We start from the raw sequence: 144,179 nt of genomic DNA, 5'->3' as shown, positions 1-144,179 counted from the left end.
TGGCGCGCGGTGTGTGCGGACCCGCCGTGTCCTCCCATTAGCTACATGATTAACCAGATTACACCGGGAAGCCGCGAAGGTAAATAAGGCCAGCCTTCTGTCACTTCCTCCCCCAGGCCTGGCCGACAAGGGGCCGGAGCGCTGGGCCCTTTGTAGTCAAGTGGGTGGAAAGAAGAAATAACCATGAATGTCATGCTTGGTAATTAAAAAAAAAGGGAGACAGACAGAGAGAGAGAAAGAAAGTTGTCTCCAAGGACCATCTATGGGAAACAGTGTGAAAACATCTTTCTGATCAGCTAACATGTTGGTATTGTTCCCTTTGACCACATAGGACTAATCTAACCCCCTCCTAAACAGGCTCCTGTATTCCCTTTTGTGGTCAGGAAGACAAAAAAAAAAAAAAAGAAAGAAAAAAGACATGAATTAAAGCTGCCTGATTCTGCTCATTAAGGGTGAGCCCTGATTCTGCTGGGCCTAGAATCTGCTAGCCTATGAACTCAGCTTCCATCTCCCTCACGTGTGGGTCCCTCCTTCCCCCACTCTGTCTGTATCCCCCTCCTTCTTAGAACAGATAAACACCATAGTTAATTGGTTTATGGAAACTGCTCCGAAGTTACAATTCTTACAGCAGGGTGAGCTTTGAGAAAAATGCAAAGAAATGGGTGACCCTTTGAAGGACCCCAAGGAGAGAAGTATGTATTATCTGAGTTCAGACCTGGAAATCTAAATATCTGATGTATAAAAAGTTTTGTGACTATTTTATTTTAGTTTATTAATATGACATAAAGTTGAGAGGTTTTGGTGAGTCATATTTTAACTGATAAATATTTCTACAGACTAGTTATTATTTAAAGACCAATAAATGTTTGGATTTCTATTAAGTTAAAAAAAAAAGTTCTATTGTTTAAAACACCATGGCTGTATTGGGTACAAAATGGAATATTTTGGTAATCAAAGTATAAATTATTAAAAACGAAGACAACTTATTTTGACAAACCTTAGAAATTTTAAATTAAAACAAATTTCAAATAAAGAGAAAGGGTAAGTGTACCTCTAAAAAGCATAAATCCATTGGAAAGATTGTTTAAACATAGCATTTTGAGAACTAAACATTAATGTCTTTTTAAATGTAATTTTGCTTTCTTCAGAATTGGTTTATCATTAAAGATATGAGGTGTTTTTTTTTTCCAATTATCCTACTGATACTGACCCTTCTTTAAAAAGTTATAACAACTGTGCGTGAGATAAGTCCCTGTAACATACAAACAAACAAACAAAAAAAATGGTTTCCAAGCTCAGTTTGGAAATAACATAAAATATACTAATAATTTAAGACCTCTCAGGTTGCATATTGAGTATGTATTTAAAATATATATTGAACCTTATCTGTATTGATCTCAAGTCTAAGATATAATCACTCTTATTATCTACATGACTTTTTCCCTAATCATAAAATTATGATGTAGGAAAAAAGTCCCAAATGATGACAGCAAAATTCTGCTTTGAGAAATAATTTTTAATATTTTAAAAATTCAGGAAAATGTCACATAAGTAAGATATGAAAGGAGTATACCAATCAAAGAAATAATGGAACTTCTGTTATTAATTGAGTAATTCATTGATTAAAGAAGTTTTCTCCTCCAGCATTTACTAGGAGATCTCAAAAATTCAAGCAATATAGATTCCATGTTGTGGACAGGGATTTCAATCTAAGGATAGAAACCACACTGCCTAGATATTAGATAAGAGATTTTCCTGGATTATTTGCCAGTTAACTTCTTTTTATAAAAACCATTTTCAACTATTTTTGATGGAAACATTTGTAAACTACCCAACCTCTCTTTGTGTGTGTGTGTCAGAACAAAGCATACAAAATTTAAATTGATTTGGTTCAAGATCATTCTGAATGTCAATCACATTCAAATTGGTGGATGTGAATCACCCTATTCAGCTTTTTCTCTGAATAGGGCAGTGCCTGTCTATGGTGGATGGTGTGGTCCTAGACCTGAAGGGTTTTGATTCCCCTTGCTCCCTACCAGCTTACCCAGATTCCCTAATCATACTGGGGAACATCCTTTTAACATGATACAGTGATGGCCTTAGAAGCAGGGGTTTGAACTGGAGAAGATTACGGTCATGAACTTGGCACACTTGTCTCATCCTTTCTGAATACCCATTGCCAAACTTCATATTTGCTGCCAGTCTTCTTTATGTTCTTCCTTCTCATCTGCTTTATCTTCTGTAGCTTCATTCTAATCTTTAAAAATATTTCACGTTGACGGTCATGTTATGGATGGTGTCTGAGCCTCTTTTTCAGCTAAGTGAACTAATTCCAATTTTGACATGAATGTTTCCATGGTTCTGGCCTCTTTTCCCAACATCTGAGGCTACTCAAGGGTCTTGGATTCCTCTATGAATTCTGGCTTGGAAATCATCTGAAATTTGAGGAATTCTAGGATAAAGGTTTTCAGAAAAGGAATATTATTTCAGGATGACAAGAGAAAGTAGAATATCCAGTCCTGGGTTTTGCCGTGGGTTTCTTAAAATTTGAGATACTGGTTCCTGTAGCTCTTGCCCTGAGTTGCATTGCTCCTGGAAAATGACATAAATGATAAATGACTGCAGTCATCATTTCTCTATCACTATAAGAGAAAGAGGTGAAAATTCCTCTTTCTTGGTTTGTGCAGAGTTGTTTTAAATAAGGTTTGAATAATGAATGAGATGTTTTCAATCTCAAATTTCATATGTTCGTTTAGATATGCAGAAATAAAAAAATTTGAAATGATAAACTATGATATTTCTATATGTTGTTCATATTTAATATACTTTTTGATTTCCAGTTATATCACCAATGGCATAAAAATTCATGTGTTATTAAAACATTTGTCAGTCCTTATGGAACCTTTCATTCTCTAAGATTCTGAACACTTGTTTTATTTATTTATAGCTGAGATTCAAGTCATTTATCAGGTAAGGAATTCTGCATTTAAATTACCTTAATTTCTTCCTAGTAAACAATGGCAAACAAATTTTCATTAAGCACATTATGTTAAAAACCTGAAGTTAAGATTCATGATTTTAGATTTTGGGATTATTTTGTCTCAATTTTGCAAAGCTATTTTGTACAGATTGATAAACAGGATTTTTTTTTTTCTGGAGTGAGAGAAAGAATGCTAATTTTGTACTTTGCATGTAGGTCTTTTTTCAAACAGTAAATGCAGAAGTCTCCTTTCCAAAATTTGGTTTCTAAGGATGAGAATAATGGTATTCTGTCAACCTTCCATATCACTGCAAAAAATAAACAATGCGTCACTGTGTCTAATGGAACCTGCTACGAGATTCATAATTACCACATTCCTAATAGAAAAAGATGCTTATAATAATTTCTTTCTCTATGATACTGTTTAATCCAGTGAATATTTTCTAGTTCTGTGATAGGTAAAACCTTCAGGTGGAACAATAAGGGGATTTAACAGAAAATTATAAAAGCCTAAGCCCAGTTTTAGAGGCTTGAGCCAATTTTTCAGAAATATGTTAGGTTGTTTATCTTAAACAAACCTTGGATTGTTTCCTTCGTTAGATCTTAATATTTAAATTAAGGGATGAAAACTTTAAGAATAAAATTTACCCTCATAGGCTACTTAATATTTTTCTTTGAAAGACCTTAGCAGTACCAGAATATAGTGAACTATAACCAGAGGATACTTTTACTAGAATTAGCTTTTATTCCATGCTCTGCCTGAATGCTAAATGCATCAGTTATTCCAACTCTTTGTGACCCTGTGGACCATAGCCTGCCAGGTTCCTCTGTTCATGATCTAAAAACTAAGATCATAGTCTGCAGTCTCATCACTTCATGGCAAACAGATGGGAAAGCAATGGAAACAGGGACAGGCTTTGTTTTCCTGGGCTCCAAAATCACTGCAGATGGTGACTGTCGCTATGAATTTAAAAGACATTTGCTCTTTGGAAGAAAAGCCATGACCAACCTAGATAGCATATTAAAAAGCAGAGACATTACTTTGCAACAACAAAGTCCATATAGTCAAAGCTACGGTTTTTCCAGTGGTCATGTGTGGATGTGAGAGTTGGACCATCAAGAAGACTAAGCACTGAAGAATTGATGCTTTGGAAATGTGGTGTTGGAAAAGACTCTTGAGAGTCCCTTGGACATCAAGGAGATTAAACCAGTCAATCCTAAAGGAAATCAACCCTGAATATTCATTGGAATGACTGATGCTGAAGCTGAAGCTCCACTACTTTGGCCACCTGATGCCAAGAGCCATCCCATTAGAAAAGACCCTGATGCTTGGAAAGATTGAAGGCAGGAGGAGAAGGGGACGACAGAGGATGGGCTGGTTGGATGGCATCACTGACTCAATGGACATGAGTTTGAGTAAGCTCCGGGAGATAGTGAGACAGGGAAGCCTGGCCTGCTGCAGTCCATGGATTTGCACAGAGGTGGCCGTGACTGAGGAGCTGAACAGCAGCAACAGGCAAGAACACTGGAATGGGTTGCCGTGCCTTCCTCCAGGGGTCTTCCTGACTCAGGGATCTACTCACCATCATTGTTTATCCTTGAGATTGTCATATTTCAAACTATTAACCCATAATAACAGCATAACAGTAACAGAAATGAAGATGAAACTTGGAAATATCCAGATTCCATGCCAACAGTTTTTATTTAATTTTAAACTTTTCCCAGTCCATGTTGAATTGAATGTACAATTTTATATATTTTGATTATGAAATAAATACAATATTGTATTTTGTTTCTGTACACATAAGGAAGCATTTTATATGTAGCAACGCAGACTTCTAATTACTGCAAGTTTCATTTAATATTTTAACACAGATATGCTACTATTACCCCCGAATTCATTCTATGGTTACACATTGAAGTTATTTCCAATTCTCTATTTCCAATATTCCAATAATCTTCTGGTAAATACTTCATAAAACTAGTATTTTCTTTCTGAAGAATTCTTTCTCCAGGAAACCCTCAGGTAAATAATGGACGTGTGTCTAGAAGAATCTTATTCCTTCCTCAGGTGCAGCAACAAGACCCTTGGTTATTAACCTGTTCTTCACTGAACACTAATTTTGTGTGCCACACTAGAAACTTGTGATCTTTTACACATTCTCATAAGTTTCTGCACTCTCTTCCAGCTCTCTATAAATTTCATTGCACAAGAAAAAAAAGCTGCATGGACTTATTGAACAATTTTGGTTACTTCTTCAAGGCCATTTTGAATTTATTTTGCTCAGCATTTTCTTGTTATCCTAGTCAAATAGGATTTCCAAATAATACCAGGCTTGGGATAGAGTTCTCCCAAACACGTTTTTCAATGTTCCCTTTTCCGTAAAGTTCTTCCCTCAGTGTGTGGCTTATGAACGACCTTTTAAAGAGCTATCCTGTGATGATAATGTGATATAAAATATCTCTAGTTCTATAATTCAAGCACGTGCCATGTAAAAACATGATTTTGGACCTGATTAATCAATAGATAGTTTCAAAAGTGGAATGGCATTCAATTCAAAGTAAAGTATGAACATTGTTCATAAATGGGTATTCTAAGAACATACATCTCTTTTGTATGTAGACAGATATATCTATTGTAACCTCTTAGAAGCATGGTAATTCTTTTTTGAGTATGTCAAGGTATGACCAAAGCAATGACAGCTAAAATAATCTCAAGTGCATTTCAGTATTTACACTGTTTTTGCTGCTGTTTATTTATTGCTTACTTGCTCAATCGTGCCCAACTCTTTGTGACCCCATGGACTGTAGCCTGCCACTCTAAAAGCCCTGAAACAGGGTTTTACAGAGCAAGATCTTAGAAAAAAAAGAACAGCCATTTAGGTAGACCACCATTCTGCATGACGCTTCTCCCTTCAGGATATCCATCAGTTGTTGGCATGGGGTCTAGGGAGAGGACAGCCTGGGAAGCCAGAGAGGGTGATTGATAAGGAACAGCAGACTTTGGGGATTCTCAGGGCAACCAGTCAATCTTGATATGAAAGGGCCACGCTGTTGCTGCTGCTAAGTCGCTTCAGTCGTGTCCGACTCTTAGCGACCCCATGGACTGCAGCCTACCAGTCTTCTCCATCCATGGGATTTTACAGGCAAGAGTACTGGAGTGGCGTGCCATCGCCTTCTCCAGAAAGGGCCATAATCCCTGAGAAAAAGGATGTGTGCTTGGTCGTTTAGTTGTGTCTGACTCTTTGCAGCCCCATGGACTATAGCCTGCCAAGATCCCCTGTCCGTGGAATTTTCCAGACAAGAATACCAGAGTTGGTTGCCATTCCCTTCTGCAGGGCATCTTCCCAACCCTGGGATTGAATCCAAGTCTCTTACATCTCCTGGATTGGCAGGCAGATTCTTTACTACTAGTGCCCCTGAGAAGGATTCAAAGAGAATTGCATTTCCTGAGTTTTTAAGTCATACAAGGTAAAAAGTTTAGAAGCTACAAAAAGAATCCAAAGTGAAGATTTTGTTAGTCTTGTTATTTTCACAGTGCTGTCCATTTAGTAATAGAGGTCTATTGTCTATCAAATCTATCAATCTATCTATCTACTTAGGGATGAAAATCAGGAGTTCATCCTTAGATCTCTAATTCCAACCCATCATCACAAAATTCAGTCTGGTCGTCCACATTTCCATTGTATAACTCCTGATATCTTCAGTATGTTCAGTCACTTGTTCAATTCTAGAATGTTGGGCTTCCCTGGTGGCTTAGTTGTCTGTAAAGAACCCACTTGCCAATGAAAGAGATGTGGGTTCAAGATCCTGGGTGGGAAGATCCCCTGGAGAAGGAAATGGCAACCCACTTCAGTATGCTTGCCGGGAAATCCCATGGACAGAGCAGCCTGGCAAGCTATACTCCATGGGGTTGCAAAGAGTCAGACACAACTCAGTGACCAAACAACATTATCTCTCAATTCTAGAATACAGTGAAAGTAGCTTCATAATTGTTCTTCTATACCAGTGCAAAAGTAAATCGCATAGCTAGAGTTCAAAACTTATTTACTGTCTTTCATTCTAGAATGGATAATCGAAACACTGTATTCAAAAACTGGTTGTTAGATTAGTTTTACCCTCTTGTCAGTGTGATTATGCTATTCATTTAAAATGCTTTCACTTCTTTATGTTTGTGTTCCCTATTAGAGTTTTACCACATGCTTATTGGTATTATTTTACTAAAGATGGAAAATATAAAAATGGCTCCAAGTCTACAAATAATAAATGCTGGAGAGGGTGTGGAGAAAAGGGAACCCTCTTACACTGTTGGTGGGAATGCAAACTAGTACAGCCACTATGGAGAACAGTGTGGAGATTCCTTAAAAAACTGGAAATAGAACTGCCTTATGATCCAGCAATCCCACTGCTGGGCATACACACTGAGGAAACCAGAAGGGAAAGAGACACGTGTACCCCAGTGTTCATCGCAGCACTGTTTATAATAGCCAGGACATGGAAGCAACCTAGATGTCCATCAGCAGATGAATGGATAAGAAAGCTGTGGTACATATACACAATGGAGTATTACTCAGCCATTAAAAAGAATACATTTTAATCAGTTCTAATGAGGTGGATGAAACTGGAGCCTATTATACAGAGTGAAGTAAGCCAGAAGGACAAACACCAATACAGTATACTAACGCATATATATGGAATTTAGAAAGATGGTAACGATAACCCTGTAAAAAAAAAAAAATGGCTCCAAATTTCAAGAGGTGTCTATTCCCCATCCCCAGGATCCCTTATTTCACATGACTAGCATTCTCTGGAACATACTTCGGGAGGGGCTTTAAAAGTTTGAAAATGTTCACCCCGTTCATTCCAGAAGAGAGCCCTCTGGCCGTCAGCTCAGCCTGCCAGTGACACCAGAGACAAGCCTGATGGGCTGTGCTCTTCAGTGTGGATGGGATAGTCTGTTTAAGCAACTCAATTTAAGCCCATGCTTAATATCAGAGTTCAGAGGAAAATAAATTATTCCTCTTTAGTAGATTTACAGCTAGTCTCTTAGGATACTAGTAAGTACCATTTGCTGTTATTCAGTGGCTAAGTCCTTTTTGGCTCTTTGAGACCCCATGGACTTCAGCACTCCAGGCTTCCTGTCTTTCACCATCTCCCAGTTTGTTCAAACTCATGTCCTTTGAGTCAGTGATGCCATCCAACCATCTCATCCTCTGTCGTCCCTTTCTCCTCCTGCCCTCAATCTTTCCAAGCACTGGGGTCTTTTCCAATGAATTAAGTGTCAGGTAGCCAAAGTATTGGAGCTTCAGCTTCAGCATCAATCCTTCCAATGAATATTCAGGGTTCATTTCCTTCAGGATTGACTGGTTTGATCTTCTTGCTGTCCAAGGAACTCTCAAGAGTCTTCTCCAGCACCACAATTTGAAAGCATCAATTCTTCAGCGCTGAGCCTCTTTATGGTCCAACTCTCACATCCATACATGACTACTGGAAAAACCATAGCTTTGACCATACAGACCTTTGTTGGCAAAGTGAAGTAACATTAACTTAGCCAAATTTTGTAGAATGCTTTAGAGCTTATAATGCTCGTACATTATTTCATTTCATCTTTACAAAAGCTCTGTGAGGTCAGAATTATTTTATCCTCTATTTGTAGATGAGAAAAGTGAGTTTTAAAATTGCTTTTTAGCTCTTTTGATTTCTCCTGGTTTCCCACAGGCAGTGAACAATGAACTGACGACTCAAGTGCTGTCCTTTGAATTCTAGTACTTCTAAATTATCAAATCATTTCTCTTCACTGAAACCACACACTTTCCACCTTCTGGAGAGGCTAGAAAATATACCCTGAGGTTTTCTTCTATTTCTTAGAGAAAATCACTGGAACATTCTCTTAGCATTCTACCTTCTCGCTTCATAAACCTTGCCCATCCCAATTTCTCTTTTTCTTTATTTCTCTTTCCTTTTTCTGCTGCTTTTGTACATTTTATAAAGTCCTTAGATATACCAAAATTATTGTATTTTCCATGTTAACCTATTCACAAGTTGCCAACTTCTATTTTGTCAACAATGGGATTTCTAGCCCATAGATTTTTCATGACACGGCTGAAGAAAGTTTCAATGTTTGAGAGATGTTTGGTTTTTCTTTCTCACAGGTTGACTGTTAAGTTTGTACTGTACATTTATCAAGGATGCTCTAAATGGTACTAAAGCTGACAGAGAACAAGCAAGGGCTGACAGCTTCACTCCAGTTACAGCTGATTAAAGGCTGCTGAGGCCTGAGGGCCCAGTTTCTGAAAAAGGACCACTAAAACTTGAACAATTCCAGCCTGAACATTTTATTCTGGCTATAGTGAAAACGTCTGGATCTTGCGCTGGTAAAAATGGTTGTACCCAGTGAAAGTCAGCAGTAGAATAGCAGAGAATATGGGCTTAAATTGAGTTGCTTCTTCTTTACTAGAAGAAAAATGCATAGTTTGGAAAATGAAAGAAATGTACGTGCCAGGGTACCAAGTGAGCAGGTGTACTATATGCACAGACAGGAAGACTGCATATAAGCTTACAGACATGCCTACACGTCTAACGATGCCCCGTAATGATTATTACCAGCTCTTATGATGCTAAGTAATCAGTGCCACAAGAATACATAATAATAATAGGCCTTCCATTTGCATAGCACCTTTCAATCCCCAAAATGTTGTCACATCTGTTACCTCATCTGATCTTATGCAATAATCGCACAAGCTGAGAAGAGACATCAGTATCCCAATCTTACAGATGAGGAAATTAGAGTACCTTAAGTTTAGGTAAGTTACAAGCGATTGCATGACAAAGCTGATCATTAATTTAGCTTTCCACCCTTGTTCTTCCTGTAAATCTAGCACCTAGATTTGATAATTAGACGTTTAGACCATTTTTTTTTTTTTGCAAATATTACCTGCACTGCAGAGACCACTTGCTTATTACCGTGTTCTGTCAAAAGTGAAAGTGAAAGTGACTCAGTCACATCCGACTCTTTGTGACCCCGTGGACTATGCAGTCAAAGGAATTCTCCAGGCCAGAATACTGGAGTGGGTAGCTGTTCCCTTCTCCAGGGAATCTTCCCAACCCAGGCATCAAACCCAGGTCTCCCATGTTGCAGGCAGATTCTTTACCAGCTGAGCCACCAGGGAAGCCCAAGAATACTGGCGTGGGTAGCCTATCCTTTCTCCAGTGGATCTTCTCAACCCAGGAATCGAACTGGAGTCTCCTGCATTGAGGCGCAGTTTTTACCAGCTGAGCTACAAACAAAGTCTCTATTTATGTGTCTTTGACATTCTAAGATTCTAGGTTACTTGATGGTAGCGTAGAATCTCAGATCAAAACCACAATGAGCTATACCATTTAACTTGTACTAGATGGTTATAACAAAAAAAGAGGAAAGCAAGTATTGGCAAAGATGTAGACACATTAGAACCTTCTTCATTACTCGTGAGGATATAAAATGGTTCAGCCAAACGAGCTGAAGATAGGAATTCATGGAGTTAAGCAGACTCAAAAGTATTTTTTTGATGTATATATCCTTGTGCATGCATGAGAGCTTGCTCTTTGGGATCCTACTGACTGCAGCCCGCCATGTCCACGGGATTCTCCAGGCAAGAATACTGGAGTGGGCTGCAATGCCCTCCTCCAGGGATCTTCCTGACCCAGGGATCAGACCCAGGGATCAATCCCAGGGTTCAAATTCACATCTCCTACATTGCACGCAGTTTCTTTACCACTGAGCCACTAAGGAAGCCCAATATATCCTTGTACCTGCTTTGATAATGGGACAATGGAGCCTCTGTTCATGTTCTGTGTTTTAATGTTTGTGTTTTATGCTTTAATGTTAATATGATAATAAAACCTTTACCATGTGCTTCAAAAAAAAGAAAATAGGAATTCAAATAGATACTTATGCATCAGTGTTCATTGCAACATTACTTACAATATTCCAATATAAAAATTATTCACAAATTTCCAGTTTTTCTACCTTAGAAATATTCTCAGGTAAAGCAAATATCTACATATTCAAATAATGAGCCCAATTTATTATCTGCACTTGTGTTTTTCTGATAAATTTTCTTATTTGGGGTGATATATTTATCCTACTAAATCCTTAACTTATTTGCTAAAATGCTTAAATTTAGTTAATCTAATGGGATCAATCAGGCAAATAATAATTTCATGAACAACATATATTGGTTGCCCTATTTTTTTACTTTTAAATCAGTTGCTTTATGTAGCTTGGGAAACCATTTTAATAAAAGCTTTTAATGTTGGATTTATATTTCAGTCACTATTTATCTTACTCTGGTAAGTGTGTGTGTTTCTGACTCCCCGTGTTCTGTGCCATTACATGAGTTTTTCCGTGTAAAGAGGCTTCTAATGAATATAGACACTGCCACTTCTCTTCCTGCTCCACTTTCAGGGATTCTGGACAGACTTTACTGCACTACTTCACATGCAGGCCAAGCATTTAAATTTTGGAATATCTTGACAACAACTGGTGATTGTTTTTCAAATACTAAGGTACCTTGTGATTGCATGTATGCACTCAGACCAACATTTAACAGTGAAAATGTGGTTTACTTTAGTTTTTCCCAAATTAATTTTATTTGGTATGGGTCATTGACCATTTTCTTCTGAAATGTTCATAATTTCCAAATGTTCATACAAGGATGTGCATTTTCAAATGTTTTTGCTAAATTCATTAAAGGATATTTTTATTTTTTACTATTTTAAGCAGGAGCTTTTCATTACACTATCCCACCACATTTTCCTTTTTAAATCTCAGCCATCATTTATTAGTACCTGAGGCCCGATTCTCAAAATAGCTGATAAAAACTCCCCACCTAATAATTAGAAGAGCTTAACTTAATACAGTACTTATAAAACATGTTTGAAAAGAGAAATTATTACTTGTGGTTTGAGAATAATGCCAACTATAGCTATAATATGTCAAAAAATAAGTTGTGATTTTCCTTTATATTTAACTTTGGCTTTGTTATAAAATTTACTTAGAGTGATGTTTCTTAGATTGTGCTTTAATAATATATCTTACAAAATTGTAACTAAGATATTTTAATGTATATACTTGGAAATTCTATTTCAAAATACAAAAGTACATTCTTGAAAAAACTTTCTCTAAATATGACAAATTCCATAGCTACTTTACTTTAGAATATTATTGTAATTTTTTTCACAGTTTTTCCAAAGGCAAAAGGTTTCAAACTATTTTTTCAAGTATTTCATCTTACTAATTTTTAATTTGCCTATCTATTCACTTGTTCAATTAATATTTGCCAAATGTCACATTTTGTACCAGATTCTGTGCTCAGCATTTATGTAAACAAAGAAGAATAAGATGTGTATAGTGATTTAATGATTTAGTAGGGATAGTGGACATTAACAGATGGTCAACACCAAAATCAGACTGATTATATTCTTTGCAGCCAAAGATGGAGAAGCTCTATACAGTCAGCAAAAACAAAACCAGGAGCTGACTGTGGCTCAGATCATGAACTCCTTATTGACAAATTCAGACTTAAATTAGAGAAAGTAGGGAAAACCACTAGAGCATTCAGGTATGACCTAAATAAAATCCCTTATGATTATACAGTGGAAGTGACAAATAATTTCAAGGGATTAGATCTGATAGACAAAGTGCCTGAAGAACTATGGATGGAGGCTCATGACATTGTACAGGAGGCAGTGATCAAGACCACCCCCAAGAAAAAGAAATGCAAAAAGGCAAAACGGTTGTCTGAAGAGTCCTTACAAATAGCTGTGAAAAGAAGAGAAGTGAAAGGCAAAGGAGAAAAGGAAAGATACACCCATTTGAATGCAGAGTTCCAAAGAATAGCAAGGAGAGATAATAAAGCCTTCCTCAGTGATCAATGCAAAGAAATAGAGGAAACCAATAGAATGGGAAAGACTAGAGATATCTTCAAGAAAGTAAGATATACCAAGGGAACATTTCATGCAAAGGTAGGCACAATAAAGGACAGAAATGTTATGGACCTGCAGAAGGTAGTAAGAAGAGGTGGCAAGAATACACAGAAGAACTATACAAAAAAGATCTTAATGACCCAGATAACCACAATGGTGTGATCACTCACCTAGGGCCAAACACCCTGGAATTCGAAGTCAAGTGGGTCTTAGGAAGCATCACTATCAACAAAGCTAGTGGAGGTGATGGAATTCCAGTTGAGCTATTTCAAATCCTGAAAGATGATGCTGTGAAAGTGCTGCACTCAATATGCCAGCAAATCTGGAAAACTCAGCACTGGCCACAGGCCTGCAAAAGGTCAGTTTTCATTCCAATCCCAAAGAAAGGCAATCCTAAAGAATGCTCAGACTACTGCACTATTGCACCCATCTCACACGTTAACAAAGTAATGCTCAAAATTCTCCAAGCCAGGCTTCAGCAATACGTGAACCATGAACTTCCAGATGTTCAAGCTGGTTTTAGAAAAGGCAGAGGAACCAGAGATCGAATTGCCAACATCCTCTGGATCATCGAAAAAGCAAGAGAGTTCGAGAAACACATCTACTTTTGCTTTACTGACTTTGCCAAAGCCTTTGACTGTGTGGATCACAACAAACTGGAAAATTCTGAAAGAGATAGGAATAGCAAACCACCTGACCTGCCTCTTGAGAAACCTATATGCAGGTCAGGAAGCAACAGTTAGAACTGGACATGGAACAACAGACTGGTTCCAAACAGGAAAAGGAGTACATCAAGGCTGTATATTGTCACCCTGCTTATTTAACTTATATGCAGAGTACATCACATGAAATGCCAGGCTGGATGAAGCACAAGCTGGAATCAAGATTACCGGGAGAAATGTCAATAAACTCCGACATGCAGATGACAACGACCATTATGGCAGAAAGCAAAGAACTAAAGAGCCTCTTGATGAAAGTGAAAGAGAAGAGTGAAAAAACTGGCTAAAGCTCAGCATTTAGAAAACTAAGATCATGGCATCAAGTCCCATCACTTCATATCCTAAAGATACCCTAAAGGAAATCAGTCCTGAATATTCATTGGAAAGACTGATGCTGAAGCTGAAACTCCAATACTTTGGCCACCTGATGTGAAGAACCATCTCATTGGAAAACACCCTGATGCTGGGAAAGATTGAAGGCCGGAGAAGAAGGGGAAGACAGAGGATGAGATGGTTGGATGGCATCACCAATGCAATGGACATGAGTTTGAGTAGGCTCTGGGAGTCAGTGGTGGGCAGGGAAGCCTGGCGTGCTGCAGTCTATGGGGTCACAAAGAGCCTGATGCAACCAAGGGACTGAACTGAACTGAAATGAATGCTAGCTAATCACTGAAGACAGTGACTACAGCCATGAAACTAATAGACACTTGCTCCTTTAAGGGAAACCTGTAACAAACCCAGACAGCATATTAAAAAACAAAGAAAACGCTTTGCTGACAGAGGTCTGTATAGTCAAAGCTATGATTTTTCCAGTAGATAAAATCCATATTCCAATGGATATGAATTTGAGCAAAGTCTGGAAGATAGTGAGGGACAGGGAAGCCTGGCACGCTGCAGTCCGTGGGATCACAAGGAGTTGGACACAACGCAGAGACTGAACAACAACACTGTTAGATAAAGGGCTTCCCCTGGTGGCTAAGTGGTAAAGAATCTGCCTGCTAATGCAGGAGATGTGGGTTCAATCCCTGGGTTGGGAAGATGCCCTTGAGAAGGAAATTGCAACACACTTCAGTATTCTTGCCTGGGAAATCCCATGGACAAAGGAGCCTGACAGTCCAGGCCACGGGGTCACAAAAGAGTCAGACACGATGAACATGAACATACTCATCCCCTGAGCTCTGAGCTGGCTAACACTCTGGGATGTGGACTCTGGTAGCAGCAAAATGTTTTATGGGGGTCAAAGAATTGATTCCTCCCAGAGGGTCATGGAGAGTGTCCTCAAGAAGATGATGTTAAGATGTGTCTTATCAGACTGAATAGAGTTCTGACCAAGTCAGATGGAAGAGAAGTGAGTGCATTTTGGCTAGAGGGTTTGGAATGAACAAAGGCCATATGTGAGTACGTGAAAATTGATATGTTAGGAACACAAGCACCTGTGGGGTCAAGGGTAGGACACAGGACTGGAAGTCTAGCATGGGGGCAAGTCAGAGAGAATATGCATAGATTTACGGATGAAGATGAATTTGGGAGTTCTCCTTCAGCTCTTTTCACCCATTATATGTACTGAGCAAACAAGAAAGCCTGAAGAATAGACATATTCACCCCAGAGGAAGCTATTATAGGTCAGAAAGAGGGAGGCTGTGGATCTTTACTGAAGAGACCAAGTGTTTTTTCCTTCTTGTTTTTTCTTCTTCTTCTCTGCCAAAACTGAATCTAAGCTGGAAAAGGGAGTGAAGCAGAGGAGAATGAACAAGAGAGAATATATGGGGATTAAGGCAATTCCCTAGGGGAGGGGCATGTGGATTAGTGAAGGGGCAAAGGAACATGAGACGAAGAGACCCAGAATCTTGACCAAACTACACGATACCTGATCACAAGGCTTGTGAAATTTGCTTAACCTTTTGGAGGTTGCATGTCCTTTTTCTGAACCAAGAGAGTTGACTTGGCAATATTGGACATCCTTCTGGATATAATATTTTATGACTATAAGACTTAAGATTATGAAAAGAGCACTGGATATTTGAAAGATAAATTTCCATCTCAGCTTTCAGTTCAGTTTAGTCCCTCAGTCATGTCTGACTCTTTGCGACCTCATGAACCACAGCATGCCAGGCCTCCCTGTCCATCACCAACTCCCGGAGTTTACCCAAACTCATGTCCATCGAGTCGGTGATGCCATCCAGCCATCTCATCCTCTGTCGTCCCCTTCTCCTCCTGCCCCCAATCCCTTCCAGCATTAGGGTCTTTTCCAATGAGTCAACTCTTCGCATGAGGTGGCCAAAGTATTGGAGTTTCACCTTCAGCATCAGTCATTCCAGTGAACACCCAGGACTGATCTCCTTTAGGATGGACTGGTTGGATCTCCTTGCAGTCCAAGGGACTCTCAAGAGTCTTCTCCAACACCACAGTTCAAAAGCATCAATTCTTCGGTGCTCAGCTTTCTTCACAGTCCAACTCTCACATCCATACATGACCACTGGAAAAACCATAGCCTTGACCAGATGGACCTTTGTTGGCAAAGTAATGTCTCTGCTTTTCAATATGCTATCTAGGTTGGTCATAACTTTCCTTCCAAGGAGTAAGCGTCTTTTAGTTTCATGCCTGCAATCACCATCTGCAGTGATTTTGGAGCCCAAAAAAATAAAGTCTGACACTGTTTCCACTGTTTCCCCATCTATTTCCCATGAAGTGATGGGCCCAGATGCCATGATCTTCGTTTTCTGAATGTTGAGCTTTAAGCCAACTTTTTCACTCTCCTCTTTCACTTTCCTCAAGAGGCTTTTTAGTTCCTCTTCACTTTCTGCCATAAGGAGTGGTGTCTACTGCATATCTGAGGTTATTGATATTTCTCCCAGCAATCTTGATTCCAGTTTGTGCTTTTACATTTAATCAACTTCATATCCTTGAGTACCTTTATCCAGTTTTAATATTTATAAGTTAATAATGACTTGTCTACATACAAGTGCTATGTATACTTGAAAATACACATGGAGAATTTCACAGGCTACACAAATGCTGATGTTTCTCTTTTTATAGCTGAGTTTAACTAAGTGTAAAATCAGTTTGAGGCTATGCACCCTATTAGATCCAGTTGCACCATAATCTTTGGTAAGCTGTAGGCAAAGGGATCAAGATTCCTGGATAATGAATCTGCTACTTCTTATTGGAAAGGCTCCACCAAAAATCATCGCCAAAGAACCAGGTAAAAGAAAGCTCTGCCTTCCTAACAGAGCTCCCCTCGTATACAGTCCATATCACACATGATCATGCTGGTGCTGCTGCCGTTTAATCATTAAGGCGTGTCTGACTCTTTGTGACCCCAGGACTGTAGCCCGCCAGGCTCCTCTGTCCTTGGGATTTCCCAGGCAAGAATACTGGAGTGGGTTGCCATTTCCTCCTTCAGGAAATCTTCTCAACCCAGGGATTGAACCCACATTTCTTGCATCTCCTGCATTAGTAGGTGGGTTCTTTACCAGCTGAGCCACAAGTTCAGTTCAGTTCAGTCGCCCATTTGTGTCCGACTTTTTGAGACCTCATGAACCACAGCACACCAGGCCTCCCTGTCCATCACCAACTCCCTGAGTTACTCAAATCCATGTCCATTTAGTCGGTGATGCCATCCAACCATCTTATCCTCTTTCGTCCCCTTCTCCTCCTGCCTTCAATCTTTCTCAGCATCAGTGTCTTTTCCAATGAGTCAGCTCTTTGCATCAGGTGGCCAAAGGATTGGAGTTTCAGCTTCAACATCAGTCCTTCCAATGAACACCCAGGACTGATCTCCTTTAGGATGGACTGGTTGGATCTCCTTGCTGTCCAAGGGACTCTCAAGAGTCTTCTCCAATATCACAGTTCAAAAGCATCAGTTTTTCAGTGAGCCACAAGGGAAGCCCTATATTCAACTGTAGTCAGACCCGTAAGCTCTGATCATTTCAATTAATAGCTCTATGGTCAAAATCTCTTACTTTAGAAATGATTTTCTGTCATAACTGAACCAACCATTATTCTGGGTCACCTGCTAGTCTCATACAGACTGACTAGGAATTTCATCAAGGACAGAGCAAGACCCATGCTAGGCACTGTGACAGTCACGGCTACCACAAGCCGTTTATTATTTGTTTTTGGCTCCTTAACAACACTGAAATGTAGTTCTCATTGTTCCCACTATGTAGATGAGAGAATGCTGAGTCCCAATAAAAGGGTGACTCTTTTTTTCCAAGGCCTAAAACTAGCACTGTCCAAGGAGACTTTGGATCTCATCCTATGTGATGTGGGCAGGTGCCTGTGTGTGAGCCGGCACTCAGGTATGTATGTGTGTGAGAGTGTTTGTATGGATCTGTTTGTAACTTATTGAGGGACAAATATATAGCTACACCTTTTGGTTACATAAGTTAAACGTAGACTGAATAAGCATAAATGCCTACCCTTTCTCATAAGTCAAAAAGAGCTATTTGTCAGCGTTGAAAAACTCTTCTGCCTCTCATCAAATTCCATTGAACATGGAACCCATTTATCAGAAATCTACACATAAATGTCATTTACACTGATCATGTCCATAAACTGGATGTACAAGCCAAAGTGGGAAATATCATTTTAAAAGAGAAAGCAATGCATGTTTGTTTTGCAAATTGTTTTCAAAGTATACTAAACGAAGGCACCTCCTCTCTCCTAATAATGATTTCTTACCCAGTCGCTAAGTACAAGCCTACATGTCTACTCGTCTTTCTTTCCAGTAATCTGGATTTATGGCGCATCTACCTTTCTCCTTCATCTGCAAGGTCCTAGGACATTCAGTAGCCAATCTGTCCCTAAATATGTCTCTGAGGAAATGGTGCTAATTAGTATTGGAATTTACAGCCTTCCATTTTATTGACTTGTCCTACTTTCTTCGATAATTAACTAATGAGTAAAGTAATGAGCTATGTTAGTCAGTCATGCTGTTCAATTAAACGGCAAATCAATTATTGAAAATAGTTTCGGACAGCTCTAATGTTGGCATGATGTGTGCGTGTATGTGTGTGCATATTGAATGCAAGTGCAATTATGTCCTAGATATTACAAAGTCAGTCTATGCGAGGGAATTATGACTGAAAAGGTCCTTTCTGACTGCAATGCAAAGAGGACCCAATGCCAAATACAGATACGTCATTATTTATCTATGTTCTGTCTACAGTGAGCAGTTTTTGCTTAACTGAGACGTCGCAGCTTCCTTGACTTGTGTGAAAAACATCACAGGGCAGTGTGTTATGGATGAGTAACAAGAGATGGCAGAGAAGCAGGAATCAACTTTTTCACTTTAAAAAAGTGTCAAGGGCAATATGGTTGAAGTGGAAAATAGGTCTAGTTGTGGTTTAACTTTTTAATCTCAGGTCGTTCATCTTAGATATTTTCCCATTCTTCTTTAATTATATTGGAAACATCTTTGTGAAATGTTTGTCTAAAATACAACATATAAAATTTATTGGGCATGAAAATGTCACTGTAGAATGGGGAGAGAATAGGTACACACACACACACAGACCTGGTAAATTAAAAGCCAAATTAGCAGAGTGCAAAGAGCCTTTGTACATCTCTGGCCTTGAAGCTTCCCTTAAAGACAGGTAAACTGATAGTCAGCTCCTCACCAACCGTTCTGTCACTTTGTAACTCAGTAGGACACTATGGGGTCTTCCCAAGACAAACCCCATATCCCCATATCCTCTGCTTTAATTCCTCTCTAAAGTGCCTAAATAATAGCATCTGATGCACATTTCCTGAGTTGTTTTACAGATGCCAATATGCCCACCTAATGGAAGAAATAAACAACTTGAAGACCAAGAGCACTGTATTCCCAGTCCTACTCAAGCCTGAGAATTGGTAGTGTCAACCCCTGTAACATCACCCTGTTATGTCATCATCAGAGAATTATGCACAAGATCACCTATCTTGGGACCCCCTTCCCTTACCTGGCCTCTAAAAACACTTTGCTGAAAACCTTCAAGGAGTTTAGGGTTTTTGAGCAGGGTCCAGTGACCCTTGCCTGGCACCTTACAATAAATGTTGCATTTTCCTTTACTACAACCTAGGGGCAAGAGATTGGCTTCACTTAGTGGGCCAGTGGACCCACGGTGTGGTCCGGTAACAATTCATGATCTTTTCTGCTTTCAGTTTCTTGCTCAGGGTCTTCAGATACGCGCGTCACACACACGCATCTTCTCTTTGCGTTACCTTGCACTGGTAGTTGAGTGTGTGTTTTAGATAGAACACCCCATAGAGTTTCCACCTGTTTTTGACCCTGTGGCATCCAATATTTTTGGCAAACATTGCAGGTTAAGTCTAGTGCATTTTTTAAAGCATGGCATTATCTTAGCTCATAGTTCTTCAAAGATTACAGTTACAACACCAAGGACTATTCAAACGCATAACAACCCATCACTAATTGTTTTTAAAGAACCTTTAATTTGAGATCTGCTCCATTTTTATTTCATCTTCATGACAGCCTGTTTCCAACAAGACAGTAAAATAATTATTATATTTTCCTTTAATATAGCTTATAAAGGTTGTCATTTTAAAGAACTTATATTCTTAAGAATATCTTCTTTCAGGGAAAACTTGAATAAAGCTTTAAATGATAAGGCTTTTGTTAGCATGGGAGAATGCAATTTGCACCTTCAAAATATCCCCAAATTCTTTAAAGGTGTAAATATTGCTTTTATCCCCTAAAATACAGTTTAAAATCTTAAGCTTCAAAAATGATTAAGCTTTATAATAGAAACAACAAAGCAAAGCAAATCAAAGCCAGGTCAAAAAAGGCAACAGCAAGTTTTCATTTCCAAACAGTTTTAATGCTGTGTTTGTGTTCTTGCCTGAAACGAGGCAAGGAACACAAACATTCCCATATGAATCAAATTAGAATTTACATATGAATTACATTAGAAATATGAGCTCCATCAAGGAATAATTAGCACTGTCCTGGGTTATGCGAAGGCGAATGAAATTAAATAAGAACAATTTCAAAGGCAAGTTTTGTTTTGCTTCTTCAACTAAGCTGGTTTAATCAGTGATAATGACTGAAATAAATCCACTCCATCTAAAGTAATGTACAGCCTACCATATTGTGTGAAATGCCATTACTGACTTAGTAAATCATAAAGTCAATGAGAGGACATCACTCATGAGTCTCTGACATGGTTATTCTGTGCTTAATGCCAAATGTGGATGTGGGAGAACTTGATCCAATCAGAAAGCACAGTGAAGGCTAATATTACAAAATATTCCAGGAAGACATCATAAAAGTCAAAGGGGACTGCTGGCATCACATCCTACCTGTTTCGCATCACATTTGTTGACATTGTTACTGCAAATGTTAGATTATGCTCACAGAGGACAGAGACAGAAATTTCTACAAAATGGTAATGCTACTAAAGAAATAGAGAAAATGTAATAGCAACTGGTATCAGCTGGGGGACATAGACGCACTTCAGCCACTAAACAAGGCTATGGTTTATGAGTGTCTTCTCTAATGAGCTAAACTCCAGTGACCATAAAACTGAAATATAATTATGACATTAAAGATGCCTATATTTGAACTTAATTATTAATTAATTTAATGAGAGGAGAGGAGGTTGTAAAATTGCTAATTAAATGGCTCTGTAAAACTGCAGACGGTGGAGGATTTACCAAATGATGAATTCCACAACAGTATTTTTGCTATATCAATATTCTATTAATATACAGTATGCCACAGGAGCTAGCTGGAAGGTGGTTGTTAACTTGAAGTGCAGGTGTGCAGTGTGGCATGACCTCAAATTCCAAATGACAGCAACCTTGAGGGTACTTCAGCCCCTCCATGTAGAGTATGCACTGGAGTCTATTCAGTGAACTGAGTAGGTCAGGGCACAGTTCATCCGACTGCAGTTACATGGAGACAAAATGCTTTGTTTTTTGTTTTTTTGGTTGAGCCACTGTCTTCGATCTTTACTCCTGGTGGTTGGAGTGTCAAGGTCAACTTGTTTTGTATTAACCAAAATTGTGGGGTTGCAAAAAGTCTAAATATTAATCTACTTTAAAAGCAAGACAACATTTCATATTACATATTTATGGAAATGCAAGTCAATTAAGATGTCAATTCTTGGCAATTCACATACAAGAGCAAACAGACATGGATTTTAGCATGAGATCGATGTAGGCTCAAGTTCTGGTTCTAACCCATGTTAGCGACATGACCTTGGGAAAGCAAGCACACTTCTGCAGGCCTCTCAGTTTCTTTACCAGTAAAATGGGATAAATATTCCTAAAGCCACAGGGCTGTCAAGAGGATTGTATTAGTCAAGTCTGTAATGCAACTAACTCAGTGCTTACCCATAGAAGGTGCTTAAAATGAGAAATAAATAAAGCAAAACTCTATATATTGAACTAGAATTTGAGAGATGCTCACCCACATTATGGTGTGAGATAGTATTTTAACCTCAGTACACAGGAAGCAGTGTTCAGGTAACATCAGGCTTTAAACATACAGTCATCAGGAGAAAAATGCTCAATCTCATTCAAAGGATTTTTACTGAGGATTTTTCACCTACTGAAGTCAAATTTGAACTGGGAAAAAAACCTTTAATGGCACATTTCAAAGGATAGCTAAGTCAAATGCAAGGTAATTGAAAATGTAGTATGCTAATTGCTCATATAAGCTTAAAGTTATCCTTATCAATTTGCAAAGGACAGTAAACAGATTTTCTTATCATGAAAAGATAATTCAAATTGATTCAAATTAAGTGCAGGACATTGTTTGAATTACTTAAGTAAATCCAAAGCCCTTGCTCTCTTCTTATTGTACAAACAAACAAGCATTTTTTATTAACAAGGGAAGTGACTGTCCCTTTTGGCACGTAGAATAAGTGTTCATTACACTGACATTCCCATTCTCCCAATACCTAGTCAACATGAACTTTAGTTCTTTTAAAAAACGCCTAGAGGAGAACATAGGCAAAACACTCTCTGACATACATCACAGCAGGATCCTCTATGACCCACCTCCCAGAATATTGGAAATAAAACCAAAAATAAACAAATGGGACCTAATCAACCTTAAAAGCTTCTGCACATCAAAGGAAACTATTAGCAAGGTGAAAAGACAGCCTTCAGAATGGGAGAAAATAATAGCAAATGAAGCAACCGACAAACAACTAATCTCAAAAATATACAAGCAACTCCTACAGCTCAACTCCAGAAAAATAAACGACCCAATCAAAAAATGGGCCAAAGAACTAAATAGACATTTCTCCAAAGAAGACATACAGATGGCTAACAAACACATGAAAAGATGCTCAACATCACTCATTATCAGAGAAATGCAAATCAAAACCACTATGAGGTACCATTTCACACCAGTCAGAATGGCTGCGATCCAAAAGTCTACAAATAATAAATGCTGGAGAGGGTGTGGAGAAAAGGGAACCCTCTTACACTGTTGGTGGGAATGCAACCTAGTACAGCCACTATGGAGAACAGTGTGGAGATTCCTTAAAAACTGGAAATAGAACTGCCTTATGATCCAGCAATCCCACTGCTGGGCATACACACTGAGGAAACCAGAAGGGAAAGAGACACGTGTACCCCAATGTTCATTTGCAGCACTGTTTATAATAGCCAGGACATGGAAGCAACCTAGATGTCCATCAGCAGATGAATGGATAAGAAAGCTGTGGTACATATACACAATGGAGTATTACTCAGCCATTAAAAAGAATACATTTTAATCAGTTCTAATGAGGTGGATGAAACTGGAGCCTATTATACAGAGTGAAGTAAGCCAGAAGGAAAAAAACATAAATACAGTATACTAACGCATATATATGGAATTTAGAAAGATGGTAACAATAACTCTGTATACGAGACAGCAAAAGAGACACTGATGTATAGAACAGTCTTATGGACTCTGTGGGAGAGGGAGAGGGTGGGAAGATTTGGGAGAATGGCATTGAAACATGTAAAATATCATGTAGGAAACGAGTTGCCAGTCCAGGTTCGATGCACGATGCTGGATGCTTGGGGCTGGTGCACTGGGACGACCCAGAGGGTTGGTATGAGGAGGGAGGAGGAGGAGGAGGATGGTTCGGGATGGGGAACACATGTATACCTGTGGCGGATTCATTTTGATATTTGGCAAAACTAATACAATTATGTAAAGATTAAAAATAAAATAAAATTAGAAAAATAAATAAATAAATAAATAAATAAAAAAAAAAAAAAAAACTAGTAACGAGTATAAAAATAAGAATAATCAATGAGCTTAGACTGAATCTACCTAGAAATGAAGGCAAATCTTTTTATTTGCTAACAAAATGAATAATCAAAAATGCTATTGATCATATTAGAGTGGTGAAATTCATAAACCACCTTGAAAAACTTGGGCTTACTAAAATCCATTTATGGATGAGGTCTTGTAGACATTTCATGCTGAGCATGTCTTTGAGGTGTGCTTCTGATTGCATGATATCTTGATTTCTAGAGTGGATTTAGGATTAGAATGAAAGTCTGAAAAGATTAATTAACTAATCTTGGATTATAAACTTTGAAACTAATTGAACAAGGGAAATACTTCATCAGCAAAGTCCCTGATTGGTATGGTACAGCACAAGATGATACGGCATGTTGTAAACATATAGCTGAACAATGTCACAGAAAAAACTTCAAAGGTGAGGAAGGGCCATTTTCTTAAGTTTAAATTAAGTGGAAGGATTTATGGTGACAAAAATCAGTGAATCAGTAGCAAGAATATGATTAGAGAAAAATATTATTTATAAGTAGGTCTAAAAGTAATTTCCAAGAAAGCTTAAACTATCAATCTTGTCAAAGGAGATCATCGATTTGTCCTCACTTTTAATCCACTCTGTATACAGAATTTTCTTGGAGATTTTATGTTTTTAATATTTATTTTAGAATAGCTGAAGTAGTAACAAAAATACCACTTTGGTATTTTTATTGAATTTTGTTACCTGGGTAGATTAATTACAGGGAATCATTTATGTTTTAATGTAGCCTTACATCATAAGATGAAATAGATGCTCTATTTACTCAATAATTCTAAAAGTTTTCAGTTAAATTATAGTTTTTTATATAGAAATTGCATATTTTTGTTATATTTGTACCAAGACACTTTATATTTTTGCTGCTATTACAAATTGAGCCTTTTCTTCCATTATGTTAATACTTCTTTTCCAGCTTTGTTGAGGTGCAATTGATAAATAACATGCATGTTTAACATACTTGACGAGTCTTCCCAGGTGCTGCAATGGTGAAAAATCCACCCACCAGTGCAGGAGAGGTGGGTTTGATCCCTGGGTGGGGAAGATCCCCTGAAGTAGGAAATGGCAACCCATTCTGCTGTTCTTACCTGGAGAATCCCATGGACAGAGAAGTCTGATGGGCTACAGTCCATGGGGTCACAAAGAGTTGGACACGACTGACTGAGCGCACACAGCGCAAGATACATGACCTGACGACTCGATGTATATATACATTGTGAAATGATTACCGAAATCAGGTGAATTAACACATGCCACACATCACAAAGTTACCTGAATCCTTAAGATCTCCTCTCTTGGCAGATTTCAAGTTTACAGTACTCCAGTATTAACTATCGGAGAAGGCAATGGCACCCCACTCCAGTACTCTTGCCTGGAAAATCCCATGGATAGAGGAGCCTGGTGGGCTGCAGTCCATGGGGTCGCTAAGAGTCGGACAAGACTCAGCGACTTCACTTTCACTTTTCACTTTCCTGCATTGGAGAAGGAAATGGCAACCCACTCCAGTGTTCTTGCCTGGAGAATCCCAGGGATGGGGGAGCCTTGTGGGCTGCCGTCTATGGGGTCGCACAGAGTCAGACACGACTGAAGTGACTTAGCAGCAGCAGCAGCAGTATTAACTATAGCCACCATGCTTTGCGTTTGATCAGTGTCTCCACACTTAACTCCACTCCAGCACTAATCAACCGCAATTCTACTCTCGGGGTTCAACTTTTTTGAGTTTCTACAGACAGATGAGATCATACAGTATTTTTCTTTCTCTTCCTGGTTCATTTCACTTAGCATAATGCCCTTTAGGTTCACACATGTTATCACAAATGGCAGGGTTTCTTTCTCATGGTTGAAAAATATGCAATTGTATTTTCCTTAGGGCTTCCCTGGTGGCTCAGATGGTAAAGAATCTGCCTGAAATGAGGGAGACTCAGGTTCGACCCCTGGGTTGGAAAGTTCCCCTGAAGAAGGGTATGGCAACCCACTCCAGTGTTCTGTGCCTGGAAAATCCTATGGACAGAGAAGCCTAGTGGGCTACAGTCCATGGGGTAACAAACAGTCAGACACAACTGAGAGACTAACATTTCGTTTCACTTCGTATTTTCTTTATGCATTATATATTTTTTACCTATTGGTTTTATAGTAAGAAGACTACTGATTTTTCAAAGTAACTTTTTGCTAACGTTATTGGATTTTTTTGTTTGTCAATTGCCTCTATGGGGTTTTCTACCTACATAAAATAATCTTAATATTTCCTCTATCTTTTCATTTTACATGCATTTATTTCCTTCTGTAATTGCACTATCTAGTACCACCAAATGTTATTTTTTAAGTGTAAGATAGTGACAGTAGAAATTGTTACTTTCTAACAATTACACATTAAACTTCAACTACATCAAAGTTATGTTACACACTTCAAGGAGAGTCAAACTATACCTTGTGATATCTGGATTATGTTATTAGACATTTTGTTGCATTGTAAGAGGAGAGTTAAAAGTTAATAATTATTCATTAAAAGCTCTAGGTGAGATAAAAATAAAATACTGTCAAATAAAACAGAGATATTTATTCTAAGTAAGTAAGTTTATACAGCACCAGTGTAGTAATACTGAGTACTTAATGGTAGCATTTGAAGTCAAGAGGTCATATTGATCAAAGACTTGGAGATGGAATTGCTCATGGGCATAGTGGGAATGGCGGTTTATGATAATGAAAAGGCTAGCTAACTGCAGATTCAATGCTGATTGTGGACACACATCAACTCATCATAAATACAAGTTAGAGGATAGCTTCTTCCTCTGTGTGCACAAGATTTACTCCTTGACTTTGTAACTTGGGTGGTTCCTATCTAGATATTTCATGATTAATAACATTTATTCATCTTATGTACTTTCTTTTTTTCTCTGATGAGGGAAGAATATGGAACTAAGATAAAACCTCACTTCCTTGATATCCATGCTACTGCTGGAGGAAGAAACTGCATTTTTAGAACAGAGGACTTGTTGAAACAAGAGCAACAAAATAACGTAAAAGAAATTCTTCAGTTGAAATAAAAGAGATTAGTTCATTGAGTAAAGTAAGCATGATTAACATAATTGTACATTCAGAAGTAATAGGCTGGTGATGGTAGGAATGAGAAGTATAGTGTCTTAGGACCTATACTTAAAGTGCAGTGAAATGGACATAGTAGCAGAAAAGGAATTTCAGAATTCTAAACTCAGCATTGTCACTGACCAGTTGATTGACCAAAATCAAGTTAGTCAATTTCTATAAGTACCCCGTATCTTACAGACTTAAGGAAACAGCTCTAATCCACCCTTTCTTTAAAATTAAAGTAAAATCAAGAAAGTCTATATTAAATATGTTACCAATAAATCATAAAAACTTAACCACAACAACAGTTTTTCTGAGTTCCAACACATGCTGGTCTTTATCTATGGCCCACTGCCATTTAGGAAGAGAGCTTTATTTTTAAAAGCTATAATTTTTTAAAAAGGACACATGGAAACTCAATTCATTCTTCAACAAATGAAAAAGCCAAAACATCTGGTATACCAAATGGAGCAGGAGCAGAAAATGGGCTATTTTGCAATGCCATCTTTTAACATTGCAGGTGTATATTGATAATCATTTGGCTAGAAAAATTCTCTGCCAAGCCTGGATCCAGACTTCTGCTTTGAAGGAATCGTAGATAATTGAGAATAGGTTTATAAAAGCTTTGCTCTCCATTCCTAATTATGACATAAATTTTCTATGTATTGGGCTGTTTTACATTTATGGTCATGCATTTGTAATCTGAGAAGTGTTAAATCTGCTTCGCTTTATGAGCACTTGATCCATTGAAAGTTAAAGGTTGTGTTGGGGAGGTGATGAAATACCCCATAACATGGGCACATAAAGAGAAGACAGTTCTTCCTACATAAAAGAGAATAGTCAAGAAGGAGTTGATCAAACTGTTGAACCAAGGAGCAAATGAAAGGAAGTTGGGGCTGTGAGATTATTCATGACTACTGCCTTGTATGGTCTTAAGAAAGTAGAATATCAACAAGTAGTGTGAGCAAAAAAGAAAGGATACCTTGTCCATCTCTCATCCATCAATTCATCAAATAATATTACTGTTCTTATACAAATGTCAAATGTACAGAGATATTCGAGATGGTGGTATTTTAAAAACTTTATTGGCTAACTAATAATGTTTATCTAAAAAATAAATGCAAAAAATATTAATTTTAATAAAATAATAGCAAGGAATTAAAGGGTCTTGAAATGTTGTTCCCCTAATAGTTCTGTGATAAAAATTGTTTAGGGAATTCTAGGAAATTATTGAGAGTAGGAATTCTAAGGATCTTTAGTACCTTAATGTGCATTATGAGTCCCCAAGGGAAGAAAAATTTAATGCTGTGTTTTCCAAAGGTACTTTTATAATGGAGCCCTTTTACAATGACACAACAAAACAAAACAAAGGCTCTGAGGCTCTTTCTAGCTCCAAGATTCTTTTTTTCCATGAAATCTCTTTATTCAAAGAAACTTTTGAGGTATACTTCTTTATGGAGTTTCATGTAAGAAGCTGCTGGTGGACACAAAGGAATCTTAAGTTATTGTCCTCAAGACTCTGACAATCTGTGGAAAATGGAGGGTGACTAGAAAGTAATATCAGGGAAGACACTGACTTTTGTCTTAAAAAAAAAAAAAACTTCTATATTTCCAGACTACTGTCTGGCACATAGTGGGCATTTAGTAAATATTGAATGGACGGGTGATGGTAAGGTCGTGAAAGCATTTGAATGGTAAATAGCTGCAGTGCATAGGGAGGTTGGGTTACTTGAGCAGAGAATGGAAAGCAATCTCTCTTTTTCAGAAAGGATTGTATGTAAGCAGTCTTAGATCTTGGCAATGAAGTATTCAAATTAGACCAGCATGAGGCTAATATAAGGATGGTTTAAATAAAGTTTACATATTTTATTATCCACAATATGTAATTCTAATTAACATTAGAAAAATTCTCCACACAATGGCTATTCATGTTTCACACAAAGCCTCAGAATTATGAGTTTATTCTATTTTTCAAAGACCTCCAACTGACAAAGTTATCTTATCTCTCTTATAAAAGATGCTGTATGACATGGATATATCTAGGGACTTTGCAGTAAAGTAGAACTGGATTCAAATCTTAACTCTCCTATTCTTATATCATTTCTCTTACATTAATTTTATTCACTAAACTATTTTAAGCAACCAATCTACTAGGGAATTCATCCTAAATAAAACCTAAAACTAGTTTTAATGTGTTCAGTTCATTTCAGTCGCTCAGTCGTGTCTGACTTTTTGCAGCCCCATGGACTGCAGCACGCCAGGCCTCCCTGTCCATCACCAACTCCCTCAGCCTACTCAAACTCATGTCCATCGCATCGGTGATGCCATCCAACCGTCTCAGCCTCTGTCATCCCCTTCTCCTCCCGTGTACTATAAATCTATTTCCTCTTACTGTGTCATCAGTGAAGAGGTGCTATGTGCTAAGTCGCTTCAGTTGTATCCTACTCTATGCAACCCCGTGAACTGTAGCCCACCAGGCTCCTTTGTCCAATGGCATGCTCCAGGCAAGAATACTGGAGTTGGTTGCCATGGCCTCCTCCAGGGGATCTTCCTGACCCAGGGATCCAACCCACCAAGTCCCTTATGGCTCCTGCATCGGCAAACCCATTCTTTACCACTAGTGCCACCTGGGAAGCCCCAGTGAAGAAGAGCTATTCTCTCTACTGAAGTACTTTAATGTATCCATGTTTTATGTATTTTCCAGTTCTTCCTTTGTGTCTTTAGTCATCATCTGCATTTGTGGTATTTTTCTCTGTTCGTTTGTTTTCTCCTAGAATATTCATATCTTAACTTTGATCACTTCAGGGAATTCTTAGGTATAGCATACAAGGTGGCATAGAGCCAAGGCTCACAGAAGGATCCAAGTTTATATTTATATTTGTACAACTAAAAAATGTAATAATCACAACCAAGGGGAACAATGGCAAGCAAATATAGAGACAGAAATGAGATCCAAGCAAAAGTAAACTAAGTGAATTATTCATAATACACCCAGCTGCTGTAGAAGCACCTTAAGCAGACTCATCCACTGGGTAAAGACTTAGATAACAAATCAAATTCTTAGTAAGATATCCCCAAATTAGATTTGCGTCTAACACACTGAGTAAATATGAAAAGACTGCCAACTCTCCCCAGCAATCTCATATATTTACATTCTCTGTACTTGACAATAATAAAGGAGAAAATAGGAGATAGTTCAGTCATCAAGAGGAAATACAGATCATGCAGAAAGAAAGAGGAGGGGGTCTTTAGATGCTATAAAACATTGGTCATATAAAATAAATAATACATAATATTTACTGAGTGCTTTTACATGCCACATAGTCTAATTCTTTGTATTTATGATATTATTACAGACTCTCAGCCACTTGATTGTTGTTGGTGTTCAGTTGCTAAGTTGTCTGACTCTTTACAACCCCATGGACTCCTCTGTCCTTCTCTGTCTCCTCGAGTTTACTCAAACTCATGTCCATTGAGTGGATGATGCCGCCCAACCATCTTATTCTCTGTCGCCCCCCTTTCCTCCTGCCCTCAGTCTTTCCCAGCATCAGGGTCTTTTTCAACAAGTTGGTTCTTTGCATCAGATGGCCAAAGTACTGGAGCTTCAGCTTCAGCATCAGGCCTTCCAATGAATATCTAGGACTGATTTCCTTTAGGATTGATCTCCTTTGCTGTCCAAGGGACTCTCAAGAGTCTTCTCCATTACACAGATCATTATTAACTTTATTTTCACATTTCCAAGATGAGCATTAGTAAGTAGCTTCCCTGAGATTCTTGGACTAGTGAGTGAGTGAACAGAGATCTGCAGTAGGACTGTCTAATTAGAAATAACCACTCTGATAGTCACATTTTCTTTTTTTAAATTCTAAGAGTAATTATTTATATCAAACTTTGAGAAGAAAGTTTAGAGAAAGATGTGTTCTAAGAGGAATGTTAAAGAAACATACCCAGGTGGGTTTTTCTCAATATCTGCTTAGAATATAAAAACCAATTAGAGTCAAATTTGTATAGCTGGTAATGTGTCATATGATTCAAGTCAAGGAGTCCAGTGTTCCTTGACCTGTGGCCACATCACTCCAGCCTCTGGCATACTGCCTTCTTCTCTTTCTTCTGAGAATTCTCCCTCTCTCTCACCCTTATTAGGACATTTGTCACTGGATCTAGAACCCTCACAGATAATCCAAGATAAATCTTCCACTTAAAATCCTTGACTTAATCACATCATTTGTCATATAGGGTGATATTTAATTCTTCACTATATCAAGTAAAATTTTATCAAGTAGTTGTATTAGTCAAGGTCTCCAGGGAAATCAGGAGAATGGAAAGTTTTATATGTATATAAAACTTGAAAATGGAAAGTTATATATATATATATAACTTTCATATTTAGTATTTTATATATATATATATATATAAAACTTCCATATTTGGTTTCAGACTTTTGTGTTTTACTGAATTTGGAGGATCCTTCATCTAGTATATTTTGAAAACAATTTGCGAAACAAGCATGCATTGCTTTTTCTTTTAAAATGGTGCTTCCTCCTTTAGTTTATGCATCCAGTTTATGGACATGATCAGAGTAAATGACATTTATGTGTAGATTTCTTATAAATGGATTCCATCTTCAATGTAATTCTATTAGAGAGAGAAGTGCTTTTCAAAGTTGCAAATAGTTCTACTTGACTTATGAGAAAAAGGCAGCCATTTATGCTTATTCAAGCTACATTGACATCACGGACCAAAAGATGTTACGATACATTCATCTCTAAAGACGTGGCACACATACGCACACACACTCACACACATATGTGCATGTATGCACACACACAGACACGCACCTGCCTACATTTTGTCTTTCTCATTACATAGAACATGACTTTATATAGATTGGTAGATTATTAAGGTTGAAGGGAAGACACTGATGATATCACTTTTGTTTTTATATTGAGAAATTTGGATTTCACAGAGTTTAATCATTGGCCTCAAATTGCCCAACTTGTTTGTGGCAAAGCCGAAATTTTATTTTAGTACAATTCTCTCCATATAGAGGACTTGAAATACTTCTTTTATTTCTTTTCCATCATTTTCCCTTTAACAACCCCTAAATTGATAGCTGAATTTGAAGATGCACTCTGGCATATGAAACGTGATGCTCTCTCATAGAAAAGAGCTACTAATACTGCTCTCCCACCACCTGGAATAAGAGATGCAATATCATGCAATTTCTACTTGAGAAATGGTTGGGAAATTCGTGGGTTCTCATTAAACTCCTTCTGGTATTTTGTGGGAAGGGAAACATCTTCAAAATTATATTTTACAATTTGATACATGCTTTGGAGGAGAGCATAATTCAGATCATTTAAACTATGCAGCTATTTTTGGAACCACCTAACTATAGAGGCTGTGATCTTAAAACATGATCCTCCACTTAAATAGATAGTGGAGGAAGGGACTGGTTGGTTGTACATTGAACCCTTTCAAGTTATGATATTGCAACACTAGAGACAGGTGTGTGGTGTGAGATGGGGCACCTGCATTCAGAACCCAATGGGTCTTGGGGCAATAGGTAAGTACAAGTGGGTGAGGTGTGGACAGGAAGAATGGAGTATTTCAGAAAGAATGGAGAATTGTGTTTGACTTCACTGCTCAATGTTTATAACATTTTTTTAAGCTCCCTTTTTAAAAATATCCTCCTCCCTTGTAAACTTTATATGCCTCCATATACCATGGATTCTTCCACCAGAGAATGAACACAAGCTGAGGGGGACTGATGGCAGGAAAATAAGCTGTGTACACTCATCTAGTATCAGTGAGAAAACATGGTCTAAAGGTAACAAACTTATCTATAATGTTTCCCATTTCAGATTAGCCTTCAGTTCAGTTCAGTTCAGTTCTGTCACTCAGTCGTGTCCGACTCTTTGCGACCCCATGAATCGCAGCACGCCAGGCCTCCCTGTCCATCACCAACTCCCAGAGTTCACTCAAACTCACATCCATCGAATCAGTGATGCCATCCAGCCATCTCATCTTCTGTCGTCCCTTCTCCTCCTGCCCCCAATCCCTCCCAGCATCAGAGTCTTTTCCAATGAGTCAACTCTTCGCATGAGGTGGCCAAAGTACTGGAGTTTCAGCTTTAGCATCATTCCTTCCAAAGAAATCCCAGGGCTGATGTCCTTCAGAATGGACTGGTTGGATCTCCTTACAGGCCAAGGGACTCTCAAGAGTCTTCTCCAACACCACAGTTCAAAAGCATCAATTCTTCTTCACTCAGCTTTCTTCACAGTCCAACTCTCACATCCATACATGACCACTGGAAAAACCATAGCCTTGACTAGACGGACCTTTGTTGGCAAAGTAATGTCTCTGCTTTTGAATATGCTATCTAGGTTGGTCATAACTTTCCTTCCAAGGAGTAAGCGTCTTTTAATTTCATGGCTGCAGTTACCATCTGCAGTGATTTTGGAGCCCAAAAAAATAAAGTCTGACACTGTTTCCACTGTTTCCCCATCTATTTCCCATGAAATTTTATAAACATCTAAATCGAAGTGGGGAAACCATTGAAATTAGAAACCACTGAGCATTTGCCCTTCTACTCTTATTACTTCCCTATTGTCTCTTTTTAACATTATTTCAAGGTGAAATTCTGACAGATTCTCTCTTCGTGCCTCAATTTACTTATTCAATATAGTTTATTTATTCACCAAAGCATACTGAATACTTTGCAGTCTGAGTGACATATGATTGGGGGCAGAACACAGAACAAGAAATCTAGCTTTGGAATCATAGCTTTAAAATGTAATTAGATTATCAAGGACAGTCCAACATCAGTAGATAATGACTTTCTAAAATAAACATCTACGAGGTATGCTATTCCTGCTGCTGCTAAGTCACCATAGTCGTGTCCGACTCTGTGTGGCCCCATAGACGGCAGCCCACCAGGCTCCCCCATCCTCTTGAAACTTTTCAGTAAATTTGAAATTATATAAAAATAGAAGACCATGAAAACAGTATGTAAATTACTCAAACTGTCTGAGGAACATAGGTCAAATGCTTACCTACGAGTAGTAACAAAGTTGTTTCCTCGTTACCTTTTAAACCAGGGTTCATTGCCCTTGAGTCTGAATTGAGAGCATTTCATTTTTTTTGACCCTAAAATCAAATATATTTCTTATGTATCTATGACCAGATCTACCATTTTCTCAAAAGCTTGTTTTCCATTTCCATATTCTGTTATATGTGTGAACAGAATCCTCGTACATTTCTAAGAGGAAACATGTAGACTCTAAAATTTATGTTTTAGACACATGTTCAATTAGATTTTTCATAAATATAGACCAATAATTTTAAAAATTAGGTGAAGTGGATCATCTTCTGGCAAAAGAGAAATAACTCAAAATGACTGCATGGAAATATGGAACAAGAGTGGATGGGCCAGATGGTTTTTCAGGAGAGTTTTATCAAAATTTCAAGAAATGAATAATTGATAAATTATGCACATTGTTCTGGAGAGTATGAAAAAACAACTTGAAAGCTTCTAATGTATGGGCTTCCCTGGTGGTTCAGACAGTAGGAATCTGAGTATGATGCAGGAGACCCAGGTTTGATCCCTGGGTTGGGAAGATCCCCTGGAGAAGGGAATGGCTACCCACTCCAGTATTCTTGCCTGGAGAATCCCATGGACAGAGGAGCCTGGAGGGCTACTGTTCATGGGGTCACAAAGAGTCAGACATGACTGAGCAACTAGCACAACATGAGCCAAGATAACTTCAGTATCAAACCTAGCTAAGGACAGCACAAGAAAGGGGGTCACTGATTAATTTATTTTATAAATGTCCATACATGGATAATATTAAATACCAACATAGATAAAATAATTATAAAGTGAACCTGGGGTACTAGAAATGTTCTAGTTCTTGATTTCTTAATATATTTAAGACTTCTGCAATTTATGCATCCTCTTGCATACAACACTGCTGCTGCTACTGCTGCTAAGTCGCTTCAGTGGTGTCCGACTCTGTGCGACCCCATAGATGGCCTCCTACCAGGCTCCTCTGTCCCTGGGATTCTCCAGGCAAGAACACTGGAGTGGGCTGCCATTTCCTCCAATGCATGAAAGTGAAAAGTGAAAGTGAAGTCGCTCAGTCAAGTCCGACTCTTAGCGACCCCATGGACTGCAGCCCACCAGCCTCCTCCGTCCATGGGATTTTCCAGGTGAGAGTACTGGAGTGGGGTGCCATTGCCTTCTCCAACACTGGAACTCAGTAAAAAGCACCTTTTAAGGGTTGTTCTTTTTTTTCAATTAACTTTTACTGGAGTGTAATTGCTTCACAATGTTGTGTTAGTTTCTGTGGGTGTACGCTAGGTCGCTTCAGTCATGTCCAGTTCTTTGAGACCCTATGGACTGTAGTCTGCCAGGCTCCTCTGTCCGTGGGATTCTCCAGGTATGAATACTACAGTGGGTTGCCATGCGCTTCTCCAGGGGACCTTCCCAACTCAGGTTTGGAGCCCAGGTCTCCTATGTCTCCTGCATTGGCAGGCGGGTTCGTTATCCCTAGTGCCACGGGGGAAGCCCTCAATAAAAAGTTTTAAAATCCCAGTGTGGATTGAGGGTAGTGGTATAACACCTTTGCTTGTGTAAACACTCAATTATAAAATCCTTCTTGTGATGTCTTAACATATATTATGTCATTTTAAATGTTTCAGTGAATTCCAAAAGGTTTTATCCCATCCCCTCACTTATTCCTATAAAAATCCATTTAATCTTTGCTCATAAGCATTAAATGATCTAAACATACAATCTTAATTGCAGATGTTGAAAGACCATGAGTGAAAAAAGGCAAAAGGACGAAAGATGTTTCTTCAGCTTGCATTAAATGGCATTTTTGGTTCCCCCAAACTTTATTTTCTCTTAGCATTTTCAGTCTTTTATAACTGGCTGTATGGCATGGCAGTCTTCCAATGCACTTAAAAAGCTCAGAGGAGCCATCCAATGTATATTAATCCACTGTGAAAACAAATAACTTTCAGTGCTCCGTCTCCTGCAGTCTCAGTCATTAACGTTAGTAGCTGGTATTGATGCTATGATCTGTGCGCTGCCAAAGCCAGGCCTTGGACAGAAACTCTCTCTAGACATTCCAACAACTTTCTTTCTTTTTTTTTTTTCTCCTGGTCTTGTGCACCAGCTACATTTGATATCAGTTACTTTCTCCTATGTGTGAATCTTATCTTCATCCCTGCACCGATAGAGGGGGACAATTATAAGACCGCACGTGGTAGTTCTTGCCTTAAGATGGGAGCCCCTGGGAAGGATCTGGTAACACCAAAGGGAGAATCTCCATGCTTGGGTGCATCAAGTAAAATTCAGTCAAACAAACAAAGACAGAAAAAGTGCAAGCTATTTGCTTTCCAGCATTACATCTCCTATGATGTATTTTCTGAAAACCACCCAAGTGTAACTATTTATTTTAACTAAAGTAATCGAGATTAATGTCAGCGGTTATGACACACAATGTTTGCTAAAGAACGCATCGAACAATTGCTCAGGGCAAGCTTCATTAAGAAATCAGATAAAATTAGTAAAACTGATTATATTTCAAAACTCAGCAGCAGCTAAAATTGCCATTCAGGAGCTTCCAATTAACACAATTGGGCTTGTTCACAATCAGCTATTGTAATCTCATTAGCTTATTATATTTTAATCATTGTGATAACAGCACAGCAAAATGTATTTTATGTTGCCTGGGTGGAGACTGGCCAGGTTGGGTGTGTAGCCTACCTAGTGTTAGACGCACACACACAGGCTTTTGGAATTTGATATCTCATTCAGTCTTTTGGGGGAATTATCCTGATCACGTGTCAAACGTACATAGCGACCCCTACTCTAGCACTGAGAGGGCATTATGGAAACAGACGTCTGATTTGCCATCCACTGATGGGAGAATTAATTATGTAGCCGACACCGTGACTGAAATCATTCTGTAATGGTTTTTGGAGAAATGACAGTTTATGGAAGAGAGACAGAAAGAGGTTGAAGAGAAAAGAAAAAAAAAGATAAAATTCTCTGAGTAGCTGCATCTAGCTCCTGTATGTCTTTGTTTTATTGCCTTGTTTTATAAATATAGTTCTAAAGATACTAGTCACTGTGAATATGGTTTCTGTCCTGTAGGTAGGGGTGGTCAGCACATGTCTGAAAATACTCCTGTTTCATTGATACCAAGTATTGCCTGCTGCAATGAGATTATGTTCTATTGATGGGAACTGGGGGGTCACAGTCATCTACAGAAAGCAGTCGGTTGCCCTATTTTCTGGCTGAAAATGCTGCATGTTTTCTGAACAGCCTCTATCTTGCACACCAGGGATGTGTCTGTGGCTAAGGCCATAATAGGATTTTCCTAAGTGATACAAAAATACAAACATGCAGACCAACCAGCTTGCAGAGGTGGCTTCTTCTCCAGCACGTTTCCGTACTGCATTTTGCCACCATCTTTTAAGAATATGTTTGATTTGCCTTTTCCATTATCGGTGCTTTCTGTAAAGTCATCAATGAGCACTAATTGTGTTCTGCAAAGGGAAACAACAGAGGCAGGGCGCCAATGCACATGCAAATCCCCGTTCTTGGCAGGACCCCGTACAACAGGAAGGATCGGAAGAGGTACGCATGCCGCGATGCACACTGGGAAACTCAAAAATCCTTCTTTAATCTCAAAACCCCACTATGTTTCTGTGAGTATCAATACTAATTTTGCCTTTAAAAAACAGCCACTCAGCACCTGATACTTTAACGTCCATAAATAAATACGTGAGGAAAAGTGCCCTTATAAATCCCAGGAGAGAAAGTTAAATGAAAATGGAAGACGGAGTCCTTCTGTGACTATCATATTACCATACCTAAGTACTGAAAAGGTGAACGTTCATCATTATTAAAATCATTCAATTTGTGTCTTTAATTATAACTTTTGGGGGCATGAATGGCTCCAGAGAAATTAGTCTTCTATTTGCTCTATGAAGGAATTTAATAAGTAATACATTATGTTAACTGATTTTTAAAAATCCATTTAATTTTTCCCTGAATTCTATTTTAGGATGATGAGTTTTGATATTACAGAAATTCTTGTCCAGCATCTTCTGCTTAGACGGTGTCAGATTTTGTGTTTATTAAACCACCAAGTCCTGAACTTTGTCTATTTAGGATTTAACTTCTAAATTACTTGTCAGTCTTTCTTAATTTAAGCCACAGCCTCCTTAGCCATGTAGGAAGCAGCTGCAAGTCTCAGAGTCCCTTTATGAAAAGCCACACAAGTGGTTTGAGTGATGGTCTCAGGCTGCCTCTTCATTTCTAATGGTGACGCTTGTGTATTTAGAGCAACTCAGGTTGAACAATCAATAAAGCTCTTCTTTCTTTGTCTCTGACTGATTTGCCAATTGATACCCATGTGGTAAGGAATCTACGTGGATTTAAAGACAGAAAGACTTCTCACAACCCTTCACATCTATTCTGATGATGACAGATAATTATACTGAATTCTCACATGTTACAGCACTTACAAACCACTTTGTAGTATATAGCTTTGTAAATACATGATAATACTCCTACATCAAAACAGAGATAGCAGGAATTTAAGATTCAACATCTTTCTGTATGCAACTTCAGATAAAGATGCAGATTATAAGTATGCATATCAGTATAAGTATATGTACATATATATGACAAAGGAAAAATATGGTTCTAACTGTTAAACAAAACTGTTTTCCATGACACTTGCTATTCAGTCACTAAGCCATGTCTGATTATTTGAGACCCTATGGTCTGTAGCATGTCAGGCTTCCCTGTCCTTCACTATGTCCTGGAGTTTGCTCAGATTCATGTGCATTGAATTGCTAATGCTACCTAACCATCTCATCCTCTGTCATCCCTGTCTCCTGTTGCCTTTGATCTTTCCCAGCATCAGGGTCTTTTCTAATAAGTTGGCTTTTCACATCAGGTGGCCAAAGGACTGGAGCTTCAGCACCAAGATTCAGTCCTTCCAACTAATATTCAGGACTGATGTCCTTTAGGATTGACCGATTTGATCTCCTTGAAGTCCAAGAGACTCTCTAAAGTCTTCTTCTGCATCACAATTCAAAAGCATCAATTCTCCAGCACTCAGCCTTCTTTATGGTCCAACTCTCACATCTGCACATGACTACTGGAGAAACCATAGCTTTGACTATTAGGATTTTACAGTTGAGGTGACAAACAGATTCAAGGGATTAGATCTTGTAGGCAGAGTGCCTGAACATCTATGAATGGAGGTAACATGGTACACGAGGCAGTGACCAAAGCCATCCCAAAGAAAAAGAAGTGCAAGAAGGCAAAGTGGTTGCCCGAGGAAGCCTTACAAATGACACCTGTTAAAGAATGGCAAAGTGCCCTTTATTCAAGGGGGTGGAGGAATCATGTTGGACACAGGGACCTCTGCAATAGGGTCTTGCATGGGACCAAGAGATTGGATTCAACTTTAATTTTAACAAGGACAAGTGGGGGTTTAAAATGAAGGATCAGAGTGGGGTTGCTGCTGCTGCTGCTAAGTCATTTCAGTCGTGTCCGACTCTGTGCGACCCCAGAGACGGCAGCCCAACAGGCTCCCCTGTCCCTGGGATTCTCCAGGCAAGAACACTGGAGTGGGTTGCCATCGCCTTCTCCAATGCATGAAAGTGAAAAGAGAAAGTGAAGTCACTTAGTCCTGTCTGACTCCTAGCGACCCCATGAACTGCAGCCCACCAGGCTCCTCCGTTCATGGGATTTTCCAGGCAAGAGCAGTGGAGTGGGGTGCCATTGCCATCCCCCTTACCCCTGATGTCTTCTCCTAGTGATTTTTCACCCAGAGTGGGGTTATTGGTTAAAAAATCACTAGGATAAGACATCAGGGGTAAGGGGGATTCTTGTTACATTGACTCAATAGAATTCTTGCTGAAGGCAGGCAAGGCTAGTAAGATATCAAGGGTGGTCAGATATCAAAAATACAGATTTTCCTTAAACTGATTAATTAGAATTCTTTCTCAACTGGATTCTACAAGGATAGAGAGAAAAGCCAAGGGCAGGCCTAATTCAGCAGAGGGTTCAGAGGAACCTGGGTAAAAGTGGGTCAAGAAGATAGTCTTCACACAGTTTGTTACAAATAAATATATTAGTATGTTTCTGTAACAGCTTGCAGAAAAACAACAAATGAACATTTTGGCAAACTCAATGTATTTATATCCATATTTAAAGAAGGCTAAATAGATGTATTCTTCTGTGTTTACACCCATACATACACACGTGTCATTTGGCAAAACTTTGCCAAATATGAAAACACTAAATTTTGAACATCCAACGTGAAAAAAAATATTATCATTACCATTGACTGTCATTTGTTCACTGCTTATTGTGAGCCAAATGTGTTCCATTCAACAACTGTTTCTTTTTAAGTATTATAACATATATTTAGAGCATGAAACTGAAGATCTTATGAAAGTGTCACAGACTGAAAATTTCAGTATCATATGGTAATGCTTTTCAGTGAATTTTGTTGCTTTTGTTGATGTTGCTGCTGAGAACGTTCTTCAGTTGAATTTTGCTTAGGCAAACAATCTTAATAGAGATGAAAGCAGAATCCCTTTTACTTCTTCTTTATCATTGTCACCCACTAAGAAGGTTTAATAAAAGAACAGTTCAATATGAGCTTGGAGATGACTATAGCACCATATACCATCAACTTAGTGCAGGAACAAGATGCTATAATTAAATGAAGGTAGCTACATCTAAGAACACGGTGCAGCGGATGCCACATGGGGATGACGATGTCTGAATTGGAGGATAGGTGTGAGTTTACCCAAAGAGTAAACAGCAAGAAGGCTGTTAAAGCCCAAGGGAACAACACAGAGAAAGGTATGGAGGATGAAACAATGCATGCGTGGTAGGAAATGGAAACTGGAAGAAATTATTCGAGGGACAGGAAGTGGCAAAGTATGATGGATGAGAACATGGTAACTGGGATTAGGCATGGTATCGAACCCAATACTAAACAACTGAATTTTATCAGCAACATGCAGACAATGAATATCTTTTAGTCAGGGAACTGGCATGATTATATTTTTTTTTATGGGTAGGTAACTCTGGTTACAAGATGGAGAATTAATTTAAGGGGGGGTAAGACAAGAAGTAGGTGAACTTATTTAAGGCTAACAAGGTAAAGAGTTTAATCCAATGTCATACAGCTAAAAATGGTGGTGGCAATGGAAAAGCAAGAACAGACTTGAAGTTGAGGAGGTTATACATGCAAAATGGTCATGCAGTTAGCCAAGTTTAGAAGCAGAGGAGGATAATGAATAATAGATTATTGGTGGTAGTTAGGAAGGGGTGTAGAAATAGAGATATTAAGATGCAAATATGCTGAATTAGAGGGATTAGATATGTTGGCTACTCATGTCTGGAGCTTACAGGAAGCACAGGGATGAAGAAAATAGATTATAAAGAGTCATTGGTATGAGGCACACATTTAATAAAATCATGGATGTGGCAAGTTCAGTTCAGTTCAGTAGCTCAGTCGTGTCCAACTCTTTGTGACCCCGTGGACTGAGGCACACCAGGCTTCCCTGTCCATCACCAACTCCCAGAGCTTGCACAAACGCATGTCCGTTGAGTCGGTGATGCCATCCAAACATCTCATCCTTTGTTGTCCCCTTCTCCTACCACCTTCAATCTTTCCCAGCATCAGGGTCTTTTCCAATAAGACAGTTCTTTGCATCAGGTGGCCAAAGTATTGGAGCTTCAGCTTCAGCATCAGACTTTTCAATGCAAATAGAGTTGGTCCTAATAAAAACTGTAATAGAATGAACAGATGATAATGATTTCTTGAGTGATACCAAGGTTAAAGGAATAAGGCAGGTGGAGCAAATTTTGAAAAGATCCGGGAGACAGAAGGAGAAACATAAGTGAGAACTGACACTGAATCTAATGAAAAAGAATCTTGAGAAGTGGCTTGTGCTCCACTTCGAGTTTTCCAAATGCCCCTTAGGAAGTCCATTCTGCTCTTCTGGCTGCTTCTGACCAAGGGTTTCTTGCCATAAAATAGGACCAGGCACTTATTCATCTTTTTCCCAAGTGGATTTCTCCATTTAAAGTTGATACTATATCAGAGGCTACAGTTACTGTTATTTATGTCCAAAGCCTCTAACCCAACCCCAAGGTCAAATCTTCTGGGATCTCTATGCAGCCTGGGATTGACCTAAATTAGCCTTTATCCATGGCAAGTTACCCTCTTTGGACTAGAATTTCTACTCTTTTCTCCAGGAAGCTTCTCTGCTGCTATTTATCCTTTCTTACATCTACTTCACAGCTGCACAGTGAGATATGCAGAGCTATCTGCATCCAGCCAAAGTTGACAGTGCATTATCATGGTTGCTGCTGCTGCTGCTGCTAAGTCGCTTCAGTCTTGTCCGACTCTGTGCGACCCCATAGACGGCAGCCTACAAGGCTCCCCCGTCCCTGGGATTCTCCAGGCAAGAACACTGGAGTAGGTTATTATCATGGTTACTGATTAGCAAAATCTCTCTATACTATTTGCACAAAGACATGTGTTTCACTTTATCTTGCACTTCTTTTATTTAGGTTGAACCACATAAAATTGCCAGTCTTCTAGGTCAAAAGTTTCAGTCAGTTCAGTTCAGTTATTCAGTCGTGTCCGACTCTTTGCGACCCCATGAATTGCAGCATGCCAGGCCTCCCTGTCCATCACCAACTCCTGGAGTTCAGTCAAACTCATGTCCATTGAGTCGGTGATGCCATCCAGCCATCTCATCCTCTGGCGTCCCCTTCTCCTCCTGCCCCCAATCCCTCCCAGCATCAGAGTCTTATCCAGTGAGTCAGCTCTTCACATGAGGTGGCCAAAGTATTGGAGTTTCAGCTTTAGCATCATTCCTTCTAAAGAACACCCAGGACTGATCTCCTTTAGAATGGACTAGTTGGATCTCCTTGCAGTCCAAGGGACTCTCAAGAGTCTTCTCCAACACCACAGTTCAAAAGCATCAATTCTTCGGTGCTCAGCTTTCTTCACAGTCCAACTCTCACATCCATACATGACCACTGGAAAAACCATAGCCTTGACTAGATGGACCTTTGTTGGCAAAGTAATGTCTCTGCTTTTCAATATGCTATCTAGGTTGGCCGTAACTTTCCTTCCAAGGAGTAAGCGTCTTTTAGTTTCATGGCTGCAATCACCATCTGCAGTGATTTTGGAGCCCCCAAAAATAAAGTCAGACACTGTTTCCACTGTTCCCACTATTTCCCATGAAGAGAGGGGACCAGATGCCATAACCTTAGTTTTCTGAATGTTGAGTTTTAAGCCAACTTTTTCACTCTCCTCTTTCACTTTCATCAAGAGGCTTTTGAGTTCCTCTTCACTTTCTGCCATAAGGGTGGTGTCATCTGCATATCTGAGGCTATTGATATTTCTCCCTGCAATCTTGATTCCAGCTTGTGCTTCTTCCAGCCCAGTGTTTCTCATGATGTACTCTGCACATAAGTTAAATAAGCAGGGTGACAATATACAGCCTTGACACGCTCCTTTCCCTATTTGGAACCAGTCTGTTGTTCCATGTCCAGCTCTAACTGTTGCTTCCTGACCTGCATACAGGTTTCTCAAGAGGCAGGTCAGGTGGTCTGGTATTCCCATGTCTTTCAGAATTTTCAACAGTTTGTTGTGATCCACACAGTCAAAGGCTTTGGCATAGTCAATAAAGCAGAAATAGATGTTTTTCTGGAACTGTCTTGCTTTTTCCATGATCCAGCGGATGTTGGCAAATTGATTTCTGGTTCCTCTGCCTTTTCTAAAACCAGCTTGAACATCAGGAAGTTCACAGTTCATGTATTTTTGAAGCCTGGCTTGGAGAATTTTGAGCATTACTTTACTAGTGTGGTCAAAAGGTTAAGTATTAGTAATTTCATAAGTTTTGACCTATTTATGTCTCTAACTTATTTTTGCATCTTAGGTTTTGAAACCAATATGCAAAGAATACAGAGTATAAAATATCCATGTACATCTTGGTAGCAGATAATTTTGGACATGCTGTTGATCAGAAAATGCTCAAGGTCTCAAATGTATGCAACTGTCTCTATACCATCAATTGTCTATTGGACAGTAAGGGCTGAACAGGTGAGTCAACTGCTTCTGTGTGTATCAGCACCTCTGAGGTCTGTACTCACAGGCCCTAAGTGAAAGTGTTAGTTGCTCAAATGTGTCCCACTCTTTTGCAATCCCATGAACTGTAGCCCCCCAGGTTCCTCTGTCCATGGGAATTCCCAGGCCAGAATACTGGACTGGGTGGCCATTCCCTTCTCCAGGGGATCTTTCTGACCAGGGATTGAACCTGGGTTTCCTGCACTGCAGGAACTGTTGTCAGGTTTCATGAACTGATGACCAGGTCAGTTCGGCGCCCACCCCTACACGCCCATCCTCCCAGCATTTGATATCAGAGCTCCTTTTCCCATTCTCATCCTTTGCATCAGAGTTTCTCATCCTTCCCACTATTGCCACCTGGGGCTGGATCATTGTTCTGGGGTCCTGGTGGGGGGTGCCCTTGCTTTGGAGGGCTTCCATGGGCTTCCCTGGTTGCTCAGATGGTAAAGAATCTTTCTGCCTTTCAGGAAACCTGGGTTCGACCCCTGGCTTGGGAAGATCCTCTAGAGAAGGAAATGGCAACCCATTCCAGGATTGTTGCCTGAGAGATCCCATGGACAGAGGAGCCTGGTGGGCTACAGTCCATGGGGTCACAAAGAGTCGGACGTGACTGAGCGGCTAAGCACACACACATGCCCTTGCTTTGTGTTGATAGGGTGTTTAACTGCATTTCTGGTTCTACCAACTAGATATCAGGACACACCACTGCCAGTTGTGACAATCAAATGTGTCTTCAGACATTGTCAAATGTCCTCTTTACATGAGGGAACAAATGGCCCCTCAAGTTAAGGACGCTGCTTTAGCCTTAACAACATCAGTGTTTCCTTGTAAAGCATCATCTAAGGGTTTTCCTCCACCTACATGACCTAAGGCTATCAAAGGCTGCAGGGGAAATTGGGCATCCCTTTACCACATAAGGGAAAGGCTACCAACTCCAGTATTCTGGCCTAGAGAATTCCATGGACTGCAGAGTCCGTGGGGTCATAAAGAGTCGGACACGACTGAGTGACTTTCACTTTCACTCTCACTTCACCACATATATACTTCAATGGCTATAAAGTGTGTGCATTTTTTAAATATATATATATATAGCTATATTGGAATTCAGAGGAGAGGATCTTGTGTCTTAAAAACCAAATTGCATAATATATAATAATATATATTACTACAGTTAATATAGGCTGATCTTGATACATGCCCCCCTCCCATGAGCAAATCAAGATGCCCCAGTTTGCATCTTGGGTCAGAGTTGTTATCATCATCAAGCCTGATGAGATTGTCTCTTTGAATGTAGATGATGGAAGATTCCTTTGTTTTTTCTCCCTCTTTTGCTAATAAAACCACAGTCATACAAACGCTAAGCTCTCCAAGTACAAAGCATTTTAATAGTTTGCTTTGGCAGACTGGGGCTACAGTTCCATTTCAAGAATTCACCTTTGCACAGCTTCCCAGGGGTATCTGGGCCCCTTGATGTGAGCTGAGATCTGCAGGAAGAAGTGGAAATTTGGGGAAGGACGGGCCTTGGTTCTCTTCCTTTCATCTCTCACAACTAAAACTCTGTGACTTTTATTTCCTAAGGAAAACAAAATTAATTTGGAGTCTTTCAAAAATCTTGGCATGTAAAATGATGCAACAGAACCCCAATTTTGGGACTGCTGTGATTGCATTCCCTAGTTAAGCACCCTAGATATCAATACTTAATGGTATTCTCTAAGCTCAGCCAGTGAAGAAAATAGGGTTGTTATCTATCAAAGCACATTTTCGTTTCTGACAAGTAAAAAGCAGCATGGGGAATGCAGGAGGGCTGAAATGAAAGCCTAAAAGAAAACTCATATAACATCTGGTGTCCTTTATCCCCTGTTGGCCTTTCATACGATGATATGATGAGCCTGTTCTGATTTAAGACCTGATGATTTGGTTCGAAAAAACAGGAGGAGGGGGCTAGATGCAGCCAGGCTGGCAGCAAATTGGGAAACAAAAATCTGCTCAAATAATTGGAAACACGACAGATTTTTTTCCTAACCGATGCCAGTGGCATCTTAGTTTATCCATCTCTCTCTCAACTGAATTTGTAAAGTGCATTATCTTATTGGTTTTAAAGTTTCCATCTCACTTATGTGCAGGGGGAAATGTGAGCAAATCAGTCATGATGGATTGCCTAATTTTCTGGGCTGAGTAAACCAGTTTTATGAGATTGTTGATTCCTAGGTTATTAGTTAACAGAAACACTGATCAATTTTTAACCTAAAAAAAAAGCTTATCAAGTTATTGCATTTAAAATGTTTCATTATTGTTACTATAGTATTGATAATGAATATGCTAATTAAAGAACTGAGAAAGGATTTCATAAAGGAGTTTTTCTTTGCTTTTTAAATTTTCAGTTCAAATGCTAACATTGTCCTGAGCCACAGATGTCAGAAGATTAGTAATTACTCTACAAGAAATCATCTTTGATCAAAAAGCCAGAGGAAGGGGCAGAGAAAGATCACTTCCTACTTAGAAATACAGGTCCAATTTAATCCACTGCAAATTTCTTACTGCTTCATTTACAAGAGCCGGAAAATGAGGAGAACCAAATACTATGGAGCCATACTTTTTAAATTAAATGAATCATTTAAGGTTCACTGGACATGGAAGTACATGTGGTAATTAACAAGGAGAAGAGTTTTTATTTGCTAATTTGAACCTTTGACAAGAAATTGGTCTCATAGATCCTCCAAATTTTAATGCTCCAATGAAAGCATGTTTTCAAAACGTCTTTAAAAATACCAAATATATCAGATCTAATTATTCATTAAAAATCTATATACCCAGGTGAGAATCTCAAAGAGAAAAGAATAATTTTATCATTTTTTTCCTCAAATTTGAAGTATAATTATAAAAGTTTCCTTTTGTTGTGTTTCTTAAAATAAAAAGTTATAATAACTATGCCATGGTGGTGCAGGAATAATCAACAGAAATCCAGCCACTCTTTTTTGACAGAAAAGATGTTCCTGAGTGTGTGTGTGTGTGTGTGTGTGTTTCTTTCTTTCTTTTCTTTCTGTCAAACTTATTTCATGGATGGGTTTCATCTTTGTGAATATACTCTCTTCCCAGTCAGAGTCGCAAGTGAAGGGAATAGTTCCTTTTTAAAAGGAAAGAAGGGAGTTAAAAACTTTTATGCCAGCAGACTTTACTGTGAAATGTTATCTTTTGTTAGTTCAAAGGTTCCCAAAGATATAAATTCTTCAGAACTGCCCTGAGGTGCTAGGGATGTAAATTGAATACTTTACAATTTGTAGACTGTTCCTGCAGTAATGTGTATCTCCTCTGTGAGTGAGTGTTTGGGGATTTTTCAATTACTGGAGTCTGGAAACTCAGAGATTCTTTAGGGCAGAAAAAAAGATTCTTCTCAAAGTTGAGTCACCGATGTTCAAATTAGCTGCCAAAAGCACTATAATGATCTGTGTTCCAGATTTCGCTAAACAGGGAAAAATGGCCCATTTGTGTCAGAGGGAAAACAGCCTCTTCTGACTCCATTCGTGGATTACTGCGGTGGGTTATGGGATAGGTTAAAAGTGAAATAAATTGTTGATAAGTGCCATATACAATAGACCCACGGTATTTCTAAAAGACTCAAATGAGCTTCTTTCTATTTTTTAGAGTGATAGCTTAAGTATGCCCTTTAGGCTGTTAACAGCTTTTTAGAAAATAATGAATGAAAAATGATTACATGGTATGTATGCATATAAAATTAGGCATGTTTCAGAATTACATAGACTACAATCAGCTCACAATCATGGGGTGACTGAACATTATAATTTCCAAATTTCCATCTGATTCTCCAAACCTTTCCTTATCCTCATTATCTTTCTCTCATCCCCAGTTCAGTGGAATTGACTGGTGTTTCATTTTCTCCCCCTATAGTAGAGTTGCTAAGCGTTAGTGAAACACAATACTAAAAAGTCAGCAGGAAGGAAAACTCATGAAAAATGAACAAAGAAAAGCTTTCCACAGATGACGTTCAGCCCTTTAGACAGAAATATACTGTGATCAAGTACAATCTGAATCAGAGTAACATTTATCATGGGATTTTTAAACAGGCTAACAAGTGATCCCAAGTAGTCATCCTCTTTTATTTTTTTTTTTTCTGTTAAATGGAGTCTCTATTTCAATTAAAATATCTGAAAGGATTTATTATCATGCAATTTTAAATTAAAATACATGGTTCAGCATTGTTTAAAACAGCTTGTTCTTCTAAGTAGGTCAGGCTATTTTCCTTGTGTTGTCATTTCATGCGTGTTTTATGTCCTCTATAAATGCAAGTTGATTTTGAAAGGAAAAAAAAGCCACAAATACAGCATTCTTTCACTGTCAAAGTTAGACCTATGCTCCTGTCAGATCCTCAGGAAGACAATCATTTTGGGCAGATTGGGTTTTATTCCACCAGAGGGGAAGAGAGTGTTTTCTTAATGCTATATTAACACACAACTTCACAGAACCTTTAATTTATGGGACATTTTCTGGCTTGCCTTTTTAAGAGAAAAAAGCAGAGGGTTAAAAATTTAAAAGGGGAGTCTAAGATGTAATTATGGGCTTCCCTGGTGGCTCAGACAGTAAAGAATCTGCCTGCAATGCAGGAGACCTGGGTTCAAACCTTGGGTCGGGAAGATCCCCTGGAAAAGGGCATGGCAACCCACTCCAGTGTTCTTGCCTGGAGCATTCCACAGACACAAGAGCCTGGCACTCTACAGTCCATATGGTCGCAAAGAGTCGGACACGAATGAGTGGGCATCACTTTCACTTTTTGAAGGTGTAATTCTGCTTCTGTCTGAGTACTTACTCAGAAGGTGGGTTAAAACCTTTTCAATCCTAGTTAATAAACATTTATTGAGAAACCACTACCCTCTAGACAACAAAGCTCATCAGCAGATACAGATCTAAAAATTCACCTTTGAGCATTGTAATGCTGTGAGCTTTACCCTGGATAAAATATGAGCATTGTAACGCTTCGAGCTTTACCCTGGATAAAATATGAGCATTGTAACGCTGTGAGCTTTACCCTGAATAAAATATGCCCAGTAGGACTACGACAAAAATGAAGCAATGGATGCTGAGAAAATGTTTAAAATATGCAGGACTGCCTCGGTGCTCCAGTGGTTAAGAATCCCTCTGCCAGTGCAGGGGACATGGGTTCGATTCCTGGTCCAGGAAGATCTCACATGCCTCAGGGCCAAGAGGCGTGTGGGCCGCATCTACCGAAGCCTGCACTCCACAGCAAGAGAAGCCACTGCAACGAGGGGTCCAGGCACCGCCATGAGGAGGAGCCCCTGCTTGCCGCCACTAGAGAATGCCCGCAGGCAGCAGCGAAGACCCGGCACGGCCAAAAATAAACAAATAGAAGAAAGTAAATTCGAAAAATGTCAGGTCTTGAAACCTTGGTAAGATTTTTCTAAGGAGGAAGGAACATTTAAGCAGCGTGATAAGAAAGAAAAGGAAGATAAAGAAGGGCCAGGCTATAGGCCCTTTCCATCTCTATGACAGAAAGGCCTGTGTAGACAAAGCTGTAGGAAGGTAACCAGGGGTGTCTGCAGGAAACCATCATAGTTCAGGTCCTCACACAAACAAGCTGTAAAGTTGAAGGAGGTAAGGTTGCTGGAGCAAGCAAGGCCAGTTATGTCGAGCATATTTTATACATTTTCATAATCACTTCCTCAGGAGGCTTTAGCTCTGCACTTTCTTTGTAAGATTAAGGGTCCTGAGTGACTTGAGGTCATGATTCCAGATATCAACTTTCTACACTAAATTGGTGGATGTCATTGATTTATTTTTAACTGGGTCAGATTGGCATTTTTCAACAATCACTTTTGCTTCCCAGGTCATGTGAACCTTTTTAAAGCAAATTTTAACAGAAGTCAGCTTGCCAGAAGATTATTTAATGAATGAGTGATAAACCAAATAACCAGTTCACCAAAGAGCAATTCATCAGTTTCTCTAAGTGAGCCCTTCTGCCAAACTTTCCAAATATACTCAAGACTATGAAGATGAAGCCATCCAGGAGCCTTAGCTTTCCAGAAATACAGCAGCACTCCTTAAAATGAATTTTTCAAGAAAAAATGTCTTTAAAATAAGTGTTTAGAAAATTGATAAAAAAAAGTTGCTGAACTTGTCAATTTATCTTTGAACAAATTAATATTATTAAACAATAGATACATTTCTCATATTGATCAATAGTCACATGCATTTAACATTTAGGTCTATTGACAGAATTTGGCCCAGTATCTTGTTATAATTTACCAACTTTGGCTAGGTAGATATTTAATGATGCAAAGTTCAAAGAAGGAAACAGCAATAACAAAAAATAACAGAAAAACATGGTAGCTGCTCTACTACAAATTGAGACTATAATCTCAGGAAATATTAACTTTTTGTGGGTTTGGAAACTTCCAGTAAAATATAACATTAGCAGGCTTTTAATTGATGGAATATCATTCAAATCAGTTTTCATATCCTAACTCTGATCCCTTACATCTGTACACCTAACGTTTAATTTATCTAGTAAAGAAATAAATATGTTTACATCATTTTAATGTGTTTGCATACAACCTATAGCCACATTAAAATAGTTTATTTAATATGTCTTTTTGCTGCTGCTTCTAAGTCGCTTCAGTCGTGTCCGACTCTGTGCGACCCCAGAGACGGCAGCCCACGAGGCTCCCCCGTCCCTGGGATTCTCCAGGCAAGAACACTGGAGTGGGTTGCCATTTCCTTCTCCAATGCATGAAGTGAAAAGTGAAAGTGAAGTTGCTCAGTCGTGTCCGACTCTTAGCGACTTCATGGACTGCAGCCTACCAGGCTCCTCTGTCCATGGGATTTTCCAGGCAAGAGTACTGGAGTGGGGTGCCATTGCCTTCTCCTAATATGTCTTCTTAGACCATCCTAATAACACAGTTCCTATGTCAAGAGAGGACAATGTTTTTCTCTACGGATTTGAATTTGTTAAGATCACAAAACATTTTTCCGTACTCTACAATTTGTTCTGCAACTGAGAGGCCACTCGGGTTTGGCTGTAAAAACATCCTGCCATGCGATGCCAGATTGTGTTAACCCCGGATAGAGCGGTAACAGATGTGCCGAGTGGCCGTGTGTCCTGGAAATGCCGGCATCTTTCTCCCTGCGAGTTCCCTGACGACAAAGATGACACAAGCTCCAGCGTTTCCTGGCAAGGGTCCCATTCCTTGCCTTCGGTCTCTGCTCACATCCAGTCGGCCCCCGTCCCATCGCAGTTTTCCAGTGTAACCAACAGACCGAGGATCACGCAAGCTCGTTAGCACAGCGAGGCGGCTTTCCATCCCCGCAGCCAATAGCGCCCCAGCATCCTCTGAGGACCAGACCGCGAGGGAAGAGGCAGGAGGCGTGGCGGACGGGAGACGGGCGGATGCTGATGTCCAGGCCGGGATGTCAAAGACCACAGGGGCTCAAGCTCCGGTGCTGACCGCCGTCAGGGCGGGTGCTCCACCTACTTTTCAGCTCCCCTCCACCCGTCCCCACCCCGGGCTCGGCATCGCGCTTCCCAGTGTAGTCAGCAGTGGGCAATGATGGAGAAAGAGCTCATCTATCTGTGAGGAAAGAAGCCACGTTGATGGTTCCCTCGTGGACGTAATTGTGCTCATTACTGCCCATTTACATTTCATCACTCGATTATCACAAATGCCTCATTACTGCTGAAAAGGGTTTTCTGGTGCAACTCCTGGCTAACTATTCATTCCGCAGCTCCAGTGTCACCAGACAGGCTGATTGGAAAGGGAGGGGCAGAGGAGGAGCTGGAGAGGGCCGAAGGTGAAAGAGGTCTTCTATCAGATTTGATTAAAGGCCGTGATTTAAATCGATATTTAATAAAGTGGCTGCTACCACATAACACGGGCAATTCCCCATGCAGCCGGAGTCGTGATTAGGCGCCCCTCACTGCCTGCTACATAACTCAATTGGGTTTTGTGCACTGGCCTGGCACCTGTGTCCCTCAGCGCCCAGCCTCCAAGGTAATAGGTTTATGAGCCGATGAACAGAGTTGATAGGTTCTAAATGGATTAACTAGGTGTCTGCAGCCTGGTGATGAATACATCAGGCCAAAAAAAAAGAAAGTCTGCATAAGCAGGCAAGTGATACGGAGTGTTGACAGACATTGTGTGTGTCCTAAGCCCCACAGGGTAAACACTGGCTCGGTGCCTGTCATTCAAGTGTTGTCTCTCTCTCTCTCTCTCTCTCTCAGAGTAATGGGCGAAGATATCAGGCCGGGCTGCTTAACAAGCCTGCGGGAGCCAGGACACAGAGCCCTGCTCCTGAAAAGGCCTCCACCAGGCTCCGCTGGATCACCAGTTATAGCCAGCGTGAGAATAGACCTCCATATTAATATGTTTTAATGTCCCAAGAATAACAACTAGATCGAAATTCCTGTTTTTGTTATTGTTTAGTTACTCAGTCTCATCTGACTCTTCTGCAACCCCATGGTCTGTAGCCCGCCAGGCTCCTCTGTCCATGGAATTCTCCAGGCAAGAATACTGGAGTGGGTTGCCATTTCCTTCTCCAGGAGATCTTCCCAACCCAGGGATTGAACCTGGGTCTCCTGCATTGCAGGGGGCTTCTTTATCACTGAGCCACCTGGAAAGCCCCAGCCGCTGGTGGCTTAGCAGTACCCACAACACAGTAAATGGTCTGAGTATTTCCTGAGTTAGGGAAAGAACAGGTTGAGTGGCAGGAAAATCATTTCAGTATGAGAGAGATGTACCTACCCACAGGCAACTTCATCTAGCAAATCAGTGTAGCCCTTCGAAGTCTGCCAGGAATCAGTTTGAATCCTGACCTGACCTCGTACTATTTGTGTGACCTAGAATAATTAATTTCCTAGAGTGTCCTCAACTATACAATAGAATTCATATTATTCTAATAGGTTTCCAGTAGAATTATATAGTGTGTGTAATGATCTTGCACTGCACATGATACTTTACCAGTATTTATTAAGTATTGAGCACTGTTATTTGTAGCTAATTCATTATGTAGACTTAAGAGGCACGAATATGAAGCTCTGACAAGTTGGGGTATTGGGCATAGGGTTAGCATGTTGGTAGCCATGAAAACCAAGGGAGTAGATGAGATTACCTCAGAAGGCAGAAGTTAGGCCAGAAGAGTGATGAAACCAGAGAACCTTGAAGATGGTTAACAGTTAAATAGCAGCAAAGGAAGTAGGGTCCACAGAAGGCCAACAAGTATGGTCAGAGTCAGGATTGCTAGAAGGTAATAGTATTCTGGCTGCCAAGGAAATGGGGTACTAGCTGTTCATCAATTCCCAAGCTTTCTGATATCATCTCAGAGCAGGACTGTCACATACGGTGGTACGGGTTGTATACGGCACAACTGTAGGGGGGAGTGTTCTATGTGAATAGAGCCCTCAGAGTGATACAGTACACGTCCTGCAAGGCCACAGTCAGGACCATCTGCTATCAGGATTTTGTGGCTTCTTTCCACTTTTCAATGCAAAGTTATTTGCTCAAATGTCCACTCTATCTTGAATATATTTTTATTCTTCCCACAAATCCCTTTGCCTTGGGATCTGATAGCAAATTTATACTACTCTTTGAAAATTTTGTGGAAATGTACCAAAACTCACCTTGATTAAGTTTCCCTTTGGTGGTTGCAAAGTCTCTTGGGAAAATAAAATCACTGTGTTTCAGCATACATTCTTTGCAAATTTGTCTTGATCTTAGTTTGAGAGCTTCTTGAACACAAAGGTTATTTCTTAATATAAATAATCTCCATAACTGGCTTATCAAGATTCAGTATTCATTGAATAAAGAAATGAGTGAACAGAGTAGCCAATACCCACCTCTAGATATGACTCAGTTACATCTTCTAACAGTCATAAAAATCTCAACAAAACATTATTTCTGAGCAACTTACTCCGTTATTTATCCTATAAAATCAGAAAAGCTCCCCTATATAAAATATGCTAACCACTAATATACATGTAAGACTGAAGCAAAGAGAAGGTTTACAAAAAGCAGTAATAACCTGTGACCTTGCCTCTGTAGAGACTAAATCAATGTCAGAAGACTTCTCTCCTGGATTCAGAGACAAAGCCTGGGATTTCTTTGGTGGATTTAGAGAAAAGCCCCTTAGATAAAATAGCTTAAATGATTATTTCTATGGCCTCGCGTACTCACACTGGACAGGAATACTCGAAGTCAATTAGCACAATAACACATGATCTCTAATGTGGCTTTTCATGTGTGGGAATCTACCAAAACTCAACCTGTTGATACCCCCTTTTCACCCTTAGATAATTTAATATCATTCTTGGTGCCATAGTTTTAAGAAGTGAATAGGGCTAATATCAAAGCCTAGACATCTCAAAGGAAATGCTGTCAACTATCCATTTACCATAAATTGGTTTGGCTGATGATTTTGAAACTCCTTGAAAATGGATTTGGGGATTCTCATTCCTTCTTGACATAATCCTCTCTACCCATTTCCTTTTTTTCAGTCCCTCTTCGTGGTCTGCCCAGATTACTATAATAGGCTCCGAATTGTCTCCTGTCTTCTGTTTTACTCCTTCCAGCCCATTCTCTACACTGCAGATAGCATATTCTTTATAAAATGCCAATATTACCACATGCTCCTTGCCTTCAAGATAAAATACTAATTTCTTCTCCCAGCTTATAAGGCCTTTCAGTTCCTCAGGCATGCTGGCTCTTGATTCTTTGTCTTCCTTCATATGAGTTCCTCTCCTGGGAATAGCCTCCTTGCCCCCCACCACCTCCCAGCAGAATTAGGTGGCCCAGTTGACAGTTCCCACAGTATATTTCCATGCACTTGTGTGATCATGGTTCATCAATCACACTGTAATTATTTGTTAATGACTTCTCACCTCTCCTATTAAAAGTCTTTTATTAGTAAGGTTCTTCAGATCAGGAACCAAATATATTCACTTTTGCATGCCAGCAATCCAGTATAACATCAGACACACAATGATTACTCTGTAAATGTGTTTAATCATTGAGAGTCAATGAGTAAATGATTTTTACTATTATTTTAGTTCTCTGCTTAATTTCCAACTATTGGCGCTTTCTCACAGAGAAGATGTATTTTAAATTCTTGCTTTTCTCCTATTCGATTCTGCAGAGATGTTATTACAAAGCTGCCAAGAAGATGTGCGTATAACTGCCAAAAATATACATTTCAACAACAAAAAAGAATTTACATTTTAATTTTTGTCTTCTAGTGTCCAAACATTCCTTCAGTTCAGCTGGTATCAGTGATTAAATCTGACTAAATATAAATGTAATGTGCTCTATACATACGCTCGGTCGCTCGGTTGTGTCCAACTCTTTCTGACCTCATGGACTGTAGTCACCAGGCTCCTCTGCCCAAGGAATTTTCCTGGCAAGAATAGTGGAGTGGGTTGCCATTTCCTCCTCCAGGGGATCTTCCCCTAGGGATCGAACCCACACCTCTTGCATCCCCTGCATTGGCAGGTGGATTCTTCACCACTAGCGCCACCTGGGAAACAGAAAAGTAAAATATGGTTATCTGCCACCACTTTTGTTAAGCATTACCCTTCCTCACTGTTTTAATGCTTTATGACTTTTAGGAAAATACAGCACTTACCACTTTGAACACAGAAGTGTTACTGTAAGAAGCGTGCAGCATCGAAAACTATCTGACTGTATCACAACTCGACCAGGAAGCAGACTCAGAAGCCACTGTCCCCTTCTGATACTGTCTCCATTTCCCGGGGATGATGCATCTGTAGGTTCTTGGCAATACACCTTTGGGGAAGACACGCAACTGCAGAGTCGGCATTGTGGCTCAGTTGCCTTGGGTGTCTTCTGCCATATTTGTAAGCAACATGTCTGCACTGCTGGGCTGTGAATGTACAGGAAAGGCAGACATACGGACGCCTGCCAGCACCGTGCAACTGCTCTCCTGTGAGCAGAGTTGAAAGTCATAGTCAAGATGTATAGGGAAATTACGCCAGATTTATCTACAGAAAGCATTTGTGTTGAACTAGCAGTTTCCTAGTGTGTCAGCAATTTTCTATTGCATTTATTTGTTACTACAGTACTTGGCAAGAGTGCAATCCTATTAAACCTGTACAATACATTACACAAAATTGTAATCATTTTCTATTTTATAAAATAAAAAGAACTGTGAAATTTATACAATTGTGGAATCCTAATAGATTTTCAAGACAAAAATGTATAGTCGTGGGCAAGCTAGTTCCAAATGCACTTTTCAGGTCTTTTCTTATCTCACTTTCAATGTTTTCTCTTTAGCTAATGCGAACACTAACCTACCTATGAGACTTAACTTCATGAATCAAAATGAAAAGAAAGAAAGTACTTTTTTTTCTTCTTTAGAACATTGGCTCAGCTTGTATTTTCCATGAAACAACAACCTGAAAGCTTATTATCTTAAAATAATAAGCTATTGGCATTTTCTGTGTTATGTTTTATATAATGGTACTATATTAAAATGAGATTAAGGTTTAAATGAAATCATTCCTTGATATTAAATTGTTACTAGTTCCACCAGCCAATTCCTGCCTGTTTTTGCCATGTTCTGGAGAAGATCCTGACCAACTTGGCTCTGATCAATTGAAGAAAGTCCATACAGAGAGCAGGGTGTCCAATTAGTGTTACTACCTCAAAGCATATCAGGTATACCCACTATGGCAAGCCCGGTTTCCTAAATGTCAACAAAACTATGACATACTCTGCTGCTGCTACTGCTGCTAAGTCGCTTCAGTCGTGTCCGACTCTGTGTGACCCCACAGACGGCAGCCCACCAGGCTCCCCCGTCCCTGAGATTCTCCAGGCAAGAACACTGGAGTGGGTTGCCATTTCCTTCTCCAGGGAAGTCGCTCAGTCGTGTCCGACTCTTCTCGACCCCATGGACTGCAGCCTACCAAGCTCCTCCGTCCATGGGATTTTCCAGGCAGGTGTACTGGAGTGGGGTGCCATTGCCTTCTCTGACATACTCCGCTATGTCCCAGTAATTCGGCACAACCTACATAGGGCAGGACTTCCAGTTGATTTTCTATACAAGATAAAAAGTGAACCCTGTGTAAACTACTGAATTTACCTAATAACCATCAATGGTGGTGCTTTAGTCGCTCAGTCGTGTCCGATCCTTTGCAACTCCGTAGACTCTAGTCCGCCTGGCTCCTCTGTCCATAGGATTCTCCAGGCAAGAATACTGGAGTGGGTTGCCATTCCCTTCTCCAGGGGGTCTTCCTGACCAAAGGATCAAACCCAGGTCTCCTGCCCCACAGGCAAATTCTTTACTGACCAAGCAGGGAAGCCCTATACTTGCTCATAAATTGCACAAATGTAACCCAAATGTAAGATATTAATAACAGAAGAAACTAGAGATGGGATGAAAGGGTACGTGGGGACTTTGCACTTTCAACTCATTTTTCTGTAAACCTAAATCTGCTCAGAAAATAGCTTCTTCTTTTAATTTCAAAATTAATAATTTCAGAGACAAGAGACCATAAATCCATTTTGCCCTTTTCCTCCACACAAAGTACAACTCTAGACCCTAGAAATGGCACAAATACTACTCAAACAAGAATTCTGGAAGGTGAGCTGATTTGGAACCCCAGAGTTGGAGGAAGAGCCCAGCAGCAAGGCATTTTTGTTCACCCACCCAACAGAGAAAGGGCACCCAGATATGTCATTTCCCTTTCATTTCTCTTCTAGATAAAATGTGAGTCCCTCTGACAATGCTAGATAAAGCCCATATCACCACCAGCAAAGAAAATGATCAGAAGTCCTGCCAGGAATGAGTGACCAGGAGAGGTGTTCTCTGTTCTGTCAAGCTTGTGTGCCTGCGCACTAAATCACTCCAGTCCTGTCCAGCTCTGCGCAACCTTATGGACTGTAGCCCACCCGGCTCCTCTGTCCATGGAATTCTCCAGGCAAGAATACCGGAGTGGATTGCCATTTCCTTCTCTAAAGGATCTTCTGATCCAGGGATCAAACTTTCATCTCTTACATCTCCTGCATTGGCAGGCAGGTTCTTTACCTCTAGCGCCACCTGGGAAGTCCTCTGTCAAGCTTAAGATTCCTTTTTTCCACTAAGAGATGCCACACCAAGAGGAGTGGGTAGAGATGGCAGAAAAGACCCAGCTATAGCAGGTGGCCTTGTGCAGGAAGCCTCCTTGTCCCAGGGACTCAAGCTCTCCTCCTCAGAGTAGGTGGGAGGCACCTATAAGGAAACACATGTACCCCTTTCCTACAGAGAAATACCCAGCTGCCTAGGGGAAATCCTTTTCAGACAGCCTCATTAGAGACAAGCAGGATTCCTAACCATACCAGATAAACCAAACAGGTCCAATAACATCGCAGAGGCTGGGAAAGGTGAAAACTGGAAACAAAACCTACACAAGTAGGGCAAGATCCACACAGTAAACCTAAGCAGGGTGACTGCCTCATGAAACCAAAAATTTGAGTAGGACCGAGAATCTCCAAAAAAAAAAAAAAAAAAAAGCAGCTGTCAAAGAGCCAAGAAAATCACAAATTGAGTGAGATAAGTCAATCAACTGACATCAACCCTGACCAATCAGATGCTGGAACAAGCTTCTTGCGAGCAACTGGCATAAAAAATGCTTCAACAATCAATTACACATTGTCTTGAAACAAAGGAAAAAGTAGAAAGACTCAGTAAAGAAATAGAAATTATAAAAATGTGGAAACTATAGAACTGAAAAATACAAAAAGTAGGGAAAAAAAAAAACCCTCCCTAGATGGTTTCAGCAGTAGAATGGACTTAATGAGGATAGACTCAGTGAATCTGAGTACAGATTAATGTAGTTCACCCAATTTAAACAATAGAAATAAAATAGACTGGGGGAAAAAAAGCAAGAACAGAGCCTCAGGAACCCATGGAACAATAATGAGCGACCCAACAATCGTATCCACAGTCCCGGAAGGAGTGAAGCAAAAGGAGGCTGAAAGAGTATTTGAAGAAATAATGACTGAAAACATTCCAAATTTGGCAAAAGACACAACATTCAGATCCAAGAAACTTAGCAAACTATAAACAAATCAAAGCCAAAGAAATCTACACAAAGGCACATTGTAATTAAAGTTTTGAAGACTAAAGATGGGGAAAAAAAATGTCTTGAAAGCAGCCAGAGAAAAATGATTCATTACCTCTGTGTAATCTATCAGATTTCTCATCTGCAACTGTGGAGGCCAGAAGGAAGAAGCAGAGTATTTTTTTTTTTTTCAAATGTTGAAAAAAAAAAAAAAAGAAACCTGTCAACTATGAATTCTATATCCAGGGAAACTATTGTTTAAGAATAAAGAGGAAATGAGACAAAAGCAAAAGGAATTTGTCTCCAACAAACTTACCCTTAAAAATTGGCTTAAGTAGGTTCTTCAAACAGAAAAGGAATGAGAAGGGGAAAAAAAGCACTGGGGAGGAAGAAGTGTTGAAGATTGAAACAAAAATGTTAACACTACCAGATTTCTAGAACACTGGTATTTATTCAGACAAGGGGAGCATAAAATGAAACTAAATAGAAGTGAGGTTTTCACACTTTACACGCCAAATAATAATTAGCGCTAGCCAGATTGACCTTATTTAGTTCTATTTCTTATTCTTTAATGAATTGTCATGTAAAGCAAAGGTGCGTGAACATCTGTTTTCCCTATTACATATATTTTTTTAAACACTTAGTCTGGAATGTTAAACCTCATACGGAAGAAATAACATATTAGTATTGACGGTATTTGCAAACATGTATGCTATGAATCATGTGTTAACATAATTGTTTCCACACACACATACCTACAACCCACAACAAGAATTATTCAAACAATTTAAGGGAAACTTACCATGAACCTTTGAACTCATTTTTTAAGCAAACTTTTTTTTTTTTTGACTAGTTGGTAACCATATCATAAGAAATCATTAAATTTGTAGTTTTCTTTGCATGTTTATTCATGCTAAGAGCTTCTTTACATTTTAAGAATCTCTAAATTCTCTATACGTAATTATGACTTTAAAATGTTTATAATTATGGCTAAAGTGCTATAAAGGTTAAAAAACCCCCACAAAACTGTTAACTTGCCAAAATTAAAAATATTTGTCCCAGATTCTGAAAGCTAAAAATTTCAGGTAATGAAAGACCATGAGGAAAAGGAAGTCAGAGAGAGGGATCTATTTTATCAGAATGCAGAAGGCCTGGAACTTATACATCCATCTCACATAACTCTTCCGCTCACCTTCCCCTTATGTTACTAGAAAAACAAGGACAGGCCTTTGGGTCACCAATAAGATCAGTTTTTAAAAAAGAAAATTAGAGCATGCTAACCAATAACATATGAAGGTGCACAGCTCGAGCATTCTCTGATGGAATTTGAGCCAGGGACCCTCTGGGTCCAAAATATCAGTTTTACCAAAATACATATTGTCTTTCTAAAGTTATAGGGAATAGGACTCCATTAAGATTTGTAATATCCAATAAACAAATCAGGAGCAGGTTTCTAAATATGAAATTATTTAATAATGCAAGGGACACTGGACATAGCCATTTTAAAGCTATGATACATACCATGTTTAAATTTTCATCAGATTACTGAGAGTTCAGCATGAAGGTGTGCTTTGCTTTGTGTTTCTATTTCTCCTCTTCACTATGACCAGGGCAGAGTCATGAATAAAGAAAAGGCCAAGAGAAAACCAACTCTTTCCTTTTGAAAGTAATGACAGTTAATCTGGTCACATTTTAACCCTATTGACCTAATTGGTGGACTCATATTCATTTTTTCCAAATATATTTATGGACACCATTTTTAAAGAGAACAGTGCAGTCAAGTGAAAGTGATAGCCACTCAGTTGTGCCCAATTCTTTGTGACCCCATGGACTATAGCCTGCCAGTCAAGTACCCAACATAATTTAGTTTTCCTCCCAGTCCCAAACTAATATTAGAAAAGTCGCTGCAGCAAAGTTTCCTCACATCAGTGCTTTCTTTCCATTTTTTGTATTTACCAGAAAATACTTATTTTTTCTTAATTCTTTGGGACAAAAATGTTACATAAGCCAAAAGAAAGAGAGAGAGACAGCCAGGAAATCAAAAAAGTGCCCCAAGAAGCATAGATAATGAGAAGAATGTTATATTGTAATATTTTTAACATCATAAGAAGTAGAGAAGTGATCAGTTGCTCAGAGATGCTTGGGAGGTTTCCAAAGTCTCAGGCTGTTTTTAGCTTTCTCATCATCTTTGCCTTGTGGCTACCATCCTCATGCTCACAATATGGCTGCTTTACCTCCACACATCACAGCTCCATATGAGAAAGGAAGAAGAAATGGTACTGGTGAAAAGGGGTGTGTGTGTGTGTCTGTGTGTCTGTTGATTCTGCATCTTTTGCAAGGAGAAGAAAAAAAAAGATGCTTTCAAGAGAATCTACACAGTTGAACTCTACTCATTCCATTTGCATCTTTTTTTTAATTTAATTTTATTTTTAAACTTTACATAATTGTATTAGTTTTGCCAAATATCAAAATGAATCCGCCACAGGTATACATGTGTTCCCCATCCTGAACCCTCCTCCCTCCTCCCTCCCCATACCATCCCTCTGGGTCGTCCCAGTGCACTAGCCCCAAGCATCCAGTATCGTGCATTGAACCTGGACTGGCATCTCGTTTCTTACATGATATTTTACATGTTTCAATGTCATTCTCCCAAATCTTCCCACCCTCTCCCTCTCCCACAGAGTCCATAAGACTGTTATTGCCTAGAAATGAGTCACACGATTATTACAAGATGCAAGCATAAAGTGTTTCTAACAGAATAAAGCCAAAGTTCTGTAGCTAATGGAGGAAAGAAGAGTGAACACGGAAAGGCAGACTTCAGTGTTCATTCCCAGGGTGAGCACATGTTTCAGTTACTGAACTTTACAAAAATGAATGCTCTTCTAAACCCAGCACATGCCTGTCCAGTCTTAGAGTCATCTGAATTTAAAGTCCAAGCTCAAGGCAGAGGCTTAAAGATAAAAAGACTCACATGGAAGGAGAGCCTGAACTTCTTAAAAAAACTGTTCAGGTCTTAAAAATCTATCTGTACACAGTGAAATGTAGGAAAATTTACTTGTATGTAGTTTGGGGTGACATTGTGGGGGTAGGTTTTTGAAATTTTAAATCTCCACCTTTTAAGCAATAATATAAATAGGAATATTGTAAAATAATAATCTTAGTATATTTCAATATTTATTTTTAAACCTAATGTCTTTCTAAGTCACAGTGTCTTCAGTAATATCTCCTACTAACTTATTTTCCTTATACTGGTATACTGGTTCAAAAAATATCTGAAATCTGTAATTTTTTTAATATTTCAATGATTATTTTTTAAAATATCTTTAGATGAGCAATAAGAAATCTTAGTATTACTTATTAAAGCATAGAGTAAAACTTGTAACATATTAACAAATACTGATTCCTGATATAAAATTCAGTATCCTTTTGTCTTCTGAAAATTTACTCTGATTGTAGGAATTCAGTTCATTTCAGTTCAGTTCAGTTCACTCGCTCAGTCGTGTCCGACTCTTTGCGACCCCGTGAGTCACAGCATGCCAGGCCTCCCTGTCCATCACCAACTCCCAGAGTTCACTCAGACTCATGTCCATCGAGTCAGTGATGCCATCTTATGTATCAATAAAATTATCACCTTACATTTTCCTCAACCTCTATAGTGACTGGTTTTAAAAAGCATCACATAGCTTAAAATATACTCATTTATGTGAAGGATGTTCATATATGGCATATTTATACATTTTCATATTTTAAACAATACTATCTTAAATAGTGAATTTAAATATCTTGAATATACATTTTATTTCAATCATCTCCATTGCTGAATTCAAGTGATGATAACATAAACATATTATAATCTTAGAAAAGCTATATTTAGGAAATGATCTTCTGTTCCTCAAAAATTAGTTTATTCTGACTTTCAACAGCTGTAGAAACTTAGCATCAAATCAAAGACTCATCATCATTGACCTAGAAACTGTATCTAGTGAGTTCAGTTGGTTGTTATATAATCATTGATTAGATCACTTTAGAATGTCTTGTCTTCTCCCTACTACCAAATGATTTCCAAACATTAATATGCATGCTGATAAGATAATATTTAACACAAAGAAGTAACTTAAAGACCACTTTTTTCCTAGCTCTCTCATTCTTCAGATGAAAATCTGAAAGGTTAAATTTCAAAAGATTCTTTATCAAACAAGATTTTACTTGGTTTGGGAAGAGCCAAAACTTCCACTTTCTGAGCTTTTGTCTATATTCTTTGCTGTTGTTCACTAAGTTGTGTCCAACTCTTCGCAACCACATGGACTGCAGCACGTCAGGCTTCCCCGACCTTCACTATTTCCCGGAGCTTGCGCAAACTCATGTCCAATTCTATCTCCTTATTAACCACAAGAGGAGAAGGCAATGGCACCCCACTCCAGTACTCTTGCCTGGAGCATCCCATGGACAGAGGAGCCTGGTGGGCTGCAGTCCATGGGGTCGTGAAGAGTCGGACACGACTGAAGCGACTTAGCAGCAGCAGCAGCAGCAGCCACTTGTGCGCATGGCAGAGGCAGAGACTCAAGCGAGACCAAGCCCGGCTGTGCAAACACCTTTCAACCTTTGTGTGTATTGTGTTCACTAAGAGGCCCGGGGCTAGAGCAATCTCATGGCTGAGGCCAGACGTAGAAATAGGTGGGCATTTCAAATCGATATTTGAAAAAGTAGGTTTAAGAAGGGGTAAAAAATGGAGGCCAATGTTTTCAACTTATTGAAAATTATATATTTAAAGTACACTGTAAATAAAAATTTCACAGAAAAAAATAATTCTAATGTGCCTTCTGTAAGAACACAATGAAATGACAAACCTCAAACACCAGGATAATACATGCTTATTTGTAAAATCACCATGGGCTTCCCTGGTGGCTCAGAAGTAAAGAATCTGCAGTTTGATCCCTGGGTTGGGAAGATCCCTGAAGGAGGAAATGGTCGCCCATTCCAGTACTCCTGCCTGGAGAATCCCATGGACAGAGGAGCCTGGCGGGCTACAGTCCACGGGGTCGCAAAAGAGCTGGACATGACTGAGCGACTAAACAGCAATTACCCTACTATTTTGCCGTGAGAATCATAGTTAATGTACCCTGTGACTGAGTTGTCAAGAAATGCAAAGTCTTAAAATAAATGTTTAACAGCTTTTTTTACAAAAGTTTATTTTTTGTATACTTCTTTCCTTTACTGCGATTTTGAATTTGTATTTTTAATCATATAATCTTATCTCTTTTATTTGACAAGTGTTGATTCAAACCATGTAACAAAGTAGGCAGATTATATCCTGTAAATAAAGAATGCACTGCAATATGATATTGTGGCTCGTTAAGGCCATGTCCTGAGTTCCTTACTGTTGTTCGATACCTAGTGAGATAACTACAAGTGAGGGCTTCTGTAGGAACTCAATTGATATAACAGCACTATAATCAAACACCACTGTACTTATATAATTCACATCCCCTTTGATCCAAATGTCGACCTCTAGGACATGTTTTTCTGGAATCAAGAATTGACATTTGCATTTTAAATTTTCATCTGGTTGATGGGGAGTCAAAGTCATACTTCTCATAAAGGGGTCTGCAAAACTCTTCTGTAATATTGAGCTATGTTACAGGAGAAAATGTAGACATGCTAAGGCCAAGTGATTTACTCCGTCATTCAACTAATCAATAGCAGGGCAAGGAGGAGACCAGAGTCACAGCCCTCATTTGGCAAGTGAGCCTTATTAAACAGTGTGGACTTACGTGTATCTGACACTCAGCCCGGAGTATCGAAATTGGACCACCGTCTCTCACAGGTGGAAATGTGTGTACAAGGTCTGTTAAACATGATATATTCCTAACGTACTGCAATTACTGAAACACCTGTGGCATAGAACATACTCTGTTCTTGAGGGGAAATGTGTAGCTCATTCAAACAGCGTGCCTCACATTTCACTGGCTTTACCTGCGGTTATATGATCTAGTGATTCCACGCTGGGGTAAGTCCCAAGAACTAGTTCTTAATTATAATGACTCTGGGTGTGACTGTGTTGATTTGTGGGCTGTATTTTTCTTAGAATTTTTGCTCGTGTCAGTAGCCTCTTATGAAAAAAATGTGTTTCCACTGCGTGTTTGACAGCTCTGGGAAAGCCATCCGCCTAAGTTATCAATGGGTGGAAAATACTCCCACACTGAAACAGGGCTCAACATCCACTTAGGATCTGGAAATCCCCCCACCACGCCGCAGGCACACGCTGCCCAACAGGTGGGAATCGGCTTGACCGAGGAGTTGCAGTTCTCTTTCCATGACACACAGCCTCGGGGACGCGGGTGCACATGTTTATACAGTTAGATAAGTTCAATCCTCGGTTGTTTGTGAGGGATAAAAGAGGGAGTGGGAAAAACATAAATAAAGAGTATGATGACATAACAAAGGTGAGAAGAAATAATTCTTACAAGTCAACCTTCTGGTCAAAGAACAGGGGGGAAAAATAAGCATCGTGACTATATTTTTTCATAGGTTTTATGGTAGTTTTCAGATTTTTCAGAATTCTGTTGTCTTGCTTAAATTTCCTATATAAACGGCATCTTTACAAGGAGCCCAACTACATGCAGTAATAAGAGATGAGAGCATATGGTTTGTGAACAAAGTTGGAACTCTTTTTTTTTCTTTTTAGCAGGGGATAGAATCTCACTGATGTTGGGTTTTTACTACATCTATCACAATACCGGGCAAAGAGATGGGAGAACAGTTAGTGCATAAAAATACCTAGAAGCATAAACTATTAGACTGGAGGAATGTTTCAAGATACTATAGGATAGTAAATGCCATACCCCTAGCTTCCAACCCCCACAACAGGCAATAAACCTTTGGACATTAGTAAACTTACCGCAGACAAGAAGTGGTCTGCACTGAGCCCACACTGTCTAGAACAGGGAAACTCTGAACACAGGTTTCCTGGTTTCAGAGTCCACTTCTTTTCTACCATTTCCTCTCATTCCATTGGTGTGTTAAGAAATGCATGGTTTAGACAAACGTACTATACTTAAATTGAGTATCATGTGTGTTTTCTCCCTCTCTTCCTCTTTTGAAAATATTTTGAGGATCTTAAAATATTTTAGATCCACTCTTATGATTACAGAATAATGTAAAATCTGTGTCCCTAACAACCCATGTATGAAATTCAATACTAAACATAGAAAGAGATGAAATCTCCTTTGCCATCCTTCCAGCTTGACCTGCAGGGGCTATCTTGTGTGTGTGTGTGTGAGTGTGTTGTTCATTTTCATACTTCACCTTACACTTTTACTACATACGTAAACTTCCCTAAAATCCCTAAATCTCTATAGCATTCTTTGTAAATTAAACGTTTTATAATTATATCATACCACAGGTGACCTACTGACATTTTCTTTTTGGCTTCGACTTATCCATGCTTATGTGTTTAGTATTAGTTGATTATTTTTAATGACAGATGTTATCCTATCATATAAGCATAGTTCCCTTTAGTATTCATTGTCCTGTCCAGGGTAGCTGTGTTGTATATGTAATGACTTAATTAGATCTTTGGGGTTTCTAAGCTTTGTTTTTGATTTTGTAGCTTTATGTGTGTATGTATGTATACATGTATATGTATATATATTTTATATATATATGCAAATACTGCTTAGCTAGTTCATCAACACCTGAAGCTATATATATATTTGTGATTACATTCACATTCAGTTTATAGCTGTGTAACAACAACATTCTGCTTCAATATCAAAAGCAAACCCCAAATGAGTGGTAGTGCTGTCCATGATCCAAGTGAAAGGTCATGCCTGGGGAGAGAAAGCGAGCAGTTAATAAGAGGAACTTGCAGACCAACCTGCCTAAGTTCGCATCCTGACTCCTCCACTTCTTACCTGCCTGACACTAGGCAATTTACCTCATCTGTGTGCCTCAGTTTACCTTATCTGAAAAATGGTGATAATAATAGCGGCTACCTCCTAAGCTTTTTATGAGTGAATGAGTCAATGCCTGTAAAGAACTTATAACCTTGCCTGCCTTACAGCAAGCACTCAGTCAATGACAGGTATACTTTTTCACTGTTATAGAGAATAGCAGCCGAGCCAAGCAAGTAGCCAAGGGTTTTCTGGTGATGCCAGGATCCTAGCAGACACATAAGCACGATGAGAGAGTGAGGAAACGGTTCAGGCATAGTTTGTACAACAGAGTGGAATCTATCTCCTTTTACCTTCTTGAAAGTTTTAAGAAGTAGCGATCCTTATATACTTTAATCCCTAGTTCTTAACATAGAGACTGGGATACCACTGGTAATAAATGTGTGTGTGAGAGAGAGAGAGAGAAGAAAAAGAGACTCAGACATAAGTAGCACAGCGGGTGAGAATAATCACTGCTGAGCCCTGTAGATTACGGCGAGAACACATTCGGCTGTCTTTGCCAGCAGACTTACTGGCTGGAATCCGTTCTTTATGACCTCATTCTGTTTGGTGGCCTGCTTATTTCCTGTTTGATCAAAAAATGCCTTCTATTAATGGCCTATGTGCTGTTGATCGTCTTTTGCCATAAAAGTTATTGAAAAAGAATTAGCTCCTGTTCCACACTAATTTACAGAGACTATCTTGTAGATATTTACATTGAATGCAAGCAATTGCTTTAAAAGAATTCAAAAACATTATAAAATTAAGGCTTTTTATATGCAGTGTTGATCATTACTTCGACACTCAGACTTTAAATATTTTTGTGATGCTTTCTAAGTTCAAGAAATGAAAATCTGAGTATTTTAACTAACCACATTTCAAGGTAGAGTATGTGTATGAGATTCAAAATTAACAATCTACATAAAAATAGTAGCCTTGCACAATTATACACTGTAATTGTGCTAAATATAAAAAAATTGCTTTAGGAGTAAGAGGTGGATATTTTACGGGCAGTGCATGAATTTTAAAAGTTCTTTTCTACATTGAAAGTTACTCTCCAAAGTGTAGAAATTAATACAATTAATAACTAGGGAAACTTTAGTAATAAGGAAATTATATCCACACATTTTCTTTTCTTTTTTTTTTCCACACATTTTCTTGTAAAGTATTTTAAGTAAAATAACACTTTTTAAAAATTTTAGTAAAATCTTCAACCAATAAACTCAAAAATGTACTCTGTGCCATGACCGACTACTTTCTACCCATACAAGAAAGAGTGTTAGTTCTTCAGCCAAACTTAACATGCAACAGAACTCCATTGCTGCGACTTAATCCTTTTCTTCATGTATCAAAAGAAAAATACAATAAAACAAAAACTTTTAATCACAGGTGGTTTCAGAGTCTTCAATTTTTTGGAATAAATAACATTTACTAGTTTTCAATGTTATGAGGGCACAATAGACTTTAGCACATAAATTATTCTAAATCATTATTATAGCACGTTAATTATTATGAAGTCAACAAAAAGTACTGAAAAGCAAGTTTAATGTACTCCTTTTGCCTTTGCAGAAAAGCAATTATGACTGTTTATTCTTAATGTACAAGAAGGCTGCTTCCAGACTTCAAAGTGTTATTTTTTTTTTGAGCTGTTGGAAATTGTTTTCCGTTTTCACTTGTATTATGAAAGTTTTGAACAAATCTGTGTTCAGCATCTTTATTAAGTGTGTTTCATCTTGAACGTCATGTACCAAATTCACATGGAAATGCTAAGATACAAAATAACCTAGCAATTCTGCATCCATTCAGTTCAGTTCCTTCGCTCAGTTGTATCTGACTCTTTGTGACCCCATGGACTGTAGCTCTCCAGGCTTCCCTGTCCATCACCAACACAACAGAGCATAAAAAGGATGAAAAATCTGATAAATAGCTCCTTTAATGAAGGGTAGAAGAACTGGAAAGTTTCAGCACTAAAGAGAGAAATAACAACAGTGTTTACATCTATGAAGCATCTTTTTTTTTTTTTAATGAAAACCAGGTGAACTTGGCTCTTGGTCTCAAATAAGAAAAGAGTAAAAAAGGAGTAAACTAAACTGAAACACACATAGACCCATGAGTATCAAATTCTTCATAGAAGTCAGGTAATTCAGTTAGGAGAACACAGGCTTTAACACCAGAAAGACATTCAGTGAAATACACAAACCCAAAAGACTTCACAATCTTAGGGTTGGAAGTAGTATGGATACCCAGAGGAAGGTTTTGTAGCAGATTTACTGGTACCTCATTCAATCTCTGCGTTTGAAACAATTGCCAGGAAATCTGTAGATGCTTTTGAAGTGGAAACACACTTCAAAGTTTAGGATTCTTTAGATTTTGTCTTATTAAAGAAAGAGAAAGAGAACGGGAACTTTATTTTTTGATGAAAATTCTTTTTTAAATATAAATTTATTTATTTTAATTGGAGGCTAATTACTTTACAATATTGTATTGGTTTTGCCATACATCAACATGAATCTGCCATGGGTGTACACGTGTTCCCCATCCCGAACCCTCCTCCCACCTCCCTCCGCATCCCATCCCTCTGGGTCATCCCTGTGCACCAGCCCTGAGCATCCTGTATCCTGCATCGAACCTGGACTGATGAAAATTCTGATCAGATTTTTTTACCAGATGTCTTTATAACTTGGTGACCTGGGACTGAAGCTTTGAACATTCATTTTTCACTTGGGTATGGCTAGAATATAGCTGATAACTTACTGCAAAGAAGTGACTTCCTCCATGCTTTTGTCCTTACTCGACCTCATTTGTAGTTCATTTCTCGGTTTACATGTCTTAATATACTTCTAGCCTAGACTATTAAGCAGAAATCACGAAGGCAACAATTTTGCATTCAGGCTTTGTTGGATCCACTAACTCATAGTGAAACTTCAGGCTCTTTTAACCCTCCCTTGTCTTAGCTTTCTCAGCTGTGAGTGGCGATGAGAGAGCTGACCTACACAGACAGGTGTCAGATGAATCAAATAAATAACTATTTTAAGGGTACATTTTAATGCTATGGTTAAATCTATTGGTTCCTATTGGTCACAGCAACCTGTGAAGTACACCCACACTGTTCTTACACACCACTATTTAAAACACTAATAAGTTTACCAACACCTAGGATTTTGGAACACAGAGAGATTGCAGGTAGATTAAAATCAAGCCCCCTCTGCAATTCTGCAACTCTTCCATAAATTAATTTTGTGATTTACCATTTCTTGTGTTTTCAGTAAATGTCAAGTGTATAATATAAAATTATGAAAGTAGAATAAAAGACAGAATAATTGATTCCTAAATATTTACTTCATAAAGTTCTTTACTCGCAACTTACTGTGCATCGAAAATAAACCAGCACGTATTCACACCCACTCATAAATTGGTGGTTGAAACAGCAGTGGTGGGGCATTCAAGGCTCATGTTTGGATCCTAAGGGTTAACCTGCAGTGAGTATCTGGGGAGCCAAACCCCAACAGAGGCATCTGGTCCCATCACTTCATGGTTTTCGTCAACCAAATAGTTGAGGAAAAAGTGGAAGCAGTGACAGATTTTATTTTCTTGGGCTCCAAAATCATTGTGGACAGTAACTGCAGCCATGAAATTAAAAGACACTTGCTCCTTGGAAGGAGCCAATGACAAACCTAGACAATGTATTAAAAAGCAGAGACATTACTTTGCTGACAAAGGTCCATCGTCAAAGCTATAGTTTTTCCAGTCGTCGTGTACTGATATGAGAGCTGGACCACTGAGAAGACTGAGCACTAGTCGTGTACTGATATGAGAGCTGGATTCCAGTCGTCGTGTACTGATATGAGAGCTGGACCACTGAGAAGACTGAGCACTAAAGAACTGATGCTTTCGAATTGTGGTGTTGGAGAAGACTCTTGAGAGTGCCTTGGAGAAGCAAGGAGATGAAACCAGTCAATCCTAAAGGAACTCAACCCTGAATATTCATTGGAAGGACTGATGCTGAAGCTGAAGCTCCAATACTTTGGCCACCTGATGTGAAGAGCCAAGTCATTGGAAAAGACCTGGATGCTGGGAAAGATGGAAGGCAAAAGGAGAAGAGGGTGGCAGAGGATGAGATGGTTAGATAGAATCGCCGACTCAATGGACAAGAGTTTGAGCAAACTCTAGGAGATAAGGAAGGACAGAGAAGCCTGACGTGCTGCAGTCAATGGGGTCACAAAGAGTTGGACGTGATTTAGCAACTAAATAACAATAGTTTAAACCCTTCAATGTGGTGAATTTCTAAAAAAGAAAAAGAAATTCTAACTTATCCAACCAACTATGTCCCTAACTCCCAGTCTATTGTTGTCCTCTTCTCTACCTCATCACAATAAATATTTTTTATTAGTAAGAAATTAAATGGTTCATCATTATATTATGCAAGAGGCCTAGCAGTTATTATGTCCGAAGAAACAAAAACATGCTTAGCTTTTAATACTTAATAAATTTTCAGGTGTTTTCAAAAGTCACTAATCTCACAAGTTTAAAGATTTCTCAGAGGCATTAAAGCTTTAAATGTTCGCCTACATTAGTAATAAGGTTGTTAAAGGCAGTTAAATTGCTACTTTCAGCCATGGCCAGACATTATTATTTTCTCTTTTTTAATCTTTCATTTATCTTTGATAGCTAATTCGAGCACATGTTCAAGGAAAATTTTCCTCAAGAAATCTATATCAGAATGTATTTTAACTGAATACAACCTTGCTTGGACTATGTAGAATTACCATGTCAGCTTTAAGGTTAAAAAACCTTAAGTGCAGTCTTAGATCAGATCAGATCAGATCAGTCATTCTGTTGTGTCCGACTCTTTGCGACCCCATGAATCGCAGCACGCCAGGCCTCCCTGTCCATCACCAACTCCCGGAGTTCACCCAGACCCACGTCCATCGAGTCAGTGATGCCATCCAGCCATCTCATCCTCTGTTGTCCCCTTCTCCTCCTGCCCCCAATCCCTCCCAGCATCAGAGTCTTTTCCAATGAGTCAACTCTTTGCATGAGGTGGCCAAAGTACTGGAGTTTCAGCTTTAGCATCATTCCTTCCAAAGAAATCCCAGGGCTGATCTCCTTCAGAATGGGCTGGTTGGATCTCCTTGCAGTTCAAGGGACTCTCAAGAGTCTTCTCCGACACCACAGTTCAAAAGCATCAATTCTTCGGGGCTCAGCCTTCTTCACAGTCCAACTCTCACATCCATACATGACCACAGGAAACACCATAGCCTTGACTAGATGGACCTTTGTTGGCAAAGTAATGTCTCTGCTTTTCAATATGCTATCTAGGTTGGTCATAACTTTCCTTCCAAGGAGTAAGCGTCTTTTAATTTCATGGCTGTAGTCACCATCTGCAGTGATTTTGGAGCCCAGAAAAATAAAGTCTGACACTGTTTCCACTGTTTCCCCATCTATTTCCCATGAAGTGGTGGGACCGGATGCCATGATCTTTGTTTTCTGAATGTTGAGCTTTAAGCCAATTTTTTCACTCTCCACTTTCACTTTCATCAAGAGGCTTTTGAGTTCCTCTTCACTTTCTGCCATAAGGGTGGTATCATCTGCATATCTGAGGTTCTTGATATTTCTCCCGGCAATCTTGATTCCAGCTTGTGTTTCTTCCAGTCCAGCGTTTCTCATGATGTACTCTGCATATAAGTTAAATAAACAGGGTGACAATATACAGCCTTGACGAACTCCTTTTCCTATTTGGAAGCAGTCTGCTGTTCCATGTCCAGTTCTAACTGTTGCTTCCTGACCTGCATACAGATTTCTCAAGAGGCAGGTCAGGTGGTCTGGTATTCCCATCTCTTTCAGAATTTTCCAGTTTATTGTGATCCACACAAAGGCTTTGGCATAGTCAATAAAGCAGAAATAGATGTTTTTCTGGAACTCTCTTGCTTTTTTGATGATCCAGCGGATGTTGGCAATTTGATTTCTGGTTCCTCTGCCTTTTCTAAAACCAGCTTGAACATCAGGAAGTTCACGGTTCACATATTGCTGAAGCCTGGCTTGGAGAATTTTGAGCATTGCTTTACTAGCATGTGAGATGAGTGCAATTGTGTGGTAGTTTGAGCATTCTTCGGCATTGCCTTTCTTTGGGATTGGAATGAAAACTGACCTTTTCCAGTCCTGTGGCCACTGCTGAGTTTTCCAAATTTGCTGGCATATTGAGTGCAGCACTTTCACAGCATCATCTTTCAGGATTTGGAATAGTTCAACTGGACTTTATTCCTCCAGGGTTACCTGAATATTACATATGACAATCTTTCATGTGAATAAACTCTGAATGGAAATCTTGGAACTGACACATCACTTAAAGTCACTTAAGTGACTGCATCACTTAAAACTGATGAACTATTTTAAAACTGGAAATAGAACTGCCATACGACCCAGCAATCCCACTGCTGGGCATACACACTGAGGAAACCAGAAGGGAAAGAGACTCGTGTACCCCAATGTTCATCGCAGCACTGTTTATAATAGCCAGGACATGGAAGCAACCTAGATGTCCATCAGCAGACGAATGGATAAGAAAGCTGTGGTACATATACACAATGGAATATTGCTCAGCCATTAAAAAGAATACATTTAAATCAGTTCTAATGAGGTGGTTGAAACTGGAGCTGATTATACAGAGTGAAGTAAGCCAGAAAGAAAAACACTAATACAGTATACTAACGCATATATATGGAATTTAGAAAGATGGTAACGATAACCCTGTATGCGAGACAGCTAAAGAGACACAGATGTATAGAACAGTCTTTTGGACTCTGTGGGAGAGGGGGGGGGATGATTTGGGAAAATGGCATTGAAACATGTATAATATTATATAGGAAATGAATTGCCAGTCCAGGTTTGATGCAGGATACAGGATGCTTGGTGCTGGTGCACTGGGATGACCCAGAGGGATGGTATGGGGAGGCAGGTGGGAGGGGGGTTCAGGATTGGGAACACATGAACACCTGTGGTGGATTCATGTTGATGTATGGCAAAACCAATACAATATTGTAAAGTAATTAGCCTCTAATTAAAATAAATAAATTAAAAAAACAATGATCTTCCTCATTTGTGCATTTCTTTGAAAATAATTATAATTTATATTGTGTGCATGCACACTAAGTGACCTCAGTCACATCTGACTCTTTGTAACCCCATGGACTGTAGCTCACCAGTCTCCTCTGTCCCTGGGATTCTCCAGGCAAGAATACTGGAGTGAGCTGCCTTGCTCTCCTCCAGGGGATATTCCGAATCCAAGGATTGAACCCACATCTCTTACACCACCTGCATTGGCAGGTGGGTTGTTAACCATTAATACCATGTAGGAAACTCCATAATTTATATCATTAAATACTAAATATTAAAGATATTTTCTGTTTTCAGTAGTAATGTGCAGAAGTATTTCCAAGTATATTTATATCAAATTTCTACTAAAGCAAGTGCTTGTTAAAGCAGGAATTGTTGAAAGCAAATATATAGTCAAAACATGTTTTGAGAAAAATGTTCTCAAACAAAAATGAACATATTTAAATAACATACATGTTTATAGGAAGACAATATTACTAATTAGAAGATAATTCTCAATGGAGAGATACATCTATAAATCATTTCTAACCTGTGTTTTTTTTTCCATAAAGCATTTTAAGGATGTGCTTTCATCTACTACAATAGAAAAAGGTCATGTTATCATGTATTACATTGAAAGTCAGTGTTCTAAAGTAGATAAAGAACATAGTTTTAGATGTAAGGAAAGGAGATTTCAGGGAGACTGATCCAGAAGTAAATAGTCCAGCTACTCTCTTTTCTCACTCCAATTTATCCCATCACACCTTTAAAGTCTGGTTATCCTCTCTTCATCTCCAACAACAACTCCTTATATTTTCCTGGTCTAGGTTCAAGCTTTTGTTGTCAACATCTAGAAGACAGTGGAAGACTTTTTTCCTTAACTGTTCCCATGACTGATACATTTTCATGAGGGTTATATTACTTACACCATAAGATACAGTAACTGAACCTAAAATGCCTTAACAGTGAATAGTCAAATAAAAACATAGGAAATTTAAAATAAACATCTTTCTTACCATAGGTATTATAATAAAAATGATATAATGATGCCAGGAAAATTGAAGGCACATTTTGACTTATAACTTAGTGAGCAACTTTATTCTAATATATAACTTCATTTGCTTTTGATATGAAAAAATGTGTCTCATTCTGTCCTACCTCATCTTTCACAAATATGATGTAATTGAGTGTGCTGCTGATGCCAGGACATTTTCCATAAGTTAGGTGATTTACTCATCAGCGTATAATCCATTCACAGTGAAAGAGAAGCTGTATTAAAAAAAGAGAGAAACTGTTATGCTATTAACTATACGTTATCCTGAAGTTTAAATACAAAACTAACCATAGTTCATTTAGTGTTCATTGTCTGTTAGCACGTATCGCAGTACATGGTTCTCTGCTCACTGGTGCATGGAGGTGAGAGCACTGCCCAGTGGTGGAATCCCAGCTCTGTCATGCTCCAGTGCTGTATCATTGGATAAGCTCTTAGCCTCTCTGAGCTTGGATTTTAGTAGGTGGGTTTTAAAAGCATCACAGATAAGGTATGTAAAATGTAGTATATGTGATGCATGTAATCAATAAGCTTACATCTGATATTTCATAATGTTCAATAAATAGGCATTAAAAAACCAACATCATTAGTTTAGCAATAACATAACCACGTGAACAATACTCATTATCTTATGGGGTCATTAGCAACTAGAAAATATATAGGTAAAATGTAAAAAACATGTAAAATATAAACAAATTCTGAATGTACATCAATAAAAGGTTATTCAGACAAGAGGCTAAATAACGTATTTCACAATTCTCTGCCAGTCAATTAATGACTTGTTTAGTTGAAGGCATCTGTTTCCTGTTGTGTAAACCACTAGACACAATAACTCAAATAAAAACTGGAAAAACTGGATTTGTCCTCCAAGATGACCCATTTGTATTTTACTACAATATATATTATACTGTAATATACGCTGACCCTTTGAAACTAGAGAATGGCCTACTTACTTTTTTCTAATTTAAGATCATTTCTAAAATACATATCTGAATTCATTGTAGATCATAGTGGCATTTATGACTTATGATATATAAACGTCATAAACTGGTATTTCCTTTATAAGCTTTTAGGGTCTTCAAGTGTTCAGGATTTTCAAACATTAGTGTTCTCTTATTAGGGTATCTTTAAGAGATATAGGGTTGCTGTCTGTCTATGCTGAAACTGCTTTCATAGACACTTGGCGAGTTTTTGGTCCTCTCTTCTTAAAACCAAATAGAGAAAAGAAGTTAAACTGGTCATACAGATAGTTCAAGAGAATCAGGGGTTCACTCATTCACTTAATCTTCTAACAATGTTTTCATTCATTCACTGAAGATCAATAATGCATCTATCAACCCTCAAGGCACTGTTATGAGGAATTCTCTTCTTGTCTTTTATGAAACTGTCAGGGTACACCTCCCTTGACTACCCAGCTCAAGTAAAGGAGGTTGTAAGGAAGCAGGATTTTTAAATCCATAATTAAAATAGGCTACTTTTTATATAGAATCCTATCATATACTTCATGTTAGCAAGCATTGTTAAGTAAAAATATTATATGAACAGAATTCCAAAACTGATGATCAAATCTAGCATTATTTCAATGTGAACCTCTCTATTGAAAGTCATGTTTTTAAAAGGATCTAAGTTTCCTGTGACAGATCTGAAACTAATCCCAGTTTTGAATTAATGAAAGTCAAGGATGCTGAGAGAGGAACAGAAGTTGACAATCTATAAATGTGAGTCTCACAGTCTTCTCCCTTTGTATTTAGACGTCTTGTTCAAGGTGTTTCCACTGAGAACAGGGATATGGCGTGGTCTAAAGTTAAAGGAAGACATAGAACCTACGAATCTCAAGGATTCGCTGTCCAGCTTCATCATTTACTGTAAGGCCTTTTGTTGGTGGTGGTGGTGGTGGTGGTCACTCAGTCACGTCCAACTCTTTGTGCCCCCATGGACTGTAGCCTGGCAGGTTCCTCTGTCCATGGGATTCTCCAGGCAAGAATACTGGAGTGGGTTGCCATTTTAGGTAAGTCATTTAACTTTTCAGAACTTCTACTGTCTCTTTTTAAAACATAGATGATAATTACATCATTGCTTATTGGGGTAACTAATTGAAATTATATATGGAAAAGTGTTGGTCACTATTAAACTGTTGGTAATTATTCCATAGGTCATTACTGAAAATTTATGAGAAAAATATTACATTTTCTACCCAATTTCTTTCATATTGTATTCTATACATGTCCATACACATGTTCTCTACACGTGTACTATAGAGACCATGGAATTCTCCAGGCCAGAATCCTGGAGTGGGTAGCCTATCTCTTCTCCAGCGGATCTTCCTGACCCAGGAATTGAACCTGGGTCTTCTGCATTGCAGGCAGATTCTTTACCAACTGGGCTGTCAGGGAAGCCCGACTTTCACTTCCCTTTCTCATTAGAAGAACCAAATATTATTGAACAATTTGCTACTCAAGATTTCCAGCAATAGAACTGTCATGAAAACAATGTGAAGAAGATATTTGAACAACTGCTTCTTCATCTTTAAATAATGTGTGATGGACCTTGCTGGACATCAGTGTTCGTGGTGGGAGTGGGGCCACCTTCCTGAAGATCATTAGGCGCAGATGAAGCTCATACAGCCAGCTTCCCCCGAGGAGTTGTCGTTCAGGGATCCATGTCACAGCTGAGATGGCATTAGGTGATCTCCAGAGGCTGACAGGTCACGAAGGCAAATTAACTCCATACTGTGAGTGGGAGGAAACCTCTACAGTCTTTGACAATAGCTGGAGGAAGAGCTCCAGATCGTTGGCTCCTCAGGCTATGGACGGCTCATCAGACCAGAACCCAGTTAGAAGGCAGCTCTTAGGCAGATCAAGGCTAGTGAGAAGAAGAGTAATCTAATGTGAACTTGCCACAGTTTGACCCATCTCAGAGGTCCTGGGAGCACTGATTGACAGGGAGGGGCCTAGGGCATCATGACAAATATTGAGACGTGAAGTCAGAGCGCTGTATGCTTAACACTTGAGTCAAAGTAATGGTTTATCTATCCTTCTTCAGAGCTTGCGAGACATGGTTTCCTAATGATTGGCATAGACGATTAGGCCTGGCATATGTAAGAGAAATGGTGATGCTCTAATATGTCAATCACGTTCTGGGACCTGCTATCCTGTTGCTTTTACGGAAAGACCATTGTGAAGGCTTCAATCAGGAGGGGTGACAGAAACACTCAGGAGCATAGAGAAGCAAACACATCATTGCTCCCCAGGAGCTGCTTCAGGGCAGTTTCTAAACTCCCATTTGTCACATACACATTCTTGAGTTACTAGACTCAGCCTGTAAACTCTACAAAGGCAGGGATTTTGTATCCTTCATTTTGAAGCTCTGCCTATATGGCTGATGTTCAGTTTTCACCCAGGACCTGTTATATTGAGTTGGAACTCCACATATGTAGTGACTTAAGTTTAAATTTAAATTTTACTTCAATAGTTCTTGTTCTGAGGGATTACATAAAGGCATACAGTGCTGCGCTTAGTCGCTCAGTCATGTCTGATTCTTTGCAACTCCATGGACTGTAGCCCATTAGGTTCCTCTGTCCATGGGGATTCTCCAGGCAAGAATATTGGAGTGGGTTGCCATGCCCTCCTCCAAACAAAGGCAAACTACTGCTACTACGACTGATAATAGGCCACTGAATGATCCGCTGGTGCTCATACAGGGATCTGCCAGCCTCCTGATGAACTTGGAACATGCACTAGAGCTTGTCGCTCAAGGACCATACTGCTCTGTTGTGATCTGTGCCAATAAAACGAATGCCTCTTGTTCTTTTTCCCTCTTGCTCTCTTCTGATTTCATTTCTTGTAAAACCTAAGTCACACTACAGACATTACTTGAAGTGACTCTGGAAGACAGAATTTTTTAGCCTTTCATTTTTTTCACAATAGGAAAACACACTAGCTGTCATCAGAGTAGCTGTGGAGCAAACCAGTCTACAGCATCTGACAGTGCCCTTATCACCGCATGGTATTGGATTAATTTCTGTTTGTTTTTAATTATTCGTCTCCCACAGGTAGACCATAAACTCCAAGAAAGAACATATTGCTTTGGTTTTGTTCGCTTTTGTATCTCTATACCTGGAAAATAGTCTGACACTTTGGGAGCACTTCTTAAATATTTCTAAATGTAGAATGAGTGGATAATTGAAATAATGGATAAGCAGCCATGCCTGAGAAGGATAACTATACTTTGTGTTTTGAAATAAAGCTCTGGAAAAGAAGGTTAGAGAACACGGAGGGAATAAATGGAGAAAGACAGCAAAAAGTTGAACAATATCCCCTGTTCATGTGTTTGAAGATACAATATTGTTAAAATGTCCAAAGCATGCTACCCAAAGCAATGCATAAGACTTACTGAAATCTCTATCATAGTTCCAATGAAGTTTTTTACAGAGGTAGAAAAAACAATCCTAAAATATATATGGACTCACAGAAGACTCTCAGTAGCCAAAGTAACTTTGAGAAATGAGAACAAGGCTGGAAGCATCACACTTTAAACTATATTTCAAAGCTAGAGTAATTGAAGCAGGATTGTATTGACATAAAAACAGACACATTCATCAGTGGAACAGAATAGAGATCCAGGAACAAACCCGTGAATATATGGTCAATTAATTTACAATAAAGGAGTCAAGAGTACGCACTGGGGAAAGGATAGTCTCTTCAATGAATGCAAGGGTATTTTTTAAAAGGGTTAATGGAAAAAATTGTTGTTTGTATTGTCTCAGCTGGACTTGAGGACATTACTGATGTTCATCATAGTAATCTTCTACCCCCCTTTCTAGAATTTCTACACTTTCCACCGGTGTTTAGACTCATCTGGGTAACTTGATTGATTTGGAAACCCAGATCTTCATTCCTGAGCAATCTAAGATAATTGCATCTTGTCTTTGTTGGACATAGTTGTTGCAACTGTTTATTGTTATCACCAGAAACAGAAACACCAAAAGACACCCCCATGAATCCCATGGGTCGCAGTTACCCCTCCCTGTCCTCATTAGAGTGAGTTACATACAGTCCATGGGGTCGGAGAGTCAGACACGTCTGAGGGACCGAGCACAGCACAGCACATCCCAGAGCGCAAGCAACTCTTTTCCTTGTCCAAAGTGACCACGCAGTCATCATAGCTCCAAGGTCAGTGGAAAACTTACTGGATCTCCTGGTGAAAGCATTTCCCTGTTTTGGAACCAAGATTTCTACTCTGGAAGAGGTCAAGAATGTGAAGACAGGATGTTCACATCCCATAAATAAATCACTGGGAATAGTGTTGGGAGACTAGAAGTAAATGAGTGGAAAAATTCATAGTAGGCAAATGCTAATAATGTTGGAGTGACTATGCTAGTATATAAGATAATAGACTTAAAGATAAAGTGTATTACAAGAGATAAGGAGAAACATTTCAAAATGATTAATGTACTCATCAAGAAATTATGACAAGCATAAAAAACATGTAAAATTTGACAGAATCAAAGAAATAAATGTATAATTTTACATTTATAGTTATAGATTTTAATGCCACTCTCTTAACAATTGACAGAACAAATAAGCAAAACGTTAAAACTCAGAAGACATAGACGATATGAACACTATTATCTTCATCTAACTGATAATTACAGAATACTAAAGACTATAGCTGCAGAATACACACCATTTTCAAATACATTCAGTATACCCATCAAGGTTTATGCTGGGCCATAAAATGTCTCAATACACTTAACGTGATTGGAATCTTACACAGTATGTTCTCTGACCCCAGTAGAATTGAATTAAAAATGTGTAACAGTAAGATATTTAAGAAGATCTTAAATTTTTGGAAATTAAATAATATGTATCTGTCAAATCTATGGGTCAAAGAAGAAATCATAAGAGAAATAAGAAAGTATTTCAAACTGAATGAAAATGAAACATAATGAAATTTGGGGAATGTTGTTAAAACGGGACTCTGTGATCTGCTCTGAAAATCCTCTGTTGTGCTTATTAATATTTGCTAAGTTATTGATGGGTAGGACACTAACAATTCCGTTACAAATTCTGGAGTTTATAGTCTTGCCTGTCTTGAGGGGAAAGTAGTAATTTTATCTAGTGCTGGAAATACTGGTTTTCTATTTCCTTTTTTCCTCTCCTAAGAATCATTGGCAACTTGAACACATGAGGAGTTCAAGATATTGGAAGTTATCTATGTAATTGGAAGTTATTTAGAAGAAGCTTCTATGATATATTTTTACTCACGGTGCTCTGATAGCAAATGTGTCAGATTTTTTTCACACTCACAACCAATTCTCTAACTTAGTAAATCACCAGTGTTAGTCACTCGGTTGTGCCCAACCCTTTGTGACCCCATGCAGTGTACCCTGACGGCTCCTCTGTCCTTGAAATTGTTCAGGCAAGAATACTGGAGTTGGTAGCCAGACTTCCTTGGTGGCTCAGACAGTAAAAGTGTCTGCCTACAATGTGGGAGACCGGGGTTCGATCCCTGGGTCAGGAAGATCCCCTGGAGAAGACAATGGCACCCTACTCCAGTACTCCTGCCTGGAAAATCCCATGAACTGAGGAGCCTGATGGGAAACAGTCCCTGGGATCACAAAGAGTCAGACACGACTGAGCAGCTTCACTTTCATTTTCTTTCCTTCTCCAGGGGAATCTTCTCACCTCAGGGACTGAACCCCGGGTCTCCTGCACTGCAGGTGGATTGGTTACCATCTGAGCCACCAGGGAATCCCTAGTCATTAAATGGGTGTCCAAAGTTCCATTCCGCCACTAAGTACCCAGTGTTAGTGCAGAGCCCATAGGTTGGGGCTCAGTCCCACAAGGCTGTCCACACCCCCATTTCAGCTGCCGATCATAGGGCCTCCTGTAAGTCTGATGCAGAGGGTGCCCAGAATCCCTTCCTCAGGTGCAACCCTTTCCTTGAATGCAGGACAGCACTGTATGTACTAGATCACTGTAAAGGATACAACTCAGGATATTCAAATGAAAGGAATGTGTGCGGTCAGTTACTTTCATAGGTGGGGACATGGGTCTTGCATGCCCTCTCTGGGCCCACCGCTCTCCCAGCAACTCTGTGCGTTCACCGATTTGGAAGCCTTCTGAACTTTGTTTTTTAGGAGTTTTATGTAAGTTTCCATTACTAAAGGATGGTTGATTGAATTATTAGAGATTGGTGATTAACCCAATCTCCAATCTCTCAGCCCCAGAGCCCTGGGATGGGGCTAAAGTTCCAAACCTCTAAGCACTTAATTGATTCCTTTGGCAACCAGCCCCCACCTGGGCAATCCAGAGGTCCACCAAGAATCACCTTATTAGCATAAACCACCTATAGTTGAAAGGGGCTTATTGTGAATAACAAAAGATGCTCCTCTCACCCTAATCACCCAGGCAAGTCCAAGGGTTTTAGAGGCTTTTATGCCAGAAGCCACAGAGGAAGAATAAATACTTATTTCTTTTCACATTGCAATACCACAACTTCCTATTAGGAAGCCAATGGATCCATATTAAACTCTAGGGTCTTTTCTACTTAAAGAGTGTCTTTTATGAATTATCTCTTGGTCTCATTGGTTGGCTTAAACCACTTGGAATGAAAATGTATTAAATTATTAGAAAAACTAACTTGTTACTGTATCCTAAAGGACATAATTTCCTATTTCAATCAATTATCAAATGTATATATGTGTACATAATTGCTTCATGCTGTACACAATTTTATGTAGCCAACCAAGTTTGGTCTTATGTCTCTGAGAAAAAAGTCTTCACTTGAAAATTTATGTATTTCTTTTAGAATATAATTGATGAGGAATGTAGATAGAATTTCACAGTGAGAATCTCTCTTTTAATATGCAACATGAACGAGTGGTTTATTCCATATTCTTTTTATGTCTTGTTTGACTTGTCCTGAAAGACTAAGTTTAGTCCACGTTTAGGATTTTTCTTCGATGAAATAAAGTTTCCAGTATAGCAACTAATGAAATGCTCCGTGGGATAAGGCTGCATTATGGCTCCATCCTTGTGCAGATGATGTGCGTCACTAGAATAGCACTGAAATTGTCAAATGCCTAGAAACCTGCTTCCCTCCATTCCTCACTTGCAAATTACAGAATTATGCTCCCTCTAGGTTCGCTCACACACAATTATGCAAAATGAACATGATTTTCCTAGTGCAATAATTTGTGTTTCACTAATTTTCGGAGTAGTGAAGTTGACTTGAATAGAAGGTTATTGGGATGTTTTAGATCTCCACTGTTTGATCTGTCTACATCTGGAGAGAGGTTTGTTCATATTCAGTGGGGCAAGTCAAAGGGCATACAATTAAATGAGATGTCTTAAATCAAAGACAACATTTACACGTATGTAGGGCCATAAGGGGTTTCCCAGGTGGTGCTAATGGTAAGAATCCACCTGCCGATGCAGGAGACACAGGAGATGGGGTTGGATCCCAGGGTAGGGAAGATCCCTTGGTGGAGGGCATGGCAACCCACACCAGTATTCTTGCCTGGAGAATCCCATGGACAGAGGAGCCTGGCGGGCTACAGTGCATAGTGTTGCAAAGAGTCAGACACAGCTGAAACGACAGTACGCGTGCACGCACGTAGGGCCGTAAGTGAGAGAGGAGGCTGCAAACATTTGGTTTTATACTTCTAGCCATTATGTTCTGAGTAAAGAATTCTTTTACAAAGATGAGGAAAATTCCCCTCACTTTAACAGAAATGACAATGTTTCCCATGCAAATAGAAATCCTCATTTAATGTCAATATCGCATGGTAAATTAACAACTGTAGTATCATTCATGTGCACGATCCATTTACCTTTTCAGCAAATGGATCATTTGTTCATCCCAAAGGAATTTCTGAGAGCAGAAAAAGCAGAATGTGTGTGAAGAAGAAGATAACAATTTGTACCAAAGAGAGTATCAGGAGTTCAGCTTCTAACTTTACAAAAGCTTATAGATAAATACAACTTCCCCCAACTTGTTATGCTTGCTATTAAGTACTGGATATTTCCCATTTCAGTGGGAATCCATTTCCCAAACTGTCTGCTTTGGGTAGTATGGGTAGTGTTGTATACGACAGGGATATTCCATAATTCCTTCATACAAAGAGACTGAATTTAAAATAGTCTAAAGTAAACATTCCCGGGCTTTTTGTTCGATGTTAGAGCAGAGCTGGGAGGAAAAGGGCATGCATGTTACATAAGCACATGTGGACAAATGATATGATGCACTGGCCAGAATATTTAGTTGTGGTTCACTGAAGGACAGTGCCCTTCAAACAAACACGTGGTGAGAAATACCCTCTGTATCCAGCCAGGGTGTCTCAGCTTGTGCAGAAAGTGAGACAACACAAATGTTGTGTTGTTGTTGTGGTAGTCACTCAGTCATGTCTGACTCTTATCGACCCCATGGGCTGTAGCCTGCCAGTCTCCTCTGTTCTTGGAATTCTCCAGGCAAGTATACTGAAGGCGGTAACCATTCCCTTCTCCAGGGCATCTTCCCAACCCAGGGATTGAACCTGTATCTCCTGCATTGCAGGTGGATTCTTAACCATCTGAGCCACCAGAGCAGCCTGAGGGAATGAGAGGGAGTCAAAGAAAATAGAATCAAAAGGACAGCAGTCTTGGTTCCAATCATCAAGAGATACAGAGGTCGCACAAAGATTTCTGAAACATCAGGCTAAGAAATCCTAGAGAAAATCAGATTCTACCTATAGACAAAATGAAGACTCAAGATGTGTTTACACTCTCTCAGAAGTATCCTGTCATAGATATCCTTCTTCCAGTTCCTTCTGAGGGTTTATATCACCTTCAATGCAAGACAAATTCAGCATAGTTTGAAGTGTGTTCTCCTTGGGATCAGCATGCCTGAAAACTGAAAGGGGACTTCCTGTTTTCAGTGGGCTTTATGGTCTGTAGGCTTGGTTACAAGCTAGATGAGGAAGCTTGGTTATAGCATAATGGAATTCCCTGGTAGCTCAGCTAGCAAAGAATCTGCCTGCAATGCAGGAGACCCTGGTTCAATTCCTGGGTCAGGAAGATCTGCTGGAGAAAGGATAGGCTATCCACTCCAATATTCTTGGGCTTCACTAGTGGCTCAGATGGTAAAGAATCTGCCTGCAATGTGGGAGATCTGGGTTTGATCCCTGGGTTGGGAAGATCCCCTGGAGGAAGGCTGGCAACCCACTCCAGCATTCTTGCCTGGAGAATCCTCATGGATAGAGGAGCCTGGCTACAGTCCATAGGCTTGCAAAGAGTCGGACATGACTGAGCGACTAAGCACACACGTGGCATAACAGGTTACATCAGGGACTGCTTTTGACTAAAAGTGGGTCTGACTTGCAGCTATCATTTCTTTAAAAATAGGCGATAGGTTAATTGTGACTGAGCTGCCTCATCTCCAAGTACCTGGCCACACTATGCAAGAGAAAGGACTATGTCCAGCTTCCCTCAAGGCTACGGTGGTCTCCCCAACACCCAGGGTGCTCAGAAAATGCACCTTCTGAGGTTTGCTGCCAGAAGACCCTTCTCACACGTGGGGACCCAGTCAGCACCCAGATAACTCACTTTGCTTTTCTTTAAACTAAGGAGGGAGAACACGTAGCGCTTACTTTCTGTCTTTGTCTGGGAGCCTCCTCTTTCTTGCCCTCTAGTCTATAGGGGAGGAGCGCTAACCTCAAAGCTTGTTTGGGTCTTACGTCTATAAACAAGGCTGTCTCTGTATAAAGACCCTCCATTCAGGAAGAAACAAACTATCCACCACACCTTCTTCCATTCCTGACACTTAATATCATTTCCAAATCAGATTGATTAAAATGGGGTGTTAGTGCTGCTGCTACTGCTAAGTGGCTTCAATTGTGTCTGACTCTGTGTGACTCCATAGACGACAGCCCACCAGGCTCCCCCATCCCTGGGATTCTCCAGGCAAGAACACTGGAGTGGGTTGCCATTTCCTTCTCCAATGCATGAAAGTGAAAGTGAAGTCGCTCAGTCATGTCCGACTCTTCGTGACCCCATGGACTGTAGCCCACCAGGCTCCTCCGTCCATGGGATTTTCCAGGCAAGAGTACTGGAGTGGGGTGCCATCGCCTTCTCCGGGGATGTCAGTAACCTCTCTTAAAAATATCAGTCATTTATGGGACTTCCTGGTGGTCCAGTGGTTAAGGCTTCATCTTCTAGTGCAGGGCGTGTGGGTTCCATTCCTGGTCAGGGAGCTAAGATTCCCACATGCCTTGTGGCCAAAACACACAAAACATAAAATGGAAGCAACACTATAACAAATGAAGACTTTCAAAAAACATCAGTTATTTGTTTAATGAAAAGCATCAAAGTTGAGTGACAACTCACACAATCTCCATAACCAATGAGCAACACAGCGGGGAGTGGGGGTACCATTTTTAGAGCAGCCTTCCTAGCAAGGCCTTCTCCTCCCTTCTCATCTCGCTCAAATTTGTTCTGTCAGAGAGGGGTGTTTTATCATAGCTGACTCCTACATTTAATCGTATTTGAGAAGATTGTTAAACACAATGAGAGATTATTTTCATGGCACCGTTTATTCCGACGACATACTCAAACGTGTATCTTGCTTAGTGAGATAAAGCTTAATGCTGGGAGTCAAAGGATTTTTGTTGTTAGGGAAAATGATGATCAAAGTCAAGGTATCTCTATTTTATTTTCTCGAAACACGCATTCTTATAAAGACATTCTCTCTGAACTGACTTTTCATTTTTTTCCCAAGTGAGCCATTAGCACAGCATAACTCCCTCCTTTTAGGAAATGGACATCTGAATAAATGCGATAGAGGCCATTTAAGAGAGTCCAACCATCAGTTCCAGACTGGGTCTCTTGCTTCTGTTTCCAGCAGAGCCCATTTCAGGGTTTGGCACAGTTACTACTAAATCAAAGGTTTACTTTTATTTCTATTTTCAAATTTATGTTAAAGTATTATCCTAGTGATGTGTTTGCAACCTAGGTTTTACAAACCCCAGAAGGCTTCCATTTGCCTCAAAGGACACCATGATCTCAAATTTTTCTCTTGGCAGTGATTTTTTAAAATTTACTTTTAGTACTAAAGACTATGATTTTATACAATCCCTTGAAAATGAGAAATTAATTGGTGAGATTTCTTAAATGGTCTTTGGCTGTTCCAGAGAATTAATGCAATTTAAAAAATAATCAATGCGTTTTTTTCTCAGGCCATATTTTCTAGCAAACAATGATATGCAAAGTAAGCACACGTAAACTGCTGCTAATGATAATTCTGCAAAATGCGTATGAAATCTTCCATTGTCACTAATTGTCAATCAGTTCACATGGGGTTAATATGACTTTAAAAATCAGTCTCATTACATACTAGTTTGTGGTATTTCATTCACTTTATTTCAAAAGCTATTGCTTGAAACATTGAATACCAGTTGGTATATCAATATATAAAGACAAATTTGCCAGAAGGAATCTGAGTAGCCACAGCTAGACCTTTAGCAACCATCTGACATAAATCATCCTATAAATACATGTCACAATAAAAGAAGAAATGAATAAATGCACTAACCTAATACATGTTCCAGATAATGACCTTACTTAACACTGAATTAGCAACCTCAGAATTAAGGAATAAGCAACTATTTACACTCCTGGTTATTTTTTGTTTGCAGCCCCATGGACTGTAGCCCGCCAAGCTCCTCTGTCCATGGGATTCTCCAGGCAAGAATACTGGAGTGGGCTGCCATTTCTTCTCCAGGGGATCTTCCCAGCCCAGGGATCAAGCCCATATCTCCTGCACTGCAGGCGGATTCTTCATCACTAAGTCACCTGGAGAGCACACACTCCTAGTTATCTATTCTAAAAATGGTGTGTGTGTGTGTGTGTGTGTGTGTGTGTGGCTTAATACCAACGGGTGTTTTCTGACTTCTGAGACAGATTTCTCCTGTGCATAACAATTAGAAACAACACTAACAGGAGTTTGAGCAGTACTGTTCTGGACCTGAAAAACCAAAGCCAAGCGGTAAACTGCATGACCTCTCGTCTCACAGAATACAGAGTCTTGTGTGGTTACTGTATATATGCAGATATTAAAAAGAGTAGAAACTGAGTAAAGTGCAAGGATACTTAATCTCCTGTCGTTTGGAATCCAAAGTTAATCTCCTCTGTACTTTGTAATTGGTGTATACTGGAACTCCCTGCTCCTTTCACTGGCAGTATGATATTGCTTTTCTTTTTTTTTATTTTTTTATTTTTTTTTTGCTTTTCTTTTTTTTAAACGCTGTTCCCCAGCTATGCCTAGAAAACAACCACTGCCCAAGTAATAACCAACTAACCCAGTTATCCTAAGTAGTCTTTCCTATTTCAAAAACAACACCACAATACTGAAAAAAGAGTGATGAACTGTGACTGCTTGTTGTCCAAGTCAATGCATTGTACAGTCTCTAGAATCAAGCTTTTCAATGCACAGATCAATGTTTCCTGAAGTGACACAGCTTGATTACTAGATGTAATCAAAACCAAGCCTCCTGTCTTGGACTAGAATTTTCCAGCCAGCCTAAGTACTGTTATTGCCTCTCTTTGTTTTTCCTGCTTTTCATCTGATTCTCAGGGTAGGGAAACAAATGTAAGCAAGGGAGGAAAAAGTAGGCTAAATGGGACCTTGCCATAGATCTGGCCTCGTTTTTTGTCCTACCTTCTCCATATCACAAATGCACCCCCGGGAGCAGGCATCAACAGTATGCAAATCTAATTGCAAAAGTAATAAACAGAACCTACATGGATGTTTCTCTCAAAGTTAACTCTGTTAATGTCAGACTGGCAGTCGTCTAAATATCTAATCTCTCATTGAATCAATAGTAAACTGGTTTTAGCTGTAAGAAAGGGTTACTGAACGCAGGGAAGGAGTTGTAGAAGAATGCCATTTTCAGATGTTTATGGCATCCTCAGAAGACTTTACTGATGCGTGCTGGCAGGCTGAATGAAACAGCCAAAAGAATAGGATTTTTGGGTCCATTTTAGGCTCCAGTTTGATCCACTTAAGTGATTTCATCAAAATCAAATAGCTACTGGCTTGCTCATTTGCATTGAAAACACAAAACAGGGAGAATTGAAACACACACACCCACATCTGCAAGAATAGGGTAAAACTAGAGTAGTGATTCTCCTAGTGAGGTCCAGACCAGAAGCAGCGTCTAGGAGTTGGTTAGAAATACCAGTGCTCCTAAGGCTTCTCCAGTGACTCAGCGGTAAAGAATCTGCCTTCAGTGTGGGAGCTACAGGAGACATGGGTTCAATTCCTGGGTCAGGAAGATCCCCTGGAGGAGGGCATGGCAACCCACTTCAGTAAACTTGCCTGGAGGAGTCCATGGACAAAGGAGGCTGGTGCCTACAGTCCAAAGAGTTGCAAAGAGTCAGACACGACTGAAGCGACTTAGCTTGTAGGTACACACCCACACAATGACCCCTACTTTTTATAGTGCTATCAAAAATGTATATCGCTAATACTTTTTCAGAGTCATGCTAAGCACATACATTATCTCCTTAACCTTCCCAGCTCCAAACGAAAGATGCTATTTCCATTTTCAAAATAGAGACACTGAGACCCAGACCCGTTGTATAATTTTCCATGTGTGTGCATGCTCAGTTACTCAGTCATGTCTGACTCTTTGCAACCCCAAGGACTGGAGCCCATCAGGCTCCTCTATCCATGGGACTATCCAGGCAAGAATACTGGAGTGGGTGCCATTTCCTTTTCCAGGAGAATAGCTCCCCACAGCCACACAATAGTCTCAAGACATCCTGACTAGGGCCAGGGTCCCTCCCGCTGTAGCTTATCCGTCCTCAGTTGTACCACAGCTGATTACTGGGGAGATGTGGAATGATTGCCATGAAATGCTAAGAGACAAATAAAAGTCAGCACCAGCTATCCTGAAATAACATGAGGTTTCACTTTTGATAGATTTAATCAAGATGAAGACAATATAACACATGGAGGTTGCTAGTTTTCACTCTGCAAAGGTTTATGGAACTCTTTTGATTTAAGCATTATGCTAGTCCACCAGGATATGGGAGTTTCTAGATCTTGTCTGCTCTCAAGTTTAGCAGTCTGCCTAGCACACGTCCCTTGGAAATACACCATGGTTGGCTTCCTGTTAAGCATCCACGAGAACAACACAGGCGGTGGCCTGCTGGACAAGCCCTCTCTCTTTTGCCCTCATAGGGAAGCAGATGGAGAATGAAATTGCAGTAAGTGAAGACAACCATTAAAACATCTTCATGAAGCTCATTAGTATGGCTTAGCCCCTTTTGAAGGAAAAGCAGAAGGAATAAAAACTCTTAGGTTTCCTGATACACCTTTATTTATCCCTATTCTCGTTGCCTTCAGAGGCAGAACTTACCATGAGTATCACGTATCTATTTATCACATAAGCAGTGGCCCAAGGATCCGGCTGGGTTTGTTAAAGCGATCCTCCATTTGCAATCTTAACTTCATTCAGTGTAACTCATGAGAACCTAGAACAAGTTCTCACCTAACTATTTCTCTGAAATATTACTATGGGGACTAGTTTATCCCAATTCATGAAATTATAATTAATCCTTTTATTCAAATTTTTCATATCAAAGTTGACCCTAGGAATACGAGAGGAGAAAAGTAGAATTGTGTCAGTATTCATCTACTTTTAACATTAGGATCACCCACAGGTTGCTGATGTAAAACGTTACTGTCGAATTGGTGTTATTAGAGGATTAAAAAAATTGAGGTGAAATCACTTACCCAATTTATTACAGAAAATTAAGTGAATCACAGCCAATATGCCATTGACCTATATGTCAGAAATCACATTCTTTTTGCTCTCTCATCAAAGCCATGGCTTATTGAGCATTTCTCAGACTTTATCTGACAATGACTTACTCAAAATTCGGCCAAGCTTGAGCTTTAAGGGTCCTGCTTCTGCTTTTATTCCTTTCACAAGAAGGATCCTGAAAACAACAAACAAGAAAGCATCGAGGTGAGTTTCACTGGTTTTATTTTTCCAAACCTGTGGAGGGGGGAAGCTTTGTCGGTCAATCTGTACGCAAAGTGCAGGCGTGTTGTGGAGCTTGGCTGCTGCAGAGCGCTGGAACGTGCTTTCAGCGCTATTAGCATTCTTCATGGCTGTTTGTTGTCTGCTGGGGCGATTATCTTGCTTTAATTTAGGTCACTAATGATGTTATGAGATAGTTGGATGGTGGTGTAATTTCTTCTGATGTTGTTTTTGTTGCTGTTGCTTATATCAACTCATCCTGATTCCATAAAAGCCTGAATTCTATACCCACCGAGGGAGGGCGGCCAGGAGAGGCTGGAGGGGCACCCAGGAGAGGGAGGGGGCTGGTGAGTGAACGCATGGCAGGGCTGGGCACTGGGAGCTGGCCGCGGTGCCTCCATGAAGCGGCATTTCCAATGCTCTGCTCTGCTCTGCTTCCCTCCCAGCATGAGGGCTGAAGGCTAGGAGATCACACCACGCTGCTCCGTGTCTTGTCAGGTTTGAAATTATTTCCGACAGGCTACCAAAACAATTGGTCCCTCACTTCTGCAGCTTTTACACTAGTTGAAGTCTAATTTATAAGATAGATCATTCGCTTCAGTGATTCCATCTCTGATCCTCCTCAGCCCATCCTATGTGGAGACCTCATTTGGGGAATTCTGACTTTCCCAAACCCGTCTCCTCCTGTCTCCTTCTCCCTGCCTTACCTGGCTCCCTTGAATGGGCAGCCTGGAGGCTCTAATGATTATTGTTCAATGTAAATTCTTTCCCTGGCACTCAGCTTTATTTATTTAAATTATAATTGTATGTAAAGCCGTGGTATTTATTTTGAATTGCGTAGGTACTGGTTTTAAATGTGATTTAACAGAAACTAGCCCCAAAATGTTCTATTCTGATTCATTCCATCCTGAAAACTGAAGGAGGTGGTGCCTCTGTGTTCACCTACAGAGATACCGAACAGTCTGCCAAACCTGGGTTTCCTGACTTTTTGCCTGCCTGGAGAGCTACAGTGGATACAGAAATGTGATTCAGAATTCCTAGCAAATTTTCTGGGAGGGAATAAGCCTGCATTCAAAAATATCTACAGGATAAATGAAGTAATTAGAACATTGAAATGTTATTATTTAGGTAATATTATTTGGGAGATGGGAGGACAGGGAGGCCTGGCATACTGCAGCCCATGGGGTCGCAAAGAGCTGGACATAACCGGGCAACTGAGCAACAACAACAATTCAGATTATATTATGTCGAAAATGCTGTTCCTTAGAGATGTTATTACATAGCACTAACACTCAGAAATATTAGTAAATCAATCTGATAGCGTGAGAAGAAAAGGCTGAGGAGTGATGTCAGCAAAATGGCAGCTAAGAATTTCCACGACTTGCCCCTGCAACATACATGTGCTCAGCACGCCTGATTCTTTGCGACCCCATGGACTGTAGCCCACCAGGCTCGTCTGTCCATGAGATTCTCCAGGCAAGAAATACCAGAGTAGGTTGCCATTTCCTTCTCCAGGGGATCTTCCTGGCCCAGGGCTAGAACCCGCCTCTCTTGGATTTCCTGTATTGGCAGAGATTCTTTACCAATTGTGCCACCAAAACACCATCAATTTGAACAATGATCTCTACGTCAAAGTACTTTCACAAGAGTCAAGAATTCCAGGTGAGGGATTACAGCCCAGCAAAAAGAAAGGCTACACTGAGGAGGGCGGGAAAGATAGATTCACACCTTCCCTGCCACCGTACCCCCTCCAATCCCAAATGGCCAAGCCCGGAGAGAGATGTCCTCCCCATGGGAGAAGGAGACTAGAGTGAACACTGGATCCCAGGGACCCCAAAGCCCGGCACCAGGCTAACCCCCAGAGCCTCCTGTGGCTCCTTGAAGGCTCTTCTGAATCCAGGATCCCCGCCGTTTTCACCTTGGCACTAGCTGGCTCCAATGGCCCTAAATGGATATCCATGAAAACAAGTTCTCAGTCGGCTTCCATGAACCCAGACCGGGCTCATCTCATGCCTGCCTCCTCCAGTGAACCTGGCACCTCCCACAGACCCACGCAGCTTCCACAGCAGGTTCTGTGATGTCAGGCCCCTTACAGTTTCCCATGAAGGAAGAAACCCGTTCACCCTGGAGGCTGCCTACTCTCAGCACACGCTGCACCGCCTCATCCCAGTGCCTGCTTACTCCAGCAGCCCAGGCAGTGTCCATGGACCAGGTACCCAGGGGGCGCCCATGAGTCAAGAAACTGGCTCACCCCTGCCAACTCGAGCAAACCCGTGTGGCTATGAAGACATCAGTCTCTTAAAGCTTAAAAACCATATGCCAAGCAGTGCAGGGAGCATGTGTGCTGTGAACACACACATTACAGCTTTTCTCTAACCAGCGGAGTATACGGTCTGTTACCCAGGATTGTTTTAAGTTTCTAGTCTAGTGCTGGCCAGGAGAGCTAATTTCTCCACATTTGATTCAGAAGCCATCGACCCCAGTGGCCACTGTTCTCAGGACTGCAACTGACCCCGAGGGTCTGCTTTTTCACTTCTCCAGATTTATGTATCCATCGACTAGGCCAGGTACACATTTAGGTGTCTGAAGACTTGGGAGGGTAGTTATCTGTGTGACTGGTTTGTGGTTCATCTCTTAGGCTGTAAAAGAGGACTGTTCCTTCTGAGGATTCTGCCAGAGTTCTAGCTATTCACTATTTATTGAATCACTAGCTCTTAAAAGGTGATGGGCATATCAGTCTCAAGGCTCTTTATTGGTGGAGTAAATATTTTTTAAACTAGAAGTATCGTCTTTTTATTTCAAATTTCTTCCTAGCATACTCTTTTGAAGGAAGTTTTACTTTTATTCCCAAATACTTTTTTAAACTTTAGTTTAACAAGAATAAAGGGAATAGGGTTATTGGCCAGAATATGAATACCTGAACACCACACATGGTAAACGCAATGTTTTAAAACTAGCAAGCAAATGTGAAACTGAGAGTATGGATGTGAGGAGAGAAGCAGCGACTTCTGTGTCAGATACTCTCTTAGGTACTGAACTGAAATCCTCTTGTGACACCTATATTCTACGTGTGTGGCCAGGTCAGAAAAATTAAAGTTTTTTGAGGAAAATGTCAAATAAATTATAAGGGCCACAACATACTTTTGAAAACTGTCTGTCATACTTAGCTGAGTCATTGACTAGACCAGTGTAACATGTGGCATATTGACAACACGATAAACTCAATGGGCTGCAGTAACCATAAGTTACTTGATGTATAGAACTAGTGCAGCAAACTCACTTAGGGTAATCTGCCTGTGACTCAAGGGAGAAAGAATTCTAACAATTTATTTTCACCTGGAAAACCTTGGCTTATTTATTTTTTTCCACCTTCCACAGCAGTATAGGGATAAAGTACACACAATGCACATGCAGAATTTTATAGTGCTTTCATTTAAAAGTCATTTTTAAGCCTCATGGAGTTTTGATACTATTTTAGATAGTATCAAAATGTGGATCAAAGAGAAATCACAAATTCTGTTTCCTTGGGAACTTATGAAGAATAGGAGTTTGGGACTAATATGCACACACTACTATATTTAAAATGAGTAACCAACAAGGATTGACTGCACAGCACAGGAAACTCTGCTTAACATGCTGTAACAACCTAATTGGGAACAGAATTCGAAAAAGAATAGATACATATACATGTATGACTGAGTTGCTTTGTTCTATACCTGAAACAAACATAACACTGTTAATCAACTATATTCCTATGCAAAATTTAAAAAGAGATGATTACATCTTAATCACATGTGATCTGAGAGGGAGGCAAGATGAGATATTAAAACAGGACTAAACCTGGATTGAGGGGGATATGGTAACCCACTCCAGTATTCTTCCCTGGATAATCCCATGAGTTTGGCAGGCTAAAGTCCATGAGGTTGTAAAGACACGTCTGAACAAGTGAAAACCCAACCTCAGATTAAAGAAATCTTGATTTTAGGGAGGGCCCTTCATGAAAATCACATCACTTTGTGATTTTCATCAGGCCATTTCACCTCTCTGAGCATTGATTTTTCTAGCTTGCAAAATGAATGAGTTTGACTAAATAAAATCATAGGTCACTTTCAAGTCTAAACTCTTATGATTCTTTTATACTCAGTTGCAAAATGAGGTTGGTTTGGGAATACTCCTTACCCGATTGAGTCTGTTTGAGACTGGAAACCCAATAACTTTTTATTCTCAGTGTCAATTCTCTAAACTTTCATATCTTTTAGGAACTTCTCCTGTTTGCTTAATAAAATACTCCAAAGCTAGTAGCATCTTCACGTCAATAGGCAAAGCAAGCTAGAAACAAAGAAAGAGGAAGTAGACACAGAAGTGCTCTAAACTAGCTTGGTTTTATGGAGTCTCATTTAAGGAGATCTTCCAAATTCCAGCTGTGTACTGTTTAAATGTCTCCTTAAACGAAACTGACAGAGGGTGAATAGGATCCAATTAGTTAGAGTTCCCTTTCCTTGCATCTGATACGTTAACATCTGTGCCTTCTCATAAGACACGCTAATTTTTTTAGTAGCATTTGCACTATTCATTGGCTCCCTTTTTGCACAAATATCTGCCTCCAAAAATGCCGCAGGGTTACAATGAATTGAGAGGAATCAGCTGAGAACAAGGATTTTCCAGGTATACATTTGACTTTCCGCAATAACCACATTGAAACCTGAAAGTAAACTCTGTCAGTCACACTGGGTATTTTCATACTCCCAAATAAAGATTCACTTAATAGAATAATAATAAGATGATACTGATAATGATGACAAGGTTAGTTACTAATTTGTAGTTATATGCTGATTCACTTTAAGGTACACTTAGTATTGAAGATAACGTTGGAGTTCTTTTTTTTTCCTTGTGATTATGTGTCCCTGTTTTGGACAGGAGAAAATTTTTTCTTACCCTCATTCCCAAATGTCAGGCCCTCAGGTTATATTTTTGTTTGCAGAATTCTCACCCCTCGTCTGATTTTTCTGCCAACTTCCCTTGCTCTATCATGTCTGACAATGTCCTCTGGAGCCTCCATCTGTCAGCAACCACCTCTATCCTTCTGTTTCTTTACATAAACTTCCTTCTCCTCTGTCTTAAAGGAATTCAGGAAACACTAGTTCCCTTACAGTCTGTCCTTTTACCTAGAGGCCTCTGCTTCTCAGGAGCACACCCCCTTAATTACCATAAGGTCAAAAGGTGGTATGTCCTGTGCAAGCCCCTCTTCCCCTGTGAGGCTTTGCTCCTCATTTATTTCACAGTACTCAGTCAATCTTTTCTCCAGCTATTCACACCATCTTTTAAAAGTACGAGCCTATTTAATTCTAATGGGACAACTCAGATTTTGCCCAGAACTTTGTGTTTGGGGTGTTTCCCCTCCATACATATCTCAGAGGTTCTGAAATAATAGTCTCAATCATTTGCTATTTGCCCACGAGGAGATTCATTACTTTCAATCTCTGAAATATTTTTATATCAGGTGCACTACAGGAGTTTGAGTGATGGGATCCAGGCATGATAAGGGCACTCAGCAGTCAGTGGCCAATGCATTGTCATACAGCTCCCTTTATTGTCATTGCTGAATAAATAGTGATGGTCTAGTATTTTCCCCCCAGAGAGCATCACCAGTAATAAAGGACTGAGTAGCTGCTTTTAAATCAATGGTGACATGACTTAGAGTGCAGAACACTCTGACTCCATGGTGATGCATACAGGATCTATATTCTTTGCAGCTCCAGAAGGCTATCATTCAAATTATCACTGAGTTATGGATCAGGTAAAAGATGTGAAATGTTTGTCCTAACATTTGACAGAAAGCAGAGAAAGCAGAGGGCATACAGCCAGATGTGGGATGGCCTTCACACTGAATGCTGTAACTAGGGAGTGTGAGAAGCAGGGCCACTAGGGAAGAATTACAGAAGTAATGCCCCATATATGGAGGGTTCCAGGCCAGTATTTCTTTAAATGTGGACAAGACTACAGATCTCTAGTATGAGGAGATGCCAACGATTACGCTCCTCCTGAAACCACTGTGAAATTGGACAAAATTGTCAAAAACAATCACTTCATAGCTCTAGAAAATGACCAAAAGAAATTAACCAAAGTGAAAACCAGAGAGGAAAATTGTTGAAGGAAAATGAACAGAGAATCAAAGACTTTTAGGACAACGGCAAGCCTACTAACATACAGGTACAGGAGCCCCAGAGAAGAAAGGGTAGAGAGAAAGGGGTAGGAAAATATTTACGGAATAGATGCTTGTAATTTCCAAAATTGCATGAAAGAAATTGCTATACAGATTTAAGAAGCTCAATAAAATAAAAGGATAAATACAAAGAGACCCATGCCTACCACATCATGGTTAAAACTGTTGACAAAGAGATGGTCTTAAAAACATCAAGAGAAAACTGACTTGTGTGCACAAGAATAACAATAAAATTAAGAGCTGACTTTTTATTAAAAAAAAAAAATGCGGGCCTGGAAGTAACGAAATGGCAAAATTAAAGTCCTGGGGAATAAACACATAAAATAAAACAAATGGTGTCAATCAAAAAAATTCTGTGTTCAACATTCTGTTCTTCATAAATGAATGAAGAATAAAGGCATTCCTAGATAAATTATGACTGAGAGAATTGACTGCTAGCAGACAATTTTAGATGAGATGCTAAAGAAAGTCCTATTGACTGAAAGAATTACACCAAACGATAGCTCAAATAAAGAAGAAGAAATAAAGAGTACTTGAAATGGAAGATATGGGAGTAAATATAGAAGAGTATATTGATATAACTATTTTTTGATTTAAAATTTCTTCCAAAGTTATAAGCGATAATTATAGCACCATATTCATGGCTTTATAATGCATACACACGTAATGTATATGACAAGCAGAGCTCTAAGGAATGGACAGGAAAAGGAGCTGTATTTCAGTAGAGCTGCTGTATTTTATTGGAAATGTCAGTATTAACCTAATGTAGATTTTGAGAAGTTAAGATACATATTGTAATCCCTAGAGCAACCACTATAAAATAGCTTTAAAAATCAATAGGAAACTGAAATTTTATTCAAAAATTCATTTTAATATAAAAGCAGTAAAAGAGAACAAAAATGAAACATATAGAAAAGCAATGGGAAATCAGAAGAAAACTCCATCCTCATCAATAATCACATTAAATGTAATTGAATGAAGTATTCTAATCAAAAAAGTACAGATTGTAAGACTGGATTAAAAAAATCAAGATCCAATTGTGTACAAGAGGAACAATGAGAATCAGAAATACAAACAGTCAAATGTAAAGGATAGAAAAATATGTACTCTGCAAATAGTAACTGTAGGAGAGCTGGAGTGTCTATGTTAGTACCTGAGAAAATAGGCTGTAAGACAAAAAAATATTACTAGAGTTAGGGACATTTTATAGTGATAAAAAGGTCAACACGTCAGGAAGATACAGACTTATGAAAGTACTCTCACCCAAGAGGGCTTCCCCGGTGGCTCAGCAGTAAAGAGTTCACCCGCAATGCAGGAGATGCAGGAGACGTGGGTTGGGAAGAGCTCCTGGAGGAGGGCATCGTAACTCACTCCAGTATTCTTGCCTGGAGAATCCCATGGACAGAGCACCTTAGCAGGCTACAGTCCATGGAGTCACGAAGAGTCAGACATGACTGAAGCAACTGAGCATGCACACACCCAAGAGAAGAGCATTCAACAGAGATGAAGAAATAACTGACGGAAATGAAAGGTGAATTCTGCAATTCAACCACTGGAATCAGAGTTCAATATCCTATTCTCAATATTTTATAGAAATACACAGAAAATAATGCACTGAACAACACTCACCACCATGACCTATTTGATATTTATAGAACAGTCTACCAGGAACATCAAAATACAGTTAAAACACACACAGAATAGTCTCTAAGCTAGAAGAAACGCTAGGTTATACAACTCTCAGTAAACTTAAAACGGACTGAAATTATTCAGAGTACCTTCTCCAACCACAATGAAGTAAAATTAGAAATGGGCAGAAGAAAAAATTGGGGAAATGCCTAACTATTTGGAAATTAGACAGTACACTTCTAAATAATTCAAACCTCAAAAGAAGAAATGACAAAGGAAGGAAAAAAGCATTCTGAACTGAATGGAAATTTAAACTTAATATATCACAATTTTTATTGCACAATAAAACATGGATGAACCTCAGAAACATTTCCCCAAGTTAATGCAAAGAGCACATTTTGTATTGTCCCACTTATGCGATATGTCCAGAAAACTCAATTTATGATGACAGAAAGCATATCAGAGGTGCCTGGGGCTAGGAGTGGGGTGCAAGGCTGACTGTGAAAGGGTGTGAGGAAAATTTTGAGGTGATAAAAATGTTCTAAAACTCCATGTGGTGATGGTTACACAAGTCTCTAAATTTGCTAAGAATCATCCAATTGTATACTTACAATGGTTCCATATTTTAGCTTCTGAATTCTACCTTAAGAAAGCTTTTGAATAATCAAACACACACATTTATCAAAAAATTTTTAATTTGGTCAAAACCTGGAAAATCTTTTATAGTGTATATGTGCTAACTCGCTTCTGTTGTATCCGACTCTTTGAGACCCCGTGGACTGCAGCCCACCAGGCTCCTCTGTCCATGGGCTTCTCCAGGCAAGGATGCTGGAGTGGGTTGCCACGCCCTCCTCCAGGGGATCTTCCCGACCCAGGGATCGAACCTGCTGTCTACTGCATTGGCAGATGAGTTCTTTACCACTAGCGCCACCTGAGAAGACCACTGCCACCCAACAACCAAAAACACCACATTGGATCAGTATGAACGGGAAATATTTGTGGGCTCCGGCTTCATCTCTCAGTCTGGTCCTGCCATCGGGAACCAGGTTCCTGACGGTTTTCCTTCAGTCCCAGTGGGAACTTTCAGCCACGGTCCCACACAGTTTCTTTTCTCCTCACATTTCAAACTATTTGTGTCCCCACAGCCCCATCATTCAGAATGTAAACTTGTTTTCTTTTTCACAAAAATAAAAGTCTTTGTCCCTCCTCTTTGAAATACACGTACCGAGGAAATATAAAATGTGCCCGATTTTATAGTGGCTCAGAATGAATCAAATGTTCTTTGACAAGTATTTAAACACAAAAGGAAAATAAACTTTCTCAAGAGCTAGTGGGTCATGTTGGCCTTGACTTTCTACTTTTCAATGAATTACTTGTAGGAAATATAAGTCACTGACTAAAACTGGTTATAAGTGATATTTTGTTAGAATGCTTCACTCTGGCTATTAAACACTACAATTACATAACAAGATCTTTTTTCTTCAGTAACCGTTTTCTTGCTGGATGGGAGACAATTGCATAACAAGATCTTTTTTCTTCAGTAACTGTTTTCTTGCTGGATGGGATTAAGAATTGTAATCTTGTAGAGATGTAGTTCTCAGTCTTTTTGAATTTATGGTTTAATTCAAGTACTAGGATATTAGCAGAGCTGAAGCAAAGTTTCAAAACAACACACAATAAGCAAAAATTGGAGCACAATCAGACTCTGATATGAGTGTCTTAGAAAGGTCTGTAATTAATTATTCACTCTTTCAGAACCTCAATGGTTTGCATAGAAGAATTTCTATGCAAATTCTACTTTGAACTTTCTTTGTTATTTTCACAAGGGACATGTCAATAATTTTCAGTAAACACCAGATTCTTACTTTGCTACCCACCTTCCTTTAGACCAAAACTGTGTCTTCATTCTTTCTTACTAGACAACAGATTGGATTCTGCTATTCTTCACTTCACAGGACCCATTCCTTCCGTGCTCTGTTTGAAAAGAATTATCCTAACACAGTCCATAACTTATCTTAAATATCCCCCTAAAATCATTTCACATTTTGAATACATTTGTCAAGGACTCAGAACCCACATATAGACTATAATACTCTGGCTGAGAACGACTTTTGTAGAGAAGTTAGAATGGGTAATCCAGACTGCGAAAATTGAGATTACAGATGATTAGATTTAGAGGCAATTCCATAGAATCCTACTGAAGATTAAAAAAAATTTTTTTTTCAACATTTACGTGCATGCTAAGTCACTTTAGTCACGTCTGACTCTTTGTGAACCTATGGGCTGTATCCTGCCAGGCTCCCTGTCCATGTGATTCTCTGGGCAAGAATACTGAGGTGGGTTGCCATGTCCTCCTCCGGGGATCTTCCCAACTCAGACCTCAAACGTGCATCTCCTGCATTGCAGGCAGATTACCACTGAGCCACCAGGGAAGCCCCATTTAATTGGAGGATAATTGCTTTACAAGGTTGTATAGGTCTCTGTTCCTACAACAATGTGAATCAGCCATAAGTATATGTATAAATCCCCTGTCTTTGAAGCCTCCCTCCCACCCCCATCCCACCCCTCTAGGTTGTCACAGAGCACCAGGCTGGGCTCCTTGTGCTATCCAGCAGCTTCCCACTCGCTGTCTGTTTTACATATGGCAGTATATATATGTATATATATATGTATTTGTCAGTACTACTCTCTCAATTCATCCCACCCTTTCCTTCCCTCACTGTGTCCACAAGCCAGTGCCTATGTCTGTGTGTCTATTCTGGCCATGGAAATGACTGTTCTATTCAAAGTAATCTATGGATTCAATGCAATCCCTATCAAACTACCAGTGAAGATTTTTTTTAATATAGATTAATTTATAATATGTAAGGGCATCGAAGAGAAGGATGGGCAGAGCCAAGTCCAGGAGAAGATTCTATTTACTTCTCACACTAAAATATGCTTTGATTTAAAAAACAGGTAAGATGACCAGCCAGATGCTCATAGAGATCAGAGTTCCATAAGATAGTTTCCTTTAGTGAGGAGGTTGTATAGAGTATTTCAGTGTCCGTCAGTGTCTAAAGGATTAAAACGGGAATAGGATACAAGGGGTACAGAAGCTCTTATAAAAGTAGCACCTTTATATCTGGCAGAGTAGAGTCATGAAATGTTACAAAGTCATGTTTCTATCCTTTCTGCAACACATGAATTCCTCAAGACAGGAATAATGATCATCTCAGAAACCTATACAACAGCAAGACTGCAGCATTAATTTACCAATCAATGAGCCATTTCCGTTGATCCTCCAAGCAATTGAGAAGAGCTAGACATCATTATTACACAAAAAGCACCATTCTAACTGCCAAGCATGCATCATAGTTTTAAATAATAATATTTTACATTTGTGTAGCACTTCAGAGTTTACAAAGCGCTTTTAGGTACATTATCTCATTTATCAATCTCTAAAAGAGGAAGAAAAATTTAAGGCAAAGGAAGGGATTAACATCAGTGTTGCACTGGATAAATGAGGGTGAGTTCCTAGAATAATAGAAGTCCTCAACAAATCTTCAACAGAAACTGATGAATTGCTGATCTCAACTTCATTATCCTTATCATGAGCACTTATGAGAGAAATGAAAAATTGATGAGTACTGTCTTAATCAAAAAGAATAAATGTTTCTTTCTTAACGTGAATGCATAATCTGCCCAGGAATAAAATAACAATATTCATTCATTATTAAATTCTGATAATACTGACACCAAATCTCATTTCAACCACAGAAGGGAATTAGTGATATAGAAGAATACTGTTTGGATTTAGTGTTAAACTGTATATACATATACAAGATTATTGTCTCCAAGATCACGTGTCTTGTCTCTCCTGATTGAGGAATATTTTTGGAATCTACTTATGATAAAGTGAGGGCTCATTTTTAATAGACTGATAACCTTCTAAAAACAGATTGAACAAATATTAAAGGTTCTGCATGCCTTACTTACAGGAGAAGTAATGACATCTTAACAACAAATGGGATTTTCTTGAGTGAACAGTTTGCATTAAAAAGATTGTCTTGTTTTCTTTTTTATCCCATACACCCTCTTAGCTCAGCTTTACACAAATGTGTTGTAGGAAGGATACTTTATTGCACTATGCAATTGCCTATTTCCTCTAGCTGATCCTATCAATCATTTCCATTAAATTGATAGAAATTAAAATAGAAAAGTGGGATATTATGCCATTAGCTACTTTAAAATGTGCATTGAAAGTGAAAGTGTTAGTCACTCAGTCGTGTCCGACTCTTTTGCAATCCATGTACTGTAGCCCACCAGGATCCTCTGTTCAAGGGATTTCTCAGGCAAGAATACTGGAGTGGGTTGCCATTTCCTTTTCCAGGGGAATCTTCCCGACCCAGGGATCAAACTTGCATCCCCTGCATTGGCAGGTGGATTCTTTACCAGCGTACCACCTGGGAAGCCCCATAGGTATTACTAAGGCAATTCAGATTTCAAACTCTTTATTAGTCCCATTTTCCCCTTTGAAATAGTCCTCCTCCCATGATAGCCTTTGGGGTTAACAGCAAGTAGCCTCCTGGTGCTGCTGGAAGGAATCCTTAGCTCTCTCACTAGGCTGGCGGGCTGAGGTATCTGCTTGTCTGTGAGCATGGTGCTGGCATTATTCATTACTGAACATCGTGGAGTTCACTGACTTAACGATATTTACTGCCTCATTTAGAGGTCAAGCATCACCTGGAACAAAACACAAATGCTCACCTTTGAGCCTAGAACTAAATATATGAAGATCTTCAAAGTGATTTTAAAGCCTGAAATTCTTCAAAGAGAAAAAGGTGTCCTAATTTCCCTAGATCTTCTTCTTTTTTAAATCAAGAGAAAAGCTTGATGTCACGAGTTTACAGTTTTAATACTTTAGTCACCTGATGCAAAGAGCTGACTCATTTGAAAAGACCCTGATGCTGGGAAAGATTGAAGGTGGGAGGAGAAGGGGACGACAGGGGATGAGATGGTTGGATGGCATCACCAACTTGATGGACATGAGTTTGAGTAAGCTCTGGGAGTTGGTGATGGACAGGGAGGCCTGGCGAGCTGCACTCATGGGATAGCAAAGAGTCGGACACGACTGAGCGACTGAGCTGAACTGAACGGTATTTAGAGGAAAAGGGACATGAAGTAAAGGAAGTCATTTCCACTTGAGAAGGGCAAAGTTACTCCTGGTTCTAGGAGAACCTTGGAGAACCATTTGCAGGGAAAGTCCAGGGGAAGAGCCCTCATCAAATAGAGCCCTAATCTCAGACAGCTTCACCTCAAGAGTAGAGAGGCGAGATGCTGGGTATAGAGAAATACACCTCAGTTCTAGTTCCCTACGTTTATCCTGGGATGTGTGCAGTCCTCTCAGAGAAATCCGACATTCAGCATCAAACAAAAGCTAGAAAGCATCAGAGAGGAGAGACTAACAGCAAGCTAGACCTCAGGTCACCCTTTGTGTGTTGTCAGGGGTGGTTGGGGGGCCGCGGGGGAAGCAGTAGTGGAGTGGATTTAAGAGTTCAGGGTGGCTTGGTCATGAGATGTATGTATTCTGAGACGTGCAGGGAATCCGATGAAGCCTGAGTTTGGGAGGAGAAGATTCAGTGAATGAGACATCATGGGAGGAACCATGACCTTCATACTGGGAGCCAGTATGAAACACCAGAGTCTTCCCTGGTGGTGCTCATGGTAAAGAACCTGTTTGCTAATACAGGAGACATAAGAGATGCAGGTTCCACCCCTGGGTCGGGAAGATTCCCTTGGAGAAGGGAATGGCTACCCACACTCATATTCTTGCCTGGAGAATTCCATGGACAGAGGAGCCTGGTGGGCTACAGTCCATGGGGTCGGAAGGAGTTGGACAGGACTGAGCATGAAATACCAGAATTCCAAGTGAGCCAGTCACATCTCATGAACACAGAGTGGGGCAGCCATGATCCAGTGGGACAAGGGATTCAACCACAGAAAACAGGTCAAAACTAGAGCATCTCCCTGAAATGCTGTGAATATGCCTGAATTCTTGAGACGGCCTAGGGAAAAAGCCAGAGTGAGAGCTGCTGATAGAAAGTTGGTCCTTGAAATTGACCGAATTCTCAAAACTAGAAGAAATAGTTTCATTCATTTGGCAAGTCACTTAGGGAGAAGCAGAAATGAGCCTTTAAAGGGCACAGGGATCAATTTCTTGAAGGAATTTAGCTTTTCAAGGGACTTTGGACTATAAAATTCTATAGTTTCTGAAATTGCCCCCTTGTCCTTTGAAGTGAATATTTTGCAGCGTTTATGATTTCTACTTTAATTTGCAAAAGCTAACTTGCCTAACAAGTAAGATTCACTTCCAAAGACTATACTTTTCATAGAAAAAAAATGCAACTGATCCTGTTATTTGTAGCAAGCAATATTCTATCATCTTAATTCAGAAAGATAATCTTTGAGGTCATTTTGTAATTGGAAATAGATATTTTTCTTAGTTCAGAATATTTTCCTTTTCTAATCAGTCTTACCAACATCAAATATCAAAGAGTTTCATATCTTTGATTTGAAAACGGAATAGGAGAAAATGAAATATTTGAAATAAATACCAATTTTAGACATTAGATTATCAAAAGGAAGAACTTTCATTCATCATTATTGTCTTTTCTCTATTTTTTGAGTTATATCAAAGCAAAGTATAGAAATGAGCTTACCTTCCACACTGAGGCAATTATATAGTAAACAATGTATAACATTACAGCACAGGTACCCACACAACACAATATCACTAAATATTCTTGATATTATTGAGTGAATATGAATTTTAATATACCTTGTACTTATGATACCTTTTTGAAAACATATATGGATTTCATCTGTTTAGAAAAATGATTACAAAACTGTATTTCAGAATACCAATATTTGTCTGTTTTCTCTGCTTACTAAACTTCTTACAGTTTCCTTAACATAGGTTCTATATAGTAGCAGAATTTTTGACCTTATAAATATACAAAAAGATAGCTTACAGTTTGCATTGTTTAAAAAGTTAGTGAATCTCTGTCCTGAAATAAAGGACAGTCCATCACATAGAGGTAAACACATACTTGATAATAGAGCAAATAAGAAATTGGAAGTTGGAGATTCTCTGCCTGCAGTGATCCTTGGATACTTTTATCTCAGGCAAGTCCGCATATCTTTCCTTTTCTCTAGCTATCTTTTCTTAAACCTGGTAGTCACAAGTTGGCAACAGATACTTGATTCTACGCCACTTGTGTTTTCATGCTTTCATGCAGGCAGCTGCTGGACACGGCTAAAATTCTGAGTGCCACGCAATGTGCTAAGTCGCATCAGTCGTGTCAGACTCTTTGCAACTCTATGGACCGTAGCCCTCCAGGCTCCCCTGTGCATGGGATTCTCCAGGCAAGAATACTACAGTGGGTTTCCATGCCCTTCTCGAGGGGATCTTCCCGACTCAGAGATCGAACCCGCGTCTCTTATGTCTCCTGCATTGGCAGGCGGGTTCTTTACCGCTAGCGCCACCTGGGACAATTTTGAGAGGTCAACTTAAAAACATGATAAGACGGACAGGAACACAGCGGAGGTAGACCTTGCCCCAAGTCGTCAAGCGCAATGAAAATCAGTATAAAAAAAATGTAAAGTGAAAGAACTGATATAGAAAGAAGGAGCTCTTGAAATTCAGAGGAACGTTTTCAGCTCAGGAGAGCTACACTGTAACATTCCTCTCCAGCTCCTCCTCAACGGAGAAAGGGCAGGACCCGCCTTAACTGCACACAGCACCGCGAATCCAAGAGGGCAAGACGTTTTCAGAAGGAAAAACTTGACAGCTTTGGTGCTCATAATTTTTTTTTCCTTTCTCCTTTTCAAAAATTTCCCCTAAAGATTAGGAGTGTCAGACATTGACATCAGTCCCGGAGAACTGACCCCTAAAGTAATTAGAAGAGGAATTCCCCCTGTGCCCCACCCTCTTGTCTCTGAGCTGGGTCAGATGAAAGGCACCTCTGTTTACTTCCTGATCTGTCTAATTTCTGTAACAAGGACCATCCCAAACGCATCTCCAGCAGCTGCTAAAACTGAAACTCAAGAGATCGCCCCAGGCACCACGGCACCTCCTTAGAGCTGCTCAGCCCTAATGGATTAGCTCTCTTTAGCACAGGTGGCGATTTAACAGGAGACCAAGCTTTGACACTAGAGAGAGAGACTACTGAAAATTACTTCAAAGACCATAGGTCGAAAGCAGAGATAAGAAAACAGAAGACTTTCTAAAACATGTATCGACTGCCCATCCTCACACTTTCCAATGGAAGATGATTATGGGGACAGGGGGAAATGACAGGGAGCAAAGATTGACATAATTTAAAAAATGATGAAAAAGTAGCATAGCTTCATTTAATCGCAAAAACACAGATTTAAAGACCCACATTTGCAAAAGGACTGAGTTATGTTTCAAACAAAATATGACCCAATTGTTGCCTGATAAACTTCTTACAAGCCTACAAAAAGCAATATCAATAGTTAATACATTCTTTTTAACTAAATAATATTTTCTATTAATTTAGAGATACTAAACACCTTTAAAAAAGTGACAACTCATGTCATCCTTTTCACAATATCCCAGCCTTTTAATTGAGCTGATTGCATAAAAATGTTGGTAAACAGAGTATAATACATATACTGTAATAATTTAACTTCCAGTGAATTTAGAAAGCAGATGAGTTAGACAAAAATCAGATTAGTCAAAAGGCAAATTGGAAGCTGAGAAAAATGACTTGGAAATGCTGACAGAGACTAAATTATAGATAATGTACATAAAAACACATTGACACATGTAAGAAAAAATGTCACCATTATTAGAAGGTTAATCATTGAAAGTGAAACTACCACTCTGTGCACCAGTATTCATGTATATATATGCATACGCATGATGAACTATCAAAATTTTTCCTTAGTTTTTTACAAAGCATCAGGTTTTGTAAATTCTAATACAAAAACTAAAGTGATTCAGGGATTGATTCCTTTTCTTATTTTAAAAATAAAATCCCAATTGTTGAAATCAATGGAAAGGAAGTAAAGCTTATTATGTGACTACTTGGAATGTTGGGGAAAATGTCAGATATGCCTTGCCTTTTTAGGTTTTAATCTCTTATTATCTGACATATGTGCATTACTAGCAAGAATCCTTTCCAAAATGAAACAGATGTGGGGAGGGGGGAATGGAAATGAAAGCACATTACATACGAATAAAGTCTCAAAACGCTTCAGAACTGTATTGACTCAGATTTTATCTTCTTTAGGGTGGAAAATTGATATAAAAATGTATGGTATCTATTAGGACATTGTGGTACCATAATTGTACTTTTTAAAATAAAAATACAATTCCTGCTCTTCTTTCTCAGATAAAACTGCATTTTTTGTATCTTCAAGAACTTTCTCTAATGTTATTTTTTAGATATGTTAAACTTGTGACTTCCTTCCTGTGTAAGCAGAAGCATCCTAAGGGATTTGATAATAATTTTAGCAGATTATTGAAGTGAAGTGTTAGTCGTGTCTGACTGTTTTCGACCCCGTGAACCGTAGCCCACCAGGCTCTTCTGTCCAAGGAGTTCTCCAGGCAAGAACACTGGAGTGGGTAGCTGTTCCCTTCTCCAGGGCATCTTCCTGACCCAGGGATCGAACCCAGGTCTTCTGCATTGCAGGCATATCCTTTACCCTTTGAGCCACCAAGGAAGATTGTTAGAGCCACAGATCGACCTTTTAGTACGGGTTCCCTTTTTCTTTTATTACACTTCACTTGCCCTTCAGGAAATAGTACTCAGTTCCAGTTACAGACATAGCATTTTCCCAGGCATGTATGGGGCCCAGAATCCTGCCTACAATTTTAATCACCCAGAGTTCATTTTATAAGGTTCCGTGAAGATGTTTATGAATTACGTAGTGGGAGAGAAGTAGGCTGGGAAAAATACTCATTCAAATATCAGATGACCTGGGTGGTGTGACATGAACCAACTTTGTGAACCAGGGCTGCTAATTTCATTTCTGTGGACCTGATTTCTCACTGTTAAAGTGAGGAGATAGCGGCAGAGTCTATTTCTAAAGTCAATTTTGAGATTAATACTGCAGCATAAGATAAATGATATTTTAATTTCTAGCATATTCAAATTTTATATTTTATAATATTGTTATAATTTTGCATCACCTTCTCTTAAAATTATCTTCACAAGTGTGATGAGTAGTCATGCAATAGAATATTTCAGCCGCTTATTGGTTTTTCTATTTTTAAAGGTAACAGAATAGACTGTTTGTGACTCACTGCAAGCCACGTGACAACTTAGTGACAGACTAGAGAAAGGAAACCAGGACCCCTGCCTTCCTAACCAGTGTTCCGAATTTTAGCTGTAGTTTTTTTAAGAGACATATTCAGTCAGGAAGTGCGAATTAAGAATAGGATTTGAACTTTGCTACCATTCCTGGCACATAAAAGCAAAATTAAAAAAAGAAAAAAGAAGTTGAACTATTATCAATTGCATGCTTATATACTTCTGGAAGTAAATGGGGTTCAGAACACGAGTAAATAATGTTGGCTCAGTGGTAAAGAATCCACCTGCCAGTGTAGGAGATGGGTGTTCGATCCCTGGGTTGGGAAGATCCCCTGGAGAAGGAAATGGCAACCCACTCCAGTATTCCTGCTTAGAGAAGTCCATGGTGTCACCAATGGGCTGGATACAACTGAGTGACTAAACAACTTTCTCTCTCTCCCTTTCTCACTCTGTCTTTCACTCTCTCCGAAACAGCATCCACTCTCCCCTACCCGAAATGACACTTGTATTGTCCATGAATAATTAGTAACATCTTTATTGTTTTATTTTGTTACTTACAACTCTATCTTAGATTATTCATTATAAGCGTGTATCACTGTATCTGATGAGCATGGCTGAGAGACTTTCAGTAAACACGTGCATGACTCTCCCAATCACACAGGTGCTTGCACTGCAGTTTCTATGCTAAAAAAATACCTATTTTTAAATCTCTACTTTGACACTTAGCCTTGTAACCTTCAACAGATCACTCAAATTCTTTGAGCCTGAAGCTCATCATTCCTAACACACAGGGTTATCATAAAGATGAAAGGAATGAATACGTGTCAAAGGCTTAGCACAGCACTGTTCATTCTTATTATTAATTTTATTAATATTTTTATCTTTATTTATGTCTGTCTATTTCTTCTTTTCTCCCCAAAGACAAACATAACTTAATCATCTTTAAATGCCATCCCAGAAGGAATTCAATTAGTTTTGAATTCATTAATGCATAATCATTCTCTACTTATACCAATAACTTTGTTAGATGCTTTTTTTTTTTAGGTCAGTTCTTGCATCTTGGTCACATATCCTAGTTTAATATGAGACCAGTGAATGGCCTCACTGGGCACATATCAGGGAGATGAGAGAAACTGCAGAGAAAACTCTGGAAAGAAGCTGGTAGATTTGAGAAGAAAAGAGAGGAGCCCTAAGAAATGCCAATAGTTAAAAACTGAATCACGGGGAAGAGGGTGATGTCATCCACAAAAAAAGAAATCACAGAAAGAGGGATGAGACTAGGTGGGATATGAGAGAGCTCGTGTGAGATCTGTTAGCAATCAAGTAGCATCACAGACCGAGACGGCAACGCACACACACACTTTGCTCCTGGATGGTATCCTGGGAGACAAGTCAGCCCGGGTTTTCATTTGTTTTAAGGTTTTAGTTGAAGCCGGAAGTTTTCATCTGATAGTGAATGAAGACAGAATAACTGGAGAAGAAATGGTTGAAGATAAATTCTTGGGAAAATATTCATATTTATGGGTTGGGAGAAGAAAGAAATAATTTTTCAACACAGCTACTAAGCACTGTGTCCAAGGTTTTTATAGGTACAACTTCATAGTAGAAAAAAAATTGGGGGGAGTATGATAAAAATATTACACCTTAAATGCTTTAGTTATGCACCTTTTAAAGGGGCTTCCCTGGTGGCTCAGACAGTAAAGAATCCGCCTGTAGTGAAGGAGAACTGGGTTTGATCCCTGGGTTGGGAAGATACCCTGGACTGAAAATGATCCACAGTAAACAAAACAAAACACAGAAAACTGTATATTCTCAGTAGCATATGGCGTTTAGGAGAAGGAAATTTTAATTTCAAATGCCATTAGAATTAGCATGTATTAATGAAGAAAAATATCAAATCATAGAGTGGTTTTTGTTATTTTCCTTCCTTTGAAAGGTGGAGCAAAAGTATATTCATTCTTTATATTTATTTCTGTTTTGCAAACTTATGTTTTAACTTAATACTATATCATGAGTGCTTTAGTTCTCTTTCTTTTCATTTCTTTGGAAAATATTTAAAATGACTAACTAAATGTCTGACATATAGATGGACCATTATTTTTTTTAAAAATCTAGTTGTGTTAGATAATTTTGTTTCCAAATTTTTGCATAATAAAGAGCATTATAATAAATACTTTTGTATGGTGTCCTGTGATGGTCCATGATACCCAATGACAAAATATTTTCCTGAAAAGTTGTGCAAACAAAAACTTTCACTAGTATTTCATTAGTATACATCTTATTCCACTCTTTCCAATAGACTATTATTGCTTTAAATTTTTGCTAATATAACTTCACTTCTTTAATCCACATAACATCAATTATTAGTAATGTTAATAATGAATAACATATTCATAACTTCCTGCTTTGCAACAAAATTAGAAATTAGAGAAACAATAGGGACAGTCCTCTATTTAATCACTTCTTTGAATTTTAGAAAGTAGAATAAAAATTTACCAATTAAAAATGAAAATGAAAGTCTCATTTTTTCTGTGAAAGAGAATAATGGCCATTTTAAAAGACAAAAGAAAAAGAAGTCATATTTTTGAATATGTTTAACATAGTCTTAAAGTTATTTTGGAATTTTGTTGTTATTTTAGCTGATGAAGTTGAATCTCAGAAAGTAAGATTTTCAAGAATTTTCATTTACAAAGTGGCATCAGTGTGATTCGACACAGTTTTTGCTTCAAATTCTACACTCTTTGGATTATATAATTGAAAGTAAATAATGGTATTCTTATTTCCATGGTTTAAAAAAAAATGATGTGGGATTTAGTGAGGGCATTGCTTTCTCAAAGGGTAACCTTCTTAGGTAGGTTGGATGTTTCACGTTCATAAGCCACAATAAAATTGATCCTGAACTGCTCCTGCCCTGAAGATCTGTAAATCAGCCAAATTTGACATTCTGGCTTAGGAAATCACAAAAGTGTGAGTCTGGTATTAGACAAGATTCTTAATATTTTTCAAAACCGAACTAACTTACAAAATATCTGTTTTAAGACTCAGAGACACACCTCATACTTTGTGGTAAGCAAAAGAGGCCAAATGAGATCAAAGGAAAAATTTTCATTTTTCTCTTTCGCCAAAATATCGCTATTAACATTCCCAAATTATTACATTTTACTAGGTTTCTTGGCTGGGTTTAGCCCTCAAGCTCACAAAAGTATTAAAACAGAGGCTAAGGGATCCGAAAGAAGCACTAACATTCAAGCGTTTGTACATTAGGAAAAAGAATGCTATCTATTTAATTAACATGTCACCTCCTGGAAGACCAGGTGTGCCTTAGAAGTTACCTATGTAAGTATTGATCCATCCAGACTTCATACAACTTGACAAGATAATGTGGTAACAGAAGCTTTGTCTGAGGGAAAAAAATATGTCTAAAGACGTGTTTACTACTTCATCTTCTGTTAAGAAAGGCTCTCACAGTGCCGTCTTTGTTCCTAAGCAGGCTGGTGCCTTTAGTACAAGTTAATGCTTGCAGACAATTGTACTGTGACTGTTTGTTGTTCATTATTTAGATGTGTAGTTCAGAAATGTTATCAGAGCTTTTCAGGCTATATTCACTACCCATATGTGGGTAACATATTGGCTATGACTGTAGCATTGATTTCAGCAAACAAGAACCTCTACTTGTCCCTTAACATTTATTCATTTAATTATATACATTAATATATGCACATATTCACATGTGTATTTATGAACTATACATAAATATATAGCTATGCATTTATTTGCATACTAAAATATTTTATGCAGATTCATACACTTATTAGAATTGTTACTATAATTGGGATGAATTTTTCTGCATATTATTGAGCAGCTACTTGAGCAAAAGAAAATATAAATATGACTGACTCATTACCTTAAAAATGTTAGAAGTAATAACAACTGTGTAATCCTTAAAATAAATATAAGAAGAGTACAGTACAAATATAAATGGGACCTGGAACCAAGCTTTTATTGTTTAGCCAAATATAAAGAGGAGGTCAGTAGGTACCATTTCAGAAATGGGGCTAATGAAGCCTTAACTACAGCAGACCGTTCACCGCTTAGAAGGCACTCCCTGTTAGATAACCACTTTGCATTGCAACTCTATTGCTCACTTTCAAGAGTCAGGCCGAAATGCTTTAATGTATTAAAAAATGAGTAATTTTGAGACTTAGAAAGTAAATGTGAAAATGTACTATCATAATTTGCCATGACTCACTGAACTGACTGGCAAGCAAAATACAAAGGGAAATTAAGATATCTAGCCAGGCCTGTGTAAAACAGAGACAGAAATACTGATAAATTTTAGTGATTAGGAGGATTGAATATAGGGTAAAGTAAGAGCAATGGCCTGGGCTTCCCGGTGGTGCTAAAGAACCCACTTGCCAGTGCAGGAGATGCAAGAAACACAGGTTCAGTCCCTGGGTCTGGAAGATCCCCTGGAGGAGGAAATGGCAACCCGCTCCAGTGTTCTTGCCTGGAGAATCCCATGGACAGAGGGTCCTCACGGGCTACAGTCCACGGGGTCACAAAGAGTCAGACATGACTGAAGCTACTTGGCACGCACTAAAAAAGATTTCCAGATTTTGACCATTTAAGTATCTTTCATTATCTTCTGGTTACCTGGGCTTAGCTTAGTGGATTTCTTGTTGCGTCACCTGACTGGACTCCTGCGCCTGGTTGGCAGAGAGTGCCGGCTGGCTGTCGTGAACTCACACGAAACTTCTGAGAATGCCCTGGTCCTCATCCACTTGACTCCTCACGTGGTTTGTGCTTCTCACAGGGAGCAACTAGGTTCCTAGAAGGAGCTTCAGGGTGACACATTCCAGTGCATGAAGCTTAGCAAACCTCTGTTTGCATTATTCTTACTAACATCCCATCAGGACTGATGCTGAAGCTGAAACTCCAATACTTTGGCCACCTGATGTGAAGAACTGACTCACTGGAAAGACCCTGATGCTGGGAAACATTGAAGGCAGGAGGAGAAGGGGACCACAGAGGATGAGATGGTTGGATGGCATCACTGATGCAATGGAGATGAGTTTGAGTAAGCTCTGGAAGTTAGTGATGGACAGGGAGGCCTGGCCTGCTGCAGTCCATGGGATCACAAAGAGTCGGACACGACTGAGTGAGTGAACTGAACATCCCATCAGCCAAAGCTTGACACCAGGCCCAGCTCAATGTAAATGCAGGAGAGGGCTACACAGGGCTTGAAGAAGCAGGCATAAGCTCACTGGGGGCCTCAAGGATAAGTGCCTTCCACAGTTTACCTCGTGTTTTGTGCTTTACTAGAAGAGAAGTGGACTCAGGGGAGCAGGATTGGGAGGGTGAAGGCCAGTATTTTCAGACGGATCCCATGGAAAGCTCTGAAGCTAAATTTTAGGAGCGAGGGCCACAGGACTCTGACAACCAGATCAGTCAACTTTCAGCAGAGACTGGCTCTGCCCCTCAAGAAGGGAATACAGTGGTATAGTTCAGGGCAGTTCTCTGGGAAATGGGGCACCTGTGAGTTATTATCAGCTAACCCTGACAGCGGCCGGAGCTGCAAGGACGCTGTGGATGTTCACCTGCAGAACCCGGCTTCCTTTTTCTTCAGATTCTGATTTCAGCACTCTTGAGTCCATGAACACTTCTCCTTGTAAAACAGCCCTCCTTTCTACACTTTGACTTTCAAGACTTAAGAGCTACATCCCTAACCACAGTTAAAGCATTCTCATGAAGTTGAGTCTTCTTAGAAAGAGCTAGTATTTTCTCTCCCTACTCATATATGTGAATATTTTTATACCAGAGTAATTATTATATTTTATCTGTACTCTTTATAAAATGTATATAAAGGAAGACAAAAATAGCTATGACATTCGTATTTTTCTTTATTTTTGGAAAGAGGATCCTAATGAAGAACTCACTTAGCTAGTACGTTATCTGCTCTGTGTTCAGTACGCACCACATTACAGTCACTGTATTCCACATGGATTTCGTACATTCCATGTGTATGAAATTGTTAGGTTTTCACATCTTTGTGGGCTTTAAGGATGAAGCTATGAGAGGCTCATGAGAGGCTATGAGAGGTGATTCTACTGCTAAGGGGCAGATCTAGTACGTGAATTGTGGAAGGAAAACAGGAGCTATATCCATTCTGGTACTTTCCCTCTCTAGGGAACTAGGGCTAGATATCTTTTTTAGTATTAGTGAGGGTTCAATCAGGAGAGATTGTTCATGTACTTAAAAAGAGATATCTGAGTAATTAAAAAACTGTTTAATATTAAGAATTATTGAACTATCTTAGAAAAGGTAGTACAAAGATGTAAAGATTATTCTGACAGGTTTCCTAGGGATGAGAAAGAACTCAAAAAAGGACAAAGTTGGAAGTGAAGCCCTCTCCCAAGGCAGAGATTCTGACCTCATCGGAGAAGGTGTGATTTCCTTCCACCACATGGCAGAGATATGTACTGGTTTTCCCAGGCAAGTGTAAGCAAGAAAACCTTCAGGGTGTAAGCAAGCCAAAGCTCATGGGCAGGCCTGGAAGGGAGCTGGGCACTGTCATGATGTGAGACCAGGAGTACGGGATACCCACTCTGGGACAGACCAACAAACCTCTGGGCTGCAGGCAAGTGAGCCCGGCTGATCCAGCTCAAGCTGGGCCGGAGGACAGCTGCTCGGTGGGAGCTTGGAGCATGGCTGCCGCATTGGGAAGACCCACAGCGTCATCCCAAGCTCCGGCCCAGGTTGTGAGGTCCTGGAGGAACAGTCCACCCTGGATGCAGAATGGGCAGGGCATCTGCTGATGGCTCCACACAGCTGCCCTACTGACTGAACACATACACGGGCAGGAAAGAGCAAAATCAGACCCACTAGAACCAGGAAGGAAACAATCCTCTCCCTCCTGCCTTGTCTCTACTGTGCCCTCCTCTGACCGAGCTTTCCATTGTGGCCGCTGTGTGAGACAAATGGCTGAGTCGAATAGTTATCAGGGGCTGGTACTGAAGGGTGAATTTGTGGATAAGATGCAGTAAAGACATCACTGGTGCAAACCATAAAACCACTGCTATTATAGAGCTGATTTACAGAGTTTAAAAATCCTTTCAGAAGAGGTCCACCATTACTTAGAGTGGTCTTTCAGGAATAAGATTAGCATTTAAGGAATTGCATAGGTTCTCTAACAATACCTAACAAAATTCACAACCTAAATTGCCAGAAATGGTGTACCCCAAACCTATAAATCCCCGAACACTCCCAACTTCCTTCCAAAGCACAAGTTTTTCCATGTAATTACTGAATAAATCGCCTTCCTTGTCCATCTCAGGAATAGTTTCAGAATGAAGGGTTTCAGTCATATCCCAATCACAACACATTTCAAGTAATCAATACTTGTGATAACACTTTGAAATCCCTAGCATGAGTGCTTTCTACCATGGACGTACTTCATGGAAGATATACAAACTCACCAAGAAGAAAATTAAAGGAAAACTCAGAAGAGTGTATGATTTTCTATTGTAATTGCCCTTTGGAACTGAAGGTGACCTGGGTCCATATCACTCAAGTTCTAGTCCTGTTTCAGGTTTACAAGATCTCGAACAGAATCCAGAAAATGTAAATGGTTGCACGTGATAATTTCCATTATTAGCAACAAATCAGAAACTCACTTAGGTGCTCAGGGAGTAAAGTATCTGCCTGTAATGCGGGACACCTGGGTTCCATCCCTGGATTGGGAAGATCCCTTGGAGAAGGGAATGACAACCCACTCCAGTATTCTTGCCTGGAGAATTCCATGGTCAGAGAAGTCTGGTGGGCTACAGTCCATGGGATCCCAAAGAATTGGACATGACTTAGCAACTAATATTTCCATTTTTATTTTTTTCACTGAACATGAAGAGAAAAATAATTAAATAGCACATTTTAAAATATTCATGAAAGAAATTAAATAGGATGCTGGGTTAGGAAAGGGTTGGTCAAAGTTTTTTCAAAGTTATTCTACAAGACCCTGCATCTCTAAGATATGTCTTTTTAAAAATGTTCTGTGCCCAATTAAATTTGAAAATTTTTGCATGGATTCTCTGTCTCCTTATAGTCATCCCAAGCACAGTCACCAAAAAAGGAAAACTGAATAAACCCATGGAGAAAACCTGAAATAAATAAACCTGCTTATTGAGATTCAAGTGTTTATCAAGCTCTCCCTTTGTTGTCTTTCCTTAATCATGGAACTCTTTTTTCTGGGAACAATATTGTGTTAAGCATGGCTCACTCTGCAAAGCAGTGGATTATTCTAGTAAAAGGACTCTGTAGAATTTTGAGTTTGTGGGAAATGATGAGTTTGAGTTTGCAGAAAGGACATAAAAGGAAAAAAAAAAATTACCCTTTTTGGTAAGTTTCTTTCACGTGACTTAAATGAGAGTGTCTGTTTTCATGTCTGCTTGCCTAGATAGAGCAGGTAGAATAGCTCAGTAGCATGGGTAATATAGCATAGCTTTAAAACTTCTTAAAATCACCCAGAAGCTGGGACCCACCTTGCTTTTTCCCACAAATCACAAGTTAACAAGAAAAAATAGAGGTTTCTAAAGATGGTACAAATGCAATTTGTGGATTCTTAGCCATCAGTGCAAGCCTGAGGATAACTGGAATCTGGCTTCTAAGTACTTTGAAAAATCACAGTAAGTATTATATTAAAAAATAATAGTATTTAAACATCAATTACAGAGGTAAACCCTTATGAAAATCCTTATACCAGAGGTAATTTGAGGAGCTAGACATTGGAATACATATATTGGTGAGTCATAACCACTGGGAATGTAGGAATATGTAACCTATTGCATACATACTTAGAATAGCAGAAAAAAGGTAAGAATCCTAGATATTTAAAAGTGAGCAGAGCTTAAAGTACTGAGAAACAGTTTTTTCATACCAGAAATTTTATGGGAATTGCACAAATGTCTCTGGTATTGATGAGATAAGCATCCATCAGGCATCTTACATAGTCCTGTTGCTTCTCCATTTCTGGGTCCCCATGGGTCCCTTGCACTTGTAGCACGAGACTCAGCAGAATTATTCCCCACAGTGAGCTGCGATCACAGCAGCATCCCATCAGACACAGGAACTTCAGGGACAATAGAGGTCACTGATACAGAGTTCCTGAGCAAAAAGCCTTTGTTCCATTGGCTGGGTGTTCAACCTTCTCTGGCTGGGTTTTGTTACTCGAAGGCCTTTATACATTAGATGACAGGTCATTTTGGTCGAACATTTAAAATAAACCATCTCTCCTACACTCATAGAACATCTAGACTCAGAGTTTAAGAATCAGCTGGTGGTAAAACAGAGGACACTCAGCACGTGTGAGATCCTACCTTGCTTTCTAGAATTCAGTTTCACCACCTGTATTGTGAGAGAACTGGAACAGTTGGACTCTGGGTTCCCTTCCCAACTCTAAAATGAGCAAGCAAGTCAATGAACAAGCAAAAACAAACTATAATTTTATTGAAATAAGGCATCTTGAAGGAATACATCCTCCACCGAGCAAGTGGACTTCTCAGTGGTACTCTGCCCCTTCTCACTGGAAGAGTGAGACTTCTCAGTGAAGTCTCAGAAGGGACTTCTCAGCCCCTTCTCACTGGAAGAGGTCTAGCTTCACTGTAACAGAGGATTCTTTACTGTCTGAGCCACCAGGGAAGCCCAACAGTCTAAATACTGGACACAAATTTCACTCAAATTAGCATTTTAAATGTTCTCATCTATTATGGACACTTAAGGAGCACTGAAGATTCTCTTTTCTTTACTAGAATACTAAAAATAATAACATCAAGATCAATGCTTTTGTAAGGAGCTGAATTTATTGAAGGAAGAGGAAAAAAATGATGACAATGGGAAGTCTTTTATTTCTCTTGAATAGTCTCTATAAATAGATGTCATATAGCTACTAGAAGGATTTTTTCTAAAAGGTGTGAAAACTTTTACCTTCCAAAAGATAGGTAAAATTCCTCGTAGAAAGCCAATCTTCATTACACAGAAGAAAAATACTTGATCAAAGGTTGCATCCTGAGATACAGTACAGTCAAACTATATAGGTCATCACTTCATTTCATGCTGAATGTCCCAGATAAAGGCTGTAAGAGGGAAGGTTAGCTCATATGTTTTGCTGTCAGATCCTCTGGGTCAAGTCTAGATTCCCCCTCCCCCTTTCTCTCTGATATGATGTCTCAGCACGAACTTTACCAGTGACATCACATAAACCAACAGAAGACCAAAGCACTATAGCATGAGATTAATAAACAGCATTCTGTCAGACTTTCAAAGGTGAAGGACTATAATACATAGAAAAAAGGAAGTGAACTTGAAAGACAACTGGAAAGTTAAGTGGATCATCAGTTGTGTGGGACAGGCACAAAATACTCAGAGATGAGTGCTTTGAATTAGGATAAATACAAAAGCTTAAGGCTGACTAACAGCTACTATATTCACCGACTTCTGAGATGCATTTCTTGGAGCCGTGGACCAGAATAGAATTGCAAACAGATTAGTTAACAGTAATGTTTTTGTTTCCATTGCACTCAACCAAAGAGAATTAGCAAGTTCTACATGAACAAATATTATTTCCCAAGGAAACTGTGTTGCAGGATCTTAGTCATAGATCTTGCTTCTACTGGCCCATGCCCAGATGTCTGCCATCACAAAGTTAGAAGGAAAAAACCACTATGCAGTACCTAACAAGGAAATCGGCCTAAAATCGAAGTCAGAGAGCTTTCCTTCCCTATATGCTGCTCTAGTCTTAGAAAGTTCTAGGAAGTTCCTACCTTATTTTGGAGTGGTGCGGTTCTGACAGTCAGATAACTAACCCAAGGTACTCTTCTTAGAAACTTTATTTCTCCATGTCATTTCTCATCTTTAATGCTACTGAAGGATATGATGCCTGAAGAAATACAGACTTTCTAGCTTTCAGATTACATTATTAGACATGGTATTCAGTTGGCACCCTGCCAGAATTTCAGATTTTTTTTTTCCCCCCATCACTTATTTCCTTTCAGACCATGCTATGGTCATAGTGGACGATTTCCCGTAAGCAGGACCAGAGGGTATGATACAAAGGACAGTCAGTATTGCTCTTTCTCTTTCAAGCATGGTTGCCATTAATATAAATACAGTAAGAAAGAATGGGAGAGGAAAAAAAAACTGTTATAATTCAAAACAATGCACTTCTTCCAAATCCATGTATAAATGCTTTGAGTATGGATACACTCAGACTGTCTTTTCACTCATTTGTTCCTCTTTTCTGCTATTCATTCATTGCTTCATGTTTGGTGACTCAATAATCATTTATCACTTGCTTTTTATGTTAATGATAAACACAATGCTATGGGCTAAGGAGAGATACAGATTTTCTCTTGTGCTGCTTTTCTTGAATGATGCTTCCAAAGGACAAGTAATGGGTTATCCTTAAGATGAAAGTGTTGAAATCTAATGGAACGATATTCTGCCTGCTGGAAGATCGGCACTCTCAAACAATTTTCCATGCATTTCATGAGTAATTTTTAGTCTATGGTCAAGTACTATTTGACCTGTGCTAATGCCTTGATTTCCCCAATAGCACAATAAATAAAAAACGCATAGCATTTACTTACTTTGTGGGAATATTTTGGAGTTTATGAGAAAAATGGTTTTTGCTATTTTAAAGGATTGCAAATTATCCTGACAAATCATTTTATCATATTGGTCAGATGAGGAAATATAAAAATGACAAAATTTCAAATAAATCTTTTATACTTTAGACATTTTGATTGGAGCAGTAAAATGCATGTGTCAGAATGACTATATATTTATTATTTAAAGTTGCTTTTATATTAAGTACCTATACTCCATAGTACAGAACCAGTTATTAACTATTACAGCCTGCAATAGCAGAAAGAAACTGAATCAAAATAACTGTCATATTTGAAATTATTAAATAATAAACACTCAAACTATAAAACAATAGTAGTTTAAGGAAAGTTATTCATTTCATGTTTTATGGACTTTTGCTTCTTCTTAGGTGAGTAACCTAGAAAAAATAATAGTAATCTAGAAAGTTTATCTCATGTCACCTTTAAATTGATATTTGAAAATGTATCAGCCTTTTCTCATGTAAGGGAAATAAATCAACATGATTATTTAACTTCCCAAATATCATAATATAAGGCTGAATGTGATTTAAAAAGATTCCAAATGAGTCTCTTGAAATCCACATACATTAAGTGGTCAAAGTGGCAGTGTGATGAGACTGCAGACCATTTCCATTACTATTGAAGCCCTGTACTAATCCTTTTATGATTATTTAAATGCACAGTGACTACATACATAGTCAAACTCTCCTCTGTGGACATATTACTATTTTGAGATAAGAAACCGAATGCTAAGGCAAGAATTTGAATGAGGAATAAAAAAAAAATTGCTTACGAGAGTTGTCATTAGTTTCCTCTCACATAAATAGAATATCTAAATCATAACATTTTAAGCTAAAACAGCAGTTTTGAAAGTTCAAATTCTCTTGATCTATAAAAGTAATTTATGACTGCACAGCAGGCAAAACAAAGGTTACCAATCCGTGGCCCAAATTAGTAAGTAGAAAAGACCAAGGTGGGCATAATTATTTTTACATCTCTGACAGCTGCAATTTTTCACATGCTAGTACTTAGCTAATGATGGGAGGGTTTAGAAGAAGAGGATGGTCACCCAAATATAGAGGTACTTATAGAAATGCTCGGAGAAGGCGATGGCACCCCACTCCAGCACTCTTGCCTGGAAAATCCCATGGACAGAGGAGCCTGGTGGGCTGCAGTCCATGGGGTCATGAAGAGTCGGACACGACTGAGTGACTTCCCTTTCACTTTTCACTTCCGTGCATTGGAGAAGGAAATGGCAACCCACTCCAGTGTTCTTGCCTGGAGAATCCCAGGGACGGGGGAGCCTGGTGGGCTGCCATCTATGGGGTCGCACAGAGTCAGACACGACTAAAGTGACTTAGCAGCAGCAGCAGCAGCATAGAAATGTTTGCTGGGATGCAGGAACAAGTTTCATTCTTTCACCGCAGCTCTCCATATAGAATACCCAGTGTGTAGTGCAGATCTGACGAAAAAGTAACCCTTTTCTGCTTGTTTTTACTTTAAATGACTTCTGGCCATACAGCTAAAGCTTGAAAACCTGTTTAAACAACAACAACAAAACCACTCCAACCATTCTTCTCAGCTCTGAGCAGTGGATAGTTTGCAGGTCACTTCTACCCTATAGCTTTTTGTTCCAGAATCCATAAAGGGAACAGGCTGGATTATATATCTTGGAGAAGGGAATGACTACCCACTCGGGTATTCTTGGGACTTCCCTGGTGGCTCAGACAGTAAAGAATTGTCCTGCAGTGCAGGAGACCTGGGTTGATCACTGGGTCGGGAAGATCCCCTGGAGAAGGGAATGGCAACTTATTTCAGGATTCCTGCCTGGAGAATCCCATGGACAAAGGACCCTGGAGTGATGCAGCCATGGGGACGCAATGAGTCAGAAGTGACTGAGTGACTGACACTACTACTATACTATTCAGTTGAAGCCTGAAAATCTGTTTTTTAAAAAAGCAACAAAATGATTCCAAAAGTGTAGTTTTCAGCTCTGAGCAGCGTACAGTTTGCAGTTCACTTCTACCCTTGTGGCCTTCTGTTCCAGAATCCATAAAGGGCAGAGGCTGGATTCTATCACATTTAAGGTATTTTCAGATCTAATTTTATATCTTTATTAGAATGAAGTCTTGATGGATTGATAAAAGACACATATGTGATAAAGCAAGTATAATAAAATATTAAGTAGGTAGGTATATGGGATTTGGTATATTAAAACTTCTTTCATAATAAAATGTTGAAAGCATAATTTTGACTAATATTCTGCAATTGTATATTGATATATAGTAAGCAAAGGAGAAAAGCAAAGATATAAGCATCTGAATGCAGAGTTCCAAAGAATAGCAAGAAGAGATAAGAAAGCCTTCCTCAGCGATCAATGCAAAGAAATAGAGGAAAACAACAGAGTGGGAAAGACTAGAGATCTCTTCAAGAAAATTAGAGATACCAAGGGAACATTTCATGCAAAGATGGGCTCGATAAAGGACAGAAATGGTATGGACCTAACAGAAGCAGAAGATATTAAGAAGAGGTGGCAAGAATACACAGAAGAACTGTACAAAAAAGATCTTCATGACCCAGATAATCACGATGGTGTGATCACTCATCTAGAGCCAGACATCCTGGAATGTGAAGTCAAGTGGGCCTTAGAAAGCATCACTACTAGTGGTGATGCAACAAAGCTAGTGGAGGTGATGGAATTCCAGTTGAGCTATTTCAAATCCTGAAAGATGATGCTGTGAAAGTGCTGCACTCAATATGCCAGTAAACTTGGAAAACTCAGCAGTGGCCACAGGACTGGAAAACGACAGTTTTCATTCCAATCTCAAAGAAAGGCAATGCCAGAGAATGCTCAAACTACCACACAATTGCACTCATCTCACACGCTAGTAAAGTAATGCTCAAAATTCTCCAAGCCAGGCTTCAGCAATATGTGAACCGTGAACTTCCTGATGTTCAAGCTGGTTTTAGAAAAGGCAGGGGAACCAGAGATCAAATTGCCAACATCTGCTGGATCATGGAAAAAGCAAGAGAGTTCCAGAAAAACATCTATTTCTGCTTTATTGACTATGCCAAAGCCTTTGACTGTGTGGATCACAATAAACTGTGGAAAATTCTTCAAGAGATGGGAATATCAGACCACCTGATCTGCCTCTTGAGTAATCTGTATGCAGGTCAGGAAGCAACAGTTAGAACTGGACATGGAACAACAGACTGGTTCCAAATAGGAAAAGGAGTATGTCAAGGCTGTATATTGTCACCCTGCTTATTTAACTTATATGCAGAGTACATCATGAGAAACGCTGGGCTGGAAGAAGCACAAGCTGGAATCAAGATCGCCGGGAGAAATATCAATAACCTCAGATATGCAGATGACACCACCCTTATAGCTGAAAGTGAAGAGGAACTCAAAAGCCTCTTGATGAAAGTGAAAGAGGAGAGTGAAAAAGTTGCCTTAAAGCTCAACATTAAGAAAATGAAGATCATGGCATCCAGTCCCACCACTTCATGGGAAATAGATGGGGAAACAGTGGAAACAGTGTCAGGCTTTATTTTTCTGGGCTCCAAAATCACTGCAGATGGTGATTGTAGCCATGAAATTAAAAGACACTCCTTGGAAGGAAAGTTATGACCAACCTAGATAGCATATTCAAAAGCAGAGACATTACTTTGCCAACAAAGGTTCGTCTAGTCAAGGCTATGGTTTTTCCAGTGGTCATGTATGGATGTGAGAGTTGGACTGTGAAGAAGGCTGAGCACTGAAGAATTTGATGCTTTTGAACTGTGGTGTTGGAGAAGACTCTTGAGAGTCCCTTGGACTACAAGGAGATCCAACTAGTCCATTCTGAAGGAGATCAGCCCTGGGATTTCTTCGGAGGGAATGATGCTGAAGCTGAAACTCCAATACTTTGGCCACCTCATGAGAAGAGTTGACTCACTGGAAAAGACTCTGATACTGGGAGGGATTGGGGGCAGGAGGAGAAGGGGACGACAGAGGATGAGATGGCTGGATGGCATCACTGACTTGATGGCTGTGAGTCTGAGTGAACTCCAGGAGTTGGTGATGTACAGGGAGGCCTGGCGTGCTGCGATTCATGGGGTCACAAAGAGTCAGACACAACTGAGCGACTGAGCTGAACTGAATCAATGCATGCTTTCTCATACTTTAATATTTACAATGATATCTGGAGTACAATTGAGCTTTTTCAGTTCCAGTTTATAGATGCAACTGAAAAAGAAAAGCACTTACCTAAGGTCACATACCTAGCTATTTGGGAGAGTTTACCAGGCCCCTATTGGTGGAATTGAAGTTCGAATTAAGCATTAATATATATCACCTTCATTAAGTAGGCATTGCTACATTGAGCCCTTATTAAATGTGTACAGGAGCACAAATGGGCACCATAGCGTTTCATGAGACTTTACAAAGTAGAGTCACATACATTGCATCATTCAATTGATAAAACAAAACTGTGAGATAGGTTGGCAGGAAATATTACCCGTGCCAGCAGTGAGGCCTCCTGAGCCACGGCCATACCATGACTTGCTCGGGATAGCAGACTGGGTAAAGAGGAAAGCAGATATGGGCTGAGAACTCTGACTGCCTATGTCCCGCTAGAAACATGAAGACTATGAAAGCAAAGACGCAGAGACTTTACTTAGAAACAACTGACAATCAAATTGGTGAGATACATTTTATCAAGTAACCAGAAAATAAATAAAAGCCATTAGCAAATGTTATCTTGTCTGTGTAAAAACATACCCATAGAAACTTATTTCCTGAAGATTTTCAAATTAAAAGAAAGGAACAGCCTTTACTCTCAAGGGACTGAGCCTAGAATTTCGGTCATCAGTGTCAACTATGAAAAGTTTGAAAATAGAGTTTTAGGCTTTAACTGGCATTTTGCCAGCTCTCTAGCAAATTGATAGTATAGTAATGATCATTTTAGTCTTCTAAAAAGTGAATCTTGAGATGGTTCACTCATAAACTCAACTAATCTCCTTATTTATACTTAAGACAATAAAAAATGTTAATACTGGTACGTGAAAAGATTTGTTGTATTAATACATCATAATGACCTCAATCTGGTCAACCTGTTCTTGAAAGGACTGTCCCAATGACTATATCTGTAGCAGTATTGAACAATTCAATGCTTATAACAACAAAATACAGAAAAAAGGTTTTTTTTTTCAAGCACAACCGCAAAATGCTGTTTTTGGAAATGTTAGATTAAGGAAATGAAATTAAGTTGCTTGACTATATTTTCTTGTGTTGCTATAACCTCAAATCGCCAAAGCAAAATGCAAACAAACTATATATGTATATATATTATATATATATATAGTCCATTGTGCATTTTCATGGAGAAGAGGGAAAATAAAAATAATAAAATTGAGTTTGACAAACTAAATTATACGGTTGATTTTAATTGATTTCTTAACTAAGATGCTATTATATTGTCACTGAATAATTTTCTAAAAAATATAAATAAGTGACATTTTCTTTGGTGCCTACATGCAGATTTGATTCTGCAAGTCAGCTATCGACCTATTGGCCACTGGCCAAAATAGCAGACTGTGGTTATATCTCTACAAACATGGTAATAAATCTGTACAATAAGACATTCATAAAATAAGAATTCTAATGTAATTATAGATCACTAACACAATCTGTAATATGAACAGAGAATTTAGGATGTGATACAATAAAAATTTTTTTAAATTGAAGGGCACCTTCAGGTTCTAAAACTAGCAACATTCTACATCTAGGGGACAGCAATTCCACATAAAATCGCTAGAATTTTCCTTTCCTCCTAATCTCTTCTTTAACCCATGGCAGCAGGTAGAATGTTGGCACCCTAAAAATCTGAAGTAAAGGCATTAGTTTCTTCATTCTCAATCATTTTAATTGAACGTGTAGTGTGTATACAGAACTCTAATTCTGTTCAGAGGTTGCTTGTCGAGCCCTGTTTTTATTGTAATTACCTGATTTGTTCAGCTTTAATCGTATTTACTTTTGAAGGTCAGCTGTCCTGCTCAGACATGGCTAGTTGAAGCAGGGAAAAATCTGTAACACCCAGAGGCAGAGAGCCTCAAAGAAAGGAAAAGGGGAGAGAGTAGTCTTCCCATGTAGACAAAAACAAAAGCAAGACAAAATTGTCACCTACAAACTACTGTAAACCAACAGGTCACATTGCTTCCTTCCACTTCATTAAATGCTCCCTTTCACCATTTGATACTAACTTGTAACTTTGGGAGAAGAAGGTTTATCGCTCTACTTGGAAAATTTAATTACCTGTATTCCCCGTAGATGCCAACAATGATAATTTTTTCACAACACTTAGGAGGAAGAGCTGAACAAATGGACAGCATCTCTCCGTTTTCCCTTAGAAAACTACTTCTATGTGTTGTGAAAACCTTTCCAAATTCATACCTCCGGCTCTTGTTTAAACTTTGGTAGGAAAGAGAAATTTTAACTTTATGGCTTCAGTTCATGCCACAGATACTCAGGATTATTAGTCATTTGACAGTAATGACAAATGCTTATGAAGTGATGGGTGTTAAACCCAAAGTTATTGTCATGATCATTTTGTAATATATAAGTCAAGTTATTATGCTATACACCTTAAACTTATATAGTACCATGTGGCAATTATATCTCAATGTAACTGAAAACCAAAACAAAACAAAACAAAAAAATTAAATAGTTTCTTATGTGTTGGCATAAATTAATACAGAGCAAACTACTTGATCACATCTTGAAATTTTACCAGCAGGGAACCACCTAGCTAGAGGTTTCATTTTGGTATCAACCTCAAAATAATACTAATAGCATGAAGGAGAAGATAAAGAATAGTAAGTTGAAGGGAATTTGTACTACAAAGCAAAATTTAACATGTATACAACAACTTGTAGCAGGATTTGATGGGAACCATCTAAGGCAACTGGACATTTTTGTGCAAGGAAGCTCCAGCATTTATATTAAAATGTGAATAGTTCTCAATTTATTAAAATGTTGCCAATTTCTAGTTTCACTGCCCACCCCCAGCCCATGGAGTTCCATGCCTATTCTTAATTGTTACTAAGAACATCCTGAAGCAATTGTTCCACTGGTAAAAATCCCTTGTCTTACTATATCTGAGATATCTTTATGTTACACTCAGACTTGCAGGAGGCTTTGCATCTACATTTCCAAATCGATCTACTCGCTGTCTTCTGAATTGCCACAGGATTCTCCATGACCACACAGGTTTGAGAGTTATTGAAGGATATGGCTACCCACTCTAGTATTCTGGCCTGGACTCTACAGTTGATGGAATTCTCCAGGCCAGAATATTAGAGTGGGTAGCCGTATCCTTCAATAACTCTCAAAAATTCTTTGTTCAATTGGACACAGCCGAATGACTTTTACTTTTCACTTTTTCACTTTCTCCCTCACAGAAATACGCTACTTGATTTATAGGAATCTTACCTTATGGGACAGATTGTTTTTAAAAAGTTACCTAACTTTTGTAAGCCTCCCTCTCCAAATTTGTACAGTGAGATTAAGAAAAGTTTCTCGTTCATAGGGTTACTGTGAGAGTTAACAAGTTAATGTAAGTTAAAGTCTCTTAGAACAATTGTTAACATGTGAAAGTGAAAGTCACTCAGCCATGTCTGACTCTTTGTGACCCCATGGACTGTACAGTCCATGAATATTCTCTAGGCCAGACCACTGGAGTGGGCAGCCTTTCCCTTCTCCAGGGGATCTTCCCAAGCCTGGTATATTTTCTGACTCTCTTCACTTCATTGAGAATTCTTTTCTGCCGCATGCAGGGCTGGGTATTTCCCCTCTACTTCTGAGGATTATTTCTAAGAAGAGGGAACTCAGCGGGTTGTAAATCTTGGTCTCTTTGCCCTCTTACTCACATTGTGGAAGGGAACGTGGACTGACTCTTGCTTTTCCTCTTTGGATTCAGGTTGCAACAGAGAACACAATTTTTGCTTCGCTTGCTTAAGCAGTTCCTGCCTCTCTAGAGTGCAGACGGGAAGTCCAGCCCTGGTCAGTTACCATAACTGGATAGATAAATCCATCAGACACTCAAATTTCACACATCTGTTCCATTTGGCTTTCACACTTAACTATGTCTACCAGTTTAACCTTCATCAGTAATAAAATTATGTTTGGAGTACAGGTACCATGGTTGGTTTTACTTATCAGTGCATTCAAAACTCAGGAAGTGACGGGATTCTCCCCTTCAGAGACTCCACCACCTCAGCACCTTAATGAAAGTCTAGATACTAAATAAGTATTTGCTAGACCCAGTGACCACTGCCATGGATCTATACTAGATGAGAAGTATTGAATATACTTATATAAATCTAATATAAAATTGTTCCTGATGAGATAAATAACACCTTACAGGATCTATTATCAGAAAACCAAACTTTAAGCTGAGAAATCTCCATGAGTTATTGGGCAGCAATTCAGGACTTCAGAGACAGCTGGATAGCGGCATTATCTGGTTTTAAAACAACCTCTCCATGAATAAAATATGATTAATTTATGCTTTTCACACCATCTAAATCACATCTCTCCAATCCTGACATTTTTCTCTGAGGGAGAAAACAATGGGATATTAGATGAGACGCCAACTTGAACCCACGCTTGCCGGACAGACTGCCATGGGTGTGGAAGTAAAGGCGCAGTGAGCTAGCACAGAGGAAAATGAAATACGCATCTGAGTCGTCCGCAAACTGCCTTTAATTGTGAGCTATCATCCATCCAAGCTTACGACTTACCCCATTCACTCTACTCGGGCTTGTGCTCAGTCCCTTCAGTCCTGTCCGACTCTGTGCAATATACGGACTGTAGCCCGCCAGGCTCCTCTGTCCATGCGATTCTCCAGGCAAGAATATACTGGGGTGAGTTGCCATTCCCTTCTCCAGGGGATCATCCCGACCCAGGGATGGAACCCACATCTCCTGTGTCTTCTGCATGGAAGGCAAATTCTTTACCGCTGAGGCACCCGGGAAGCCCCATTCACTCTCCTATGGCAGTGCAAAAAGAAGAGTATCAACGTATTTCAGAAGTTTGCTTTTTTAAAAAAAAAAACTATTTTTAATTGGGGGAAAACTGCTTTACAGCCTGTGTTGGTCTCTGCTGTACAACAATGCAAATCAGCCGTAAGTACACATGTATCACCTCCCTCCCAAGCCTCCCTCCCCTCCCCCAACCCACCCCTCTAGGAAATCACGGAGCTCCAGGCCGGGCTCCCTGTGTTACATAGCACCTTCCCACCAGCTATCTATCTTACACATGGGAGTGTATACATGCTGACACTACTTTTTCCATTTGTGCCACTCTCTCCTTCCCCTACTGTGTCCACAAGTCCATTCTCCATATCTGAGAGATCATTAGAGTTAATACGTCTATACTTAACCTGTTTAATGAGACATTCAAGACAGCAAGGTTTTGATTTTGTTTCAATGTCCGAAACACCTATTACTGTGCCTGGCCTCTGATTGTTGTGCACAACTAGCTAATGAGTGAGTAAACAATTAGATGGATGGTGGGTGGGGTCCCACTGTGTGTGTGTGTGTGTATCTGTTAGTCACTCAGTTGTATCCAACTCTTTGCGACCCCATGGACTGTAGCCCGCCAGGCTCCTCTATCCATGGCATTCTCCAGGCAAGAATACTGGAGTGGGTCGCCATTCCCTTCTTCAGGGGATCTTCTTGACCCAGAGATTGAATCCATGTCTCCTGAACTGCAAACAGCTTCTTTACCTTCTGAACCACCAGGGAAACCCAGTGAAAGTGAAAGGGAAGTTGCTCAGTCGTGTCCGACTCTTCGGGACCCCATGGACTGCAGCCTACCAGGCTTCTCCGTCCATAGGATTTGCCAGGCAAGAGTACTGGAGTGGGGTGCCATTGCCTTCTCCGAGGGTCCCAGTTGCTGCTGCAGCTGCTGCTAAGTAGCTTCAGTCATGTCCGACTCTGTGTGACCCCATAGACGGCAGCCCATCAGGCTCCCCTCTCCCTGGGATTCTCCAGGCAAGAACACTGGAGTGGGTTGCCATTTCCTTCTCCAATGCATGAAAGTGAAAAGTGAAAGTGAAGTTGCTCAGTCATGTCCGACTCTTAGTGACCCTGTGGCCTGCAGCCTACCAGGCTCCTCTGCCCATGGGATTTGCCAGGCAAGAGTACTGGAGTGGGGTGCCATTGCCTTCTCTGGAGGATCCCAGTAGATCTTAGCAAATAATGAATGGTGACCTGCCTTGGTAGTTAAATGTTTCCACCACTGTTCCAACTCTTCACTCCCCTCAACATTAATTTTAACAAAAATAATTAAATAATAGCAAAGAAGACAGAAATCCTTTCCATCCTCCAAAGACTAACTTGACTAGAAAAAATAATAATAAGTTATTTTGGGAGCTAATGAAGGTTTAAGGAATGTATAATCTAGCTGAATATTTTGATTGATCTCAAACAAATGTATTTTCTTTTTCATGGACCAGCATGTATTAAAATAATCTGTATTTGGGTTAATATATTTAGCTACGTAATTGAGTATGCATTACTTTTTTCTTAGAGTAACTATTCAATAAGCCGATCACAAGTTGGTAGAAAGTTTTATGTATGTGTACTTTACTCTGACATAAAATTGAACCCATAAACTGCATTGTTTATTTTCACTGACTTAGCTGAGCTATTCTATACTAAGATAGTGTAGTTAATTCAGTATTTTGAAATTCTTCTTTTATTACTTACCCAATGCAATAACATTAGATTACACAAATGAAACCCTAATGTTTGCCAATAAGTGAGATACTCTTTTTTTAAGACAAACAGTCTAATTGGATGGGTAAAAGGTCCTATAAGAATTATTGAGTTTTTTGACTGAAGGATGGAAGAAAGAGGCACAGCAAAAGCCTGATTATTACTTTTGTGCAACAAAATCCTCATGGACAGGAACCCTATAATATTTTTATTTTAGTCAATACATGTTCGAATTCATCATCTTGCTCACATTCTTTAAATTCAGTGAATAATCTAATGACACTTTTTTGTACCACCCTAGAAGGAAAATGTCAATGGAAATTTTTCATTGTTGAGAACTTGCTAGTAAGCTGGCCATTTTTTGGAAAGAAAGTCCAAAAAAATATGTTTAATACTTTATGCCAGTACAAAACATTCTAAATTTTTAGGGTAATAAAATTTTTAAATAATTAATTAAAATCAAATAAATATGAATAAAAGTTTTGACAGTTTACAAAACCTTCAACTTCCATATCGTATTCTACTATTCAGGGTAAATTTCAACTGACACATAGCTTCTGCTTTAACATGACGATATTTCCCAGTGGTATTTTTATTTCTAAATTCACATTTTCTCTATTAAATTCTCAAGCCAATGCTATTTGCATCAACTATTGCACTGCCTCTGGAGATTTGTTTGCAGGGCTTTCTACTTTATCAACTCTCTGTTCCAAATTGATCTTATGAATTTCACCCTTAAGTCAAAAGATTTGGCAAAGGAAGACATTTCAGGATAAATTTTAAATAGTAATGACAAATATTTTGAAATATTGGACAGTCAAAACTTTTTAGTCTTTTTTTCCCCCAAACATATGAAGCAAGCAAACAGACTTAAAACAACAACAGTAAAAATGCCTTGTACTAAATAGAGACAGTCAACAGCTGGTAGAAAATTGAATTGAACTTTGTCCAGAGACAATAGAAAAAGGAAATTAAAGGCTTCAAATTGCTTATAGCAGGCCAGAGTAAATCCAACTGCTTTTTGGGGTCATTAAAACATCTTGAACAATTTTCCAAAGATTCTTGGTTCGAGAAGCCCAAGAAGATTTTGCCAAGCACTACTTTGCTCTTATTGTATTTCACAAGAAATTTAATCCATATGTTTCTGATTCATTTATACTTCAGTCATCAAACAGTTCTTGTGCAAGAGCTATTTGATTTCTAAGAAATCATTTGAACCTTTTATATAAGTCTGCTGATTTTCTTTGAAGTTAAGTTTTGCAAAACTGCAAATACTTGATGTTCTAAATTGAGTTTTTAAGTTTTTGTACAATCAAAAAATCTTAAATATTAAATGCAATCTATCCCAACATTCATCCCAAAGTAGAATATCTCTTACCAATCTTTGGCTGAAAAAAATCTGGAGGCTTCTTTACCATTTTCAGTGAAGGGAACTCATTATTTCAGAAGAAATCTTCTTCCATGAAGCCTTATCCTGTCCTCTCTCCTGTCACAATAGTCTGGCATTTATAACATAAGGTTAACTTGTGGTTGTATGTATGTATTATGACTTAGTCCTCTTTCTCAAATGCCTCCTTGCACCCTAACCTTCTCTTCATTTTGATAATTTGAAGATTTATCTGATGTAGAGAAACTATCTTGAAACACTAGTTTGTCTCAGAAAAGCTTATTTTTTTTTGTTTAACTATGTAATAGATGTATAGATTTTACATGTTACCATTTACTCCATGTTACAGTCTGATAAGAAAATACCACTGCCCCAATTTTTGAATGGGGGACCTAAATTTCAGAGAACTGATCGATTTAATTAATCACATGACTGTTTAGTAGCTCATGTATTCAAATCCAAACCTCGTTGATTCCAAATCCTTTCCTGTGCATGGAACTGAATTTCCATAAAATTTCCTCAGAAGGTCTTTGTTGTTAAGAATAAGGTATAACAAAACAAATTGGTTTTACTTACCTACTGTTTAACTTCTTCAGAATTATTTAGATGTTAGATCAAAACTGTTCATTGTCTACAATTTTTATGACTCAGTTTAATACACAGGGCTTCCCTTGTGGCTCAGCTGGTAAAGAATCTGCCTGTAATGCAGGAGACCTGGGTTTGATCCCTGGGTTGGGAAGATCCCCTGGAGAAGGGAAAGGCCACCCGCTCCAGTATTCTGGCCTGGAGAATTCCATGGACTGGATAGTCCATGGGGTCGCAGAGTCAGACATGACTGAGCAACTTTCACTTTCACTTTAGTTCAGTTCAGTCGCTCAGTCGTATCTGACTCTTTGCAACTTCCCTGTCCATCACCAAATCCCAGAGTTCACCCAAACTCACGTCCATCAAGTTGGTGATGCCATCCAGCCATCTCATCCTCTGTCGTCCCCTTCTCCTCCTGCTCCCAATCCCTCCCAGCATCAGAGTCTTTTACAATGAGTCAACTCTTTGCGTGAGGTGGCCAAAGTATTGGAGTTTCAGCTTCAGCATCAGTCCTTTCAATGAACACCCAGGACTGATCTCTTTTAAAATGGACTGGTTGGATCTCCTTGCAGCCCAAGGGACTCCCAAGAGTCTTCTCCAATACCACAGTTCAAAAGCATCAATTCATGTGTATACATGTGTTCCCCATTCATTTTGATATTTGGCAAAACTAATACAATTATGTAAAGTTTAAAAATAAAATAAAATTAAAAAAAAAAAAAAAAGCATCAATTCTTCGGCGCTCAACTTTCTTCACAGTCCAACTTTCACATCCATACATGACCACTGGAAAAACCATAGCCTTGACAAGATGGACCTTTGTTGGCAAGATAATATCTCTGCTTTTGAATATGCTATCTAGGTTGGCCATAACTTTCCTTCCAAGGAGTAAGCGTCTTTTAATTTCATGGCTGCAATCATCATCTGCTGTGATTTTGGAGCCCCCAAAATAAAGTCTGATACTGTTTCCATTGTTTCCCCATCTATTTCCCATGAAGTGATGGGACCAGATGCCATGATCTTAGTTTTCTAAATGTTGAGCTTTAAGCCAACTTTTTCACTCTCCTCTTTCACTTTCATCAAGAGGCTCTTTAGTTCCTCTTTACTTTCTGCCATAAGGGTGGTGTCATCTGCATATCTGAGATTATTGATATTCCTCCTGGTAATCTTGATTCCAGCTTGTGCTTTTCCAGCCCAGCGTTTCTCATGATGTACTCTGCATATAATTAAATAAGCAGGGTGACAATATACAGACTTGACGTACTCCTTTTCCTATTTGGAACCAGTTGTTCCATGTCCAGTTCTAACTGTTGCTTCCTGACCTGCATATAGGTTTCTCAAGAGGCAGGTCAGGTGGTCTGGTATTCCCATCTCTTTCAGAGTTTTCCACAGTTTATTGTGATCCACACAGTCAAAGGCTTTGGCATAGTCAATAAAGCAGAAATAGATGTTTTTCTGGAACTCTCTTGCTTTTTTGATGATCCAGCAGATGTTGGCAATTTGATCTCTGGTTCCCCTGCCTTTTCTAAAACCAGCTTGAACATCTGGAAGTTCACGGTTCATGGACTGCTGAAGCCTGGCTTGGAGAATTTTGAGCATTACTTTAATATACAGATATTCTTGACTCCATATTTGTCTTAAGCTTTGCAGTAGAAAATTTCAGGTAGGGCATACACAAACCCAGTAGGCTGATGAAACTGCTTGTATTAAAAACTGTTAAAAAAAAAAAAAGAAATAACAGACCTCTGTTTAATTGTAAATATTTAATTAAAAATTTAACATCCCAAGGGGAGTGACTCCAGGAACCACCTTATAGCCCCCTCTCCACAGACTTGAAAATCTGAAGATGCCTAGATCCTGTATGTATTAATAAAATAACACACTACCTTCAGCTTACTGGACACTGGAAGCAGAATCCCCAGGAAAAGCAAAGTCCTCAGGAAAAGCAGAAATCCGAAAGTGGAGAATGGAGGCAGTCTGGCTGCAAGTCAAAGAGTAAGTATTTAACATATAATCAGATCAAGTGCAAATTATTAGGCAATAACAAGTAACAGTTAGAACTGGACATGGAACAACAGACTGCTTCCAAATAGGAAAAGGAGTACGTCAAGGCTGTATATTGTCACCCTGCCTATTTAACTTATATGCAGAGTACATCATGAGAAACGCTGGGCTGGAAGAAGTACAAGCTGGAATCAAGATTGCCGGGAGAAATATCAATAACCTCAGATATGCAGATGACACCAGCCTTAAGCAGAAAGTGAAGAGGAACTAAAGATCCTCTTGATGAAAGTGAAAGTGGAGAGTGAAAAGTTAGTTTAAAGCTCAACATTCAGAAAACGAAGATCATAACATCTGGTCCCATCACTTCATGGAAAATAGATGGGGAAACAGTGGAAACAGTATCAGATTTTATTTTTGGGGGCTCCAAAATCACTGCAGATGGTGATTGCAGCCATGAAATTAAAAGACACTTACTCCTTGAAAGGAAAGTTATGACCAACCTAGATGGCATATTCAAAAGCAGAGACATTACTTTGCCAACAAAGATCCGTCTAGTCAAGGCTATGGTTTTTCCAGTGGTCATGTATGGATGTGAGAGTTAGACTGTGAAGAAAGCTGAGCGCCGAAGAATTGCTGCTTTTGAACTGTGGTGTTGGAGAAGACTCTTGAGAGTCCCTTGGACTGCAAGGAGATCCAACCAGTCCATTCTGAAGGAGATCAGCCCTGGGATTTCTTTGGAGGGAATGATGCTGAAGCTGAAACTCCAGTACTTTGGCCACCTCATGCGAAGAGTTGACTCATTGGAAAAGACTCTGATGCTGGGAGGGATTGGGGGCAGGAGGAGAAGGGGACGACAGAGGATGAGATGGCTGGATGGCATCACTGACTTCATGGCCGTGAGTCCGAGTGAACTCCGGGAGTTGGTGATGGACAAGGAGGCCTTGCGTGCTGCGATTCATGGGGTTGTAAAGAGTCGGACATGACTGAGCGACTGAACTGAACTGAACTGAACTAAACAAGCTTTTAATCCTTTCTCCTGTGAATTCACTTTACTTGTGGACCAACTATGTGCGAAACCCTGCCCCAGTCCTTGAGATGTTTATACAAAGATGAATAATTCACTGGATTCTTTGAAAAAAAGTTTCAGTGTTTGACAGTAGTTATTTACTTTCACATTATAGTTCAAGCATCTCATACTCCAACTTCCTAGCTCTATTTTTTTCCCTTTCTTTTTTCAAAAAAGGTAAGACATTTAAAAACTTTCTTTTAATTCTCTTAATACTTGGGTGACCCAATGGTTTTCTAGTGGAAAATGTGACTTATCACAGCTCCTTTAAAAAGTTTCTTTATAGTATTCTTGTTTTCTGTTTTCTTCAGAGCAGTAAAATCTTCTGGCAGAAAGCATTCTCCTTATTAGTAAATTCTGAATGCCAGTTTCAGAGTTAAATATATATTACTGCTCAAATTATCTGATTAATCAGTGAACTTTATGCTGTTTTTATACCAGTAATATCATTCTTTATCCTTTTAATGAAATTTTCAAACAAAATATGTAAATATTAGAATATTTTAAAACAAGCCCTCTATTATACAGCTGAAATTATTAAAATATTGATGTTGAAAAATAATTTAATCACAACATTCAACAATGAATGCTTACTTTATTAGGAACAGAAAAAAGTCACACTATACATTTTGAGTCAATCAAAGAACTACTTTTAGGGAGAAGAACCAGATAATATGAAAGGAAATCAGCCACAACAGAATGTATGCATAACAAATACACTTGTAGAGGTAGGTTTGATTTTAAAAATGATCATTATGATGAACAACAGGAATGGTTACAGTTGAAGGGAATAGGCTATAGCTTGGCCAATGCAGAAATGGAGCATTTTGGTACAGTGGGGCTTCCTAGGGGGCACAGTGGTAAGGAATTTGCCTGCCAGTGCAAGAGACACAAAGGACGTGGGTCCGATCCTGGACTGGGAAGATCTCCTAGAGAAGGAAGTGGCACCCACTCCAGTATTCTTGCCTGGAAAATTCCATGGACAGAGGGGCCTGGCAGGCTAAGTCCATGGGGTCATGAAGTGTAAGACACAACACACACACACACATAAAAAATTATGGTGGATATAGATATATTTTCTAGGGAGGGAATATGTGTTGAAGTATTGCAAGAGGCTGAAATCAAACACATTAATAGGAATTATAGAATCAAAAACTGTGGTGTAGAAGGTGCTTTAGAGATGACCTCATCCTGACATTATGAACTTACAGAGTTAGTTCTCTGCTGGGTCTGGATTCCATGAACCAGAAGTCCAAGTTCAATTTTTTTTTCTTTCTGTGATTTATGTTGAGTTGTTCACTGTGTGTTGGACAGAATAGAAGCTGAGGGCAAGATGGAGGCTTTGGCAATTTATACTACAAGTATATTCATTAGTGAAATCCAAGTCATGGTACTATCTCTATCATATATTGAATAGATATATAAAATCCTTAAGTAGAAATCTGCTCATGAATATAAAAGTAATATATTATCCATTCATTAAGATGTTTCTTTTTAAAAGGAAAATCCTAAATGAAATTTTACAACCAAACTCGTGTAATAAATTATGAGTTTAACTGGGAATCAAAATGTTTGTGGATCAAACAAGCTTAGTTTTCAGGCAAGAAAAAACCTGAAGCTGGGTGGAGTAAGAACAAAGTTTGGCAATGGTTATGTTATTGATCTTGAGTATTAAATTTAGATTGTGTTTATAGTGTATATAATCTTAAACCAAATGGTAGTCTTATTTGTGAGACTGTAATTACTGTTCTTTTAATTTATGATATATTTTATGATATCAGGATGCCAAAGCTCATTAAAAAAAATGGAAGGATCATCATTTGGAAGCTTTGGAAAAGATGCCATAAGAATCATTACTATTGGTTTTAGACTTGGGATAGGGTTAAAAGTTGGGCAAGTTCTCACAAGATCTTAGAGCTGGTATTTTTTTTTTTTATCCTTCAATAGGTAAAGAAAGATAAAGTTAAGAAATATGACCTAAACAGGAAAGTCAGGTAGAGAGTTAGTTTTATGTATGCCTGGGTGGGAAAAATCCCCTGGAGTAGGAAATGCCAACCCACTCCAGTATTCATGCCTGAAAAATTCCATGGACAGAGGGGCCTGGCAGGCTATAGTCCTTGGGACTATAAGAGTCACAAAGAGTCAAACATGACTGAGCAACTGACCATGCATAAATTGTTAAAATCACATAGAGTAGTCTCTTCCTTTATATCTTCCTTTTTTAAAATTTATACATTCTCATTTTAAAATATGTATTTTTTAATAATGTTAAGTATGTTGCAAGTTTCTTCATAGTCATGGCATAAGACTTTTGAGACAACTTATAAATCATGGAAGAAATTAAAGCATTGAGTTTATGGAGATTTATATTTCTTTTTATCTAGTTACAATTAACATATAACATTGTATTAGTTTCCTCTGTATTTCTTTTTAGTTATTTATAAAACCTCAAATACAAACTCACTCAAGAATTTAGAATCCAATGAAAAGGGGGACGAATAGAGAAATAGTAGGAAAAAGAAAAGAAAAAATAAATTGCTTTCCTTTAAATAATTCTATTTCATTGTTAGCAGTTATATCATTAGGAACCTAAAGACAAAATAGGAGAAAAATCCAACTTCTGGAAATTAATCCAAAGTCCTTTCACTTCTTATATGGATAATTGAAGCCCAAATCCTTGTGCTAAGCCATTAGATAGATCTAGGCTAAAACCCAGTTTCCAAAAACACAGATTTTAGGGCTCTTTTCACAAGTCTTTTTACTAATACATTAATAGTGACTTTTAATGGCAACAATTACAATTTGATTTGCTTTTACAAATACAATGCAGATAGTTGCAACTAGAGTATAATTAATGCTTTCAGGTGACTGTGAAGACCAGAAGGTCATTTTAAGCTTGCATATTTGTATACATCTGACTATTTTAATTAGTAGAGATTTTGCCAAGATTTTCTTTTTTACAGAGTCTTTATATATATTATTGCCTTATATTCTTTCAGGAGCCCTGTAAAACAGTGAAATAATGGTGAACATCAAGAAGATAAAGCTTTTCTCCTAAGGTTAGAGTTAGAACTTGAACTCCAGCCTCCTGGAACCCAATTCTTTTAGTGTTCAAGCCACAAAGTTTCAGGGAAGTGACCCAAGAAGTACAACACGACTCTTAAGATTTCTTATTATCCATGTCTATATAATCCTATCACTATAATGCTGAGAATAAAGAAAAACCATCTTCTCAGTTTGAATAGGCGAACATAAGTCTGGAGTCACATATTTTTTATTGAAATGTGCAATTACTAGAGTATAAATGTATTAACACCAAAGTCACTCAATTCTACATATAAATGCCTGATACACTGGATGTACTTACTTGTACAGTAGGAATATTAAAGTGATCAGACTGATTTTTGTGTGAGCAGGAGGCTCAGACCTGGGAGTAATATGTCTAAGTGAGAAAACTAATGCTCTTAGACTGAGCCTGAGTTTCCTAACCCCAGGTCAACAGTGATTCTGCTGCAAACATGTCCCAACAAGTAGAACACTAATATTACCTGTTTTTTCCCTTTAAGACGGAGGAGCCTGGTAGGCTGCAATCCATGAGGTCTCCAAGAGTCAGACACGACTGAGCGACTTCACTTTCCCTTTTCATTTTCATGCATTAGAGAAGGAAATGGCAACCCACTCCAGTGTTCTTGCCTGGAGAATCCCAGGGACGGCGGAGCCTGGTTAGGAGGCCGTCTATGGGGTCCCACAGAGTCCGACACGACTGAAGCAACTTAGCAGCAGCAGCAGCAGTATGTTTAATTATGGTATTTACATGGAACTGATATATTTATGTATTTCTTCCCATTGTTATATTACAGCCTTCTTTTAAAATATTGTTCCAGGCTCAGGAAACCCAGGAAGTCAAGTGAGAAATACCTTATGAAAAAATAGCAGTACTCGAATTCTGACTAAATAGTATTTGCCCAATTAAATATGGATGATAATGGGTGCTACAATAAGTATCTTTTTAAGTTACAAAATATTCTTTTTTTGTGAACACAGAAATCCTGTATCACGCAGCTATATCTTCTGGTTCTGGTGCGATATAATTGACATACAGTACTATATAAGTTTAAGGTGTGCAACGTAATGATTTAACTTACATATATTGTGAAATGATTAAACTATAAATTCAGCTAACATCCATCACTTCAAAGATACAATAAGGAAGAAAAATGTATTTTTTTTGAGATGAGAATTCTCAGCATCTACTGCCTTAACAACTTTCATATACCTCGTACAGCAGAGTTAACTGTAGTCACCATATACCAAGCAGCATAACACACATATTTACTTCTCGATTCGTAAAGTACAAGTCTCATCTTAATTATGTTTTCAGCCATTAATTTATCTGGTGTGGCGTTTTTTTGTATGTCTTCCTCCAGAGGAGGACTATATCTCAGGAGGTCCTCTTACCATCCTGTTCATGAATCATTGTGACAGGTGCTACCACACTGATTCTCTACATTGACAGACTGTGCAATACCGTTTTAAAATTTCCCCTTATTCCTCTTTAAATATTTCCTTCACTCTTTTTCTTTTCTATTTTTAATATTTGTATTTTCTCTTCCATTCCTCTAGTCAGAGTTTGCTGTACTTAATCTCATGATCCCCTACACAGCTTTCTCCATTATGTTGCATTACACAGGGGCTTCCCAGATGGCTCAGTGGTAAAGAATTTGGCTGCTAATGCAGGAGATACAAGAGATGCAGGTTTGATCCCTGGGTCAAGCAGATCTCCTGGAGTAGGAAATGGCAACCAACTCCAGTATTCTTGCATGGAGAATCCCATGGACAGAGAAGCCTGGAGGGCTACAGTCCCTGCAGTTGCAAAGGGTTGGATGTGACTGAGCATGGCGAGGGAGCGCGCGCGCGCGCGCACACACACACACACACACACACACACACACACACACGATACTGCTGTGGTTCTGTTCTTAGATGTGGAAAGTTTAGGTGCCACAGATAATATTACTGCTCTGTGTTTTCTTTATAGATGTTAAGAATATATCCCCTTCAACTCAAGGCATGGAGAGTTAACTGTAGGAGTTATTTTGGGAATCATTCACAAGAAGCAGACTACACTTGTTCCCATTATAAGTTTGTTTGTGAAGTACTCTTATGCAACTCACATCTTGTGGGAAGCAAGAGAGTATTAAGAACATCATAATAGGCACAAAAATAGGGCCAATTTTCACATTACACAGCTAAATTGGAAAGGAAGGAAATAAAGACATCAGTGGATGAAATTAACGTAATTGGAGAATACTATAGTCAAAGAAGTTTGTTTGCTCTAATCTTGTACACGATATAAAAATGGTGTTGCAAATGGACCCCAGCTGCAAGTAATCACAGTCAGAGGCTAAGCAGATTCAACAATGATGATCTGGTGGAAGGGCAAGTGGCCATGCAACTTTTCTTGGAGGAAAATAAAAAGTCAACAGTCCGGAGATTAAGACACTGCAAAGTGTGCTATAACTCTGAAAATTAATGCATATCTCTGTTAAGGAGTTGAAATAGTGGGAAAACAATGTTTCCAGCTCCACACAATTGTTTTTAAATTATTCTTTATATATATGGCATAGATGCCAACTTTACATCTATGGTAACCTCATCATCATTTAAGCCATTTAGGTATTGAAAAGTCCTTTAAGTCTGTGTGGGAGACCTGGGTTCAACCCCTGGGTCGGGAAGTTCCCTGGAGAAGTAAATGGCAACCCACTCCAGTACTCTGGCCTAGAAAATCCCATGGACAGAGGAGCCTGGTGTCCATGGGGTTGCAAAGAGTCAGATACGACTGAGCAATTTCACTTTCACTTTATACCAAAATGGAGTTGAGAATCACCCCCTCAGCGTCTTTTATGTCATATATGGACTTAGTGTTATGTTTCAAAACATGGCTTATTTTCTGTCAAATTTTAGAGTCTTGCAAGTATGTTCCTACTGCTTCGGCTACAGAATGTTATATTTGTTTAAGAATTGATTAGCTTTAGTTTTGAACATCTTGTAAGGAAACGACTAAACCCATTCTTGTTCTATTAAAACCTTGTCTGTCCAGGAAAGGTCTTTACACAACATAGAGGGTAGGGTACACTCCTGCCAATAACTGGATAGTGATGAGTCTCTTCTCAAATAAGTGCTCTTCCCTCTGACATAATGAGAATGAATACTTGAAGCCCAGGATAAGCAATAGCTTCCTGGGTCATCAATTTTATTCAGATATTTGAGGAGGAACTTCAGTCACTTTGATAGTAATTCGAAAATTTTTACTATTGAAGTAAATAGAGGGTGCCAACTTTGCACGGATATAAAATATAGCACAACATTTATATTATCTTTTTTAGGATTGTTTACCTTCACAGTTCTTGGTGGTAGAAGTATATTCTCGCCTTCATCCAAACCACCTCTCTACAGATTGTTTCCCATCACATCACTCTCCTTATTTCCTTCATAGAACATCTCACAATTTGAAACTGTCCTGACATTTGAGTTATTTGATTATTATCAATCAACTGCAATTTGAATAGAGCACTGACTTCAGTCTTGGTGTTTGCCATGCAAATCTGTTTGGACTTATAAGTTACTTTAAAAATTTTTGGGTTTTTTTTGCTTATAGTAAACTGCTGAGAGAGGTCGACCTATTGAAGGATGTAGAAGAATGAGTAGCAACAAAAATAAAAACAGAAGGAAAATGGGATAAACACAGTTGACTCTGGTCTCTCCACTGGAGAGGATGCATTGAACAGTGAATCTCTGGAGGAAGAGGAAAGAACCTGAATTCTTAAAACTGTCATGGTCCTGTATTTTGTGTCTAGTTTCTTTTTAATTAAATTCCAGAAACCATTCCCTAATACTTAATACTTTATCTCCAATTTAAATGTCAGGATCAAGAAGAGTAAGAACCAAGATCATACCACCTCTTCAAGTGTCACGGAGCAATTGCTTTTCTTAATTTTCACAGCTGTGAAATGGAGCTGTAATACCTGGCTTGTAAGGGCGCTTTGTACATTAACTGCTGATTGTAAAACACTGTATAAATGCTAATTGCCCCATGTTAGTGTTGAAGGTTTTCTGGTTGTGCCTGCGTCTGGCCAAAGCAAGGTCC

This window comes from Bos mutus, chromosome 23 (genome assembly GCF_027580195.1).
Source record: "Bos mutus isolate GX-2022 chromosome 23, NWIPB_WYAK_1.1, whole genome shotgun sequence".
In the NCBI taxonomy this organism is placed as follows: Eukaryota; Metazoa; Chordata; class Mammalia; order Artiodactyla; family Bovidae; genus Bos; species Bos mutus.
Note: the sequence above shows the minus strand (reverse complement) of the source record.